At 34.0% G+C, this 144,179-nt stretch overlaps 1 protein-coding gene and 1 pseudogene across 1 annotated transcript; one reads left to right on the plus strand and one right to left on the minus strand.

The window, feature by feature from the left end:
- Nucleotides 1–49,854: 49,854 nt before the first annotated feature.
- LOC149552691 (protein TOPLESS-RELATED PROTEIN 2-like) lies at nt 49,855–102,756 on the plus strand (annotated as a pseudogene).
- Nucleotides 102,757–110,289: 7,533 nt separating this feature from the next.
- Nucleotides 110,290–111,221, minus strand: LOC149552692 (Fasciclin-like arabinogalactan family protein). Its single transcript, XM_089788256.1, has one exon. It carries the CDS (start codon nt 111,037–111,039, stop codon nt 110,326–110,328), a length of 714 nt encoding a protein of 237 aa, XP_089644382.1. The 5' UTR covers nt 111,040–111,221; the 3' UTR covers nt 110,290–110,325.
- Nucleotides 111,222–144,179: the final 32,958 nt, after the last annotated feature.

The raw sequence follows: 144,179 nt of genomic DNA on the forward strand, positions 1-144,179 counted from the left end.
TTAACCTAGCAATAACTAAAATCTATATCCATCTAAAAAAACATCTTGTAGTTCATTATTGATAAGTAAATTATCACTCATGACATACATAAATTCTAAAACCCCCCTACCCTCATTTTATCATAAGATGTAAGGATATATATATATATATATATATATATATATATATATATATATATATATATATATATATATATATATATATATATATATATATATATACATACATATATATATATATATATACATATATATATATATATACATATATATATATATATATACATATATATATATACATACATATATATATATATATACATATATATATATATATACATATATATATATATAACTATATATATATATATATAACTATATATATATATGTATATATATATATATATGTATATATATATATATATATATGTATATATATATATGTATATATATATATATATATGTATATATATATGTATATATATATATGTATATATATATATATGTATATATATATATATGTATATATACATGTATATATATATATGTATATATATGTATATATATATATATATATGTATATATATATATATGTATATATATATATATATATATATATATATATACATGTATATATACATATATATATATATACATATATATATATATATATATATATATAATTCATGTCCTCTTCACAAGAAACTAAAACATGTCATCTAATGTTCTTGTCTTTATAAATCCTAATCATATCCATAACATTTAGGGTTTGTAATAAGGTGCTAGGGAAGGGGCCTTACATCTTCCCCCCTTGTGTTTGACTTCCTCCTGGAAGTCTTCCAAAATTAGGGTTACCATATTCATACATAGGACTTACCTAGTCTCAGCATAAATGGTCCAATTTTAGAGGCTTTTACAAAACATTCGTAATGAATTTTATGTGTATACATGATTTAATTTAAGGGACTTTTAAACTTTGGGTCCCCAGCTCATGGTATGAATAAATTTTCCTAAGATTATTTGCTTCACAATTCTGTTGATTAGGTATCATCTAGCCGTTGGTGTACCTACCATAGTCCTAAGTTGTCTAACATAAGTATCCCTTACATAATTACTTAGGACAGGAATTTCTTAAAGTTTTTAAGGCTTGTTGATGTCAATCTCTTAGGTTTCATGAATATTTAAGATAGATCTAACATAATGCACTTCATGTTGGTGAATTCTTATTGCCTTCCCCATTCTTGTTTGATTGATGTTATTTCAATTTACCAACTGATAGTACTAACTACCTACTTATTTCACATGTGGTACCATTAACATAAAATCCTTCCACTTTCTTGTTTATACTCATGTTTGAAGTTCATCATTTTTTTTTGGTAACTCTGATTTCTACATACCCTACCCTGTATTTGATGATTATTTGTTCCCAAAGTTATCATATTCTCTATTAGTTCTCATATACTAACTTTATTCTTTACCAGCCTGTGTTATTCATTCTACTTAGCACTGGCTAAATTTTATGATTGTAGTCCAAAATTTAACTTATCAATGATGGATATCTTTCCTTGATGGGATTGTTTATCTTCTGTCAGCATTTCAAGAATTCAATTATTTTAGTTAACTATCAAGATTTACTTACTAGTTTTCAAATGCAAACACCTGGTTGTGACTGTGTTATCTTCTTGGACAACTTGGTCACTGTGTACTATTTTGTTTGGCATAATTATTAAATATTTGGCCAATATTGGTGTCGCATAGCTTCTACTCTAAGTTCTTTAGTCTTATTTTGATCATTCTTCTATTTTATATTACCACAACCTTTTCCATTATTGTAATGATTACACAACCTTACCTAGGCATAACAACTCAAGTGTTTATTTTTATGACTTTTAACACCCTTACTTGAGGTCCTTAATGTGGTGTCTATTCACACCATAACAAGTTATCGGATAATCTATTCCTATGTTATCTGTGGTTTTGGAAGAGTTCATATTTGCAACATAAGAAGGGATGGTGTTCCAGGGACCCTATCTAAAAGCTTTATATCTTATCACTAGATGATCTTATGGTGTCCCAATCTCTTGCACAAATTATCAAGAATACCTCTTGGTATGGTTGTTTCAAAAATCATAGTACAACACACTTATCCACAAGATAATGCCTCATAAATAACTTAAATCCAAAAGAAAAGAAAAAAATAAAAATAAAAAATAACCAATTAAAAAAACAAACACAAGTGTGGCGACAAAGACAAAATTTCAATTAAAACAAGGGATGTCCCTGAGGTAGTGGAATCAAAATAAGAAATTAATAAAATAAATATTTGACATAATTGACAAAATAAATCAAGAGCAACAATGATGCAAAATTTTAAGAGTGGTGCGATCATACCAAGGTTTTTTGATAGGAAGAAGAGAAAAGTTGTATTATAGCTACATTAGAAATCAATAGTATGTGAAGATTCAAACTCTCTTGTATTTTTTAGTCATGTCCCACAATAGGTAGGAGTGTCATCCAACTCTTATTGTTGATAGGGCTCTTCAATCTAGGAGCTTGTTCTTCAATTGACTATGGTTGCTTACCTTTCTACCTATTATTACCACAAACTATTTAAGGTTGTCTAGACGCAAAGATTTTACACCAACTATACAAATGGCCCTTTGGCTATACAAAAGGGATCAAGGTTTATATCACACACCTTGGAATATGATACTAAAGGGTCTTGACTAGAAGACCCATGAGATGCCTCTATATTAATCTAGCACACTTTCCTAACAAGCACCATCTGAGGTGTAATGATGAATTCTCTAAGGAATCATTTTTCAATAAGAATTCATAATAGGTATGTTAGTTTTTGGTGACTGATCAGGGAAGTACTATACATACTTCATAATTTTATTGTGCCTTATTTAGATGGGCATATTGTAACCCTAAAGAAGGAATAGATTATATACGATGGCTTAGGGTTAGGGATTATGTGAAAATGTGATGTATAATGAGACAGGTTGCTCTTGTGGTGACATTGAGTTATAAGGGTTTGTATTGTAATCACTAGATAGTAAGAAAGGTTGGACAACTATGTAGGTGGGCATAGTTCGAGTGAACCAAGTTAAATTTGTGTGTTATTTGTTCTTATGGTTTTCTTCTTTTTGTTATTCTTATCAATTTTGATTAAGAGCATTGTGTCATTCCCAAGAAATAAGCTCAATTCATGGGGATTTGATGGTTTTTACTTAAGTATAAGTTACAAATCCACTCAATCCTTTTAAATCTTGGTATATCCTAAAACTACTCATATGTACAACATGATCATTGATCACGACCCAATATAATACATTACACATGGACCTGTTAATGCCCAAGTGTTGCGAAACCTAGCTCTGATACCAGAATGCCATGCCCAAATTTTGCAGGGCAAAAACACAATTTTTTTTTTTAATTTTTAATTTTTTTTAAAGTGAACTAAAGGATGTTACAAATAGACCTATGTTTCATCACGAATACCTTATTGAACTATGTTTGGAGTATAATAACTCATGTTTTCACAAGGATATTAGGATATCACTTATTCAATTATCGAGTAGGAAGTAGTACTAAATAACATTTAGAAAAAGATCTAAAATCATGTCCTAGGGTTCATAGGTAGAATTCTAGGGTATAGTTTGGAGGTAATGATTCTAGTTGGTGTAGGAGGATTTGTTTCATATGAAAATTCTAGACTTCAATTTTTCAAGGGAGACTAATTAATTTTCTAACATTTTTTGAAAATTAAAGCTATAAGAGCTAGACAATGCTATCATTTTGATTTCCCCAACCTAGCTTGGTAATTAAGACGTTGTGTTTGAGAATGTAGGTCACCAATCCCTTTATCAATATAGTTGCAAAAAAATTTAATAATCTATGAATGTGTAGAAGTATATATAATTGCCTTGTATAATATGATTCAATCGTCTTACCTTAATTCATTACAATTTTCATTCTATTTTTTTTTTTTTTTTTGTAGGTAATTTCCATCTAAATAGACTTTAGGATCTGCTAACCTAGGTGGTATATCTAATGGAACTTTTTGATAACTTATGCAGATTTTATTAATTAATACTCTTAAGATAGCAAGTTATTCTTAAGGATAAATCATAGGTGTACAGTTGAAAGCCTTTTGAATACTTAAATGAGTGTTTTAAAATGTTTTAAATAAGTATAGATTTAGGAATTACAGAGCACTTGAGTGTGATAAAGTGATGGAGTCAAGCCAAATAACAGAATGGACACAACAGGAAAGGGGAAAATTTTATTATGTAAATATGCTAATACATTTAGTACAAAGAAAATACACTTCAAAACATGCCCTAAGGGCTTACAATAGTATAAATTTAGAGATAATTTCTCTTTTTAGTACCTCCTCTCAAACTCCACTCTGAACTGCCTTTTACAATGCCAAAAATGTTCTTAAATAGACCCCAAAGGGTTAAGGATTAGGAATACATTCTAGAAAGTGCTAGTTGGCATCCACTAACCTAATAGAAGGCTCCAGAAGTTGCATTAGAAGTCGGCACAAAATTAGAAGAAGCCAAAAACGGTAACCGAACTTTCGAGAGGCATAACTTTTGAACCGTAGCTCCGATTGACGAACCGTTTACATTTCCAGAAAGCTCTTGAAGTGCTCTATAGCCCTATGGACTATTTTTTCTTGTCCCCCCATTTTTTGGCCCTGTTTGAGGTCATTTAATATCCCTAACTTGACTTTGAAGCATTCTTAGGAGGTCTCCAGAAACTTGAAAACTACGATAACTTTCAAACCGTGGGGCCTTTTGACCTGATTCTTTTTCTGGAATGCTCTAAATTACAATGACAATCATCCAACCAATTTAAACCTTCTAGTTCACCAAAATGATGGCTCAATTACATACTCCTATTTTTTTGGCATTTACACATATCCCAAGGTGATTAAAAACTCTAACCTAGAACACTAATAGTGGAATTGTGAGAGTTGGAACCTTTATTTGACCCAAATGGGTATCCAAAAATGAAAACAGATGAAATAGAAACTAAGTCTAAGTACATTTTTTTGGGTGACATAGGATTTCCCTTATACCTCTGGATGCTCCTGCATCATAAATAACTCCACCGACCTTAGGTGATATTATGCTTTATTGAAATTGAATTAGACCAGTTCCTTACTCCATTTGTGCAAAATATAATTAACTCAATATTGATTACTTCAATATAATCAAGACCCTTTAGAGATAGTGTGATCTTACCATCAATCACCAGACAAATAACCCTAATATGAACCCTATGTTAGAAATAGGAATTATTGAGAGGGGGGGTTGAATGAGTAATATACAAACTTTAGTTGTCAACTAGATATTATTAATTACTTTGAACCATACATAACAAAGTAAATAAGTAATGTTGAACAATAACAGTAACCATGCACAAAGATAACTCATAACACCATATTTTGTTAACTAGGGAAACCCTGGCTAAGGGAAAAGCTCAGTGGGGATGATAATCACTAGATAATATACTAATATATAAGTTCCTTGTTAGAGGATGGACCCTGTTAGGAGTCAATGAGAAAATTTAGTATAGGGAGTCCCTGTTAGGAGACTTTGAATCCCTGTTAGGAGATTCCAACCCTATTAGGAGTTGTGCCAACCTTGTTAGGAGTTTTAGCATAGTAGATGCATGATGAGCCCACTGCCCAAACATGCATTTCCAATTACAAAAAGAGTTCACTGCCCAAACAAGTAATTAGACTTCTAGAATATAGGTTTTGTAACTTCTTTCTTGACTAATCTCTGATCTTCAGCTCAATCTCTGATCTTTAGCTTCTCAACCTTTGCATATATCGCTTTCATAGAAAGTTCACATATCACAATACATCACTTGCTTTCACAACTTACACATTACACACTTTGAATTCACAAGATGTCCTTTACATAAATGTCATGCCTTTTCACAAATTTCTGCTAGGTCAGCTAAGACCAAATTATACTTTTCCAACTTAAAGTAAACATATAGGATGTCAGCCCTAATTGGTCAAGTAATTATTTTATAAACAAAACAATTCCTTTCCTTTAATTTTGTTGTCCTATTTCACTAGTGAAACACGAATATCACTTTTCCATTCAGTTTGTAATGACTTTTGAGGTTATACACATCATCATAAACATGTATACAATTTCCATCTAACTTTGCTAATCATAATATGACATCAGTAACAAGTTACATACAAAACAATACACGTTTGTAAACCAAATTCATACTTAGACAATTTTCTGATTACCAAAAGATGAGTATCTTTATTTCTGAGGTTTCCTGTAAACATGTACATCATGTGTTGCCATAAATGAAAAAAATTACATATCTTCAATAGCTAATTGTCAACAATCTCCTCCTTTGGCATTGATGGCAACAAAATAGGGAAAATTGGCTAAGTATCAAAAACTTGTCAAAAATAATACAGTAACAATACATTAAACATCTATTACAACTTGTCCATCTTACATATGCTCCCACTTACAATATGATTTCATGCCTTACAATTTTATCTTCTCCTCTTTACTTGATTTACAATTTTCTTATGCAAATTCTCCCCCTTTGACATCAATGACAAAGGTATGTCAAAAAAATTCTTCTGCCTTAAACTGATAGTATCTTCATGCAATCATCAAAACTTGCCTTAAGATTTTCAAAACTTTTGTCCATGTATCCTTGGCTAATTTAGCAAAGGTGAGAATTTCACATAAGGCATATGATGCAATCTCAACTGCATTAAGGTTGGAGTATAAAAAGTTTGAGTAGGTGTCCTTGGCTTTGACACAATCCTCCAACTGTCTCTCAATAATAGATATTTACAGAGTAATAGACTCTATAAAATCTAATAATCTCTTCAAAATTTGATCTTTCCAAAGTTCTAGTTTCCTAATATCACTATTTTAGACTGGCCACTTGCCCTTCAAAGTCATCAATTTTACTAGAAGGTTGTTGTATGTGGTTAGATAGAGCCTCTAGCTCACTCATCTTACTTTCAATCTTACTATCAACATCCTTGGTCAACTTATTAGATAGGGTACACTTGATGTACAATATCTTTCCATCCTATTAATATTTATGAAGTTCCTTGATACAAGTATCAAGAATTATCAAATCATTCTTGATGTTCTGACAAATAGTGCTAAATAAGTTAGCATCATGTGAAATATGTGCCTTTGATTCTACAACATTCAACAAATTTGAAAATTTTGCATCAAAATATTTTAGCACTGCTTGTGCCCTCTATTCAGGGTCTTCCTTTGTATGTTGGACTACCATAGTACTATGTAATCTGTTAGTAACCTCCATCAAAGTTCTTTGCAGGCTCTTCACTATCTTGTTCTTCTCAATAAGTTTTGACAAAGATGAGATCAAGTCAATTTGATCATCATCATTAGTTGTCAAGCTAGCAAGTGAAAGCAGAGTAGATGAACTAGATGGTTTAGATTCATCCTCCCTTTGCTTATTCTCTGCTACCTCTTTGACTCTTCTTTCTTCTTCCTCTTTCTCTTCTCTTTCTTTTCTTTCTTTTTCTCTCTCTTCTTCCTCCTCTATTGTGTTCTTCTTATCTTCCTCTAAATTCCTCTTCTTTTCTTCCTTAGCTCTTCTTTTCATTTCTTCTTCGAGCAATTTCTACTTGGCCTCTTCTATTTTCCTCTTTTCTTCCTCTAATAACCTCTTCTCTTCTTCAATTTGCTTCAATTGATCTTTAATATCCTTGGCATGAGATTCAGTATGTTCTAAACTCTCAAAAAGGTTAGTATCATCAATGTTAATGGTAACATTGGTCTCATCAATCTGCATTATGTCACCACTTACTGACACTTCTAAGGTTCTAGTTGTTGGTGAAGATGGTGCCTTAGACTCTATCATCATCTGACTTATAGTTTTTGCAATTTCACTACTTATCTTATCCTTCTCACCCACCATAAAAAGAAATGGTCTTACTTTGTCTCTCAAGTAAGGTGTTAGATTTTTCAACAATCTCTTGACTTCTTCTTCATCATCGGTCTTGCATATTTTCCTTATCATAGACTTCTGAAGTTCTATGTCCTCTTCTCAAGCAGTGCCTTCTTCTCAATAAGTTTGATCTAGACTTTCTGATTTTTTGTGCCTTCAATATCCTTAAGTTTTAGATTGTTACCTATTATGTATCTCATAGTAGAGGTATCAATCGGATCTTTCTCAAAATTATTATACAAGTCATAAAATTTGTTCATCTGCACAAAGTTGCCTTCATTAGCAATGGTTGAATTAAACTTCTCTATCTTTGGCTTCTAGGGTTGCCAAGCTTTTCTTGCTAACTGTTTAGAAGTAGTTATCTTCTCTGCCTATTTAGCTTATTTTTGTTGTTCTTCTTCTTCACTAGATTCAACAATTGTCAACAATGTGTTTTGTCTCTTTCTTGGTCTAGTGGCTTGCTACTTGACCCTTTTTGTCTTTATATTCACAACTTCCACTAATCTCTCTAATGTCCTCTTCAGCTCACTTGGTTGTACATCTGACAATGCTACATAAGGGGTGCTCTATCCTAAAGATGTCTTTGCAATAGACATTTATAAAGGTTGCTCATTCATTATACCTTGTTTCATAGTCTATCTAACTGCATGTGACTCACTTTTAGTCATACTAGCCTCTATTAAAGCTTTCTTCATTATTGTTTATATCTTCTTATGAGATGCCTTCTCTAAGGATGCCTAATGAGCTAATTGGGTAATCTCTTCATAAGTCCCAAATCTATACTCATCTTGGTCCTTCTCAGATTTCAACAATAAATCAATGTATCCAATTGCTACTTTATCACTCAATTAATAACCTAAGGGATCAAGGGATGTTTCCTGAGGTTTTATTGCTTGAATATATGTAAAATCTATATCAACCATAACACATATATCGTCTTTAAATCTTTCTACAATTGCAGGTGCAATTTTGAATCTTTGTCTAATCTCATTACGAAATGTTTTCATTATCAAATTCCCACTATCCAAGATTTTATTTTTTGGATGTCTTCTATATACATCTGTGATTTTCTCCATTGTACATCTCTCACTGCTCATAATCTCTATGACTAACAAATATGGAAATCTCTTAAGTACATGAAAAAATAAATGATTGATTAGTGATTGAAATCTAAACACACCATTCTTGGTCCTCTTGATTTTCTCCAATTTTTCAAGAAGTTGTATTCTTATAATTTCACTAAGTTTAAGTTGTTCCTTCTCAACACATATCTTATAGGCTGCATGGATGAATCCAACTGACAATTCATCAATCTTAGAACTTGCACATATAGAGTAGGCAATGATTCTACTTAGGCATCTTACATCATCTTGTTTAATGGTTCTAATCACCATGGCCTTTCCATTATAAATTGTTGTTGTGTAGCTCTCAACTTTCTTCTTAACTAGTTTCTCACCTATAGGTACACTGCCTAGTTTTCTAAGACCAGTTACCTCATGAATAAGGTCTGTTGAAATATCAACTACATTATCTTCCATCCATAGTTTTCCATCGTGTATTCTACTTAGTATGATCTATGTCCATTCATTAGTTTCCAATTCTCGATAGAAATGATATTTGAAAAGATCTAGTTCCATCAAATGTTCAAATTCGGATTTCACAATCATATCATGATTAAAGACTAGTTCCATATCCTTGTTCATATACTCACTCCCAATTGACTCAAACTTACTGTTAAGATAACTTCCTACATCTTCCAAATATATTACATTGTTTGGAGTAATGGATAATGTTGAATTGGGTTTCCTTCTATGGGTTTTGAGGAAACAACCTACAATTTTGGTCTCTCCTCATTCTCAACATTATGAACTAGTGACATATCCATGATTCTATCAAATATAAACTTTATCAAAACAAATTTGCAAATAAACAATAAAATACCTTATTCTGAAATAGGGTTTGCTTTGAAATCACCCTGTCAAGTCACTTCTAAGTGCTCTATGCTTCTGATGTAATCACAATGAAGTGGTAAACAAGTCTATACTCCATTTTATTCCTTCAACTCAAACTTGCATTATTGTATACTTTGCAAACATGAAAAAGATGTCAATTACATTTTGAAATCAAATATTTTCTCAAGATCTTGTATCTAATCTTTAGATGCTACCCGAGGTTTACCATAGCTTCCTTCTATCATGACAATGCTCCACAAAATTTTACTTCATGAAATTCTTTGTAAAACATAGTGTTCATCTTCTACTATAGAATTGACTTTCTTTGTAATAATAGTAACTCTTAATTCCTTCATAACTAGTTTAGATAAGCTCCAAATTACAAGTGATCTTAGATACCATCTAAGCTTATCTCAATACGCCTTTTCCCAACTTCGCTACCTCTAATTTGATCTCTATATGAAGTTTCAAATTATAGTGTTGTGAATAAGATTAATTCAACGTAGTTGAATCAAACTTGATTAGTGACTTTGATCTTTTTGTCTCATCATCTTCTAACTTTTCTTTTGAGATGTCTAATCCTTTTACAAATTCCTCATTGAGTTCTTCTCAAAGTTCACTGACTACATTTCTTTGTTCCTCATTGTATTTGTTAGTACTAGAGCTCCTTTCATGGTTAGTATTTCTAGACATTCTCCTATTTCTTCTATCATTATCATATTTAGGTTTCCTATAATCAATTATTTTATGACCCATGCCATGAAAATTATGACAATAAAAACCCTTGGCATGATTAAATGACTTACTTGTACAATCTCTTTTCTAATGACCAATTTCATTACATGAAAAACACTTACCTCTAAATTCACACTTGGTTTCCTTTGGAGATACCACTTGCTTTGGCTCATCCAATATCTCAACTTCCTTATCTTGTCTAACTTCTTTAGGTTTATTAGAAGATTGACTAGATTCAGATTCAATCTTATCATCAAATTTATCTTTTTCTTTTGGATCTGATCTAATCTCAGGTTTCTTTGCAGACATGTTAAATAGAACTAAGACTAGTCTCATCATAAGTAGGTCTGTGTATTGACATTGAATCATCAAGATTTTCTTTGCTACAACAAAGCTTCTCAAGTTTTTTCTTGAATTGAATTAGTTCACCTTTCACAATAATATTGTGCTTATGAAATTCTTCATGATCTTCTTTCAATGTTTTAAACGTAGATGTCTTCTTTATTAGTCTTGCTCTAAGATTTGTATTCCCATTCTTCAAATCAGTTTCAACTTTTCTTGGATCACTCCTCAAAGTCAACTTTAGATTAATAATCTTCAATTCATGCTTCAAGATCTTGTACTCTATCTTCAACTTTGAATAATCATCATTACTAGTTTTAGATTTAGTAGATTCAAGCTTGGATTTGAGATGTTCAATCTTATCCTTCAATTGTCCAATGTATACTTTGGAGTCTTCATATATATCCTTCAGCTCATTTCATCAACTATTCCATATCCATGAGGATCTTACTCAAGTTGGTAAGCCTCTCTGAGTAATTTTTCTCTAATACCAGTTGTTAGAAATAGGAATTATTGGTGGGGGGGGGTTGGTTGAATCAGTAATCTACAAACTTTAGTTGCCAACTATATACTATTAATTACTCTGAACCATACATAACAAAGTAAATAAGTAATTTTGAACAGTAATAGTAACCATGCACAAATATAACTCATAACACCATATTTTGTTAACTAGGGAAATCTTGATCAAGGGAAAACCCTGGTGGGGATGATACCCACTAGATAATATACTGATTTATAAGTTCCTTATTAGAGGATGGACCCTATTAGGAGTCAATGAGAAAATTTAGTATAGAGAGTCCCTATTAGGAGACTTTGAATCCATGTTAGGAGATTCCAACTCTATTAGGAGTTGTGCTAACCCTATTAGGAGTTATAGTATAGTAGATGCAAGATGAGCCCACTGCCCAAACATGCACTTCCAATATCAAGAAGAGCTCACTACCCAAACAAGTAATTAGACTTCTAGAATATAGGTTCTATAACTTCTTTCTTGACTCATCTCTGATCTTCAACTCGATCTTGGATCACAAAAATAGCTTATCAACCTTCACATTTATCATTTTCACAGAAAGTTCACATATCACAATACATCACTTGCTTTCACAACTTACACATTACACACTTTGAATTTACAAGATGTCCTTTACATAAATACCATGTCTTTTTACAAATCACTGCTAGGTCAACTAAGACGACAATATACTTTTCCAACTTATAGCAAACATCTAGGATGTTGGCCCTAATTGATCAAGTAATTATTTTGTAAACAAAATAATTCCTTTCCTTTAATTATGTTGTATTGTTTCACTGGTGAAACATGAATATCACTTTTTCATATAGTCCATACTAACTTTTGAGGTTATACATGTCATCATAAACATGTATACAATTTCCTTTTAACTTCGCTAGTCATAATATGACGTTAGTAACAAGTTACATACAAAACAATACACTCTTGTAAACCAAATTCATACTTAGACAATTTTCTAAGTATCAAAAGCTAAGTATCTTTATTTCTAAGGTTTCCTATAAGCATGTACATCATGTGTTGCCATAAATGGCAACAATTACATATCTTCAATAGCTAATTTTCAACAACCTCGTTCAATTATTTTTAACTTTAATCTTGGAAGACCAATTGAATAAAAAGCCCAATGCTTGTGAATTTTAATTATCAAATGAATGTATTAAATTTCAATCTATCAATGGCAATGTAAATCCATGAGGACAATCTATTAAATATGATTAGAAGATAATTATTCATAATTCTTGAGAGAATCGAAACATTTTTATTTAACTTCAAAAAGAGTACAATAGAGTAGTGGCTAGTTGAAATATCCACTCAAAACTTGCACAGGTTGTTTGATTAATATGTGTTATGCCCTAGTTTGTATATATTCTGATGTATAATAATCGATGTGTAAAAATATATGATGATTTTTAGGGTCCTAGTACCTCTCCTTATAGTAAAAAGAGAGGTGTGGCTAAGCTTCAAATCCTTTCAAAATTGTTTAACTAAACCAATTACAACTATTCATAATATTTACAATGTAAACAAAAAGGAAAATATTAATAATCTTCAAGGAAGAAGGCCATGAAATATATCGAGCATATCATTGATGTATGCATGTTCACTTGGATATTCTTCCTACACCAATATTTGTGCAATTTCAGCTTTGTCCTCTTCTAATTCAAGCTCATGATAGTCACTCACATAGATAGCATAGCTTTTCCTAAGGTCCCACACAACTTGGTACATACTATTTATGATGTTGAACTAATTTTATTTTTTAGTAGAAAGATTGGGTTGCACCATTGGTTTGGTTTCTTGACTTGCTTGATGCTCTTGTATGGGCAACCCCATCTCACACTTGTGATATGAAATCCTGCAACCTAAAGAATTTACCAAAGAATGTACTTGGAACTTTACTTGTGCATTCATCTTGCAATGAGGCCTTAATAGAATTTTGCAAAATTTACTTTGTACTTCTCAAGATATTCTGACAATGGTCATTTTGCCTTTTTTGCATGCTTATCTAGCTCCCTCTTTCAACTGTGTTGATCATTAATGCACTGCAAAGCCTTTTCACCATTTTGAGGCACACTTTAAACAACTCCTATGATTCAGGAAAAATTTTCCATTTCACTTTGTACCCTTTGCATGCTCCCTGCAACCTCAAAAATTTCCAATTTGCAAGGTCATATCAACATCCATTGCAAAATTCTAAAAACTCACTATTTTGCAAGATTTCTTGTGCTCTTCACCCAAAATTGTGACTTCTCATGGCCCATAGGAAACCTACTCCAAAATAGCAACAAATCACATTTTCAAACCATGTTAAGCTTCTTCCCTATGATTTGAAGTAAAATTGCCATTTTTGCACCACCTTCTATACCAACCCCATAAAATTTCAATTTTTGATATTTCCCAAGCCCTTCATACATGTCCTTCTAAAATAGAAAAAAATGAAGTTTTAATATCAATTTTCATCATAAAATAAAGGTTTAACTGGTGGCTCTTTCTAGGGATGCATATTACTTCAAAATATGATGAGAATATAGTTATCTCTGGTAAAAAGGAATATAATATAGAGGAAAATATAAACAACTATCTAGTAATACAAAAGAGAAAAATCCACTTGAACTTAGGATAAATAGGCTTAAGGAACTCTACATGCATAGGGAATTCCTAAATACTTACATTTGTTTCCTATAAGAAATGAGAGTTTTCACCTAGCATGTTAGAAATAACAAGTGGTCCAAGCCATAACGCATCAAATTTTCCATGTTTGTCTTTGTCTTGATCCTTAACATTCCACTTAAGTACCTAATCTTCTATTTTAAATGATCTCCCAGTTGACCTTTTATAATTAAGGAATTTGATCTATTTTTGTTTTTAAATATTATGTTCTAATGTTGACCTCTTGGTTTCATCCAGCTCAACTAATGCATTAATTATTTCCTCCATGAAGTTAATGTCTTCTAGTTATTCCTCGGTCATACACCTATATATTGGTAATAAATTATTCAGAGGAAGTCTAGCCTCCTTTCAATAAACAAGATTATAAGGGACATAACTTGTAGACTTCTTCACGGTTATTCTATCATCCCATACTGCCAAATTTAATTAAGTATCCCAAGCCATTTTTTTATTGTTAGGTATTCTCCTAATAAGTTTTAGTAGGTCCTTATTATTTGATTCTGCATGACCATTTCCTTGAGGATGATATGGAGAGAAATATGAGGTAGTTGTACCATACATGTGGCAAAATTCAAAAAATTCATCTAATCTAAACGCATGCCATTATCCATGATAAGCTTGTGAGGGACTCCAAATCTGATTATAATATTCTCCATCAAAAAATTTACAACTTTTCTAGTTGGTTTTTTTGTAGGTATAGCTTCTACCCACTTGGTAAAATAACCAATAGCTATAAGGATCCAATAGTTTCCTCTACTTGACTTATTTGAAATTTCTCCTATGAAATCCATACCCCACATCTGGGATGGTTTTTGAGATTGCAAGGATCTCAAAGAGATGATGCCATTATGCATCAACTTTCTAGAGAATTTATGACATGCTTCACATTTTCTAGCATAGGTATGACAATCCTTAAATATATATGACTAGTAATATATTGCAAGCAGTATCTTATGGGCTGTATTTTTAGCTAAAAGCTAACCTCCACAAAGTCATTCATGGAACTCCTTCAAGGTCACTTATGTCTGATATGTGTCTAGACATAATAGTAATATTCCATCCTTATTTATCCAATGAAGGTCTCCCTAAATTAATATATATTTTGATGCTTGCAATTTTATAGTCCTCCTTTGATTCTCATCCAAATCATCATGACATTTCATATGTCTTAAATAATAAATGACTTCCTTATACCAAGGGAAATGCTCTATACAAACAACTATATTTTCCAAATGATTTACTTGTGTTGGCTCCAGATTACCATCAACCATAAGATTTTCCAAACCTTGACCTCTTACTAATTTTTTAATCTAGATATTGATATTAAATTCCCAAATTTGATTGATCCACATGCATCGCCTCCCAGTAAATTATGTCTATGTGAAGATATCTTTAATTGCAGCATTTGGTACATATGTTATCACTTCAACGCCAACTAGATATGACCTAAACGAGTATACAACCTTTACCAATGCATAGGCTTGTTTTTCATTGATATCATAATTTAATTTAGAACTTTGCAAACTTTTACTAAAGAATACAATAGGTTGTTCATGTCCTTCTTCATTCTTTTGTAGCATGACAATAGCTATTGTATTGTATGAAGCAAAAGAAAATATTTGAAAAGGTTTCTTAAAATCAAGGACCTTTAATATTGGTGCCTCATTTATTGCCTTCTTTATATCAGAAAAATCTTGTAATGCTTCATCATCTCAGATCATTTTAGCTCCTTTCTTTGGCATTTTGGAAATAGGTTTGACTATCTTTGCAAAGTTTGAAACAAATCTCCTCACAAAATTAATCTACCCAAAAAATGTTTGAATAGCCTAAATAGCTTTGGGGACTTTTATATTTTTAATTGATTCTACCATCTTAGGATCTATCATGGCCCCATCTTAGAGACACAATATGTCCAAGAAGTTTCCCCTTTATGACTCCAAACTGATATTTCTTTAGATTTAAGGATACTCCATATTCAAGGGCTCTTTTGAAAATCTTTTCCAGATAATTATGATGATCCTATGCCTTGTTTGAACAAATGGTGAGATTATCTTGATATACCACAAGAATGAGATCAATTAGACCATCAAAAGAAACATCCATAGCTCTTTGAAAGGTATCCCCTACATTGGTTAAACCAAAAGGAATTCTTTCATACACATAAGTTCCCCATGGAGTAGTAAAAGAAGTCTTATACTATTTTTATTCCCTTAGATTGACTTTGTTGTATCCAAAGAAACCATCCATCATAGAAAGAAGTTCATTCCTTGTTACTTTTTGCAACAATACTTCCATGTTATGAAGAGCATAATTATCCTTTGGTGATGAGATGTTCAAATTTATGAAATCAACCCACATTTTGATGTAACCATTCTTTTTCCTTATAGTGACAGGATTGGAAACCCAAGTAGAGTGTCTAATAGGTGTAATGATCCCTGCATCTCTCATCTTGATTAACTCTTCCTTATATCTTTCATGCTAACATTGGATTTATAGGCCTTTTATTTTGTCTAAATGGCTTAGCATCTAGTTTTAGAGGTATTTCATGTTGGAACAAATCATCCCTATAAGATTTCAATTCATCATAAGATCATGCAAACACATACTTGTACTTTCTCAACAGAGAGATGAGGTTTGATCTAATTTTAGGGGTCAATTTTTTGCCAATGAAGATTTCTTTTGGGGAATTTTAATTGATTTACTTTCTCAATTTATTCTAGAATAGTAGTAAGCTTTTAAGTTTTGATATTTTCATGTTCATTGAAAATTCTTTCTAATGCTACCAATCCTTTGGGTATTTTATTAGATCTAAGCTAAATAATTTATTCTCCAAATAAGGTTTCCGTATCATCTTGATTTTATACAAAATTATTCCAATCAATGTTTTGATCTTGGTAATGTCCTTCACATGTCATAAAATCATGCAAATCCTTATCATCGTCAAAATTTTGTCAATTATCCACATTATTTGGTACAAATCACCTATTTTTCATTTCAACTTGAGCAATCTCTTGTAATGGGATATTAATTTTTTTGATAGGTAGATTAGTCATTATATTAGCTTTTTGTTTCACTCCTATAAATCCACTCTATTCAAAATATATCTAATCTTTCAATTAAGTCCCATACATTATTTTTGTATTGCTTCAATCTTGAATTCTTTGTGGTAAAATAACTTCTAATTTAAGATAATATTAATTTAGAATCTCCTAAGAATAAGAGGATTTTAATCTTATGCACTCTAGCCATGCTTAACCCCAATAAAAATATATCATACTCAGCAATATTACTAGTGCATTCAAGATTTAGTAAAAAGGAATATGTGGATATCTTTCTAGAAGGAGATATAAGAATTACTCTTACACCAATACCTTTCTTGCTGCAAGATCCATCAAAATTCATTTTCCAAATCCCACTACTCTCTCTTTCTGGATAGACTTCATTGGATTCATCTATATATTGAACTAGTTTACTTAGGTTTACCTTGAAGTTCTCCATGTCAATTTGACAAAATCTAACTCCATAATTAGGAATGAAGCTTTCCACTAGGTATGTGAGCCTTGGTTCCTTGTCAATTCTAACACATCTTCCATTGAAAGGGATAGTCACATAAGATAAATCTAACTGAATGTGTTCTCCCACCAAGTTGGACCAATGTCTTGAAAGTAACATACCATAATAAGCTAGTGTTTCTACTATAGTGACTTCCATCTTGTATGATATATCAGGAAATGAGGGAAACTTGAATTTAACGTCTTTTATGATTCCTACTACTAGCATAGACTAGTTTTCCATTGCATAACACTTCCCATAAGGAGAATCAATTTTTAAACCTAATTATTGTTAGTGTAAATAATAAATAACTATTTACACTTTACTTAAGTTTACTTAGGGTAAATGCATTATTTGATTATTTAGTTAGACACATAGGAGTATGCATACTCATATGAGTTGTCTTGTTGACAACACAAGAGTTAGCATCTCATTTTAGCACATGGTGTCTACAACACTAGAGTTTGCATAATCAACTGAGTTGTCATGTAGACAACATAGTTGTTCACACTCTAATTAAGCACATGTTGTCTACAACATCTTTTTATGTGATACACCTATGTTAGCTTATCCTCTCATCGTCACACTAACTCTTGTGCTCAATGGAGAATAATCCACTCTTGGTGGATATGTGCTTAGTTGTGAGGCTTATCATTTTGCTAACTCCTACTCACTCTAGATACCTTTATATATAGGCACTTCTACTATAGATGTACACCAACATCAATTCATTTTCATATTGTTAGTATGATCATACATCATTTGGTCCATATTGTGCTTTGTTCTTGAGCTTCTTGATCTTGGTGTCATTTTATCCTAAGGAAAATTCTTACATGGTATCAGAGCTATACCAAATTCTTACATGGTATCAAAGCCATAGATGCATCATTTCATAGCCATTGGAGACCATTTTTGCTTCACCTTTCTGAGGACCTCAATTCAGATCTAGAGTATCTGCATCTACTGGGAGTGTCTAGAGCCAAAGTGGACCTCACCATTGTGTCTAGAACATCAAATGACTGAATACTGACTATAAATTTTCCTACCCAAGGCCATAGTCAAATTTGAGGAAAAATGTTTTTGCAAGTCAAAACCTGAAGGCCCAATTTGCAAAATTGGTATGATCTCTTCAGATCTGTGCAATTGATTTTTAGATCTACAATCAGATATTGGTATCATATTCAGAAGGTCAAAAAACCCCAATTTGAATTTTGTTTCATCAAAATTGGACATCTAAGGTGAAATCTAGAGTCAGTTGACTTTTGGAGGTGCGACAACGGCGATTCAAGAAAAATAATTATAGAGGTGATTTTCAAACAATGATATCTGCCTCATACAAACTCCTTTTTTCGAGCAATTTTTTTTGTTGTGGGGTAGAATCTTGTGATCTACACATTGGTGTAGGTTGTTTGAGATCTCTATTCCTAAATTTTTCTGCAACTCACAAATCCTAATTTTTGCAACTTCAAAGGCTTAGTTTAGGCTCATCTGGACACATATTTAGGTGCTATTTTTTGAGAGTGCATGATTTTTTGTCTACTTTCTAGATCTGGTATCATTTTGGAGTAATCTTGAGTAGACATAGTACTTTTAGGATTTAGTCTCATTTTGGCCTATTGGCACTTGTAATTAATTAGATCTTTTAGAGGTCTTGTCTCTTATCTTGTTGAGTTTGATATAGCTTCATATTTATTGTTGCAACTAGCAAAATCAGAAGTCCACTTTTGTCCATTTTGACAAGTGGCCTATTGTAATTGCACTAAGTATAAAGTGTCAAAATCATACATTAGGGGGGGTTCATTGATTATTTTTGCATTTTGGGGGGTGCATACATCCATTGATCTCATGGAATCTTATTTCACATGTCAATTTGGTATAAGACTGAGGTTGACAAAGAGGAACTATCACAAATGTAGCACTTTAATCATTGATCATCTAAGAGAGCATAATTCCTTTTCTATGTTCTAAAGAATTGCCCTTTTACGCTGATCCAACACCTATTCACATAATTGGGTCAGTCATTTTATTAGTATTAATTCTTATTGCTTTGATTTCATTGGAAAGCTTAGTGATCCTTATGATATTTGGATGGCTCTTTGGAAAGCATATGGAGATCCTATAGTTCCTCCATTCCCAAAGGACATTCTATCTCTAGTCACTTTAGTTATGGTACCTTCAACTCTAGTTGAGATCCTACCTCCTAATGCTCTTGTTGCTTCTACAGATCCAGTTCTAGCCACAGATGTTCCTGATTTAGTGTAGCAAGAAACACCATGTCTTCCTATTTTAGCTTCATGGGATGACTTCCTTCCAGACATTTTAGTGTTATTTGTGGAGCCTTACATTGAAGATGTGGGAGACATCATTGATGAAATCCATCTTCTCTTTTTTGAGGAGACTTATTCTTCACTTGTTGTGAGGGAACACTCTAACCCTCAACCACTTGATCTTTCTTTCAAGACTGACATGATTGTGGGCACTTCTTTACAATAGTTGGAGAAGGAGTCTTTTACTTATGAGGAGACACATCAGTCTTTGGAGATTGTATTCTAGTTTCCTTAGACATCATATCTTCTAAGGATTCTTCCTACTAGTTGGGGAGCATTCTCTACAACACCTATGGCACCATTTCTTCCTACAAGGAGGAACTTCATTCAACTTTCATAGTGCAACTTCTTCAGTCATCGAGGAGCTTCTTACATAGGTATGCATTCATCATTAAGGGGAGGCTACATTGCTTCTCTTCCCATATCTTCCTATCAGAATGCTTAATTATCTTTGGAGGTTGATTCACTTTTATACATGGACATGACACCTTGTTTGCCACCTTATTTTTGGCATCCACTAGATTGGTTTGTGGTATCTACATTCATCAAGGACTTGTCAACATATGAGCAGACTTCAGAGGTAGCATCCACAACATACTACATATGGATCCCTCTTCAATCTTTCTATCCATAGTGGGAAGCATACTTGCACCTATACTTGCTGTATCTTCTTCCTAAAGGGAGAAATGTTGTTTGTATCTTCTACAACATGTTTTTATGGGATACACCTATGTTAGCTTATCCTCTCATCATTGCACTAACTTTTATACTCAATGGAGGATAATCCACTCTTGGTAGACATGTGCTTAGTTGTGAGGCTTATCATTTTGCTAACTCCTAGTCATTCTAGATGCCTTTATATACACAAAATTCTAGTGTACATCTACAACAACATCAACTTGTTTTCATATTGTTATTATGATCATACATCATTTGGTCCATATTGTTCTTTTTTCTTGAGCTTCTTGATCTTAGCATCATTTTTTCCTAAGGAAAATTCTTACATGGTATCAACACTATACTAAATTCTTACAATTATTTCCTGACATTGACAAACATAATATTCACTGCAACACCTAAGTCTATCATGTAATTTCTCAATAATTTATTGTTGATTTAAAAAGTTAGATAAAAGAGGTCTACATGTGGTGAATTCTCATTTACATTGGTCCACAAATAAATAATTGGTGCATCATTACCCTTCTTCTCTCTTATATTATCTTATTTGTTTTCTTTAGATAGAATATCTAGGACTTCCTTTCCATGTTTTGGTATCTTAACAATTTCATAGAATGAAACTAGAATCTTTATTTGGGACAAAGCATTTGAAATAAATGTATTAGCATTAACTATATTCTTACTCATTATTTTATTAGAATTAGTCTCATTTTCTTATTGTTGACTTGGTATCACCTTCTCACTATCTTTTGTATGCAAATCAATGCAAGGCCTACTATTATTTTCTCTTGGTGTCTTTTCATTCTCAAGATTTATAGTCATATTTCATAGTCTATAATTACTTATAGCTTGTTCAACTATTGTAATGTTGTAGGCTCTTATTTTCTCTTCAGTTGTCTAACTTATCCTTGTACTTTATTCCTCATAGGATAAAATATGTTGTGAACATTGCTCCATTTCCCTCTTCATATTAACATCATGTATGTATTCATCTTTTGAAGAATCATCATCTCCCCAAAGTGGTTTTGATAACATGTTGTTGATATTTGACCACCCTTCCCTTTTCTTCTCTTCTTCCAAAATACTATGAGCAATCAAGCACTAATCAAGAGCATGTGGAAACTTACAAATATCATGCCAAGGACCATTTTCAATAAAATTATTATTTCTTTTCAAAGGTTCAAGAGTTACATTGTTCCTTGTATGTTTTTCATCTTTTCAGTTGGTATTGTATGGCATATCTTTTAATCTATATTTGTATGGTATGTCATTTCTATTGGATTTAAAAGGTTTACTTTTGTTTTTTTTAATCTATAAATCTTTAATCATATTTAATATTGTATCAATCATATCCTTATCTTTGTTCTATTTTGGAGCTTTCGGATTGAACAACTTTGGATCTTCTCTTTTTCCAATCTTCAATAACTTTTTTATCATTCTCAATAGTTGCTACAGCTTTGAAGGCTTCTTGTAGTGTGTTGGCCTATGAGGCCTTATCTCATAGTGAAATTCTCTATGAAAAAAAATCAAGTAGAATTTTATCAAGAAAGAGTCTACTGGTCAGATATATCTTGGTATCCTAATCAAAACTTTGTTAAACCTTTTATTGAATTTTGCTACTCATTCATTTGAGTTCTTTTTTATTCTAGTAAATTCATGGGATGCAAAAGATGTATCACTATGATCTCCAAACTATTCAATGAACAACTCCAAAAACTCATGCCAACTTGACATAGAATGTCAGGTAATCCTCTATACCACTCAATAACATCATCAGTGGTGGATTTCACAAATAACTTCGTAAATACAACTTCATGATTTTCCTCTAGTTCCTCAATAGTATTTTTTAAATTAATGACATGAGCTTCAAGAAATTGAATCTCTTCTCTAGAGAATTCTAGGATTGTAGTTCTCAACTCATTAGCTATAGGATTTGAATACCCCGCAATTCCTATGAAATTGAGCTTCCTATATCTTTCAATTACCATAGGATCTCCATCCCTCTATCCCACATTCAACTAATTTTGATTTTGCCCCCTCTAATTGTTTGCTATGTTCTACTAATTGTTCTGAAGATTATTTCTATTATTGTTATTTCTATTTATTCTATTATAATTTCCATTTTGGTGATCATTTACATTTTTATGTGAGTTATTGTAAAAGGGGTCTCTATTATGAGGTGGATATTTATTTAGTGGTTTTGAAATTGTAAAAGTTTACAACTTGTTACCCAAACTTTTGTTTACAACTTCATCTTGTTCATCTGTCGATGGATTAAATATAAAACTAAACGTAAGCTCATTATTCATCTTGTTCCAAATTGTCCTCCCAAATAACCAGTAAACTTAGTATTTCTAATAGAAATAACAGTCTTAGGTAATCCATGTAATCTTATAATTTTTTTGAACAATAGATCCACTATGTAAATTGCATCCGATGTCTTCTTCTAACGTATGAAATGTATCATCTTAGAAAATCAGTCAAATACTACCATGATAGAATCATTACCTCACTAAGTTATAGGCAATACCAAAAAAAAATTCATACATATAGCTTCCCAAAGTTTACAAGGAACATTGAAAGGTGTTTAATATCCCACGTTATGACTAGTTCCTTTAGTTATTTGACAAATTCTACAACTCTTCACCATATTTTAAACTTCTTTATACAACTATGGACAAAAGTATCTCTCTGCAATTAACTTTATTATCTTATCAATCCCAAAATATCCTGCAAGTCCACCACTATATTACTCCTTATTGATTTTTCTCTCATAGATCCTCTAGGTATACATAACTAAATTCCTTTGAAAAATATGTCTTCTTGAATGAAATAATCAGCCAACTTATCTTGCTCATCTATCATGAGGTTCTTACAAGCTTTCCAAGGTTCTATAAAATTAGGATTAGTTTTTACAAGTTCTTCAAATCTTGAAATGCAATTACTTTAACTCTCATCTCTGTCAACAAACGTCTTCTTCTACTAAAAGCATATGCTACCTTATTTAACTATTCACTTCTATGCTTCAATACAAAAGAAAATTTTGACATGTACTCAACTCATTTCCTATGTTTTTAATTCAACTTATTTTGACTTCACAAAATACTATAAATATTTATGATCAATGTACAATACAAATTATCTAGGCATCAAGTAATGTCTCCTTTTCTTCAAAGCTTGAATAACTAAATAAAATTCTTGATCATAGATTAAGTATTTCATCTTAGCATCATTCAAGTTTACACCATAGAAAGCTATAGTCTTAACTTCTTGACTCTAAATATATCCAATAACACTTCCACTAGCATCACAATCAACTTGAAAAACTTTAGTAAAATCAAGTAAAGAAAGTACAAGTAATTATGTTACCTTTTGTTTCAATGTCTCAAAAGTTTTGTTTGCTCCATATGTCCATCTAAATTTATTTTATCACCTCTCACTGTCTCTTTCATGGAATTACATATTGAACTTAAATTTGTGATAAACTTCCTATAAAAACATACTAATCCATGAAATGATCTAACTTCTCCAACACTCTAAAGTGCACATGCCACTCAAGAATAGATTTTACCTTTTCAAAATACATCTTCAATCCATCAACAAAGATTAAAAATCCAAGGTATGTTACAAGCTAGGGTTGCTATTACACCAAAATATCAACATGTTAATGCGTAGTACAAGCACTAGATCTATAGAAAATAGGAGGCAGTTAAGCCATGTCACAAATATTGAAGGGGAATGTTGATAGTTTTTCAAACAATTCCCCCCCCCCCCCCTTCCATCATTACCTAAGGAGATTCAAACCTATGACCAAGAACTAATACCACTTTTTACAAGATATAGTTTTTGTACCAAAATATTGACTTGTTAATGCCCAATATAACCACTATACTTATAGAACATAGGAGGCAGTCAAGCCATGTCAAAAATCCTAAAGGGGAATGTCAGTGGTTGGTCCAATAAAGTCCCCTCCCTCCCCCACCCCCCCCTCCCCCTTATTCTTTTTTCACCATCACCAAATCCATTATCAGATGTGGCCTTTACCTTAGGTCACTTGTTTAAGTGAAAGATGGTATGTCATTTTTATATTTTCCATCGAGTGTTATGATCTTACAATCAGGGTTTTCGGCATCTAGTTGTAAGCCTTGATTTTTCCTCTTCCAATGTTATGAAGTGAAGGCTTGCGGGGGGTCGTAAAGGAAAATTTTGAGTCTCTTGATCTTACAATATACCATGTAGTCATAGCATCATGGGTGTGTGTTTTGAAGTTTGTGATCCTCCAATCATCCCATTTTGTGTCATCATAAGTCTTTTATGGTAGATGGCAGGTGATGCGATGTTATGACAAAATGTTGAACGTGTGATTGTAAAAGCTTATAAGAAGACCTATGACCATTCGAGAGCAAGTGGATCATCAGATTGTAAGTAGGAAATGTTAAAGAAAAATGGAGCCAGATGCGTAAGCATAAGAAAATGGGGACATGTCAATAGGGTCTTCCAAAGATATGAAAAGAGTTGATCATGAGATCACGAGGGAAAACCATGAGGGTCTCTAAAGTTGCGACAAAGGGGAGATAACTACTAGTCATATGATCATAAAGGTAAAAGTTAAGGATTCCAAGGCTACGATGAAGAAAGGCTATAGCCAGGGTATGATTGGGAGTTAGAGACAATGCTTAAGAGATAACTTCTGAGGTCACAACAAGTGTTAGTTGACTATGATTGTAAGATCATAAGGTAGGAAAAGATAAATCTTGATACTATGTGAAGTTGTGACTGTAAGATCATAAGCACTAAAGTACATGTTGGTGATGCTACAAAAATGTTTGTAAACCACTAGCATAAGTTCGTGGCTCCAAAAGAGGACATTTCTTCCAATGCTCCAATCCTACAATAAGTTGTAGCTTGTAAGATTGTAAGGAACTTAAATGGGCTTTTTGATGATACAAAACTTTATTTGATTGTAAGAGCACAAGACATAAAGTGCAAAGGGCTATAGAGGGTTACGATCTTATGATAAATTGAGAATCCCATAAGTGTAAAGGTTTATGAGGAGTCTTCTGAAGATACGAAAGGTAGGTGATTGTAAGATTGTAGACCCTAAGTTTGACGAGAAAAAAATATTTTTCTTTTCTAAGCTAGAAGATGATGGAAAGTCCTCAGCTAATGAAATTTGAGAAAAGCACAAAGAATGCAAAGATGAATAGGTTGTGTCAACATTCCATTAAGGTGGTGAAAAAATATTAAGTTTAAGGTTCAGAAGGTAGAACTAAATTAGGAGGAAACAAATCCAGATGGATGAGCATCTACACAACAATGGTAGGGATTTTATTTTCAAGTGGAGTGAGGCAATAAGAAACTTATATGAAATCAAATGCACTAAATGGACCACCAAGAGAGAAATAAATGTCTTGGAAGAAGTTGTAGGTGATCAAAGGGGTGTTCTTGATGCCTGATAAATGCAAAAGACATTCCTCCACTATCATGTTAATCCATCTACTGGTCAGAGTAGTTATGGTCATCATTTTTCTCTCTTTACGGCCCAAGTTGCATTTAAAAGATCAGATTTATCAGCATAGGGATGTGCATCTAAAAAAAAATTCCTTGGATCAATAGTTATTATTCTTTGCAACTTGAAGAAAGTGGTTGAGTTTTAGATTTTCAGTTGAAATCTTCTCATTTATGCATAAGCTATAAAGGTAAATTTTGTAACTCTTTCAAGGGGTCAATTGGTCTCTGCTCTAATTCTATAGCAGTTGTATCGTATATTCTACTATTGTAATTTTATTTTCCTTTGAGTGAATATATATCTTAGTTTTACCTCTTTCTACCATTAATACTTGTGCAATGTCTTCTTACCTTTTGTTTCTTGGAAATATATGATAGGCTAAGTTATTGAGAGGGGAGGGGCAAATAAGTAACCAATAAAACTTAATTTTTATTTACCAATTGATCCTTCATGTGTATCCTAATCTAATTGCAAACATGAAAAATTGAAAGCATTAAAATATTCATAACACTTTGACACACAATATGGTGATCTAGAAACCTTTCAAATAGAAAGTAAAACTAGGGTGGGGATGATACCCACAAGCTTTAGTACTACAGTATAAAGTTCTCCTATTGAGGCTTATAATGATCACTTCTAATGATCTGCCCTATTAGGAGCAATAAGGACTACTAGGTCCAACTTGCAAAAGGATTTAAAAACATACAATAAATTATGCACTTGGTAAAGAGATTTACAAAAGACTATTAAGTCTACCTTGTGAATGGATTTAACTATTCCACCTATTAGGATGAACTAGTGGTTGATCTCTTATCTGCAACTTGATTTTTTGAATGAGATACCTTTGAGTGGAATAATCACCTTGTTGTAATAGATAAATATTTGTTGCTCCTTATACTATTGTAGTCTTTTACTTTGCACTTCTATGATTTTCAATATGCTTACAATACTTCGATATATCCTTCTTATCAAATTTGGATGTGATACAATAGATTACATATATACCAATCCAAATTACAATTCAACAAAGTTAGTTACAATACAAGTTTCACCAAAATACACAAACTCAGCCCAACTATTGGAACTCAAGTTTTGAAGACAAACTCGGTGACATTCTAATACACAACATCCATTATCAATGCTCGACATCATCATGCACTTGGAAGATATAGAAGCTTGGTTCATACTGATCAGTTCCAAGTAGTCTAAACTTGGTCTACACTGGTGAGTTGGTGAATACTGAGAAACTCAGCATTCTACATAGCTCAGTCAATGCTATCACTACAAGCTCAGTATAAACTAAATCACTTGGTTCATATTGCATGGCTCGGTCAAAACTGGATTCACATCACTGAAACTACAAACTTGGTACCCATTGTAGAACTTGGTTTGCACTAAGAAACTATGTAAACACTGAGAAGCTTGGTTTACATTGATAATCACCAACATGGTAGATACTATTGTTGGATTGTGTGTTGTCTTTGATGTCACACAAATGTCATATCAATTTTCAATTAGTGCTTACTGAGCTCACTTGGTCAGCAAGACAGTTTTCCTTGTCTACCGAGCATTCCTAAAATATACTCTAAAAGACAGTGTCTACATCGAAGGAAATTATGGCAAAAAGCAGTGTTAACCGAGTTCACATGGTTAACGAAGAAAAGATGGATAGAGTCAGTGTTCACCAAGTTCACTTAGTTTCTAAAGGATTTTTGCAAATTTAGAGTGTTAACCAAGCTTATGTTGGTTAACACATGAAATCATCTCAGAACCAGTGCTTACCGAGTAGGGTCAGCTATTAAAGGATTTTGTTGTTATGACATGAGAAGCTTAATTATTTTAAGTATTGTTTGTAGCCGACTATGGTGATGAATATTGGTGATTTTAATTTGTAATTGAGCTTACTTGACAATCTGGAAGGTATAAATAAAAGGTCAAGTTGAGATTTCTAGTGTGTGTGCAAGTGTGTTGATCGAATTGAGAAGGAAAGAGTGGGAGCAAACTTGGAAGGATAAGAAAGTAACCTTGTAGAGTAGAAAACCATTATTTGATCAGGAAGGATCAAGTATGAACCAAAGTAGAGATCTATAATCAACAATTTAGTTGCATCACAATGAGGTCATTGCATTGTTACTCTCTAATCATTGAAGTAGTGATCTAAAATCTCTTAATAGAGTTGGTTTAATAGCCAGTTGTAAATCCTTTAACAAGGTGGCAATTCCATTGAATTTTTTTAAGACCTCTTGCAAGGCCACTCCTAATAGGGTGATTAAATCCTCTAACAAGGTCACACCCAATAGTGTGTCTTGTAACCTTTAATCAGGTTGGCTCCTAATAGGGCTCACTTCAAAAGAGTAAAAAATAATAACTAGTTACATTGGTCGTTTTTCCCATATTGGGTTTCCATGTTAAATCTGGTGTCTCATGTGTTCATGTTATTTCTCTTATGCTTGCAAAATTAATTACTATAATATTTTAAGATTTTGTAAAATTAATTCACACTCTACATTTATTGAGCTACAACATTTTCTGTGAGTTTACCGAGTAAGAATAGTAATAAGTTTTCTAAGTCTAAATTTTATTGTTGACATCTAAGGGATTTGCAATTTATTTTAGTGGTAACTAATTCACTCCCTCTCTTAATTACTGCTTCTATATTTCCAACAATTGGTATCACGGCTTTTGGTGCTTGCAGGGAAGGTTTCAAGGACCTAAGCTAAAGATCAATATGTCTTACAAGAGAGAGAGATTCCAAAGCTAAATACAGAAAACTTTTCAGCATGGTAGGGACTCATGAGACTTCATCTAGCCATCTAGTGATTCAAGCTTGAAATACCTCATTGAAGAATACAAAATGCGTACTGGTACATTGTCTATTGAAGATCTTGATGAGAAAGAGAACCATAACATCATGATGATTGATATTGCATTTGCTCTTAGCTATGATAAAAATTTTGAGATCAAAGACTACAAAACTACTTTTGATATGTGGAACAAGCTAAAGGACATCTATGGTGGTGATGACAATGTAAGGAGGGCCAAAGTAGAAAGCCTTAAAGGATAGTTTGATCAGATGAGAATGAGAGAAGATGAAAATGTTGCCAAATATGTGGAAAGAATCAAAGCTAGTGTTAGTGCAATCAGAGCTTCTGGAGGAGAAATCAAGGAAGAAACTATTGTAAGTAAAGTTCTCATAACATTGCTTCCTATCTATGCAATTAGAGTATCTACTATTCAAGAAAAGAGGTTTGATCCAAATCACAAGTTAAGTTTGGATGCCTTGGTAGGAAGATTGACAGCTTTTGAGCTAGACAACTTTGACAATTATGTTCCAGCTTCCAAAAATGTTGAGTCTACATTTGAAGCTAAACTTTCACTCAAAGAAAAAGGCAAGAAAATAAAGAACATTCAGTCAAAAAGTGAAGAGGAAATAGAGGAAAGCTTAGATAGTGATCTTGAAGTTGTTGAAACTTTAGTTGCAAAGAAATATTCTAGAAGTAGAGGGAAATACAAAGGTAAAGTTCCTCTAGTTTATTTTTCATGTGAAGAAATTGGTCATATTGCTACCAAGTGCCAAAAGAAAGAGAGCAAGGATGAGAAGAAGAGTCACGAGTACAAAGGCGAGAACGATTTCAAAAATGACAAATCGTACAAGGACAAAGGTAAGAAGACTTGTTTTATGACTAAGGATTATGATAACAGTGAAGATGAGATAGTATACATTACTATAAAAGATGAATCTGATGAAGAAGAAGATAAGATGGAACTTATCTCTCATGTTAGTAAAAATGACACATGGATCATAGATAGTGGATGTTCACATCATATGAATGGAGACAAAAAAAAATTTAAACATTTTGAACACTATGATGGAGGTAGTGTAAGGTTTGGAAACAATGAACCTTGTTGCATAAAAGGGAAAGGCCAAATCTCATTAACCAAAGAACTTGTATGTGACAATGCCTATTGGGTTGAAGGACTGAAACATAATATGCTAAGTGTAGCACAACTAATCAACATTTGATTCAAGGTAGAATTCATGCATGGAAAGGCAAGACTACTGGATGACAAAGGGAATATGATTGGATCAAGCAAACAAACAAGAGGTAACCTATTTTATCTTGATCTTGGTGATTGCTCATGTTTTGTTGGTCAAATGGAAGAAAGTTGGTTATGGTACAGAAAACTATGTCATGTAAACTTTGATAATATGGTCAAGATAAGAAAATTCAAAAAAGTAAGAGGTATCCCTAGTTTGAAGAAATCAAATGTTGGTTTATGCAAAAATTGTTAGATTGGCAAAATGGGAAAGACTAGTTTTAAGAGCAAAAACTATCAATCTAAAGATGTCTTGGAAATTGTGCATATTGGCCTATGTGGACCCATTGGAATAGAAATTTATAGTGGAGAAAAATTCTTTATTCTTTTTGTTGATGACTACTCTAGAATGACGACTATTATGTATCTTAGAGAAAAGTTAGAAGCATTTGAGAAATTCAAATGGTATCTAGCAAGAGTTGAAAAAGAAATAGGGAAAAGATTGAAATTCTTAAGATCAGACAGAGGTGGTGAATTCATCTCCAATGAATTCAATAAATATTGCATTGAAAGAGGAATTAAAAGGTAGGTATCAGCCCCTGGGTACTCTTGAGCAGAATGAAATAGCTGAAAGAAGAAAAAGATCCATCATGGATTATGCAAGGACTTTAATGATTGAAAAGAATATTGCTATCAAATATTGGAAGGAAGCCATCAGCATTACAAGTCATACTTTGAATTGAGTTCAATTGAAGAAGGAATCACATAAAACTCCCTATGAATTATGGTATGCCTACAAACCCAATGTAAGTTATCTGAAAGTATTTAGCAGTAAATGTTATATCTTGAAAGATTCAAGAAGAGGAAAGTTTGATGTGAAACGTGATGAAGGTATATTTTTAGGATATTCTTGCAGAAGTAAGACATATAGATGTTTGAATTTGTCTACTCATAAAATCTTAGAAAGTGCACATGTGAGAATTGATGAGTTTGTAGAAAAGATTGAAGAAGAAAGAAAAAGGGAACCAGAAGACTATAGAAGATTTGTCTACTTTGAACCTAATGCATTGCCAAGCACATCTAACAATAAGAAGACTTCACCTCCTAAGTCTTCCTCAGCCACCGAGTTGCAAGAAGTACAAACTAAGTCATAGGGACCTGAGTCACATTCTGAAGCTACTGAGCCAATGCCTACCAATTCTAAATGACCTGAGCCAATAGTTGAGATTCAAAATGAAGATAGTGCAATTCATTCAGAAGGCAAAGAACCAATATTGGCCAAGTTATTCAGAAGACATCATGCACTTATCAAATTATTGGAGATAAATTAGAAGGTACTATGACAAGGAGAAAGCTAAAAGGTACACATTTACTTGCTGATTTTGAATCTAGAAGTGTTAAAGATGGATTGGAAATTGAAAGCTGGATTGAGGCTATGAGTGAAGAAATAGAAAAAATAGAGAAGAACAAAACTTGGACCCTTGTTCCTAGATCTAAAGATAAAAATGTGATTGGAACAAAATGGGTATTTAGAAATAAGTTGAATGAAGATGGACAAGTATCAAGAAATAAAGCCAGATTAGTGTACAAAGGCTATTCTCAAGAAGAAGGAATTGATTATGGTGAGACTTTCACTCTTGTTGCAAGATTAGAAGGTGTTAGGACCCTACTTGCATATGTTGCTCATAGAGGATTCAAAGTATATCAGATGGATGTTAAATCTGCATTTCTCAATGGTATTCTTGATGAAGAAGTCTACATTGAACAACCAAAAGGTTTTTTTGATCCAAACAAAAGGGACATGGTCTACAAATTACATAAAGCATTGTATGGTCTAAAACAAGCTCCTTGAGCATGGTATGAAAGGTTACATAACTACCTTATATAGATTGGTTTTTAGACAACTAATGATAACAGTAGTTTGTATATCAAGAAAAGATAAGATAACAAGATTGTATTAGCAGAGATATTTGTGGATGATACTCTATTTATATGGAATGATGATCTATGCAAATAATTTTTAGAAAAAATGAACAAAGAGTTTGAAATGTCCATGTTTGGTGAAATAAATTTCTTTGTTGGATTGCAGATACAGCAAAACAAGAATGGTATCTAAATTACTCAATCTAAGTATATCAAGGAAATACTCAAGAAGTTTGGAATGGAAGATTCAAAACCAATTGGAACCCCTATGTGTACTAGACTCAAGCTTACCAAAGATGATGATTTTGAAGAGGTAGATCAGACCTTAGACAGATTAATGATTGGAAAATTACAATATATAGTTCACACAAGGCCTGATATTGCACTAGTAGTTGGGATAGTGGCAAGATTCTCAACTATACCTAGAGAAAATCATATGGTGGCAATCAAAAGAATTTTGAGATATTTGAAAGGCACTAAAGACTATGGATTATGGTACAAACTTGGAGGAAACTTAGACCTAAAGGTATTCACTGATGTTGATTGGGCAGGAAATCTTGATGATAGAAAAAGCACAAGTGGTGGAGCATTCTTTCTTGGTAAAAGGTTGGTATCTTAGACAAGTAAGAAGCAAAACTACACATCCCAATCCATAGCAAAAGTAGAGTTGTAGTAGTATTAGTGAATTTTTCTAACATTGTTTGGTTTTAACAATTATTGGAAAACATGAAGGTTGAGATCAAAGAACTAGTTGTCATGTTTTGTAATAACACTAGCGTAATTAACATATCAAAGAACCCAGAGATGCATTCCAAAACTAAGCACATTGCTATAAAATATCATTTTGTCAAAGAATTAGTGTAGGAAAAAGAAACTAGATTAGAATATGTTCATACAAAAGAATAGATTGCAGACATATTCACCAATCCATTACCTAAGGATGCATTCTTATATCTAAGAGGTAAGTTAGGGGTCATTCCCCTATCTGAAGCTCACTAAATGAAGTTTTAGTGATGCATCAATAGGAACCAAGTTGAAAATCAATTAGTTGATGTAGCATAGTAAAGAGAATATTGCATATGAATCAGTACTCAAGGTACATTGATACTAACTTGGTATGTTTCGTCTTTGACATGTGTTGTCAAAGAGGGAGAAGATTATTGTCATATCTTGGAAATTTGTTTATATGATATATCTTTCTAAGGGAGAAGTATATTGTCATAGAAGTTATGCAATTCCTTCATAGAGGGAGATTTCTACATGAAAGGAGAAGCTTATGGTATAAAATCTAAGAGGGAAAAACTTTCTATCAAAGAAAGTCTTATTCTCGAATTTCATTATGCTATGATATGTTGTGTTGCCATCAATACCAAAGAGGGAGATTGTTAGATTATGTGTTCTCTTTGATGTCACATAAATGTCATATCAATTGTCAATTGGTGCTTATCGAGCTCACTTGGTCAGCAAGACATTTTTCCTTGTCTATTGAGCATTCTTGAAGTTTACTCTGAAAAGACAGTGTCTACCGAGCTCACTTGGGCATCGAAGGAAATTATGGCAGAAAGTAGTATTAACTGAGTTCACATGGTTAACAAAGAAAAGATGGACAAAGATAGTGTTCACCAAGTTCACTCAGTTTCTAAAGGATTTTTATAAGTTAACAATGTTAACTGAACTTCTATTGGTTAACATAGGAAATCATCTCGGAACTAGTGTTTACTAAGCAGGGTCAGCTATTAAAGGATTTTGTTGTTTTGGCATGAGAAGCTGAATTGTTTTAAGTATTGTTTATAGTTGACTATGATGATGAATATTGGTGGTTGTAATTTTTAATTGAGCTGACTTGACAATTTGGATGGTATAAATAAAAGGTCAAGTTGAGATTTCTAGTGTGTGTGCAATTGTGTTGATTGAATTGAGAAGGAAAGAGTGAGAGTGAACTTGAAGGATAAGCAGGTATCCATGTGGAGTAGAAAAATGTTATTCAATCAAGAAGGATCAAGTATGAACCAAAGAAAAGATTTTTTATCAGCAATTCAGTTGCATCACAATCAGGTCATTTTATTGTTACTCTCTAATCATTGTAGCAATGATCTAAAATCTCTTAACAGAGTTGGTTTAATAACTAGTTGTAAATCCTCTAACAAAGTGGCAATTCCATTGAATTTTTTTAAGACCTCTTGCAAGGCCACTCCTAATAGGGTGATTAAATCCTCTAAAAAGGTCACACCTAATAGTGTGTTTTGTAACCTTTAACTAGGTTGGCTCCTAATAGGGCTCACTTCAGAAGAGTGAAAAATAGTAACTAGTTATATTGGTAGTTTTTTCCATATTGGGTTTCCACGTTAAATCTGGTGTCTCATGTGTACATTTTATTTCTCTTATGCTTGCAAAATTAATTATTTTTAATGTTGTAAGATCTGCTAAAAGTAATTCACACTCTACATTTATCGAGTTACAACATTTTTTGTGAGTTTACTGAGTAACAGCAACAATCAATTTTCTAAGTCTAAATTTTATTGTTAACATCTAACGAATCTAGGATTTATTTTAGTGGTAACTGATTCACCCCCCCTCTTAGTTACTCCTTCTATATTTCCAACAACTACTTAGTGCAAACTAAATATTGTTCCTAAAACTCAATAGCAACTGTAGAACTCGGTAGAGCCTAAATTACTTGGTTAACAATGTTAATTATAGAATAAGCTCAGTAGATATTAACCATATGAATAAGTGTGTATCACTAATAAACAAACTTGATTGAAATGTCAACAATCTCCCTGTCTGACATTAGTGACAAAAACACTTATCAATCAAAACTGAATTCTCAAAAAGTTTCAAAACAATCTTTACTCTTCATCTTGTGTCTTCAACTTAGTAAAGTACTTTATGTTTTGAAATTTTTCAAAATTGCTTTGTAAGAGATGTTTATCTAAATATTTGTACATGTATATAATATGATGTTTCTCCCCCATACATATATATTCAATATATTTTACATTATATACATCTTCTCATATTCTACTCTTTATGCATCACATCTTCTCCACCTTTTTACAATATGCTTTACATGTTATATACATCTTCTATTACATCTTCTCCCCCTTTTTGACATAAATTTCAAAGGTGTATTCTATAAAATTATGCCAAAATGTGACAAAAAATCAAAATATACCTTTAGAATTAGTGATATTGTCTTGTCCCAATTTTCTTGCAACACCTTGCTTGTGTGCAATGCAATTTGAAGTTCTGCTGATAATTCTATCATGTGATCAGCAATGGAGAATTTGTTATCATGTATGAGAGTTTTAGCATGTGAAATATGCTTTTGCAATGCATCCATGTTATGAAGAATCATGCCTTGTATATTTGAAATTGTAGCTCTTATCATGGCCTCTTCCTTTAGCAATTATGCATGCATATCCATTAGAAATCTGATCTTTGTATAGTGCGCAGAACTATAGCTTGGATCAAGTGACAACTGTTGTGCACTTTCCTCTAGATCTTCATCAATTTTGGAGAGTTTATCTTTAATTTCTTGTGTAAAAATGGATGTGTCACAGAGTTTATCGAATAGAGAAGTGATATTATTGGTAGAGGTTTCCAATGAGCCTAGAATAGTAGACAAGTCTACTTGATGTAAATTGCAATCTTTTGTGCAACCAACTCCAATGCTTTATTTTAAAATTTCTTTTTTGTTGTTTGCAATAATTTTGTCTTGTCCATTCAAATATTCATTGAATTTATGGACCACTTCTACTAACTAAGCCAAAATTGGTTGAGAAGTATCAACCTCGGTGCTAAGTGCATCTGCAAGAATGTTCTTTACATCTTCAAGCACTTGAAATTCTCTATTTCTTTCTTCTCTAAGCCTTTTCTGCTTGGCTTTCTTCTGTAGTAGCTCTCCTACTATATGCATTTGATCAAGATTTAGATTGGAGATTTCCCAATTCAGGATAACTATATTTTCATCAAGATCAATATCTTCTTCCTTATTTTTTCCTTTGCTAGACACTTTTGTACTCAGTCAAGGCTTGCTCTCAATTGTCTCAGTACTTATCATTTACATACTTAGAATAGAAAAAATGGTAGAAATAGAAGGACTGGTAGTAAAAGTAGATATTACACTTATTGAGGAAATACCTTGATGTTAAGTGACCAAAATTGATGGAGGATGAAGTACTAACTACTTGGTAAATGAAGTGTTGGTCACTTCTATCAATGAAGTACTGAGTTGAACAAGTGCAAATATTGGTTGAGTGCTTGTATTTACAATGTTTGATACAACCAACTCTACAATATCCTTCTCTAAGCTTGATGTCTTTAATGCTTCACTCAAAGAGTAAGGAAGTGAGGCTATCACTGCTACTGCAATCTTCTCATGGTCGGTTTCCTCAATGCTCTAAATCTCAAGGAGATTCTCCTCAATAGCTTCATGTTCTTGTTCCTTATCATCTATATTCTCATCATTGGTTTCTTCTTCATCATATTTTTCCTCTTTCATCTTCATCATCATCCTTGTCACTGACATGAACCACAAAATTAATTTTCTTATGAAGATTGTAGATATTTTTCCATGTGTTGGTGGCATTCCTTACCACATGTTCAATGTCTTTTATCAACATCAGACAAGTGTTAAATCTCGAAGTAAGTTTCTCTTCATTCTTCTTGATGTATTCTTTCACTTCTTTATCACTTAAGCTCGGAATGAGTTTCCTCAAGGTTTGTTCATAAATATCTTTTGTAATTGTCCTTGCATGCTCCCATCTTGGCTTAATTTTCTCCATTAATTCATTAAGAATCTATTGTGCAAGCTGATCTGGAGAGTATTTCCATTTACCTAGCCTTGACATGACCATGTCTTCAACTTGCTCTTTCTCTTTAGCAGTTCTAATTTCATACTTTAAAGCTCTAAAATTTATTATGTCATCACTAGAATCAATTTCTTTCAATCTTTCTTGAAATGTGGGTGGAGTTTGTTTGAAGATCACATTCTTTGCTTTTTCACCCAATTTCAGTTTCTTTCTAGATACTCTCCTTGTAAACATTGTAGTAGATGTCTTTGTAGGTTTGGTTATAATAACTTTACATTTCTTCTTTAGTGGCTCTTCTTCTTCTGGCTTTTCTTCATCTTTTGCATCATCTTCTTCTATGTTATCTCCTTTACCTTCTGTCAATAGGAGAGTAGAACTAGTTTGTTTCATTTTTTCCATTCTTTTCTTCCCTTTGTTGATTGTCTAAGGGAGTTTTATTTCTAATTCAATTCTAACCTTGGCTTCCTCATATGTTCCAAAATATGTGGCCTTTCAATCAATAAGTTCATTTAACAATGCTTCAATGATGTCCTTGGTTTCATCAATATTAACCTCATATCCTAGTGGCTTGACCCATACAATTCTAGGCCTGACTGATTGTATATACATTTTATCACAATCAACCATAAAAAAATATCATCTTTTTAGTCTTCTACAAGTTTCTTTGGTATCTTGAATCTATTGTTCACCTTTTCCTTAAATACATCAAAATATTTTTCCATAATACTGACATAATTTTCTCCCATTTCTACTATGTATTCACTGATTTGAAAAAGGACATGTACATCTTTTCTCCATACAATTTTACCTTTTGATGGGAAGAACTTTTGCACAAAGAAAAATAAACAAGTTAAGAGTGAACCAAACTTACAAGGGTTATTCTTTAAAGTTCTGATGCTTTCCATATTTTTGTTGAACTGGTTCAACATCAACTCGGCAAGGTCGAAGGACATATTTTTCTTGACTACTTTGAAAGCAAGGTCCACAGCTTCACATGATACACTATTGAGATGACTTGAGCTATATATTTTGTGATAAATTACATGTATTCCAAATTTTAACTCCATATCAGTAACACAATTGATCTTCATTCCTCTTCTGTCCCATTCGGCAAGGGTTTTCTTCTCCAATTCCACCCGACTTAGGGTTTTGGTTGTTTTTTCCTTGGTCAGCATTGGAAGCCCTGTGATCTGATGGATCATTTTATTTGTTATCAAAATAGGTTGGTCCAACCATAACTTCCTGTTGTGCACACAGTTGAGGATAAATATTATCCACTTAATCTAAAAATCTTAGGGCATGTGTGGAATGTGGGTCAAACCATTTGCTTCTAAGTGTTGATGCTCTAGTTTTAACATGTCATTCACACATAACTTCTCTAGAGTTTCATCCATTTTTGTGGTTCCTATATCTTGAATCAAACGCCAAAAATGTGAACAAATATCATTTTTCCAAAATTACCTTGGATGGAATTTGAGACTAAGCTTCGATTGGATCAAGGGTTTCTATAATAGTCAGACTCAATTTGAAATATGGTGCTTTCCATTTGACTCCTTGGACTAGCATCTCAGACCCCTTATTTGTCTTGCTAGTGGAGGATGCCATCACTTGATAGGGTTTGATAAAATATGGAAAACTTCAACAACAATTCACACAGATCTCTCAGATACACTAAAATCACTCTTGCACAAATAGCTCTTGAAAATTCATGGTGACAAATGAATTTTATTTTGCCCTTTTTATCAAATTATACCTTTCAATAGCCATAAATGCTTGGTTGATGAGAGATTTTCTTCGACTTAGCTTGAATTAAATGCTCGGTAGGAACATTCATGACTTGGTGTTAATACAACAATTTAGTAGCTCCTGACTTGCTTAGCAGGATCTTGCAACCCAACCTAGCTCAGTAGTGTCCCAAATTTCTTTAGACACTTGGTGATCCCTTTGCATCTTGAATGTTGATTTGGATTTTTCCTTTCTGTTGACTGGAACTGATGTAGCATGTCTACTTTAGAATCTTAGTTCCAGTTATCCTTGTGGGAGATCAAGTAGAAATGCTTGAGTCACCCAATACTTGAGTGACATGTGCTTCATTTCTCAAATTTTCATTCTCAGAAGATTTTAAAATCCACTACTATCTCATCTACTTTCTAATGTTATCAACCTTGGCTTTATTTTGATCTTCAATTCTTCTAGTGTTCATATAGTTCTTGGTAATGTGACCAAGTTCTCTACAAATAAAACATCTTCTAGTGGTGTATTTTGTCCTCATGTGATGTTTTACACAATTCATTCCAATGTTTCCAAATTCTCCACAATAGTGACATCTACACCAAGTGTTGTAGTCCCAACCAAATGTAGCTTTTACAATCTATTTTTTCAGATTCAATATCATAGTTTTGTATTAAAAATATTTTTGCCCATGCTTCTTGCATTTGTGACATTTGCCCTCAAATTTAGGTTTCTCTTTGCATTCATTAGCTCTATGACCATGCTAATTACAATTGTAGCATTTCCATTGAATTTAGCTTTTCCATTGCTCCAACATTTGTTTGATGTATGAACTAACTTACCATAGTGATTGCAAGTAGGTCTTTGATTCTTTTGAGCTCCTTGTTTGGATAAAATCACCTTCTTTTGTATATCCAATTCCTGCTTTTCCTTTTTGTCTATAATGGATTTTCCTATTTAGTTGATCCATGTCGACTTGAGATTTCATCATCCTCTCATTGGTTTTCCTTTCAATTTTTAGGTCATTCTTCAATCTTTCATTCTTTGATCTTAGATTCATGATTTCTTCATTTGCATTAGTAAGTTGATCAATGAATTCTTCCTATTGAAGGGATGGATGTTGAATTTCATTAGTCTTTCCTTCTAACTCTTCTTTTGTTTTTTTTTTCTCTTCCATGACTTCACACAATCTTACTGTCTAAATTTCTTATTCTCTTTTCAACTTTCTTACTTCTTGAAGTGTGTCATTCTTTTCTAATAGTTCTTTGATTGCCTCGTTAACTTCATCTGAATTACTTTCTGAATGGATGTCTTCAATTCTTTCTTCAATGTAGAGTTTTTCATTCATCTAAATTTCAAGATCTTTCCTTCTTTTCAAGGATTGAGAGAGTTGCTCCTTTGCTTTCTTGTGTTTCCTAATAGCCAATTCCAAATCTAGCTTTTCATTGTCAATAGCCTTATCAAGTCTAAATAGCTCCATTGCTTTTGATCTTTGATTAAACTGTTAAAAAAAAATTTCTTCTAAGAACCAAAAAGCTTTGATACCAATTGTTAGAAATATATGATAGGCTAAGCTACTGAGAGGTGGGGTGAATCAATAACCAATAAAACTTAATCTTTATTTACCAATTGATCCTTTATGTGTATTCTGATCTAATTGCAAGCATGAAAAATTGAAAGCATCAAAACATTCATAACACTTTGACATACAATATGGTGACCCAAAAAACTTCCAAATAGAAAGTAAAATTGGGGTGGGGATGATACCCACAAGCTTTAGTACTGAAGTATAAATTTGACTTGTTAAGGTTTATAATGGTCACTTCTGATGAACTGCCTTGTTAGGAGCAATAAGGACTACTAGGTCCACCTTGCAAAAGGATTTACAAACATATAATGAATTATGCACTCGGTAAAGAGATTTACAAAAGAATGATAAGTCTACCTTGTGAAAGGATTTAATTGTTCCACCTATTAGGATGAACCAATGGTTGATCTCTGGTCTGTAACTTGATTTGTTGAATGTGATACCTTTAAGTGTAATGATCACCTTATTGTGATAGATAAATCTTTGTTTTAGATTATGGTAAAAATAGGTTTTGAAGGGACCCTGAAACCCTTTCACATCCTCAAAAAAGGAAAAATCAAGCCATCCAACAGAAAAGAGCCCAAAAACCTACTGAAAAGTAGCATCAAAATTAGGTTTTACAGGGACCTGAAACCACTAAAAAAGTCTAGATAAAAAACCCAAGTTTTACAATGATGTGGAATCAACAGTACAAATTAAAACCTAAAAACTAGAAAATAGGACCAAACGTAGGAACCAAAAGAACCAGCCAGCAAGCAGGACTTGCACAAGAACCCGACCAGAGAAGAAGACCCAAGAAACTATTTCAATTCTTTAATCATCTTCACAGCCTCCTTACCAATCTTAGTCGTGTCCTGGATGGAGTTAGCAACCAAAGAAGCAACAAAAATCAAAGCTTTTTTCCTCAAACTCTATCTTGTCCTATTGCTTGGGCCCTTCGAAGATATGGTTCCTTCATTAACTCTTTTACCTAAAGTTGCCATAGCTACATAGATGCTAGAGGTAACTTGCTCCTTTTTTGTTCCAATTTCCCTGATGAGCAGTCTAAGATTCTACTCATAATCCTTTAATTTTTTTGGGATATCTCCCATTTGCACCTCCATGTGTTGAATAATAGCCCAGTTAGCCTCCTGGTTATATTGCAAGGTATCCATTTTCTTCTTCAGCCCCATTATTTCATTATATAACCAAGAATCAACCTAAAGGAAATAGTCAGCTTTTTGTTTAGCAGAGTGAAGGAAGGAGAGTTTGGTTTCCCTCACCATGGAGTCGCACACATCATCAGCAGTGGTGTGTGGAATAGAGCCATCTTTATCAATATGAATCCCCCCATCCAATGGCTCCACCTCACCAAGCTCCGCATGAATATGGTGGCTCTAGCCCTCCTTATCATGACCCTCAATTTCCTTAAGAGGAGTGGAAGCTTTCCCCATGTTTTTCTACTCACTCAAAATGGCTAAATCATCATTTTCTTTCTCTTTATCACCTCCCCCAGATACGATTTGAGTGTCCTCATTTTCAGACTTGCTCTATTCTAAATTCATCTTTGTGGTATCTTCCTCTCTCCCATCCTCATTATTTTCTTTTGAATCCGGGTAACCATCCAGGTTAGAGCTAAACTCCCCAGCATCTATCCCCTCCTCTTCCTTAGGGGCATCCTTATCTGAGCCATCAGTGCTCTCCCCCTCAGTTTCCTCTTCCTCAATTTGTCTTCGAGGACTAAAGGGATTCAATTTAGCCTTTATTTTCTTTTTAGCACTCTCATCCATTTTTCCTTTAATAGGATTAGGACTCTTATGCTTGTCAGTGGACGGGGACGAAGCAATGGACTTATTTTTACAAAAACCCTCAATGAGTAAAATTAGACCTTCATGTAATATGGGTTGAGACTGTTTCTTTTTATGGGCATTCAAACTTTGGAGCAAAGAAAACTACAAATAGAAAGGGAAGGAAATTCTATCCTTGTACCTGAAATGGTTAAGGAAGACAAAGTGGAATTTGTGCACCTTTTTATTTCTTCCATCAAGGATGAAATATTCGTGAATACAACCAAGCACATCATGCCAAATACCTTTTATTTGTTGCACATCAAAGAAGTCGCCATTCTTTTCCAATTGCAGCTCCTCTTCTCCCATCTTCAAGAATTTTTTGTAGGCTACATTGGAAATACTAGTCTACTTCAAAGACTTGATACCTTTAAGGGGAAGACCAGTAACTTCAGCAATGAATTCCTCAGTCATCTTAACAGACACACCATGTAGAGTCACTTTTTCATCCACCCAATTTTTGAAGAAGGCAGTGGTGACATGGGGTTTGAATCCATGCAACTACTCTAGTTAGCTAACCACCTTCCCTTTCTAGAGAATCTTCCAAACGTCCTGCCTAGCCTTCCAATCATCACATTTTTTCGGTTCTTGCTTCCTTGGTTCACCTCCCATATTGCAAAGCAAACAAAAAACTAGAGACACCCAGATATCAATAGCAGAGAGGTAGAAGTAAGACCAATTCTTTGTGACACGATATTGAGGATGCCTTTTTGAGTGTACGTGTAGAGAGCACATAGCCTTCACATGAATGTACCTCCTTGGGAATGCTAAACTAACAATCATAAGGCTACTCCCACAAATCATTAAATTTCTAATCTGAGAAAATCTTTCCCACTCTGGAATGAATAACATCATAATTAATAATCGCTTTAAGATCCACATGTTTGTGTAAGTCATCGAGCCACCTCAACTTTTGCCCCATTTGTACTATGTGATTAGCAATCCAATCAGCAACCCTGTTGACTTCTCTATAAGTATGGAAAATGACCACCTTCTCATAGATAAATCTTTGTTGCTCCTTATACTGTTGTAGCCTTTTACTTCACACTTCTATGATTTTCAGTATGCTTACAATAAATTTATATACCCTTCTTATCAAATTTGGATGTGATACAATACATTACATATATACCAATTCAAATTACAATTCAAAAAAGTCAGCTACAATACAAGTTTCACCAAGGTACACAAAGTCATCCCAACTGTAGGAACTCAGGTTCTGAAGACAAACTCGATGAGGTTTTGATACACAGCATCCATTGTCAATGCTTGGCATCATAATGCACTCGGTAGATGTAGAATCTTGGTTCCTACTGATCACTTCCAAGTAGTCTGAACTCATTTTTCACCAGTGACTTGATGAATACTAAGAAACTCAACATACTACATAGCTTGGTCAATGTTATCATTATGAGCTTGGTATAAACTAAATCACTTGGTTGATACTGCATGGCTCGTCAACAATGGATTCACATCACTAAAACTACAAACTCAATACCCACTGTAGAACTTGATTTGTACTAATTAACTTGGCAAACACTAAGAAGCTTGGTTTGCACTGATAATCACCAACTTGGTAGAAACTGCACGGCACAAACTAAATATTATTCCTGAAACTTGGTAGTAACTATAGAACTTGGTAGAGCCTAAATTACTTGGTTAACAATATTAACTATATAATTAGCTTGGTAGATACTAGCCATCTGAATAAATGTGTATCACTAATAAAAAAAATTGATTGAAATGTCAACATTGTTAATGTATTGCTTTTGTTCTTCAAGTTGTATGTTGTATCTATTTTTTTCTTTGAATGATATAGAGTGAAGTTCCTTCCTTATAACATTCCATTGGTCTCTAATTTGTATATGATTTTTGAGTTAAAGAAAAGATTGAATATGTGTACTTTGGGATTATATTGATGAACTATGCATTTTCTAGGTAGAGATAAGATTGAACATACTATTTGCACTAGTACATTTAACCCCAAATTTCTACCTTAAATTTCAACCATCAAATATCAATTACTTGGTTGGTCGCATAATAAAGGAAACTTTTTTTTTTTAATACATGCCTATGTTAGTCGAAATTGCGACCAATGCTTTATATTTTGTGTTGGTCTCAATTGCGACGAACATAGCAACATAAAGATTAAAAAAAGTGGCAAATCAGTTGAGCATTTCACTTGAGCGCTATATCAGTTGAGCATTTCACTTGAGATGAGAATTTCGAGCATATTTCATGGATAATTTGAGGGTTTCCAACATTCTACATCCTTTGAGCATTTAACATTGGAGCATTTGGAAACCTTGTAAGCAACATAACCCTAGAATTCCTTCAAGTGCCATTTCTGGGAATCCTGCCATGAAAATCAAGCAAATTAGGTAAGCATTCAAAATAGAAAAGAAAGGATTTTTTTTTAATGAAGATACATTCTATGAAGTACTCCAATCTTGATATTCTTTATTTTTTATTTTCAGTTTTCTTATCAACTTATGACTAGCATCCTTGGAGAAAAATAAAATAAATTTATTTGAATTATTTGTGCAAAGTTTCCTATTTTGGCCAATACTGCAGCCTTAAGCTCGAACTATCGGCCATCATTTAAGCATACACAAACTCGCCTGGCTTCGCATCACAATTGGTGAATAGGTGAGTTAAAAAATAGGAAAAAAAAATTCTATTTTGCAAGGATGGGAATGGGTAGTTTGCTAACAAATGAAATTTGAAAAATAAGTTGACTGTTTACATTGTTCTTTTCATCTTTGATTGGGGGAATTGACAATCTAGTAGGTCTGTAGCAGGTTTAAAACTTAAATACCTTTACCTTTTCCCAAAACACTTGGTAAATTAAAAGTATTTTCAAATACCCTTTTCCAAGTACCTTAACATACCCAGACCTTACTATAGACTTCTTTGGACCAGGTCTGACTGTCTGCACAATGTGACACTTAAGTAACAAAAAATCCCATCAATTAACAAATCATCCTCACTCTTCTCTCATTATTATCACTCCAAACTCTTAGTAGAGTCATATAATGGCTAAATATCACTAAATCCCAAAGGGTTAAGACTCAATCCACTAAAAACCCCCAAAACCCCAATTTATGACTTACAAACCCTCAATCTAAGGGTTTCTCAAATCCATTGTATCTGATCAATTCCAAGAACAACTGATACTGGTTTCTCCTTTAGATGATCATACTAAGATGGTTCAAACCATAAAATAGGTTCCTCCTTTAGACCAAAACTCTACTACTGCTCTGTACCCACGAATTCCTTCTAGGAAACCTACATTGTTTCATAACAGTCAACCAATGTTGCATTCTCCTCTGCAATTAAAATGTTAGAAGATAATTATACATGTTAGAAATGCACATCCCATGAATTTTGTGCCCTTATAATTCATGGGATGGCCATAAAGTAATAGGTATTAGGACTGGTTACAAGATAATTAACAAAATCAAAACTTGTTTACTTGCACCAGGTGTACAGACTTCTCAAAAGTTCATTCAACAATTATTAAAATGGAATCAGTAAGCCTTGCTAATTCATAGATATGTCAATCCAAACAATGAAGAGTTCAACAAATCAATGAAATAGCAAAATGAGGATTTTATTGCTCACTATTTTTATCAGTCCATACAGCCAGATCTCTGTTGTACAATAGATGCATTTATGCTTTAACAGCCTTCCCCAAATTGTCACAACCAACTCTTACTAGTTGGAGGCTTAGTTTAAGCCTAAAGACACCCTAGACACTAATTCCCTCCAAATACCTTTATAGTTGTTTTTTTTTAATATTTGAATTTTAAATAACAAAAATGGTTTTAAATTTATATTCAACCCTTATTCTAATACCTAGACCTATCCCCTGCCCATTCTAAACTTCTTGTAAACATAACTTAGGTTTGGAAAACATTAGTCCAATACAAACAAATTCTTGGTCCTTTAAGGAATTAATTACAAGTATGACTTTCAGTCATTTTAGGACATTAAAAAATAAACTCATCTGATTACATTGTTTGGTTATGAAAACCATTATAGCTTTTAATTCTAGTCCATTTGTATTGCTTGGATATCTCCTTGTCCTACTCACTCATCTGGTCTTCATGGTATGTTTTGGTGTCTTCATAGGATGATCTTGGTGACCTTGCACCACTAATTAGGCCTCCAAATTTTCCATTTTGAAAATATTTCAAAAAAAACTCAACAAGGTACCAATTAAGTTATGGTTTTAGAGAGCTTGAATATTTTCAAGGTTTTAGTTCTTCAACCTCTCCATACAACTCATTTCTATAAAATAGCGTACTTACAATGGTTTTAAGACTTTACTTGTTGATGGGCCTTGCAAAGTTTCAAAAGGAACACAAAAAGATTCAAATCCTTCTTAGTTCTTGGAAACTATACCTTTAGATATTTCTAAACATGCTCCAATCCTTGATTGGTACAAACCAATCAAACTACTCCTCTATCCAAACCCTATAACCATAAAGTCACCTTGTCAGGTATGCCTGAATCCACCTAGGGATTGATTCCAAAAATAGAAGACCATTTCATATTGACCCCAAGTTATTTATAGTTCCCTGATAGATTCCTAAAGGTTGTTCTGTTCCAACAATTAGAAATCAAATTAGAGCAATTTCTATGATAACTACTGATGCAGAGGAAGGGTGGTTGGTATTAAATACACAATAAAAGTTGAAAACTTAAGAGACTTAGATACTTGTGCCTATCGACAACTTCAAATTCTTCAAGGAATTAACTTATTTAAGTCTATCACAATATTCCTAGATGTTGACTTGGTTTCTTAAACACCCAATTAACTGGCACGGGGATCTTTAAGACTCTAAGACAATACCATACTTCTATAAATTTGGCTCAAATGCACAATACCCTACCTATGAGTCCTGTTGCATGCTTGGAATGGGGACAACTTTGGTTTTCCTCAAAATGTTTGACAATCTAAAGACACTTCCTAATACCCTTTTTAAAGAGTTTTATAACATAGCAAAGAATTGTATATGGTTACCATAGACCAATAGGATTATACATAATTGTACCCCACATCTAAGCATGACAATTCATCAATTTAATAAGGAACATCACACTTGCTATCCTTATCTCTCCAAACTCACCCCAGAGTCATGAGATGACTACAAATGATCAAATTTCATAAATGATTGACATCTCAGGCCCTACAACACCACAATCCCTGAATCTTGACTCAAACTTGATTTGACTAGAGTTCCCTCAAACTCTTACCTCCACACAAAAATTCAATATATTATATGTTTTTCCAACATAGGATTCACTCCACATTTGGGAAGAATATTCCCTACTATATACGGCTTTCAATTCCAATATATCTTCAACCTATGATCACTTCTACACCCCACAAAACTGCATATGCACTATTAGTGGATTATAATACATGTTAACAATTTCATCCCATGAAGTTTAGCCTCTATGTTCATGGGATGATCCATTCTACCTAAGGTGTTATTGCAACAACAAATTGAAATCAAGAGTAACTATTTTAAGTCAAGACTAGTACGACAACAAGCCTACAATGTTATGAAACATATCAATAAAACATAGTAGTTCATGAATAAAACCTTGTCAAAGTATTTCAAATACAAACCAATCGATTGGAGATCCAAAGTAATGGAAATCAATTTCAAAGAATAGAGTTTTCTTATTGTTTTCTTTCTCCTCTGTCCATAAACCTGACTGTCTCTCTTATAACAGAGAATCAAAACAAAAATATAGAAATGCCTAAAACTAACTCAAAACCAATACAACAGTTATCAGTTAGTTGAATGGTTTGGTTTTCAAATAGAACAAACTCAAACTAATGTCAAAATATATTTTATGGAATTCCTTTAAACAAAAAGACCATTAACCAAATTTCGATCTTTTATGATCACTAACATTCCTAGACTCTAAACACTCCAATGTTATTTGTGCTTGGACAATGATAGTCCATTAGAATTTCATTTAGTCCAATTAAGGACATTACAAATAATTGAATCATCATATTAGTCTGATTCTTATAACTTGCCAATTAATTCCCTAATTTCCTCTAGTTGTCTTTGTGCTCTTCATAAGCTACACCATTGGCTTGGTTGTGTGTGGGGCTCCTGCACCAACTACTCTACCTAGGCTAGTGAACTAGCCAAGAAGAAAATTTTTATTTACAACTACTAAAACATAAAATGGGAACTTAATTAATGTACTAAGAAATTACTTGGATTGATTCATCAAACCATGTAATCAAACCACTCATTTCAATCCATTAGAATATAGAGTTCTGAGTTGCAAGATCATTGTGATAGTTTTTTAATGTAACAATTTGCTTTATTAGTCAATATTTCATACACTAGGAACTCCAACCCCTCAAAATGATTTCAAATGAGCTTATATAACTCTATTTTCCAAGTACCAACTTTCTTCATCGATCCCCAACTATTTTTTGGTGACTTTCTAATATTTCTATCAAAGTTGTCATTGACAATTTTTGTAATTTTTTTCACTTTGATGACTTGGAAAGTCGTGATCACTCCTAAAGGATTGAGTTTGGTTTCAATAACATATCTAACTATTTTGAGACCCCTCCTACTCATTTTTTAGTCAAACACAAAATTTGACCTATTGTGACAAACTTAAGAAACTATTGCAATAACATGCCAATCTCGACAACTTCTGATCGATCTTTTTTAGTCAATTTCTCACCACACTTAAATTTTAGATCATGATTGTTATCAATATAAAAGAACTTAAATTTTAGATCATGATGTATGATCTGAAACATTTATGATGAATATAATTTTACAATGTTCAAAAGTTTAACAATCGACATCATTGATTGTGAAAAATACCTGTTGAATGTTTCTAGCCCTAGATTGGTCTTCATAGTGATAATCCTTGTCATCATCATGAGCTTCAAGAAGTAGAAACATCTTTTATGGATACCATGATGACATCAGTTGCACCAGCAGCTTCTTAGGCATTCACGCCAGGCCTCTGTAGTATAAGAGACTCCACATTTGCACCAATAACTTCTTAGGCAATAACGTCATGCCTCTCTAGTATAAGAGACTCCACCTCTACTCTTGTTAGACTATAATCTAGTGGCATTAATAATATTAATTACTCTACAAGATTTTTCTTCCTATTTGAGGGTTTCTCTAGAATCAAACTTGTTTTTTCATTTTGTGTGTGATAATGCAAGAATGTTTATTTATGCATTGTGAGTTGTTTTCAGTTTTAATCCTTGATTGCATAGTATGGAATTTGACATACATTATAGAATGAAAAAAATGCATGCATTTAAAATCAGTTCTTTACACTTGAAAATACAACTTTTTATACTATAGATCCCTAGCCCTGCTTTCAGAAGTCATGTGCTAATTCTTTCTCCATCTAATTTCAAGTACAAATTTTCTCTATTTTTCTTTATTGAGATCGTTGACAGCACAACATAGATTGTGCATTAGTACACAAGTATTACCAAGCCCTACCACATGTAGATCTCTACCTTCCCAAGTGGAACCCACTCTCCTAGGGTCTTTGTCTTTGTCTTTGTCTTTGAGCAAGCTAGAACATTTATGTTGAAAAAAATTACCAGATCTAAAGAATGCCAGTTATTTTGTTTCTTTTTGGGATCATATTGATAGTATAACATATGTTTTGACTTTATGGTACTCATTTTTGGGTTAATTCTCTATAGATAAAGGTGAAGCATCCTGTAAGAAAAAATCTTGCGATTGCAAAGAAGCTGCCAGAAAATGATTCTAGCAGTGAGGATTCTTCTTCTGAGAAGGTTAGTCATTTTGTTATGGATAATTATATGTAGAATAGAATCATGTTTCAATGGAATCACAAGCTTATGGAATTTTGATGTTCAATAGTGAACAAATGGTTAATTGAAATGCCTTATCACAATCACCTCCACTCCATCCATTTGACCTGTATCACAGCCAGTGATTCCCTTATAGGGATACAAATGACAAATATTAAAAATGTTAGATAAACCAATGTCACCAGGGAGTTCAAGTTTATATGCATTTGTGCCATACTTTTGAAAAAATTTGAAGGGTCCCATCTTCCTCATCATGAGTTTGGTGTTTTTCCTTGGTACAATCTAAAATTACTTCTTTGTACTTGTCCAATAGTTGCCTTACTTCCTTGGGTCCCAAATCCTTTCATTGGATTTTTCTTCCTTTCCTTTTTCTCCAAGTTTTGACTTTACTACTATGACAAAGCACGAGATGTTTTTCACCTTGAGGGTCTTCAAAAACTCCTTCTCTCCAACCATCATCACACTAGATCTTGTCATTTTACTCCCCTATTTGAAATTGAACATGAACTTGTTCATTTACTATGACCTGATGCTCCTTATTTAGCCATGAAACTTTATAAGGCTTAGGATGAGGCAACTTCTTCAATCCAAGATTCTCTACCATTTCTACTGAGGCTATATTATCTATTGAACTGGAATCTAAAATAAATTTGCAGACCTTACCTCTTGCCTTGTAGAGAGTTCTAAATAATGTCTTTCTTTGGGGAGGTTCTTACTCTGTAACAATCTTCAGCAGGGTTCTATTAAACATTAGAGACTCTCCTCTCTCTAGATCAACATTTCCTCTCACCCCTTGGTCACTTTGTTCATCCTCCTCTTGAGCCAAATGGACTCTCCTATTCCCTTCTTGGTTGTTGCTGCCCATTTTCTTTGAAAGTGCTTGTATGTAGCAAGTGCAATATGTAGAGGTAGAGTTATGGAAGGTAAACTAAGTATTTGTTTCTTTTCATTTTTTATATTTCTTTATCTCTTTATCAATCTATCTCTCTATCTATACCTCTTTCTATCTATATCACTTTAGTATTCATTTCTATATGTGTCTTCCTCTTACTACTCCATTTGCAGGTTGCAAACAAATCATCCTTCTTCCACCAACAAGTCATTCCATTCAAGAAAGACCATGTCTGATGATATCAATGAACAAAAAAATAGGGACATGATTGCTAGACTATGGTCTAACTTAAAAAGAAAAGGTGATGGAAAATGTTATTGTCCTTACAAAATTTGTAAGGGCTTAAAGAGTTGAAGATATCTAATTAAAACAACTAAGGAACATTATAGGCAACATGGTCACATTGAAGGGGGAAACAATAATCGTCCATTGGTATGTATTTTAATAATTTATGAATTACATAAGACATGATTTGATAATGAAATCATGGTAATGGTTAATATAAGGTCATCATTTTCATATAGGTCAACGTCCTTGAGTTTCATGTTATGGACCATGACAATTCGGAGAATGTGAATTTCCAAATGAGGGAACATGGAGGTGTGAATATTGAAGTAGAAGGTAATGATACCATGGAAGAAGGCCACGATGATGAAGATCACAATGATCAAGATGATGATGATGATGATGATGATGATGATGATGATGCAGAGCTTGATGTACCTATACTTGAGAAGGCACATGAGTCCCTATATGAAGGCTCCGAAACAACTCTTCCTGTCATTGTATTGTTGTTGGTGAACTTGAAGGTTATGAATGGTTTATCCAATGTAGCAATGACATGTATGTTAAGGTATGTCATCTTCTTTCATTATTTTACAAGTAGTTCCCTTACAATTAACATTGGGTTTGTGTAGCAATTAATATTCTTTAAATTAACAAATTATATTTTTGGTTGTAGGTTGATAAGTGAGTGTTTGTTACCACCATCAAACATTCTACCTCGCTCGTACTGAGAATTATCTGCCATCATGAAAGATATTGAAATGGAGTATCAAATAATACATGCATATTCAAACGATCATATTATATATCATAAACATCATGAATTTGCAACAAAATGCCCTATTTTTCATATTACTAGATATCAATCATATCGATTAACAAAAAAGGTGCCTTTCAAGGTTCTTCGGCATATTTCCATTATTCCACATTTGCAATGATTATTCAGGTGCAATAGCTTGGCACAATTTATGGATTACCATCCATGCAATAGAAGTCAAGATGATATTACGTAAATGCCTACAAATGGTTTGGCATTTAAGGAAATAGAGGGAAAATGGCCACACTTTAAAGAAGAACCTCATAGTCTCAAGCTTTCATTCGCAACAGATGATGTCAATCCTTTTGGAGAGATGAGATCTACTTGCTCGGTGTGGCCTGTTTTTGTTATCAACAATAACATACCTCCTTAGTTGTCCATAAAGAGAGAGCACATAATGTTGACACTGATTGTTCCAGGTATTTTTTGATTTAATGGTCATCTAAATTAATTTATTATTACTAATCCATCAAAATGGTCATAATAATTATGTAATATTTTTGTTCATTCAACTAGGTAAGTACCAAGTTAAATATATCAATGTATATATTGAACCCCTTATCGACGAGTTGATGGTGTTATGGAATGGGGTTACTATGTATGACATCTATAGATCAATAAGACAAAGACAATTTAAATTTCATGCAATGCTTGTATGGACAATACATGATGCCCCTAGGCTAACACATTTTTGTGGTATGTTCTCTTCTTAGCACCTCTTTTTTGGTATGTTATAGTGACAACACAAAGTTAACACATTTAGTCCAATTATGCATGATCTTGTAGGTCTTTAGACAAAGGGAAAATTTGCATGTCTAGTTTGTGGTCCAAAGATGAAATCTTGTCATTCAAAAAGTTTAAGAAAGCAGGTGTTCAATGAGAATAGACACTTTTTGCATAGAAATCATAAGTATCGAATTACCAAAAAACATCTTTTCAATGGGAAAGAAGAGACTACGTCAAAACCACAGAGAATGACAACTTGCCTATGGAAGTTGACATAAAATAAAATAAATTGTTGAGGTAATGTCATTCCATTTGATGGTTTTTGTTTCAAATTTATATTTTGATATTGTGTTTTGTTTACTAATGATGTAATTGATGCTTGTGAAAGTCATCAAAGCATCAATGACCAAATTCCAAAAAGACTAAAAATTTATCCTACTTAATTTACTAGGTTTTTGTACTACGAGAAAATCCCAATTGTGCATTTGTTTGATCCTATGCATATTGGAAAGAATGTAACAAAGACATTATGGAAAATCTTGGATGGAAGGTATGACAAAGACCAAATTGTCAAAACTTGTAGTGACATTGAAGAATCCAACCATGCAATGAAAAATGACATTTGATCAAATAACAATGGAAACCAAATTGATACAAGTGCTCTTAGTTGGTTATTGTTAGAGCAACAGAGCAATGCTATAAAAGAAGTCATAAAAAACATATGATTTCCCACAGGATTTGCTACGAACATAAACAATCTCATATCAAAGAAAAGTGAATTTGGGCCAAGGTTGAAAACACACAATTGGCATACATTTATTAAGATAATTCACATTATTTTGTATTTACTATATATTTTTATACTACATGTAGTTTTAATTGCATTCTTTTATAAAATATTGACAAGATCATTTTACAAATATTGTAGTACGTTCTACTTCTATCTCTCCCACACCACTTCGCCAAAAATGTCAAATAGGTTATATATGATCTTGGAAAATACATGAGGTGGTTATCATCTAAAGAAATCAATAAAGAAGATATAAAATATTGGAAGAGAAAAATTCCTCTTCTTATGTGTGAAATTCAAAAGTGTCTACCTCCTAGTTTTTTCAATGCACAAGAACACTACCTCATACATCAAGTTGAGGAGATTGAATTGTGTGGACCTATACCAACCAGGTCAATGTGGATGGTTGAGAGGCACTTGAAATTTTTGAAAGGCTTGGTTCGACAAAGAGCACATCTTGAGGGTTCTATGGTGGAGGGATAAATGGTATACCAGACCATGGTGTACATTAGTGAATATCTTCCTAAGTTTGCAGCAAAGATCCATGTAGATCATATTTGGGATCCCAACTCAATTAACAAATTCAAAGGGGAGTACTTGATGGGCAAAGGTAGATCAAGGAAAGTGAGAGGTAAATCTAAGATGTTATTGTAGTTAATTAATTCTTATAAATCTTCAATATAAGTTATTTATAATTGGTGTTTTTTTTTTTATATAGGTGGTCGAGAGTGGGATGCAATACATTTGTATATTGTGAACAATCTTGATTGGATGATGGTATGGATTGAACGATGTCAAAAAAATGGTTGCTCATTTACATGGGAAGGTGTTGCTTCATTGGTTATAGAAGCTCATCGTAATGGAGATTCCAATGTTACGCCAATGGTAGTTGATCTAGTAAAGGGTTTAAGAGGTGGAGAGGTATGTAAAAATTTATTAATGATCATAACTCAACGTATGTTTCATATCAACTCATGATGCAAATAATTCACACACGCTTCAAAAATTTCTAGTCAAGCACCACAAAGTTATGTACTATCATGGCCAAAAATTTAGCATAAAAAAGTTGGATGACACAAAGGAAACTTGTGATTCTAGGATGACTATAGTTTTCAAGGTCACCAATATATCATCTAGAAATGACATACATCCTCAACAATATCAAAATCAATACTATGGCATCTTGGATGATATAATTAAGTGTGACTTTAACTCCTTCAAAGTAGTTATATTTGTTGTCAAATGATATAGGTTACGACTAAATCAAAATGATCCAAATAGAACAACTATTCAACATGATAATGGATTTACAATGATTAATACAAGGTCATTTGAGCTAGTTGGAGATGAGCCCTATGTTCTTCCAAGCCAATGCGAGCAAGTGTTTTACTCAGAGGTTTCACATAAATAGGGTTGGTCATTAGTTGTTAGACATGATCCAAGAGGAAAGCCGATAAAGTATAATGTTATGGAAGAAGAAGATATTGAAGATGATGAAGAAGTAGATGATGAAGATCAAGATGATGGTGATGATGATGATGGTGATGGTGATGATGATGATGATGATGATGATGACGGTGATGATGGTGATGGTGATGGTGATGATGGCGATGATGATGGTGATGATGGCGATGATGATGATGATGATGATGATGATGATGATGATGATGATGATGATGATTATGATGATGATGATGATGATGATGAGGATGATGAAGAAGAAGATAATCAATGACATTATTGAAATTATTAATGAAATGATTGACATGATTTATTGCTTTCAATTGTAATGATTACATATTTATTGTGTTCAATTATAATGATTACAACATATGTTTTTTATAATTACCATGAATGTTTATATTGTGTCTGATTATCACCCTTTTCGAAAATAGGCAATTGACTACAAACATCGCCACCCCTTCTATTGATGATCCTGCATTCCATATATAAGGTAAATTTTTTCATGTTTACGATGTTGCATATTGTTCATGTTGTCTTCTAAGTTATTTTTAGCATATGTGTATCATGTAATGTTTAGCTAACTTAAGATAACTGATTAACATATGTAGGAAATTTGATTACATATTTATTGTGTTCAATTATAATGATTACAACATATGTTATTTATAATTACCAATGTTTATATTGTGTTTGATTATCACCTTTTTTGCAAATAGCCAATTGACTACAGACATCATCACTTCTTCTATTGATGATCTTGCATTCCATATATAAGGTAAATTTGTTCATGTTTACAATGTTGCATATTGTTCATGTTGTCTTCTAAGTTATTTGTAGCATACGTGTATCATGTAATTTTTAGCTAACTTAAGATAATGATTAACATATGCAAGAAATTTGACCCCTTTGGTGTGGATCGTGCACAATGAAATGGATCAGCAGGTATAAGTCAATAAATAGACATAATTTTCTTATATTCTTCTTGTTTATCATTCAGCATGTATGCTATAAATAGACATATTATATAATCATATAATGTATATATAGAAAAAGAAGGTCCATATAGAAATATAATTGTATAATCACTTTCAACTTACTACATTTTATATCTCTCACGTATAGACAAAGAAGAACTACACGTATGAGTCATGACTTGATTATTCTATATATATTATTTAGATACTATCAAATTTCCATTTGATGGATTGTAGGACCCACCAAATAGGTACTTGTCAGATCTATCTACATCGAATGAGGGAAATGAGGAAATGGTAGATGAAAGCTCTACATGTAGTACGGCTAAAATAAGGAGATCAACTAGAGGTCAAAAGATTAGAAAAAATTTGATAAACACACAATTTTTCCTTGCTAATGGGGGGTCATGTTCTTATGATGATGAGACCAAAGGTGACAATAAGGTGCCCTTTTGGTACACACACATTAAGAAAGAATGTGTACCCAATGAGCTACCTCCAATTAAGACCGATTTTCGTGTTAATGAGAGGATATATCGCATTGCTCCATCCTCATTACATGGTTTGGGCCTATTTTCCATGGATGGGATAAAGGTATGTTACAAAAAATTTGTTGAATTGTTCAAGTATGTCGGTCCATGTTACAATTACAATGATTGGATGCAAATTGTTCGATATAAAAAAGTATGCATAGGTATGCACTATTAGCTAATTATATACAATATTGGAAAGAAAATGATCAAAGTAAAAGATTTTCTATGTACATTGATGGGAGACCAAAAGCAATAGGTAATATTTTAGGTTTTATAAATAGTACATGACCTTCCTCAACTAGTAAGCAACCCAATTGCATATTCGAGGTGCATGAGGGGAATCAACTTTTTGTTTGTGCAATAAAATCAATAAGTGTAGGGGAATAACTGCTAATAGATTACCATTTAAATCACATAGATACAAAAAAAGTTACTATCATGAGGGTTGTAAGTACTATATACCATTTTGTTAATAAAACTTTTTTTTTTGTGATCTGATTATAATGATTAAATGTTATATTTCAAAAATGGATGAATGAATGAATGTTATTAAATGTTAATGGGGAATTTAGAGTGATGTTGGGGGGGGGGGGGGGCACAAATTGGCTTCTACTTTCATGTGGTTGGCCTTGTTTAGTAGAGAATATTAGACTATTCTCGAAACCAAGTGAAGTTCAAACTTTAAGGATAAGCTTATAGTTAATAGTGACAACGAATTAGCAAGTCCAAATGAAGTACTTCGTTACAGGTACCTTTTTAGTTTTTAAAGCACAATGTCATGTTTTAATATTGTGTAGCTTTTTTCTCAAGTCAAAGTATTCTTTTACTATAAGAACATAATTTATGACCATTTTAGTAACTATTCTAACATCACTTTATGACAAATCCTATTTAGGCAAAGATGGCAATAAGTGGTGCTTCCTATTCCTTGGGAGATTGAATTGCACAGGTCTATATCTCAAAATCATTTGCATGTAATATAAATTCATACTTGCAACCATTTCATTCTACATTTAAAAATATTGATGACACTCTAGACACAAAATAATGCTCATGCTATTGACTTGACAATGCTATGAAGGCAAACCAATTTTTGAATTTGAATGAACCCAGATGTTCAGATCTGGACTCCTTGGATTTAGTCTTCATGTTTCTTTGTCCCAAATTTTATTACCATTATCTTGGTGAGGTAACACCTTTGCCTTCTTTCTTAGTCTCTTACAGTTCATACTTGTTTAATTTGAATAATTTTTGAGTTCCTTGCAAACAAGGTATGACAAATAAATATGGTTATGCAGGCTCTGTTTCCCTTACTTGAACTTGATGTTATGATTTATCATTTGAAATTTTATTTTTGATGTTGAACTTGAAGCATATGATGATACGATGGTATGATCATGATGCTATGATTACAAGTTTATGGTGTTTTTGTTGTTTATATGATATTATGTGAGATTCTAATCTAGATTCATGCTTATAGCCTATATCCATTCATAATGTTTCTCCAAATCATCCCTTTGTTGTTGCATCTTTGATATCAATTTGTTTGCCATCTTCTATTGAGAGTATGGAGATAAGTAAGATCAAGGTTCATGAACTTCTAGAGCTTACTTTCTCCATGTGGACCTTGTGTGAGTAGACATGCAAAATTTGAAGAAGGATTTAGATGAGCTATACTCTAAACCGATGCCAATCTAAAGTAGATGTTTGGCTATGATATCGTGACAACCAAAACTCCTTGGTACAAGCACTTTTATCACTGTACCACTCTAGAATAGGTAGAAATATTGGTGACACACCTTTTGGACCATAGTTGACATCAATCACAAGTTTGACATTAATGGAAACCCAACATATATACTTGCATCAATACCCCCCTTCGTCATTTATGAAAACACTTGTGGACTCTTCACAACGTCATATGTTTCCCCCCCTTGACATCAAGGACAAAGGGTGTCCTCTAAAACACTGTATGGACTTTGTGTTACCATAAATTACTCCCTATAATACGAAAAGTCATATCTATAACTAGACCCACATATCCTTCTTTGCAATTCATGACTTCGATATTTACATTAGCTTCCCCTATCCCTATCAATTCCCCCTTAGGGAACGCATCAAAAATGAATGCAATAGAAATCAAAACTATATTCCTCATTTTCTAGTGTATATATAGATCCAAAAATGTCTTACCACAAAATTTGGGTCTTATACATCAGGTAATATGCCATTATATTGTATCTTGAACAATCCAAAAATAGATTCCCATTTTTAAGCACCTATTGTTTTGTACAGGTTACAAGACTAATATATACCAATTTTGGTGTTGCTCTTTTAGCATTGGCATCAGATGCACTCCACAAACTATGGAAATGGCCACATAATGAGCAGAATCCATTTGGAAAGGTGATGCTCTTAATTTGGAAAGAATTTGTGTGTGCTTCTTAGAAAATTATCTTGTAAGTGACTAAGACAGTGATCTCCTCTACAGTCTACTGCCAATCTTCAACTGCAAATGTGGTAGCCAGCTAGTGGGATTGTGATGACTAATGATATCAGTGCTACGAATCTAGAAGAAGTTGATACTTGCATAACTTTTTCTAAGAATGATTCCTATGTAATGACTTCCTCTAGTGGAAAGGTCTCCTTGTTCAATATGATGACATTCAAGGTGCATCTTTTGGAAATATGTTCCTCTTCAACATGACTACTGAGCTGGTCAATTTAGAAGTTATATTCTTACTTGGGTTCCTTATCAAGTTTTTTGTTTCCTTTTTTCAACCAAATTTTTGAGAAAATATTATGTGGCATGCTTGCTAAAGAGTGTTTATAGCAAGTTATGACTACCTTTATGGCACATCCTCCTGCAGCTACTTTTCTAGCTTTTCACCCTCAGGATAATATCATCATTGCAATTGGGATGGAAGATTCAACAATCCAAATATACAATGTCTAAGTAGATGAGGTGTGATCAATGAGTCTCTTTCTTGCTCACTCATTTAGTGCATCATTAAAAATGGTGACTTCTAACTTGTGTCTTTTCAAAACTTGTTTAAACTAACTAGGTAAAAATGAAGCTTAAAAGCCACCAAAATAAAATTATAGGCTTGAAATTTTCACACACTTTGAATGTACTGGTATCTTCTGGGGCTGATGCCCAAGTTTTTCTTCTTTTTGTATATCCATTTCCATCTCCTTTTGTACATTCACATGTTTATAGATTCAAATTAGTAAATGTTTGGCCAATGTTCTAGCAGCACTATTTCTGGAGCATTGATAGATGTGTCAAGCCAATATAACACCTTTTTAGTTGCAAGATTGGACATCCTATACTACCAAAGTACTATGTTGATCTTCATTAAATATCAATCCAGGAGCATGAACTTGAGATGATGCCCGCAAAGTATATGCTCTAGTTTTTGCTAAAAGTCACTACTACCTTGAATGTAATAACTATTAAGGAAATCTAGTTTATCAAAAGGAAAGATAACTATCAAATGCTTGGAAGGAAATTCTAATTACTTAACCATACATCTATGCACCAATTGCTATAGGAACAGTGACTGGTTCTATTTCCAGTGGTTGTAGGAATAGCAGTTCTAAACTTAACTTAGAAAACTGAGTCTAACTTCTAATTACTAAAGTAAACTCCACCTTTCGAGTGGGACCCCATGAAAGAATGAAGAAAAGATCAACTCAGATGAAAGTGTAGAAACTCAGCAAAGTCATGTATTCATTCAAATATGTAGTATTACAATTTCTTAGAGAAACAAGATGTATATCAACTCTATCAATCTGCTTACTACCCAACCTGATAGATATAGAAAAGGTCTTATTCAAAAGGAAGGAAATAACAAACTCCTACAATTATGACTTCCTCATAAAGGATAGTTCATTACAGTTCAAGATTTATGCAAGCATGCAATCATAAAAACATCAGTTATCTCCTTAAATTCCCATAAATATAGAGCATAGCGGATGCTAGATCTGCTCTTCTATCTGACTTAAATAGTTTCTAGGAATCTAGGTATCGTGTAACAATTCCTTGCATATTCAATCAATTTCTTTGATGCTTTCTTTCCTGCTCAGCCGCTTTATTAGGTCTCGCTTGTTATTCATTAAAATAGGTCCCTTCTAGTTTTTCCACCAAGTCTCCAACTACAATGGTGTCATAATATTTCTCTTTAATACCAACGATTCCTTAGTGCTAGTCCTTTGTAGTTGTTTTTAATTAATTCTAGCTTGGCTTGGATTCTTGTGATCATCATTTAATACACACAAAATTTCCTACAAACATTTATTTATATTTATTAATTTATAAAGAAAAAGCATTAATATTTAACTAACAGTTTTTGCAATCTCTTTCACTGTAGGAAGATCTACCTATGCCAAAAATTCATGAAGAAAGATTTTTACCAACAAAATAAACCCTTTTTAGACATAATTCTTATCATCATCCTTATGCCATATGTTTGTACCTTATACATCAAAAGTTCAAAATATTATACTTAAAGGATGATAAAGTTCAGTATGTTATAGACAAAAGTTCACAAAAAGGGTCAAAAAGACATATCTTTCTTCATGTCATCAAGATGGGAGAAGTGAAAGTCAAAAATTTTACAAGTGCAGATAGGAAGATCATCACCACCGGTTGGGGATACAAGAGTATAGTTCCATAATGATCGAGCTCACTTGTTGGTTGTTCACGAGAGCCAGCTTGCTATTTATGATGCTTCTAAGTTTGACCATTTGCATTATGTAAGTCTTTGTCAGCAATTTAGAATTCAAATTTAGTAAGTGATAATGATATAAGCTACCTTCTCTATATGAGTGTAAATTGATATCACATTTGTTTGTACTACAGTGGACACCTCATGATTCTCTATCTACTCCCATTTCAAGTGCAGTATATTCATGTGAAAGCCTTCTCATAGTTACAGGCTATTGTGATGTTGTTGTTGGAGTATTTGATGCAGAGAGCTTGAGGCCACACTGTCATATTGCACCTTCTGCATATTTAGCTTCAGGCATGAATAGGTAAGTTGGCCCAAGGAGGCCAAAGTTATGTTATGTATGGATAAATGGATCCCCAAGTATTTTATGATTTAACTCAAAATGTATCCTTTGATTATTCATGTAGTTTCTATCCTCGAGTAATTGCATCACATCCATCTGACTCAAATCAATTTGCTCTTGGAATGACTGACGAAGGAGTTTATGTCATTGAGCCTTCAGAATCGGAAGGAAAGTGGGGTGTGGGACATCCTCCAAATAATGGTACTATTGGATCAAATCCAACATTAAGCAATCAAGGTTCAGAACTAGCTCCAAGGTAGTTCATCATATTAGAACATGGAAAATGGTGCCTTGTACTACCTTTTTATGTTTATCACTTACCTATCTGCAACTCTATAATTGATATTGATAGCCTCTTGCCCTCACCGTGCTCCTTTTGATATATCAGTCTTGTAACCTGTATATATATCTTCAAGAGCATGGTGCTTCTTTGTGCATAATTTTGAGCTTTTAGAGAAAATCATTCACTTATGAACATTCCATCAAAGATGATGTATACTGAGGATATGGCTTTTCTAGCTATTAAGTGGAAGTTCCACATTTTTTGAACATTCAAATAACTTTACTTTTATTGATGCAGTTGAACTACAAGTGCCTTTTGTGTTCTTGACAAATGGTAAGCTTTCAACTTTTGTGAAGCCATTATGGATGCAAATGAACTACAATTGGTGAGGTGTCAATTTTAAGGCAATTTTTGTTTCTATAGTATAGTTCAATTGCTAGAAATATTTCATCTAGAGGTGTCAATTGATAGATTGTTAACTTTTCATGTCATTTTCTACTTTGGTTGGGTAGTTCTCCTTGCATTTGTAAATCTTGGTGCAGTCTTTAGCCTAATGACAGTTTGGTATTACATCCAGGGTGATAACATAATTGAGTTAAAACTTTGCATTAAAGAAAACATTAAAGGATAATATTTGGATTGTGGATATTTGTAAATTATGTTGGTTTTAGACATAGTTAGATCCTAAGTAGCTTCCCTCTAAAATTTGAAGAACTGTCATACTATTCTGTTTTGTCTTGTTATAAAAGTGACAAATCAAAATAGTATCAATTTTTGGCAAGTTTTTTGGAGACAAGACACAAGAAATTGTGATTCCAAGAAAACCATCTTATCACATTTGAGTTTTGGACTATGATATTATGGACTATGCATAACACTTTTGGTACATAAGTCTCTAATGCCATAAAACATTTTCATTCATGAATGAGGCCAGGGTTGAAAAAATTGAGACTAGGCTAGCCAAGGTCTTCCATGAATCTACCTTGAGTTGATCCTTTAAAAATACCACTTGAGCTTCTAGCTCCTTAGTAGTCTTTGTTATCCATATGTATGGCATTGTTTTTCTTTGATTCTATCCACAAAGTTGCTATGTTCCAAACTTGGTGGTAGGAAAGAGCTAATAGGCTCAGTGATTGATTGTGTTTTAATATTATGTCCCGGATGCTCTTGCCAAGGAATTGATCAACAAGTAGCCAAATAAGGGGTTATAGTTATATATGCACTCTTATGATGATGTGATTGGGACTGTAAGATTTTTTGTCACAGTTATCTATTTGAAAAATAGAGATTAGTTAGTGTTATTGGCTTTCATTCTTGATAAATAATTTTTTCCTAATTTTATTTTTCCCTATAGTCTTCACAAGAAATGGTGTCTCAAGAACCAAAATTTAAACAGGATGTGCCAATTATTGCAAAGGCTTTGCTCTCATAGGAGCCTTCTAAATTGCACAAAATTTGATTCTAAAGCATAATTGCTCAGTGGAGACTCAAGATATTGTGCACATTTCTTCCTCCTTCCCATTGTTTTGTATGAAATAAATCATGTGATGAATGAAACAATGGTGTGGAGGTAGAAATGTGCATGATACCCTGAGTCTCATGCACTGAGAAATTATGCTTTAGAATCAAATTTTGTGCAATTTAGAAGGCTCCTATCAGAGCAAAGCTTTTGCAATAATTGGCACATCCCATCTAAATTTCTACCAAGCATTGGTCTCAATTTCAACAACCATGTCTTCCCTTTGTCATTGAATGTATGGTACCACCATAGAAAATTAAGGGATCTTGGTCACAATTTTGATGACGGTTGGTCGATTCTGTCATCCATGGTATGACACCACCGTAGAGATTGAAGGGGTCTTGGTCATAATTTTGATGATAGTTAGTCATTTTTTCCATCAAAGGTTTGGCTTCACCATCAAAAATTTCAAGGGGTGTTCATCAAAATTTTGACCAGTGATGGACGCAAATGAGGAAATAAGAGTTCAGGTTAGACTAAGGAAATCGACAAACCTCTCGTTGGTAAGTTAACCTTTTTAAAGTCAAAATTTTGACGCATAATAATTATGATGAAAAATTGACTAAAAAAGATTGACGACGGGTTTAGTCATATATTTGACCAACTCTAGTCAAAATTGCAACCTTTTCTTGTCAAAATTTAGGGCTAAATTTACTAGTGTTGGTGTATCACCCCCTCTAAATTAGACTATGTAGTTTGATTTTCATGCATTTCCTTCTCCCTCTTCATCTTAATAAGTAGTTAGATGCATCCTAATAGTGAGGAAGTTGACCTTCTTCAGAGACTCAATCTCATTGTTCAAGTCCCACAACTTGGAGATTGTTTCCATGTTTCACAAGGTTGTAAACTTTTGTGACAAAACAACACTTGTATGATATGCATTATGTGTTCCTCTTTATTCTTACTCTAGATTATTATGTCAACAAGATATAAAATCACAAATTTACCCAAGATTTTTTTTTAAACTTCATTCATCAATCTCATTAAAGTACTAGGTGCATTAGTTACCAAAAGGCATAACCAACTACTCATACAAACGTTCATTAGTCTTAAAAGAAATCATCCATTCATCTCCTTCTCTAATTATAATCTATTGATATCCACTTTTCAAGTCAGTTTTGGTAAAATGCTTTTCTCCACTCAAATGATCCACAATGTCATCCATCCTAGGAAAGGGAAATGTATAATTAATTGTTTTTTTTTTTATAGCTCTGGAATCATTGCACATTCTCCATTCTCCATTCTTCTTAGGTGCCAGTACAACAAGTACTACACAAGGACTCAAAATTTCTCTAATCGAACCTTTCTCAAAAAATTCTTGCACTTTTCTATACAATTATTCATCTTTGTAGGTGTTATTCTATGTGGTTCTTTATTAGGAAAAATAGCTCCAGGTATCAAGTCCATACAATGACTAATACTTCTCATATAAGGTAAACCATCAGGTATATTATGTGAAATACTATCTTGGAATTCTATCAACAAGGTTCTAATCTCAGGCGCATGCTCAAGCTCATATTTTTTCTTAGTCTTCCTAGGGATCATAGAAAACCAAACATTTTGTTTCTTCATATCTTTAGCAAATTGATTTCCTTCACACAAGAAAGCTCTAACTGTAGTATGTTAATTTTTCCCAGGTCTCTCTATCAAAGGTAACAAGACTTGTTTCTTTCCATTTGCCCAAATAGTATAGTGATACAATCTACCTTCATGTAAATATTGTCTATCCTACTACCATGGTCTTCCCAAAGGAATATGACACTAATCCACAAGCATAATATGACACAAAACTTTATCAAAGTAGTTCCCAATCTTGAATTTCACAAGACATTTTTCACTTACTATTAATTTTTGTTCATCCTTGATCCAAGTGATGTGATAAGGGTGAGTGTTTCAATCTCTACAACTACAAATTAGATACTAACTCTTTAGATTCCATATTATTAAACTACCACCATCAATGATTATTTTGCAATATTTTCCTTCAATATTACATCTAGTCTTGAAAAGACTTTTCCTCAAAATAGGTTCTCCATCCAAATTCTCATTCCACAAGGTTCTTTTAATTGTTCTCTCCATTTCTAGGCTCATTAGGAGGGTCAATAGCTTCCCCTTGAATCAAAGCATTTCTTCTACTACTCCATGTCTTCTTTCCAAAAAAGGTACAATCAAAGGCCCTATGTCCCTACTCTCCACATTTAAAGAAAGTGCCCTTAAACCAAGCTCTATCTTCCCTATTACCAATATTGTTATTTCTAGGATAAGTAGAAGAATTAACTATAGTGTAGATACCTCTTCCTCTATTAGTATTAGATTCTTCCCATAATAATTTTCCTTTTTTATGGTGTGTATTGTCAGATCTTCTACTTTCTCCATAAGATCTACCTCTATTCCTCTAAAACCTTCCACCTTTTTCTCTTCATCTATCGTCATGTTTCTTTGTCGATATCTCTTCAACCCTCAAATAATACACATATTTTTCTTCAACACTTTCCATTTTAACAAAACTAATTTTATGTTGTATTGAAGTTCTCAAACCATTCACATACCTAGAAAACTTTTCAACCTCATCATCAACATGTTCAAATCTAATTTCTAACTTTTAGAATTTCTCAGTGTAATACTTCATAGTCATACCTTTCTATCTTAAATTTTGCATTATTCTAAATAAATTAACTTGATAATTAGTGGGAAGGAATTTTTTTTTAATTTACCAGCCTTCTTTACCCTAATCTTGATCTTTTCATCTATTTTTCTTTTCCTATTAGTTTGCAAGTGTTCCCACCAAAGAGGAGCATGACCTCTCAACTTAGTAGCTAATATTCTCACATTTCTATCCTTGGGAATACTTTCATGATTAAATAACTTCTCTATCTCATAGATCCAATCCAACAAAGCATAATTATCAAGCTTTCCATAGTAACTTGAAAGTGCAAAAGAAGGTCTTTAATCCACTCTACACAAGGCTCTCAAGAGTCTTTCTTCAGCTTGTTCTATGTAATGATAAAGATTAGGTGCAACTACTTCTTTCACATCACTAACATCATCAAGATGCACTCCTCTTCTCTAGACTGTCTCAACATATCTATAATAATATTATCTTCACTTCCTCTACCTCAAACTATTTTGACAATTGTTCTTACAAAAAAGTTTACCTTATGTAAGTTATAGGTTAGAAACCAAATCTTCCACCCTACAACCAACCCAAACAAGTTTCTTTGAGATCCCAAGACTCCATAAGAAGGAAACCATTAGCTAGGATACCACCTAACACAAGCTAGGATGGGGAAATTAATCAAATATTATTCACCAACTACCATGCTAGGATAAGCACATGGAAGAAAACCCAAATATGGAAGGAACCACAAGAAATCTATCGATTCCAAATACACATATGATGAGACAACATTCATACAACATGCTAGGCATAAGGCCTACCTAGTTGCATCCATATACATTCAAATTACGATCAATGAGCTTAGGATCTCATGCTTATAGAGACAATTCCATAACATCTATCTTCTACTATATTTAATGGTACTTAATCTAATCTTAGATCTCAAATTATATAGCTAGCAAGACCACAAGTTGGTCTGTCGGGCAATTTATTATAGAATATATGTCCTACCCCAAATGAGAAATTAGTGACTAAACAACTAAGAAAACTAACATCTTTGAGATTAAAGATAGGTCCACACGTAATCCAAGAAGAGATTCCCAACATAGCAGAAAGCCTTGCTACCATAAAAACCTTGAAAAAGAAAATAATCACATGTTACTCAATATGTTAGGAAATAAGAAAGTCTTGAGAAAAGAGAAGGATAACTCCAACTGAGAATAGAAAAAAATTCTTTGAATATAGGATAAGGATTCATGATAGGTATTTACTAAGAATCCAATTGCATAGATATAAGTAAGACAAATAGAAAGGGTCATTCCATGAACAACAAACTTGAAAAATAATAGGAAATAGTTTTAGTTGATGCAAGATTGCCAAAGAACCCAAGGTGCTCATGTATCAAATAAGTATTATTTACATTTTCCTTGAATGGATTATATCAAGAGATCTAATGTATTTTGGGGAAACTATCATCAAGCCCTCATACATAGAGAGTATGACAAAGGTTTGGTCATATCTTCTTTTTTAACTATTGAAATTTTGTGTTTCTTCATTCAATTTGAAGAAGACTCAGAGGACCTTCGAATGCTAAGTGGCCTCACATTAAATGATTATGTTTGGTAGGAGTACTTTGATGCCCTAATAGTTTAAAGAAAAAAACTCCTCTTTTTATATAGTTAAAAATAGTCTTAGTGTGATGGGTATAACTAAAACTTAAACTGTTGGATCTATTTTAATATCTAATATGTTGCCCAAAGCGAAGTGATTAACCAATGGATTATATTTAATATTAAACATAATTTTATATGAACAAAATATTAGACATAACACATTGGGTAAACATAATTTGTAGCAAAAAAGGCACCCAAATAAAGAAACCACGATGATATCAATCCCTCTAAATAAAATTGAAATTAAAGTATTATAAAAAATAAATCCAAAACATAAAATTTAATTCTAATTATAGAAAAGTGTATTTGGGATAAATAAGGGGTTTCAAACCACATGGCTAGGGGGATGCATAACAAAAGGCATATACTAAAAAGGTGCACAAGCAACTTATTAGTTAGAAATTTGGTCACAATGAAGCATAAAAACCACACAATTATATTTCTAAGAAAATATGGTTTGCTAAAAGTAGAAAAGTACAGAATCCAAGGGAATGTTTCTTACAAAGAAATGTGTAAATACATATAAAATTGATAGCCTATATTACACCCAAATGTCTCATTTTCTAATAAATCACCTTCTAACATAGGTATCACCTTTGTTTTAGATACACAAATAACAAAAACAAGTTTGAGGAAAGGTGATTATTGATAATCAAGAGTTATCTTTTCCTTTGTGACATATGTGTATACCTACTAAGCTACAACATCTACCATTTTTAATTTAAAAAACCAAAAGAAAAATTTAGAGACCAAATCATGCCCTTTTGTTTATGAGATAAAGAAACATTATACTCTATGGTTGCTTTATATATTATATGTTGTTCATAGAAAATTATGTTTACCCAATCGATTATGAAGGAATATGCCTCTTACATGTTGTTAAAGTGATAAAATTGGATTAGATGGGTCTTGGCAGGGTGTTTGTTTTGAAGGATGCTTTGCACCATGTAGGAGTTATTATTTATTGTTCAAAACAATCATAAGTCAAAATAGTGGCCTTATCATTAAGAGTAAAATCAACATTCAAAACAATGATTCAATGGAATAAAGAGGTGGTCAGTCATGTTGATAGAATAATTTTGAATAGAAAGAAAATATGAGTGTATGGGGAAATATAATATGAGGGAGAATATAGGATCTATCCTTAACCCAAATTTCCAAAAGGGATGATCCAAAATGATTAACCACAAGGAAGTGACCAATCCACAAATGAATCAAACAATGGAGAATATGAAAAAAGGAGGAAATCCTATAATCTACTATAAAAAATAAGTACTTGAAACCTTGAATGAATAAATGACAAATACTAACCTCAAAATAGGGTGAATCTGTAAAATGTTGAGTACTAATGTCTGTGTATAGTTTCAGAGAATTCTACAACTTACTCTAGACTGGAAATGTTGAGATAGAGAAAACCCAAAAAAAAAATTGTCCTTCTGACAGTAGGTAAACCTTGACCCAGATAGCAGGGCACAATCTTACCCTAGGGCAAAATTTTACCTCAAAAAGTTGACCTTGACTTGCACTGCTCCAATGAAAATTATGTTTGTGGATCCCACATGTTTAGTGAAAAAGGTATCCAACTAGACACTTGAATTCGTTGTCTTGTACCTGTACCTACAAGAAAAATGGTTTTTTAGTTTGGATGGGGGTTTTCCTTGGTCAAACCCCAATTTGGAATCAACCTTGAAATGTAATTAAAATTACAAAATGAATAAACAAAGTGAATGGAACTATTCACCTTGCTTATATTGAAATCCTTGTGGAGGATTCAAATCCTTGAATCCACAAGTATGGATGCTCCAAATGAATGTAGAAATGAATATAGGATGTCTCAAAGCAATGACATTAGATCTTCAACACCAATCTTGAATGGATCTTTGCATAGGATAAGGCTTGGATGAATATGGATGTGGATGGAGAAATCTTCAACAAGAGGGCTCCATAGAGATTGAATCCTTCAATGGCTAACAATGGATCTCCTTGATGAATTAGATGCTTGAATGCTTGATAATGAATCATTTGATATAATGTATCCTTATGAAAAGTAGATGTCAAAACTTCATAATAAGTGGATGTCAAAATGAGAGAAGAAGGCTTCCTCGTATAGTGATCTAGGGCACAAACTTCTACAGAGGCAAACATTGGAGAATTAATTCCCAATTAACCTTAACCCCTAGAAATGGACCTAGATTAAATTTAATTTAAGATTTTACCATTCCAAAACTTGAAATAGTTGACCTGGAAGAAGGAAAGTGAAACTTTCCAAAGGCCGATATCCCAAAACTCCCATAACTTGAAAATTGGACCTAGGGTCAGGGACAAGGTTGACCCTACCCTAGGTTAGGGTCGAGGTCATCCTTGATCTAGGTTAGAGTTAAGGTCAACCTTGACCCTTCAGGCCATCCTTGACCCAGAAAGTCAAAGTTCTCAGTTTCACAAATAAATTTGTCAGAAAAAGGTTGGAAATAGGGAGAGAGAAGCATAATAGGGGGAAACAACCAGATCCATGCAAAGACATATTCAAGGAACTTGACATGACACCAGACCACTTACTCAGAGGGCTAAATAATCTTAACATGGAAATGCTTCCATTTTAAGATGATACATTAAGCCCCCACTTTAGCAAGAGTATGGACTTGACGAAAACTCTTGGTAAAGTAGATCATAATGAAAAGATAATCTTATTAAAATCAAAGGGACAAAGAGATCCTTAAGCCCCTAGAGACTCAAGTCTTCATCAACTCCAAGACCACAATAGGAGAGAAATCTCTAGAAAAAAGAAAAAGAAAAAAAGAGTGTGATTATCTCACCCAATAAGAACTTATGTCCCATTGTGAACCACACAAGGACATAGTGCAACTGGAAAGATGGAATTGAACTGCCTAGTGAATGTGGCTACTCACTAGTCAACCCATCAAGGATTCACCCTCGAGAACATTCTATTCCATAAGAGTAAAACCAAAAAGATATACAATCTTAAGGACACCTTTGACCTTAAGGGATCAAAAATTTTGAAACTGGAGGGATCAAGTGATCCTAAAATATAAATCCATGTTTTAAGGATTAGTCACCAATCCAAAAAGGGAGAAAAGGTATCTTGAAAAATAATATATATGTATCAAAATGTGTGTGTGTGTGTGTGTGTGTACAATAAATGAGCAGAGCGTATGCCCCCATGTTAAAGTCATTGCTAACACTTAAACAAGATCAATGGCTTTAACGAAACCATAAACAACTCCACTAATTAAGTTTCCACTATGAGATGCCACTAGACGAAGACAAATCAAGGGAAATACCACATAAGCATACATAGAACACAGAAGGGATCTACCTACTGTGGGGTCAATATGATCAAAAGATTTTATATATATATATATATATATATATATATATATATATATATATATATATATATATGATATTATTGCAAATGAATTGACATCATTCCCTAAAGAAAATAGAACTACAATCACAAATGAGGAAAGATCACATAAGAGATATGAAGAAGAGTCTTTTTGGACCATGACCTGGAGACCAAAAAGAATTAGTGCTACCAAGTCGCAAATCCAAGAAGATTACACAACAAAACATGTATGAACAATAGTACAAGTACAACATAACATAAAACAACATATGGAAGAATAGAGATACATATAGAGGAATAGTACAATAGGTTTGATTCTTTTATCACCTGGCACCAATAGAGTGATGAAGATCATCTAAAAAAATCTAACAATATTTAACAAACACATCATGAGAGAAACGAAATACAATAGACAAACACACATAAAGGATACCATGAAGGACTAGCTGATCAAGTGTGTCGCCTACTCTCCCCATCTTGTTCTATATCATGGAATGTGGGTAACTTGCAAGAGGGACTATATCCAACATAGTAGGAATGATGGCCAGTTCCAAACAAGGATCCTCTTGAGAACAATGTTTGATACTAGATGTAACTGTCAATTGTGAGAAAAGCTTATTAGGTAAATCAATATCAATGTCAATAGTTTCATATTCATCATTAACATCATTAGTATCATCAAGAGTATCTTCTTTATCTAGATTAAATCAAAATAGGATCTAAGATACAAATAGAATTATCATAATAATGCATCTTAACATCATTATTAGTAACAACTTCTTCTAACACATCATGCATAGTTATATTCAAAGAAGACAAAGATTCTTGAAGAATGAAATTACGAGATTTAGGTTGAGCATGATGCTTCTAACGGCATTCATTAGTAGAATGATTATGTTTTGTTTTGGTTGAAATGTGTTGAGCACTAGGAGAAACATTTACTGGATCCTTCACAAGTTATATAGGAGGACTAAAAGGGTTATTCGTAGATTGACAATCAACACGAGGAGCTTGATTAACATATGTAGAAGCCATAGAGAAAGGAGGCATGGAAAGTGTAGGAAAAATACCACAATTAAGATCCATAGGAGGTAAAATTAACTCAAGAATCTTATGATTCTTATAAGCTTGATATGAATGGAAAAGATGATCAAGTCAAGAAGGACATGAATTAGGTAATGAAGGCCAAAAGAAGTCAAGAGTAGCACAATGCCTAGAAGTGTGATATAAACTATGATTAACTATCTTCACTTCATCATGAAAAAATTTAAGACATTTATGAATAGGTGAAGCAACAACATGCATGGAATTTAATCACAAAAAATCAAGCTTAACTTGAAACTGATCAGAAGTAGCAACAACAACAAAGGTAGTGTTCAAAATTTTTCCACAAAGTTCAACTGATAAATCAATAGAACCAAATGATGGATAAAGAAACTCATTACAAGTTTGAATCCACACATAAGATGTATCATAAAAATTGCATTGCAATCTTTTCATAAAAATATTTTCTTTAGGAATAACATTGACTAAGGATGTAGGATCAACAAGACAACCACAAGTAAGTATCTAAGAAACCCTAACAGAAATATAAAGGGGACCATCAGGAGCTTTAATAGTCTCAGAATCATCGAAGATAATCAAAAGTTCCCGAGGTCTTTTATTCTTAGGTTATTGTTGAAGTTTAGGTTGAGGCTTCAATTTAGGCTTATATATTAGTTGAGGTTGAGATGAAACTTGAGATTGAAGCCAACGTTAAGGTGGAGATACAGATTGAACAACATGCTCCACTTTATTAACAATGTGATTAAGATCATCCATCTTTGAATCATCCACAACATCCATAGAAGATTGCTAGACAATGGTATTAGTATCATGTGTAGGTAAAGGATTCATATAGATTTGAAGATTTTTATTAGGAGGAGAAATGACTCTATTCCCACTACCATCAAAATTATCAACATATAAAGCATTAGAGTCAATAAAATCCTAAACCTTGTGTTTTAAAGAATAACATTCCTAAGTATCATGACCATTTTGATGATGATATTGACAAAAAACCTTACGATCAAAAGATTTAGATGAAATTGTAGTAGGTAAAAGAAGTTGAATGGGAGGTAAAGTAATCATATTCGTAGTTCACAACCTATTCATAATGGAATATAAAGATTCAGAAAGAGGAGTAAATGTACAATTTAATCGAAAAGAAATGGATGCAAAAGTGGCATTGTGAGATGCAACAACAACTTGATCAGCAACTACACTTGCTTGTTTGTTTATCTTGACATAGTTGTTGAATTTTTTAAATTTATTTGGATGAGTACTAGCATCACTTTTATCAATAGGAACAGGAACCATTGGAGTGTTACTCTGAAATTGACGCAATTGTAATTGATAATGATGAAGCACTGCACAAATTTGTTGAAAAGAGGTAAGTTCAATAAGCAGAATCTTATCTCTAATATCCTTTTGCAAATTTGAAATAAAAATACATTAAATATCAATATTAGGAATAGGATAGGAAATCTAAGCATGTAAATGCTTAAATCTACCAATAAATTTAGTCATTTTTTCCTTAGAACTTTGTTTACAATGCATCACATTAGTCAATGACACTTGCAGGCCAATATTGTTTTGAAATTTTTGAATAAAAGCATTGCCAATTTGTGGAAATGAATCAATAGAATAAGAAGGTAAGGAACAAAACCATTGTAAGGCCTTATCATGAAAATTTCTAGCAAACAACTTGGCTACAATCCTATGGTCATGAGCATAATCACTACAAAGGATTTGAAATATTTTAACATGATGAGTAGGGTCTCCCTTACCATTGTAGTTCTCAAGATGGGGCATATTGACTTGTTAAGGAATGGGAGTATGAATGAAATCTTAGGACAAAGGACTTTCCATGTCACACATAGGAATACTAAACTTGTTTTGAGTCAAGGTAGCAAGTTGTTATTGTAAAGATGACATAGTTTGAGACAAATTGATAAGTGTTGAACCATTAGAGGAAATCGAAGGAATAGAAACATTAGAAACACTAGGTAAAGTGTATGAAGTTGTAGGAATGGAACACACAACTGGAGGAACAATTGGAACCACAATTAGCAAAGGATTAGAATAAGTAAAAGGAACATTATGATAAGAAGGTTAGAATGTAGAAAGGGACATAGGAGGAACACTCATAGGAATAGAGGGAACCATCACAATCACCAAAGAAGGAGTATAGATAGGCATACTAGGTAAAGGAGCATAAGAATATTCTACACTAGTGACGGGAGCAACCAACCCAAATCTTGAGTTAAAGGCTTAACATTTGAATGTACAAGGTGAGTAATACCACGGAAGAGGTTAACACCTTGATCACTATCATGAAGGACTTTCTTAAGAGACTCTATAGCTTGATTAGAATCTTGATTATGGTTTTCTCGCATAAGCCAATTACTCATTTTATCAAGTTCAGTTGAAATTTTTTGGACTTGTTCATGAGGAACTCTTAAAGTAGCATCCTCATCATGAGATAAGTGACAAGAGTTTGGCTCCATAATAGGATTGCAATCAAGAAGAAGCAAATTCTCATCCAAGATCCTAAAGAAAGGAGAAGGAGACTCAGGATCAAAGGTACCCATAAGTCTATGACTTCATCTAACTAGAAGATTATAAGTAGGACTAGAAGTATTAAAGCTCATAAACCAATACAATTCAAATGAACTAAACTAAGAAAAAATAAAACATGAATATTTTTATATTTTGAAAGAGATTTTGCAAAAAAGAAATTGAATTTTTGAAGTATAAATGCAATAAATATAATTAGCATGCAAGATTTAACATAAAAAACAATTCTACCACTAACAAGATAAGATAAAAGGAAATCTAACACCACAAACAAAATAGGGCATCTAATTCCACAAAATAAAAGTGGGTAAGCGGGTAAGCGTGTCGGGTTCACCAAAATGAATAGAAAGAAAATATAAGTGTAGGGGGGAATATGATATGAGGGAGAATATAGGATCTATCCTTAACCCAAATTCTGAAAAAAAATGGTCCAAATTTATTAATCACAAGGAAGTGATTGATGCACAAATAAATCAAACAATGGAGAATATGAAAAAAAAAAAAGAGGAAATCATATAATCTACTATAGAAAATAAGTACTTGAAACCTTGAATGAATAAAAGACAAATACTAACCTCAAAATAGGGTGAATCTGGAAAATATTGATTTCTGTTGTCTGTGTATAGTTTCAGGGAATTTTGCAACCTGCTTCAGATTGGAAATGTCGAGATGGAGAAAACCTAGAAAAATGTTGCCCTTTTGAGGTAGGTCAACCTTGACCCAGATAGTAGGGAAAAATCTTACCTTGGGGCAAAATTGTACCCCAAAAAGTTGACCTTGACCTACACTTCTCTGACAAAAATTCTCTTCACGGATCCTACAAGTTCGGCAAAAAGGGTATCCAAATCTGCACTTTAATTTGTTGTCTTGTACATGCACTTGCAAGAAAAATGGTTTTGTTTTTTTGGATGGGGGGTTTTCCTTAGTCAAACCCCAATTTGGAATCAACCTTGAAATGTAATTGAAATTGCAAAATGAATAAACAAAGTAAATGGAATTATTCATCTTCTTATATAGAAATCCTTGTGGACGATTTGAATCCTTGAATCCACAAGTATGGATGCTCCAATTGAATGTAGAAATGAATGTAGGATGTCTCAAATCAATGGAAATAGATCTTCAACACCAATCTTGAATGGATCTTTGCATAGGAAAAGGCTTGGATGGATATGGTTGTGGATGGAGAAATTTTCAACAAGAGGGCTCCATAGAGATTGAATCCTTCAATGGCTACCAATGGATCTCCTTGATGAATTGGATGCTTAAATGCTTGATAATGGATCATCCAATATAATGTCTCCTCATGAAAATTAGATGTCAAAACTTCATAATAAGTAGATGTCAAAATGAGAGAAGAAGGCTTCCTTATATAGTGATCTAGGGCACAAACTTCTAGAGAGGCTGACATTGGAGAATTAAATCCCAATTAACCTTAACCCCTAGAAATGGACCTAGATTAAATGCAATTTAAGATTTTACCATTCCAAAACCCAAAACAACAGCCCTAAAAGCAAGAAAATGAAACTTTCTGAAGCTCGATATCCAAAAACTCTTGTAACTTGAAAATTGGACCTTGGGTCAGGGATGAGGTTCAAGGTTGATGTCATCGTTGACCAGGGTCAATGTTGAGGTTGACCTTGACTCTTCAAGTCATCCTTGACCTAAAAAGTCAAAGTCCTCAATTTCACAAAGAAAGATGTCAGAAGGAAGTTGGAAACAAGAAGAGAGAATTATAACAAGGGGGAAACAACTAGATCCATGCAAAGACCTATTCAAGCTGCTCAACATGACCCCAGACCACTTACTTGGAGGAATAAATGCTCTTAACATGGAAGTGCTTCCATTTTAAGACGATACAAATTGAAAAGTCATTATCATAATAGGGAAATAAGATAATGTCAACAAGGTATAAATAGACAATGTGATGCATAAGAAAGGTCAAAGGTATCATTATTTTGATTAGTGAAAATGCAATATGATAAGTGCTAAAGTAGAGGAAATAACATAGTGTTAAGAAGAGATGGAGAATGCTATAAAGGAAATATGAACACATGGTTATCATAAAGATATTGGTCAAATAATGAGTAATAAAATTCAAATAGAATCCTTTATATGTCAAAGAGCATACTATTATTGATATGGAAATACTAGTTAGAAAGTATAAAAATAGTGAGAATGAATGATTGAAAGGTGCAACATTAAAGTTTCTTGCAACACTTCATAATGTAAAGAATATGCAATAACAAGGATGTTATAGATGAAGAGTGTAAATATTAGTGATGCAGAGGGTGGTGGATCACTATCAATGTCTATAAGGAACTTAGATGTTCCCACTTGGTTTTGTAACAACACTCCAAAAAAATTTACCAAAAGGATCAACTATGGACCCCAAACTTATGCTCCTTCTATTAGACCTATTAATGGTCACCTCTCCCAAGGTCCATCAAGCTCTACATGTTGTCAACTCTCCCAAATTTGATAAAATTAGATCATGTCAACATTCATACATGTGATTGCTTATATGCAATACCCTTCAATGTTCCCTACAACTCCTAATCTATATCTTTGACCTTAGATCAATGTCATCTTATGTTCTATCCTCATATTAGCAAGAAACTCTTATTCCTCCCTTTAGAGACGAACTTGTTGTCTTTTACCTAACTTGAATCACAATCCCTTGGTAGTATCCCACTGCCATTCCCATTACTATTATTCATAAAAGTCACTTTTCTTATGAATTATGAAAATCAAATAAAACAACTCTATAATGTGTGCCCCACACTCATATGGAAGAAACATTGGATAATTTCGTAAGACTCTGCCCACCCATGCCAATCCTAGATTCAATAAGTAATTCAATGAAAAAATAATTTTTCTTGCACTATCTTATCATGGCAGTTCACTAACAACTGACAACCCCTTGACTTTATCCTCTTGATACTAACAATACACACCATCCCCTTACATCCTTCCTAAAGCCTTCAAGACTATCTAGTACAGGAGCACCTAAGAAGAAAAGAATATCAAGAGTCCAAAGTTCATAATATGATCAATTAAATTTCATTTTATTCATTCATGATGTTTTAAAGCAATTTGAGTCAATTGGAACAATGATGTAAGGTTGAAAGCCAAAACTTTAAAAGTTGTCCATTCAGGACCTAAATTGCTCAAAGTGTAAAAAGTGAATACAAAGCCATGAAAAGGATATAAATTATTTAAAACATCCTAAAAAAATTATTTGAACAGGTCTATACATTTTTTACAAATTTTAAGGTTATTTTGTAGAAGTGTCTTAAAAGTTGTCAAGAAAGTGCAAAATTACAAAGTTGTAATATTGCAAATTTTTGCATAATGTTGCAAAAAAGGAAGATGAAAGGTCACAAAGGTATTTGGGTGGTTTCTAAATGCCTAAAATAGTATAAATAAAACTTATTGGTTTTTTCCAAATCGGAATGAGAAGAAGCAAAACATTTTAGTACAAGTTTGTGCATTCATTTCTTGCTATTTTGATTAGTGTTAAATATTTTTATGTTGTTTCTAGGCCTTCTATGGAAATTTATGGCCTAAAAACCCTGTATAATTTATATATTTTGATATTAAGGTGAATTATTCTCACTTTTTTTTTGAGTAACTTCATTCAGCTTTGAGGAAGTTATGAGTATTAGAGATTTAAGATTCCCTGACAACAATCATGTTGCAATGTTTGGTACTAGCACATATGGATTATTTATGACCTCTAAATAGACTCATTGGAAATATATGTGAATAATATTTCATTTTCTTTTGGGTTGAGTCATTTTTATGTAGATTTCTGAAAGTTATGGATCTTTTAGTGAAAACTAATTTTTCAATCTCTTCAATGGAGTTGCAGTAAAATATTTGTACTCATATAATGATTTATAGATTTGAAAACTAAATGGCTTACATATTTGGAAACTATACTCATAAGGGTTTAATATGAAATTTATTTTGGATCATATGGTTTTGTTTTGTTAAATATATTGGATTCTCTATACAAGGTTGCATGTATCCTTTCTTGTTTATGACAATGAAAATGGGTCTCGGTTCAAAGACCATAAATTGTAAATGAATAGTTGGATTGGTCTCTAATTTGGATATGTTTTGAAAGAACTAGTTTGGGAAAATTAAAACAATGGGATTTAAAATAATATTTCAAGAGGAAAAGTTATGAATAAAATGATTTTGTATAGAGATCAGACTGTGTGAATGGAGAAATATTAATAAACTTGTGTTGAAACTTGTTTTGTTTTACCTCATGAGATGCCTCTAAATAATGGAATTTTTGAATAGATGTTGAATGGGTAAGCATGGATCTTCTTCTTCTTTTTTTCTTTTGGTAGATATTCTGCATCATTATTGGTATCAAAGATTGAAGATCTTGAGTGTGTGGGTAGACTGGCGAATGAGGCAATCCACATTAAGACCTTAGAGATTTGGATATAATATTTGTTTTTTGTTAATAAATTTTGGTTGCAAGTGCAACTTCACATGCTATAGTAGGTGGAAGTGGAGGTCTACCAAAGAGGACCATAGGAGATGGTCCATTGGGTGTCACCAAAAGACTAGGGAGAGAGGCAAGGAGAGGACTCCCAAGTGAGGGACATAAGTTGTTGGTATCTAGAGCAACATGGAGGAGTGGATTTTGGAATGAGAGAAGCACCATTGGAGGAAACTAGTTGAACTATATTGATGGGATTAATTTTCATAATAGAGAGAGAAGAAGCAGAGACATTTTTAAAAAAAAAATAGATGAAGACAAAGAGGCAAATTTTTCTTGTAGGTTCTGGCAAGGACATTTCCATGAGACATGGAAATCTTTCAAGGCTTGGAGTATGGTGCAAAAGTACCTAAGAAGACAACAATATGAGGAGGCAAAAGTCATAATATGATCAATTCAATTTTATTTTATTCATTCATTATGTTTTAAAGTAATCTGAGTCAATTGGAACAATAATGTAAAGTTGTTCATTCAGGACCTAAATTGCTCAAAGGGTCAAAATTATATACCAAGCCATGAAAAGGATAGAAAGTATTTAAAATATCATAAAAAATTTATTTTAACATGTCTATAGGGGTTTTACTAAGTTTAAGGTCATTTTGTAGAAGCACCTTAAAAGCTGTCAAGAATGTACAAAATTACAAAGTTGTAATATTGCAAATTTTCACAAAATATGGCAAAAAGGAAGATGAAAGGTCATAGAAGTAGTTGGGTAATTTATAAATGCCTAAAGTAGTATAGAAAACATGTTTTTTGTTCCAAATCAGAATGATAAGAAGGAGAACATTTTAGTACAAGTTTGTGCATTCATTTCTTGCTATTTTGATTGTTGTTAACTATTTGTATGTTGTTTCCAAGACTTATATGGAAATTTATGGCTTGAAACCCCTATATAATTTATATATTTTGATATTATAGTGAATTATATTCCTTCTCTCTTTGACCAGTATTGAGTATTTCATTCAATTTTGAGGAAGTTATGAGTATTTTAGTGAAAGTATCGATTTACAAATTTAAGATTCCCTGACAACAGTCATGTTGCAATATTTTGTACTGACACATATGGATGATTTATGACCTCTAAATAGACTCATTATAAATATATGTGAATAATATTTCATTTTATTTTGGGTTGTCTCAATTTTATGCATATTTCTAAAAGTTATGGATCTTTTAGTGAAAACTACTTTTTCAATATCTTCAATAGAGTTGTAGGAAACTATTTGTGCTCATATAATGATTTATATATTTGAAAATTAAATGACTTATATATTTGGAAACTATAACCATAAGGGTTTAATATGAAATTGGTTTGGGATCATTTAGTTTTTTTTTGTTGAAGATATTGGATTCCCTATGCAAGGTTGCATGTATCCTTTCTAGTTTATGATAGTGAAAATGGGTCTCGATGCAAAGACCATAACTTATAAATGAATTGTTGGATTAGTATCCACTTTGGATATATTTTAAAAGAACTAGTTTTTAACAATTAAACCAATGGGATTTACAATAAAATGTTGGGATTAAAAGTTATGAATAAAAAAATTCAGTATAGAAATTAGACTGTGTGAATGGAGAAATATTGATAAACTTGTGTTGAAACTTGTTTTGTTTTACCTCATGAGATTCCTCTAAATAATGAAATTTTTGAATAGATGCTTAAAGGATCAGAATGGATCCGACTGATTTTTTGGTTTTGGTAGATGCTCTACATCACTATCCCTCACTCCTAACCAGTAGCCAAAGCCTAATCACCAACCCCAACTATCAAAACCTTGTTCTATAATAGGTACTAGTCATATTACTAGTTCAATGAATGGTATTTTCTTTGCATGGTTGCCTAGAATTCCAAGTGTTGGGTCACTTAGATATTTTCCATTCTGAGGCATGAAGAATACCATGATTCTATACTTAGTACAGAAAGAAGGTCATATTAAAGAAGCCAGGACATGAAACTCCACCCCCCCCCCCCCCCCCCCCCCCCCCCTCTCAAAAAAAAAACGTCAAGAAGCATTTTTCGCTATTTTGGGGGGTCCTAAAATGATTAGTTGCAAAATAGAGAAATTTTTCATTTGTGAGAGGATAGGAAAATATTAATGTGGTGAAACAATGAAATTTCACTTATGCACAAGTACCAAATAAAGGGCCCACAAGATAGTGATTTTTCACTATTTCATGGGCAACATCAAAGAGGATTGCAAAGTAGCTATTTTTTGCCATTTTGCGAGAGTTGTATAAAGGAGTTGTGATATTGTAATAGTTTTCTATTTTGTTAAAAAACATGTTAAGGATTAGCGCAATGAAAAAAAGGTGAACACTAATTAAAAGGTGGTCAATTTAATAATTGAAGTATACTGATAGGATTTGTCACATTCATAATGTCTCATAAGTAGTATTAAAATCAAATGAGCATTAAATTGAATCAATTATAAAGAAGGTGAAATGATCTATCTCATAATGTTGAATGCATTGAAGATTTATCTATGTAGAATTATGAAGCAAAGTAGACAAAGCTAGTTGAGAAGGTACAAGATTAATTTTATTTATGTTTAATCGATAAGGGACTATAGCCAAATTTTATTAATAAAGGTAAAATGTTCATAGTTCAAGGAAGCATATTGGAAAGAAAGGACTAGGAAGGAAACATTTGGTTGTAGCTCCTGGTGACTTGCTAACTACTTAGAATTACAATAAAGTGAAATAGAGGAATGTCCCAATAAAAGGTTTATGAAATTTACCCAACCCTTCCCAAATTACAATGCCAGTTTGAACATATTTGCACCAAATATACACCACATATTACAATTAATATTATTGGGACATGGAATTTTTTCAATGGATCTTTTCATAAGCTGCCACAATATAATAGAAGCAAGACAACATGATCAAACATAAGGGACTCCTTCTCTTGAAAGCATTCCTTAATGAGCCATATTCAACCTTTCATCTTTTCTTGCAACATATGTAAACCAAACCAAAAAAAATAAAGGGAAATCCTTATCCATGAAGGTTGGCCTTAATCAACAGATTTACCATTCTTCTTGTACTTCTAGTATTCTAAATTTTAGTGCACAAAAAGTAACATCTTGACCAAATAAGATTATCAATTAGTAAAAATGTTAAGTTGAGAGATTGATTGTACATGCCTTTTACACCACCAAATTGTTTTAAAAGAATATGATATAGACATACAAAGTTGTGAAAATATCTAGGGCTAAGAATCTATGGTCATAATATTAATTATTGCATCTGAATTAAAATAACAAACCTTCTCAAGAAAGACAATAATTTCCCATCTATTTTGATCTCCTTATCATACTATCATCAAGAAATATATTTTTTTAATGTTAAATAACATTTTTCTTAATGAAATATGGACAACACATTGTATAAATGTGTTATCAATTTACAATCATTTTAAACAATACATGTAAAGTTGAATTTAGTTGTCCATGTCCCAATATTGATTCTACTTTTATTAAGATTGTAAATATGATCTTAAATGGTTTTTTGAAAGATGTAGTATTTCTACCTTTTCATGAAATCAGATGATATCTTATCTCATTGAATGATCATGGTAAAATGTACTAAATAATTTTTACTAAGTGATTTCCAACATCACTCATCTTTAAAAACTTGTCTGCATATCTCTTCAAATTATAATTTAAAATGTTCGCTCTCTCTTATGCTAAACATATTATACCATGATTCTAAGAAAACCAAACATCTGGATACCCCTCAAAGAATATATTAACTTCAACCCTCTAACCTCCCCAAGACAAGATAGATATGCAACAACCATATGTACAATGCTTATAGAGCATGAAATAACACTAGGGCTAGTTAAACCTCAAGACACTTCAACAACACCAAGACCAACTAATGATTCAAGACAACCACAATGAAACTAATAATAAAAATAGAGAAATCATGCACCACTCAACATGAAGAAAGAACGAAAGAAGGAAACACTCAACCAAACAAGACAACATAGACTCCGCACATGGAGTAAGTCTCATCTATAAAGGTCGAAGAAGAAGGAGACAAAGGAAAATGAAGCTCAAGCGAGGACACTACCAAGAAACATCTACAAGAAAAAATGGATGCATCGAAGGAAGATGACCAACCAATCACAAAGTAAACACCAAAGGAGTCCCAAAGCCTCATAAAGACCACATCCAAAAAAATTATATTGTTTATTTTGCGAAGTTGTTTATGCCCACCCACAAGCATATGCATGTGTCTACAATAGGATCTTATTAAACTCAAACTCTGGGATTCAAGATTGTTGAGTAAATTTTTATTTTGGGGTTGAGTTGGGAACTTACATTTCCTATGGGCACTCATCATGTGATGAGAATAAGTGTATAGAGTAGAGGTGTGGAGTGGATTCTTATGGTTATCTCAAGCCAAAAGTGGTGAACAAGGTAGCGTGGAGAGTTCTAATAAGTGCTAAAAAAATAAATGCTTAGGTTAAAAAAAAACCTAATGAAAGATAAGATAAGATAAATTTATTAATGTCCAACAAAAGACCACAACGTGGGTCTATGAGACTGGAAGCTTACAACAAGGAAAAAGCAGACAAACGGAGCACCAAACGGTGTCCAAAAAAGAAAGAACAAGCACAACAAAAGAAGAAGAAAGCAGGAAACATCACAAAAAAGATTAGGTATCCGTCTTCACAGGGAAAAAGTCCAACAATGACTGATCTATGCGGCTACCAGAAGCTCTGTGATGAATCTGAGTGCCACGAGAGGAGTGTCGCTAGCAAAAAGGTCCCCTGCGGGGTCTCACCGATCTGGAACATTCCGTGTTAGGGAAACTGTACGGTTGATTCAAACCCCGAGTTGGAGTTAAGGGTGAGAAGAAGGTCGTAATAAGCTATGCCTGGGTCTGACTCCTGGGAAATGAAAGCTGTAAAGTATGGTCACAAAGTTGTAAGGACTCACAGAGACACAATGCAATGCAACGTTGATCGGTGTACTTGAAAAAACCTGAGAGGGATCTGCAATCTCTAAACAGATAGTAAAATCTCCCTCTAATCTCATAGTATATGGGGCATCTGAAAAGAAAATGAATCTCAGATTCTGCCTTTGCTAAGGTACAAAGTGTACACACCCGATCCTCTCTAGCAATATGGTGATCGACCTGAATCCGAAGTTTGTGCAAGCCCACCCTAAAGGAGCCAAGGGAGATATGCAGGGCGTGAGTCTAGTATCTATGTACGTACTCAGGGCGTACAATAATCCCATCTCGGATAACTAAGAAGTGCTCAGCGTAGAAAGCCATCCTTGGACGTAGTCCCCTTGGAGGATCCACCCAGGTCCATGTGATATACTTCCTCTAAATGTCAAGTCTGACATGCCCATTCAACTCTTGCCGAAAAGGGAGTAGATGAGTTGGGGCATCCAATGAGAACTGGTAGGGAGGAAGATGATCAATGTCGATCCCCACTGAACTCAGTAGGATAGTAGCTTGAGCATACCAACCACAGACTCTAGTGATAGGATCGATGTCAGCAATAGCAACTGAGGAGCAGTAGGCTAAATAAGGGTATCTATGTTGGCCTTCCTCTGAGTCAAAAAAGCCACGAAGACGATGGAGAAACCAAATCAAGTCAAAAATAGTTGCAAGTCTGAATGGGTGAGCACCAAACTCGGCCAAAATAATACTGTGGGGGGTAGAACCGTGACATCTGATAATCTGACGGAGGAGCATTATTTGGGTATGCTCGATCATGGCCCAATCCAAGTCTAAAAGAGAAGGACCCCAAACCACTGAACCATAGAGCACTGTGGGTCTTACTGAGGAATCCAGGAGGGATAGCTTAGACGATGTATCTTGAAAGTGGTGTCTAAAGCACTATCTCTCGAGCATGGCAAGGGAACCCAACCCTTTACTGATCCGAGGCTAAATAGCTTATCTCAAGCTGAAACAAGATCCAAAAAACTTAACCCTGAGGTATGTGTAAGATGATGTAATCTCAACTTCTCGACCCTAGAAGTGAAAATGGAGATGTGAAGTCTTCAGACCATTGAAGACCATAACCCGAGTCTTCTCAAGGTTCACAACCAGCTGTCTCATATCACAAAAAGATGTAAGTCTATCTAAAAGCCTCTGAAGACCCTCAGGAGAGGAAGCAAGAAGAACCACATCATCAGCAAAGAGAAGGATGGAGATCAATACCTGGTGTAGATAAAAACCATCACCTAGAAGCGAGGAGTCACTAAGATAAGATTATTGAGCACCTGGGCTCCCAAGGGATATTGAATAGAGACATGATATCTGGCCTTCTGAGGGAGTTGGAATGAAGTTACATCCAAGTCTAGCCTCCTATGGTAGTTCGAATGAAGGCTTGATGCTACTTGTGGTACTTAAGACAAGTAATGAACTCTAATAGAGTCCCTACATAGTTGTCCTATAATGTGTCTAGCTAGTGACATAATGTACTACATTGCCTTCATAATCATTGAGTTCTTATGCCATGCACTGCTTGGCATGTGTGTTAGCTTTGTATGCATTTTCCTTATGTGGTTGTGGACAATTATCTATCTCCATGAGCATAGCAAGGTGGGCCTACAAGTTTCACATGGTTGGGAGGCATTTCTACATATAACATTGTTGGGGATTAGAGTACAAGGATGGTCTTCTTCCAACTTTGGGACTTGAGCTTGATGATCACTTGGATTCTTCAGTCCTATCTTGTTATATGTTACTTATGGTTTATGCATTTACTTGTTGTTCAAGTTCTATTTGATGTTGTATTGTCACTAAGATGAATTAGTATTTTATTTAAGAGAAGATTATGTTAGATGTCATTACTTGGTTATAAATTATGCATTTATGTTATTTAGTCCATATCTCCTTGAGATGTGTTTTTTTGGTACTCCCTAGTGTGGAGGTTTTATTTATACTTGGGTTTTGTTTATCATTTTATCTTTGAGTTGGGTACTCAGTTGTACCCCTTCAACATATCAAATTGTACAATGAAATATTGCTTTATGTTTCATCACATACATTTAGAAGTTGTATTGCACATAGTTTGGCATTATATTATGTGATATTGGATTTCATCAAACTCTTTTTAGAGAAACATCATGTGACAAAAGATGAAGTATCACATTTCATTCACCAATTTATCACACAAATTTTGTAGTTGTATCATATGACTTTATAAGAGGTTCATCGTACAACAAACAAGAAGTATCCTAACATTTTTGGACAATGTAATTGGTGGTTTTGGATACCCTTTTCGAAGTTGTATCTCCTTAATTTGGAATAGATCAGCTATCAGATATTTTTGGGTTTGATTGTTATAACATTTCATGATTTTACATATTAGCCTTGTAAATGAAGTTGTATGACTTAATCATGTAGGAACTTGTGTTTGGAATTTAACACAATCATCACAGGCAATGAAAATATGAATAGTGGAATGTGTATTTCTTGGTTAATTCACCTAGATGGAAAAATACGTGTTGGTAAGTAGTGAATGCTTAGGGATCTTTGGTTGGTTTGTTACATCTTTCATTTTGATATTTTGATTGTTGTATGCATGTGATTATGTATTTATTAACAAAAACAAATGTTAGTATATGTTTATCCTTGTTTCCAAGGATCTCCAAGTAGGGGACTACACCTCCTCTATTGTTGTTTCTTACTTCCTATAAACCCCACACATGGTGGAGCAAAAAAAAAACCTTATGGTTGTGTTCTTTGATAATGTTTAGTCAATCGTCTAGTGTGGTTTTGGCCATTATTATTATTAATTTATTTTTGTTTATTATTTGTTTTAGATTATAGTAAAAGCAAGTTTTGAAGGGGTCCCGAAACCCTTATAACAAAAACAAGAAAGATAGGCAATTAAGACCACCAGGAACAGTCCTGAAACCTACTAAAAAGCATAATGAAAATCAGGTTTTACAGGGACTTGAAACCACTAGAAAAGTTCTATAAAAAGTATCCAGGTTTTACAAGGACCTGGAACCTGAAATAAAGTTTTACCAAAAAATAGAACCAGAACCAGATACCAGAACCAAAAACATAGACCAAAAAAAGGACCTATACATAAACAGAAACAACACAGAAGACCCAAAGCTTCTATTATAGTTCTATAATCATCTTGACAGCCTCCTTCCCGATCGTTACAGTGTTCTGAATGGAGTTGGCAGTCGAAGTCGCAGCAGCTTGCAAGGATTTCTTCCTCGAACTCTACCTTGTCCTCTTACTCGGGCGCTCCAAAGAAATACTATCTTCATTAACTCTTTTTCCAAGGCTAGCTACAGCGGCACAAATGTTTGATGTTATCTACTCCATTTTTTTACCACTTTCCTTGATGAGCATTCTAAGATTTAACTCATAATCTTTAAGTTTTTTAGGGATATCCCCCATTTGCACCTCCAAGTGATTAATTATGGCCCGATTAGCATCCTGGTTGTGTTGCATTATTTCCACTTTCTTCTTCAGCCCCATAATTTCATTATAGATCCAAGAATCAACTTGGAGAATAGAGTTCACTTTGAGCTTCACAGAATGTAAGAAGGAAAGCGTGTTGTCCCTCTATGGTGAGTCACAAATGTCATCAGTACTCTCATGTAGAGGGGAACCAACCTTATCCATTTGTTCCTCCCTATCCATCTTGACCTCCTCTCTGTTCTCAACAAGGGCATCATGCTGGATTGGATCCTCCTTTTGATGTTCCCCAATCTCTGTAGCAGGAGTCAAAGCCTGAACCATATGATCCACATCCTTCATAGTAACTGGGTCATCAATTAAGTTATCTTTGTCTTTAACAACCCCCCCCCCGGACATAGTCTGATTGCCTGCATTATCAGAGATGCTCTATTCTGAATTACCCTCTGATGCATCCTCCTCTTTTTCTTTATCAAATTTTCCTTTTGTTTTCGGATATCCCTCCAAATTTGAGCTGAATTCCCCAACATTTGTTTATTATTTGTTAATACTATGTGATATATTGTATTATATCGATGTTTATTAATATATATTATAATATATTTTATATTTTTATTATATTGATATTTAATTAATTCACATTTCAAATATATGAAAATATATATTTGTTAAATATAAATATTGTGTATGGATGTATATATGTATGTATGTATGTATATATCATCTTAAATTGGAAGCACTTCAATTTAATGATGATTTAGCACCCATTTAATGTGATTTTATCTTAATTTGCATTTCCATATTTCTTCTTATCTCTTTTTATTCCTCCTAGATTCAATTAGGATAGGATCTAATGGATCCTCCTTGGCATTCTTATTGTATGGTGCAAAGATCGAGGTAGGACCTATCCACTTGGTGTCCTCCTTTTTCATCTTCCAATAACTAAAATCTCTTTTCTACACCAAAATGGGGGTTTTTTTCTTGAGATTTGTACCTAATTTCCCTAAATAAGTCCCTATTATGGAACATTGGGGGAATCTTGAAGATTTCTAGGCCATGGGACAAGGACATATTATGTACCTACCCAAAGTCAGGGATGTAGTGTGTCCCTAACTCAAGTTAGGGACATAGTGCATCCCTACCTTGGGACCTTTTTTGGGTCCCCTTCTCATCCCTTGTGTCGAGGTTGATATGAGGCATCATTTCTTTTTCCTAGACGGCCAACGAGAGAAAGTTTATTTTGAATCATTTATAAGAACCTCATTTTCCTAATTTCCCATATCATTGAACACACACAAGCTATCTGGCATTCAAGCATCCAAGCATTCAAGTCATCTTCAAGTGCATTCAAGGAGATCATCTTTCAACCCATTGGAGAGAATATCTCTTGCATTAAAGGTATTTTCAAGGAGCTTCAAAGGAGTTCATTTGGGGGCTTCATCATCTATCTTCCATGCTTATGCTAAAACATTTCAAGATTTATCTTCTTCCGTTAGTGATAGTGGAGCTTGTTATCAAGAAAGGGTTCCAACATTCATCTTCTTCTACATTCGCATCCTCTTGATCCATTCAATTAGTAAAGGGAGCTCATTGCATTTTATTGAGAAATTTTACTATTGTAAGGTGAATATGTTCATTTGCTTCAGATGTCAAGGATTGCAATTATTTTTATTTCAAGGTTAATTCATAGACTCGCATTTAACCAAGGCAAACCCCCCATCAACAAAACAAAATAATTATTTTTGCATATTATAGATCTTAGAAGGCAAAATACAGTGGATATTTAGATAACCTTTTCACAAAACTTCAAACATCCAAAATTAGTTTCATGATTGGAAACAGAAGGTCAGCAACACAATGCATCCCCTACCCCTAAAGATTGACCTAGTCCTAGATTGACAATTCCCTTGTGGGTCAACTCTGACTTAAAACCAAATGATTTTGGGGTTTTTAATATCTTACAATTTCAGATTTGGAACTAAGTCTATTCATTGTTTGGATCAATATAGAGGGCATTAATTCAAATAAAATATTTTATTCACTCTTCAAGGTTAGTCCTTTTATTTGCTTCAGTCATTTCATTAAATCTACTTTCCATGTTTCTAGTCTTAATTGCATTTCATATCTTCTTGCTACATTAGGGTTTTAAGGGTCTTGCATTCTTTCTCTATTACTATCAGCATTAGATCTTTGTTTGCATTAGTGCTTCTTTATCATTTGGATTGGATTAATCCACTTAGATCTTATAAACTTACAGTTGGAATTGAAAGGATCAATCTCCTTAACTTCCCTTTGAAGTATAAGGTTCGTTACCCAAAAATGAAATGTGAAGTAATTATGACCTTTTTTTATTGCTTCACATTTCACCTTATACAATACACACACACACACACATGCGCGTGTGTACACACACATATACATATACATATCCATACATACATACATACATGTGTGTGTGTGTGTGTGTGTGTGTGTGTGTGTGTGTGTGTGTATACATACATACATATGTATATATATACATACATATGTATGTATATACATATATATATGTGTATGTATGTATGTATATACATATATATGTATATGTATGTATGTATCTTATTATTATAATTTAATTATATTTTATCATTCATCAATTCATTTATTTAACCTTGTATTTTAAAATTTATTATTATAAAACTTTATTCTAGAAAGGGGTCATCACAAAGATCATCTCCTCTATGGAACTGGGCAAGAAGCCAAGCATGGTGCTAAAAATAGATATATCAAATGCCTATGACAAGCTTTCTCTACATTTCTTACCTAAAGTGTTAACAAAGGTTTAGATTCAAATGTAGCTTCCTCAAGATCCTTGAAGCTTGCTTCACTACTTGCTTTGTTTCGGGTAATAGATCGCCTAAAGGGTATGTCTCTTGTAGAGGAAGTCTTAGGCAAGGTGACCCTCTCCCACCCTATTTATTTATCTTGGTGAATGATACTCTAGGTAGGAATTGTGCAAGAATGGTTAATCATGAACTGATCAAAGGGGTCAAAGTTGCTTCATCTTGGCCTACTAAATTTGATCAACAATTTTTTGATGACACTACTATTTTGAAGAAAAATCTATAATAGAAGCTAAGAAATGGAAAGCTATTTTAGATAACTATGTCATAGCCTCAGCGTAATTTTTGAACTACAATAAAAGAAAGATCTACTTCTTCAACTCAGGGGACACAGTGATACATAAAATTATTAACATTATTGGGTGTCAAATAGTGGACCTCCCTACTTCATATCTAAGTCTTCCTTTAACATTTGAATCCCCCAATAATATGAGTTTTGGGATAGTTTGATTGAAAGATTCCATAAGAAATCAGCTTAATAGAAAGGAAAAATGCTTAGCCCTAGTTGGTAAAGCTCAAATTCTAAATGCTTCCCTCTAGAACATGCCAAACAACTATTTATCTATGTTTTAAATCCCAACTTATGCTGTGATAATCAGAGCAAGTGCAAAGAAAGTTTATATGGGCTAGAGTTGAAGATAAGGCTAATATATCCTTAGTTAATTGAGAAAATGTTTAGGCTCCAAAGTCACATGGAGGTCTGAGTATAAAAAGAATCAAACCTTCTAATAAGGCACTTCTTTCAAATATAAGGTAGCAATTCCTTTAGGGATCTAAAGCTTGGGTCAAAATTTTAAAAGCTAAATTTCTTAGGGGAGAAGAGTCTATATCCTATCTATATGAGTATGGCCTTTTGAATGGTTCTATTATATGGAATAACCTCTTGAAATGAAAGGAGATTTTAAGGGGAGTAAGCATGGTGATAGGGAACAATAAAGATACTTTGTTCTAGAAAAAGGTCTAGAATGGAAACTCATCTCTCCTTGGCTAATTTAGAATCTTAAAGAAGCTTGTGCTTATTTGTGGAAGGAGAGTTCGTGATTACATCAAATGCGAGAATGGATTCCCAACCTAGGTGAATATCAAGGGTCTCTTAAAAGGAAACAAAAATATAAGAAAAAAAAAGCAATCCAATTGGGATAGAACTATAAGTAACTTTATGAACCATGTGGATGATTGTGCATTGATGCATCAAGATAAGGAAGATGAGCGGGTGTGGAGACCTAGGCTCCTCACATCTACTTACTCTCTTTTGTAGACTCCTCTAAACAAAGAACATCTTCTAGACTGGAGAGAAGATTGGTTACTTAGGCCAATTCCCAAAGTAAATTATTTTTGGTGGTTAGTAGCCCATGTCGAGATCTTGATATTGACAACCTAACTAAAAAGGGTTTCATTTTATCAATAGATGTAGTTTGTGCTATAATGATATTGAGACTGTTAACCATTTTTTCTTCCACTACTCTTTTGTAAGGAAGGTTTGACCTTTTCTTATGCCTTTTATCTTGGTGGATTTGTTATGTCTAACTCTTTAGTTCAATTTATTGATTGTTGGAATAGGTGTTCCTATTACCATACTATTATTAAGGAGCTATGAAAACATATTCTTCCTATGCTTTTTGGGGGGTTATAGAAAGAATGAAGTAGTAGAATATTCAAGGAATCTATAGATCCAATAACGAAGTCTTTATGAGTATAAAACATCACATGGTGGAGAATGTTGCTTCATTTAGTGCCTTCAAGGACTTTCTGAGCCTTCAATAACTGAGGGTAAAGAAAATATGGGATTTGACTTAAGACCTTACACAGTGTTAGCCCACTATTAGTCTCCAAATTTTAAAAAAATAGTCCAATTCCCTCCACTTTAATGTTGTTCTTTGGTGAGTATTTTCTTTCTTATTTGCATGGTAAATTCAAACAAGGAAAAAGACTTTGAAGTCCTTTGAACTTGATTCAAACTAGTTCAAACATATTCAGAATGGTTCAAAAGGTTCATGGGTTCAACAAGCTCCTAAGTTCAAGGACTAGATTCGAAGGCTTAACTCATTAGTTCAAAGGCATAGTTCCATGATTAAAATTTATTTAGTTTGGTTCATGCAGGTACAACTAGGTTCACAATGGTTCATAAGTTTGATGGGGTTCAAGAGTTCAGTCTAGTTCAAAGAGCATCCTTGTTAGTGTGTTCACTACTCCAAATTACATGACTTACATGGACTTTGGCCAAATCAATGTTTCCTTATTTTAGAATATAGTGGAAAAGTGTTTCACTCTTTATTATACAGATTGGAAATGGCACAGGCATCACATGATATAAACATTAAAGTGAAGGGAAAGGATTCCTTATCTTTCATGTTGGCAATGTTGATTCATCTCAACAATTGAGGGTTGAAGGTACTGTAGGGATGCAAATATTATAGAATGCATGAAATACAATTTGTATGGGTATTTGATAAGGTGTCTTCATTAATGGTAAAGATCGCAATTTTACTATCACAATTACATGGAGTGCTAAAACATTAGAGCAACTATGCATAGGTTTGAAAATCAAATTCATCAAACTCATTGCGATCATGAGGTGATGGAATATTTTAGATAACTCAAAGGGATGGTGTTTGCGTCATGTAAACATCAATATCAATTCTAAGAAACAAATGATGGTGGCAATGGTGGATTTTGTATGTTTGAGTGCAAAGAATGTGAAGGGTACTTCAATAAGTCGGATTCCATGATAGTTTTATAGACTTGTACATAGTAGCATGTAACTTTTTACTCAAACATAACGTTTCATATTGCACCACTGCAAATGTAGAAAACTAGGACTACACCAACATATCCAAAAATTGGGAAGTTTCAATGGTGGGATAAAAAGTTATAACCCCATATCGAGACCCACTTTGGTTGTCATAAATATTTTTAATCCACCCAGAATAAAGAATATCTTCATTTTGTTTGAACATGTTCAAATGCCACATGTTCTATAAAGAGGGATATATTATAAGATCACCATGATTATAATGTTATGAACTATGTTTATAATGTTATAAGCAAGTAGCCCAAAGATGGGAAATCCTATTAATGTTTCATTTCAAGATTCAGTTAGGAAACTGAATAACCATCCTACATAACTATTTATTGTAAAATGATGGTGAAGACAAGGATTCTCTCTTTTCTAAAAGTCATGGGGCTTTAGGAAGGGTTTTTCTTTTCTACACTTTCGTAATAATTGTAGAAGGGAGAAGGAGAATAAATTTTTGATTTTCAGATATTATTTTCTCTGTGGGCAAAAATGGTAGTCTTCGAACTATTGTTTGTCGCTAAGGGAAAAACGTGATATGTTTGAGCTCTTTGAGTTTTAAATGCATCCATTTAGATTGGTGTTGATCTTTGTATCAATGTAGTTATTTTTTATTAACTCTTATTTGCCAAATTGTATTCATGTGTGCAAATAAATCTTTGAGTTTCATGCATCTCAAATGTCTAAAAACTATTAGTCCTTCCTTTGGCCTGTCGATTGTGAATGTTGAACTAGGAATTTTTGAGTTCTTAGTTTACTTATTTACTTGTAAAATTTCACATCTATCTCATGTTTATGGATAGATGTTTTCTTGTCTTTTGTGCCTTCTAGTTAAAGGCATACCAGTGATTTTATTCCTTGTATATCAAATGGAGGGAGTTGTACCTTTGTACCAAAATTTAGAGAATGCTTGCATATTTCAATTACAAGTGACTCAAGTGTTAGTTGCATATTATGTCTTTTGGTTTAGGCATTTAGGAGACATTGTGAAAGGAGTTTTGTGAAATGACAACTATGTTTACTAACATATTTTTGGTGACTCCATTGTGGAGACAGAAATGAAAGATCAATGCCTTCTTTCCTCAATAATGATTAATATCTCTATTTGTAAAGAGATTGGTGACTTTGTGTCTTGATTTGAAAAATATTTTGGTTGAAGAGTTTTGTTGTATGTCATGGCTTTTGTTGTAGCACAACCCTAGGGGGGCTCGCATTGGGCCCTTTTCCTTGCCTCAATACTCATCATTTCCCAAAGGGTCAAGAGAATGCCTCCCCAAGTTTAACAGAGACAAAACACATGATCTGGATGACCACATTAGAGCAGTTACAGTTGCCTATGGGATTCTTGGTGTGCAAGAAGAGAATGCATTTGTTAGATTGTTTGCTAGGAGCCTCATTGAAAGTGTTGTCGATTGGTTTCAAAACTCGTGAGATGGTTGGATCACTTGCTGGGATGATCTAAAGATAAAGTTCCCTAAAAGATTCTACCCCGTAGGTGATGTTGGCAAGTTGTTGTTAAGTCAATTTCAGCTCCAAATGAAGGAGGTGAATCTATGAGGGATTTTGTTGATAGGTTCAACAAATTTGTTGGTAAGATCCCCCAAACTTGTCAACTACATGAAAGTAATTAGTTATCTGCCTTTATTTTTGCGATTGATTAGATTCTTTTAAAGTGAAAGAAAGTGCAAAGATTGGAAGATGCTCAAAGGGAGGCTATTAGATTAGATGATGATATGATTCTCAGTGGGATAAAGTGTGTGGAAGTTTCACGAGAAGAATTTTGCCTCTATGAACAACAACGTTTTAATCAAGCAAAACAGGTTTTAACGAGTGCCTGAAACCCAACAGTTTACAAAAAATACAGACATTAAGTCCTAAACCAAAACAACCCTCTAAGAAACAACAAACCAAAGAAGGCTAGGAGAGCCTGACAAAATGAAACAGCCTCTAAAAGAGCAGGTGAGCAACAGATTAAGAAAGGACCTGAGACCTCATTCAAAGATGGAGCCTACACAAATGAAGTCTATCATAAACACATCAAAACCAATACCCCTTGTATCTTTTTATCAAAACTCGATGGTTTTCCATGATGAATATTTTCAAGATCCCACATCAGTTGAAAATAGCTTTTCTAATACGGTGGGGATTTATTGCCTTCATATTGAGTATATTTCACAATTAGATGATTTAATGGCTTTCCTAAGTGTCTCTTTTTGAGGAGAACCTTGGTGATAATAAGTTAAATAAAAAAATATCGATGTTTGTTTCTTTTCCAAAATTTGAATCTTTTACATTTGAGATTTATAATGCCATGCCACCAAATGATGTTAGTCAAGGGAGCGTGGTGGATCAACATGAACATGAATGAATTAATGGCAAGGAAACATGAGACATACTTCATCTTGATGGGTAGGTAGAATATGAAACTTTTCTATTTGATTGCACATCACGTCAATAGGGGTGGTTGTAGCCTAATGTATTGGAGGATCATGAAGACGTCCAAAAAGAAGATGAGGAAATCACATTCATCCCCATGTTATCACATACACAGGATGAAATGGAAGTATTCTGATTTGGCTATGAGGATGAGTTGCTTAATAGTTCTCCCATGGTGGAGGCATTTTATTTTGAAGATGGGCTTGGTGATGTGTTCAATGGGACAACATCTCAGCAAGACGAACTTCTAATTTTGATGAGAATACTCTTGCAAGGCATTTCCCCAAACATCCTCTTATCAAAGGCTTAGCTTATTTTTCTAAGATGGAAGATATGGACATTTTTTATACAAATAAACTCATCAAAGATGATGTCAAAATCTTACAACAAGAAGTATATGATGCAGAGTGGGTTTTCAAACCAAATATATTGTTTCAAAGTGTGTCTAATACATTGTGTTTGGGTCTTTTCTCACATTTATTGCAAGTTGTATGTTAGCAAAGGTACATCTTGCAGGTCAACCTTTTCCACACCAATATATATTTCTCTCGAGCAGCCAATGGTTTTACATGAGTGGTTAGGTGCATTCTTGGAGGTATGGGTTGCTTGCCCTATCCTTTGTAAATAATTTTTTTGGTGTTTTTTTTGAGTAGTTTGTTTTTTGTTTTGTTTTTGGCTTGTTTCTTCAACCCTACTCCCCTCCACCCATCTGCAAGAAGCTCCCTGCTCTCTATTGCCCAATGGTGCTAGGCACTTATCATTTTAAACATAGATGTTGAGTGTTATCTACTTTTCCATGAAAAGAAGTCCCCTAATAGAGGCAATTGTTAGCCCACTATTGGTCCCCAAATTTAAAATTTTTTGTCAAATTCTCTCAACTTGCATGTCAATTTTTGGCAAGCATTTTCTTTCTTGTTTGCATACCAAATTCAAACAAGTAAGGAAAAAGACTTTGAACTCCTTTGAGCTTGGTTCAAACCTATTCAAAATGGTTCATAATGGTTCATGGGTTCAACAAGCTCAGAAGTTCAAGGTTCAAGTTCGAAGGCTTGGCTCATCAATTCAAAGGCATAGTTCCATGGTTCAAATTGGTAGGTACAATCAGGTTCACAAGGTTAAATAGTTCAATGGTTCAGTCAAGTTCAATAGGTCAAAAATCATCCTTTTTAGTGCATTCACTACTCCAAATTACATGACCTACACAGACTTTGGCCAAATCAATGTTTCCTCAATTTAGAATATATTGGAAAAGTGTTTCACACTTTATTATAGATATTGGAAATGGCACCAATATCACATGAGATGCGCTTAAAAATGAAGAGAAATGATTCCTTATCTTTAATGCTGCAATTATTATAGAATGCATGAAATGTGGTTGGTATGGGTATCTAACAAGGTCTCTTCATTAATGGTAAAGATTGCAATTTTACTATCACGGTTGCACAATAGAAACAATGGGAGTGTTGAAACATTATAGCAGCTGGCATAGGTTTGAAGATCTGAAATTCACCCAACTCATTGTGATCATGAGGTGATGGAATATTTTAGATAACTCAAAGTGATGGTGTTTGATTCATCTAAACATCAATATTAATTGTAAGAAACAAATGATGGCGGCAATGGTGAATTTTGTATGTTTGAGTACAAAGAAAGTGAAAGTTACTTCAGCAAGTCTGATTTCATGGCAGTTTTATAGAATTGCACGTAGTAGCATGCAACTTTCTCAAACATATTTCACAAATCACACCATTAATAAATGCAGAAAAATAGGATTGTGCTAACATATCCAAAAGTTGGGAAGATCCGACAGTGGAATGAAAAGTTATACCCCATGTACCGAGACCCAATTTGGTTGTCATAAATATTTTTAACCTACCCAACATAAAGAATATCTTAATTCTGTTTAATATTCAAATTTCCACACGTTGTATAAGAGGGATATATCATGAGATCACAATGTTTATAATGTTATAAGCGGGTAGCCCAAAGATGGGAAATCCTATGAAAGTTCATTTCAAGATTCGGTTAGGAAATCGAATAATTATCCTACAAAATATTTATTGTAAAAAGATGGTGAAGACAAGGGTCCTCTCTTTTCTAAAAAGTAGTGGGAGCTTCAAGAAGGTTTTTTTGTTTCTACACTTTTGTAATAATTGTAGAAGGGGGAAGGAGAATAGATTTTTAATTTTCAAATATAATTTTTTGTGTGTGCAGAAATGGTAGTCTTTGAACTATCATTTGTTGTTAAGGGAAAAATGTAATATGTTTCAGATTTTTGAGTTTTAAATGCATTCATTTAGATTGGTGTTGATCTTTGTGTCAATGTAGTTGTTTTTTAGCAACTCTTATCCACCAAATTGTATTCATGTGGGCAAAGAAATCTTTGAGTTTCTTGCATCGTAAATGCCTGAAAAAAAAACTTTTAATCCTTCATTTGGCTTGTTGGTTGTTAATGTTGACCTTGGAATCTTTAAGTTCTTAGTTTACTCATTTACTTGTAAATTTCCACATCTGTCTCATGTTTATTGATATATGGTTGCTTATCTTTTGTGCCTTTTGATTAAAGGCATACCAATCATTTTATTCCTTATATACCAAACAGAGGGAGTTGTATTGTCACACCGAAATTCAAAGAGCGCTTGCATGTTTCAATTGCAAGTGACTCAACTGTTAGTTGCAAATTATGTCTTCTGGTTTGGGAATTCAAGAGTCATTGTGAAAGGAGTTTTGTAAAAAGACAAATATATTTACTAACACGCAGGTTAATTGGACCAAGAAGACTAACAGATGGAATAAAAGGTGGAAACCTCTAGGTCAAGGATGGGTTAAGTGCAACTTTGATGGATTCTCAAAAGGAAATAGTAGGCAAGTTGTTGTGAGGGTTGTCCTCATGGACCATAACAAAAAACTCAATGCCTGTTTAGTTAGAGCTTTGGGAGTTAGATTGAATAACTATGTTGAAGCCATAAGTATTGTATGGAGAGGCATCCAAATGCTAGGGAACTTGGTATAACTAGACTTCAAGTTCAGAGGGACTCCAAGTTGCTTATTGAGATCCTCACGAAAGTGTTTAAAGGCCCATGGGTAATTAAAGCCTCATTGGGAGATTATATCCTTTCACTTAAAAACCTTGGCTACTACAAAGTTCAACATATTTACTGTAAAGGTAATATAGTAGTAGATTTTATTCCTAATGAAGGCTTAAACCTTGAAACTTGGAGCCATTGGAACGTGAACACAATCTCGCAAAATATTGGAAAGGTCAAATGAGATCAATGTAGGGTAATTATTATGTTGATTAGGACTATGAAATGGGTTGAAAGGAGTATGGAGGATACAAAAATGATGAAGTAAATCAAATTTAAAATGGGGAGTCAGTTTAGTTGTATCTGGGATAATGTGGGTTGTTTGATATTTAAAAGCAATTATTATTTGATAAAGGATGGTCTTGAGGCCACATTCTTGAGGCCACGGGGTTTAGCTTAGCTGGTTGAAGCAATGAGTTCTCATTGTGGAGACCCTAGTTCAATCCTAAGAGGGACATCTTTATGGAATTCTAAGCTGTGACTCTTGGTCTTCCAATTGTTGTTTCTAGTGTGGCACTCGTAAGGAGCTTAAACAAGCTTGTATGTCTCATGTTGTTGCTTGAATGAGCACAAGATATGTAAACAATTTCAATATAAAAAGGATGGTCTTGTCTAATTATGATGTGATAGGCGTCTTTTATCTTATAATTCCTAAATAATTCCACTTGGACATAATCTTTATTTAAAGTAATCCTAATGTTTTTAAAGGTTCCATTTTTTGACATCCCAAACATTATTTGGAGTGTCCCTAAGATTTCACACATGCGAGTCAACAATGGCATTACCTTCCCAATGTGAGACATGGCTTTATTATTGATATGGTATGGTATGCTTGCTATTCTAATTGCATTTTAAGTGGAGACATTGACAACTTGGGGTATCCAAAAGGTTTTTCCTCAACTAAATGGTTAGTTCCTTGCAATCTAAGATGTTACCATGAAATTTTTCATTTTGTAAATGTGGGGGAACGTTCGAAGACGGTAACATGTGAAGCTCTACAAAAGAATGTTGAACGATAGGACTTGTTTGTTATTGTTGGTTTGTTGTTGTTTTGTTATACCTTGAGGGGATATAATGATACCCTCAATTCCAAATTTACTACTTCATGGGTGGGTGACAAGGTGAAGGTGGAACTCTAGAGTTTATGATCTCACCACAAATGATACTATGTGTTATAGGGCTAGAGAGATCTAGAATGAAGGTGGCCAAGAAAAGCTCAAGCAACTATGAAAGCTTCGTTAACAAGTTCTTGGAGAATGGAGAACTTAAAAGGTTTCAGAATGATTATGAAGGGTTAGACCTCTCCCATCCTTATGCTCTAGTTATTCTTCATACCTCTCCCCTCCTTATGCTCTAGTTATTCTCCATATTATGTGATACTTCACCTTTGAGGGTAGGTATTGTAGAGCACAGTTAGAATTTCCCCTTGCCCAACCATGCTTGTTGTAGGGAGGAAAAGAATGTTCCTTATTTTATGTTATCTCTACAACAGTGTGTAAAAAGAGGCACTTCTTCCTTGCTCCACCAATGGCTAATAATGGCCCTTTATAGGTATGTGTTGGTCATGGACCCTCATGTAAATCCTATGTTGCTTGAGCATCCTGCTCAATCTCCTTCACCTCTTCAGTAGGCTTGTGCCCCTTCCCCTACCCACAAGCTCAAAATGTACCCTCAAGAAGGCTCTCTTTGGCTAATTTGCATGTCAATACCCCTACTTCTTCTAAAAAGAAACAATATGTTGCTTTTGCTCAAATGACCTAGGATAATGAACTCTTAATTATCGTCAAGACGAAGACAAAATTTTGCTTGGATCTTCTTAGCACTTCCAAAGACAGCCCTTGACTAATAAAGTTATTACTATAACTATATTAGAAGACATTGAGGACCCCAAAAAACACAAGGCCAAGAGCCAAGAGCTTCAAAATTAAAGAGAAAGGCACCGGGTCTTATGGTAGAAGATTTGTGCATCTGGCTAAAACCCTTGAGGGTCCTCCTAAAGGGAAAAGCATTTCTATGGATGAAAAGGCATAATCTCGTCTCAAACTAATTCTAAAAATGAAGACAACAACAAGGACAATCGCTATGAGGGTGAGGATTCCCAAGGAGAAGAGGACTTTGCATTTGGTAAATAAGATGGGGACATGGATAAGGAAACATAAATGGGAGAAGAGGTTGATATGTCCATAGAAGAGGAAGTTGTCATGGAGAATTCTATCATCCCTAAGGAAGAAACTATTATGGATGTCAATCCTATGCAAGATAGGATGGGAAGGATGAACCATGTGTAGAAGATGGGTAATGCAAAAAGTTTTATCATTGACAAAGCTCTTACTTCCTTGGTTAACATAACTAGTAGCATCATGAATAGGTTTGTTATGGGAGTTTCCAATAGAAAATCAAAGATTTAAAAACAACTCAAGAAGACAAGTGGTAGGATGGACACAAGGATAAACGTACTAAAAAAAGGCAAGCTAGACTAAAGCCTCATTGAGGCTATATATAGTGAAAAATGAGCTTTTTTGTCTTTCAATTTCATCTCAGTGCTCCAAGTTGGAGCTTTTAAAATTGTTATTTAAAACTCTATTATGGTGATTAGATTAGTTAAGTTGTTTACTAGTATTAGAAAAACTTTTACTTGTATGGATTGTTTATTAATTGCAATGGTTATAATTTTGATCCTTGAGATTTATGGTAGTAGGATATCGATATTTTTTGGTTAACACAGTTTGTTGTTGTATTGTTTGTGGTTGTATACAATGTGGGGGTCCCTCACTGATCTTCTATTTCAATTGTATGATTTAAGTCATTTCTTCTTGTGTAAGGGATTAGGGCCCTCTCCCTGTATCTAATTGAAAACAAAATCTGAAATGCAATAGATATATCATTACAAATATAACACAATTGTTTGTCCTAGACAACCTTTCAAGAAGTTCCAACAAAAGCAACTCAATAATTAGTTCAATCAGTCACAATACAATAAGTTATTTCTCGCTTATGGTGAAACGCTATCAATGTCTATAGGAAACTGTTATGAAATATTTCAATAGAATGAACAGAAAATAAGGGTCAAGAAACCAACTTGAAGGACAGCCCAAAAAAATACGAAGTTTCTTACCAAGGTTGACCTACCTCTCAAACTCCCACTGAATATGCCTTAAAAACGACAGTGTCTATGCAGGGATCCAGATGCTCTATACCAAAAAAAAATTAATTAATGAAAATTTTAAAAATAGTACTATTTTCGTGTTTTTCTTTTTCTTATTAATCGATAACTCTGAACAATGCATAAGCAAAAATCTTTAAAATGAAAACAGTGCTTTCATTTTAAATTAAATAAAAAAATTGAATACCGGTGCATCCTTATCCCTGCATAGACGTTTCCTACCTGCATTCCATCTAGTGGAATTCGCATTCATACAATTCCATAGTCTAGAATCACAATGAGGAATATTTATATGGTGAGGGGAAAGATGTAACTTAAAGTGGCGATATCTTTCCTGTTCGTGATCCCAAATGCTGTAACTGCACCACTTGCTTATCGATGAAGCATTTCAAACAAGCTATTGGCCAGGGTAACAATGGGACTGGTGATTTGGACATGACCAACCCTGGTAATATTGGACACACTGGTCAACAGCACACATGAACACTGAGCTCCTACTGCCCTTCAATTAAAGATGTTGCGAAGACATATCTGATGTTGATTAGACTCGACAATAAATTCTGGATAACAATTTGATATAGATTTTATTATAAACGAAGAATGTGGCCCCTGAATTAATTAAACTTTTCAATTCTGCTGTAACTTTGTATTGATTTTCTCAGGGCCTTTTTTCAGCAAAGCAGCAGGTCAACTTTCAATGCAAATTTTTGGTGTGAGGGGGAACGGAATTTTTGTCATGGCTGGCACTTGACAATCTTCAAACACCACAGCATACAAGTTCAGCCTTGGACATGTGTTGAGAGAAATTGAATCAACCCAGATAATTCAACAGCCTGGCAAAAGACTTAATTTGTATCATGCTAGCTTTGGGTAAGGGTAATTGCTTACATGGAGCAATCATCTAGCATGCTAGTTGTAGTCTATAGATAACATGGAGGTAAAGCACTGGGAGACTTCCCAGGAGGTCACCCATCCCAGTTTACTCTAGCTCGGGCACACTTAACTACAGAATTTCCTACATAGTTAAACCAACTCTGCTTGCAACCCCATTTACAAAACTTTCACCAAGTGTTGTGCCTAACGAACTTTAAAGATTTCCACTTTTAAGTACTTCAACTAATTTAAATGATTTTCACAGTTCATGAACACAAATAGCATTCAAGGTTTTATGAGCATTAATCTACTTAAAACTGACAGTGTCGAGGATTTTAACATTCACAAATCTTAACTCTACATTATACTTAGAATTTTCAAGCATGAACATGTAGATTTAACATGTAGGATTATACTTACAATTTTCAAGCATTAACATTCACAAATCTCAACTCTACATTATACTTAAAATTTTCAAGCATGAACATGTAGATTTAACAGAAATAAGGCCTAATCCTAGAAGCACTTTTAGGGTCTTTTAATGCTTTGGGAGAATTCAAAATTCTGTACTTTAATTTTTTCCTGTCCAATTTTATGCGGATAACTGCAATAATTCGTAGTTGACTGAGATAGAAACTTGAATGTTTTAAATCACATTGATGATCAACATTATAATACATTGTGAAGTAAATTTCCAGAAAAAAACCTGTGATGCATTGAGAAATTAATTGATGTGACTATGTTAGATCACTTGGTGTCATCCAAAATGTCAATAAATTCTGCATACATCAGAGGTCTTTCCTCTAAATCTATTTCTAAATGTAGTGGAAGATTGAATCTATTATTGTGATACACCCTATCTAGTTATCTAGTAGTGGTCTAGAGGGAACATGGAGCAATCATCCCCACATGCAATTCGCAATGTAGCAGGTATGACCTCAAGGTAGAGACATTCAGATCTTGTGAAGGACATTTTCTAAATCCACTTCTACACAGCCCATACAATGCGACTGTAGCACTGATCCTCGGTAAAACAATAGATTGATCAACGTAACCTTCTGAAGATGCCAGAGAATAGTAAACTATGTTTTGAATTGGTTTTTCAATGTTTCATCTATGTTATTATTTGATGGTCCAATTTAAAATCAGTAATATCATTTACATGTGACATAATTTATTCATATCTCTGTTTCTCATCAAGGAAAGAACAGATCTCATTATCATCGTCAAAAGATATGGTATGTAAGTACCCGCTATAGACATCCCTCATATACATGTTGAAGTGTTGAAGGAAGACTGCTGGATCTCTCTCAGAGAATGCAATGGTAGGCACGTTTTATAATGTATCCCCTTCAGCCAAATCACTGGAACAGTGAGTTGACAGATATTGGAAGCTGAAAATCTCTGGCAGCACTGAAGTCCTGTGCAGTAAAGACTTTCCTGACTGCTTCCTTCACAAACAAATAAGATGAGGATCTGCAGAAGTGACTGCTAGTTCCTGGGCTCATGTAGTCTCTATCTGAACAACTAGAACCCTAAATTCGACCCCCTTAATGAAATTCCTCCTAGAATACCACTTTGGGTTCAGCTCCCTTTTCTACCCTTCCACTGGTGGGGTTTAAGATGTACTGCAGGCAATTGGAAATACAATTGGGATATGAAAACTGTGCGTTGCTCTCAGAAAGAAGTTTGGTATTGCCAGAGTCCTTGTGGAAGTGGACCTCATTAAAAGGCCTCCCAAAAGGCACCCAAGGATAGGGAAATTTATTTTCTCACACAAGCTTGACAGTGAACAAATTTCATTCAAATGCAATTTATGTGACAAACATGGCCATCTCCTAAGAAATTGCCTCGAGAAAATCATGAAAGCAAATACTAAGGATGGTCATAATGTAAGTTTAAGCCAGCCCAGCCCACCAAAGGAAAATCAAAATCACTCAAACGCCAAATTAACCCAAAAAGAAGCCCCTTGCATCCAATACCTTCATAGCTTTAAATAAAGCGGTTGAGGAAGTAGAAGCAAAGAATGAGCTCAAGGAAGAGACCTTACTAGAGGAAAATGTAGGAAAAGCCAATGAGGAGCATGTTTCCCCCGTTCAGCTTGAGATACTATTGTGTTCCGATCCAAAGTAGCAAGCAAAAGTTGGAAGAAATAGAACCTCCTTCCATTACCTCTTCTAGTAAAAAAACTCAATACATTCAAGGTAAGAAAAGAACAATGTGCGGACAAAAGCTGTAGCAAAAGATATTGTGGCTGACATACAGATTACTATGCAATTGATCATAAAAGCCATAAAAATAAGATATAAAAAATTTATTCTTTTTCTTGGAATATACATGAAGCTAAGGAGATGCCCAAAAAGACTACCTCAAAGACCACTTGAAAAATAGGAAACCAAGTATTCTTCTTAGTAGTTTAGATGCTATTACTATAGTCTACAGTAAGAAAAGCTTGGATTTTTGCTAAAGCATTGTTGTTCCATCTGATGAGTTTTGGCTGGAATTATCGCTATATGCCTCAAATTTCACATTTGATGATCATTTATTGAAATGCCCACTGCATTAGAGGCACCCTAAGAGAAAGGACCTCTAATCTGAAGCACACTCTCACATGTGCTCTAAAATTCCAAATCATTATCATGATAAAAATACATGTTGGGACTCCATCTATGAAAATGCTAATCAAACTTTCCCTACAAATTGGGTTTATCAAGGGGACATTTGATGATCATTTATTGAAACGCCCACTGCATTAAAATCACCCTAAGAGAAAGGACCTCTAATCTGAAGCTCACTCTCACTTGTGCTCTAGAATTCCAAATCATTATCACGATAAAAATACATGTCGGGACTCCATCTATGAAAATACTAATCAAACTTTCCCTACAAATTGGGTTCATAGAGGGGACCCTGATCCTGTACTAAACCAAACTGAAAAGAAGTGAGGATTTCCTGTTGAGGATAGAGATTGGGAAGTTGTGGTGGACACTAAAGCAAAATAAGAAAAATACACTTGGTCTAACAAGAGGACTGGACCTACTTTCATAGCTACTAGGTTATATTTTTTATTTCCAGAGGACTATTACCCAGGTCGGCAGAGGTTTAAAAAAACATTCAGTATAGAGCAGCAGTAGAAGATGGCTCCAATCTCAAGTGCGAATCAAAACATTTCTTCCTTTGAGCTTCAACTTGAGGAAGTACAAAGAACAAGGACTCATAAAATTTCTTACATTGCAGCACCCAACATTATTCCAGTCCTGCTCAATCTTCTTCACAAGGAGGAATCTACTTCGAGGCTAAAATATAGAATACTTTAGCTTTCTGAGGGTCTGAGGGAGACCAAGAGACTAATATTTTTACAACAAAAACCAGCAAAGAAGGAATTCAAACACCTTACCAACACTCCAATCCATTGATGGAAAGCTTTTTGAATAGATGAAAAACAGCATAGAGCGAGTACTCACTCACTTTAGGAGGCTCAACCCAGATGAATATTTGGACAGTGAATTTGAGTTAAATAGAATCATGGTAACATCCCTGACGTTGTTTCATAGGATCGGAGCAGAGACTGCTATAAGGCAATAACAACAGAGGGACCAAAACCAATTGTCTTTAAAATGAGCTGAGACAAAGCCAAGGCCCTAACAGCTCCAGTGCAAATTTCAAGGAGATCATCAAAACTAATCTTTTGGCAATTGTGAAGGATTCTAACAGAACCATAGATTCCATAGACAATCAAAGTTTCCTTCCTAGACTGATTCCAAAATAAGCCCAAGCTGTGAGTGTCCATTGTTGAAATGCAAAGGATAGTTGCTAATGCATTTGCACTGCAAAAGAAAAGAATGTTTCAATCACAGAATTGTTATTGATCTCCAGATCTTGCTTCATATTTATTGATTTCGATACCTGCAAGAATGAATTCACTAGATATAAATAATCTATGATAGGGTATGTGGGTGAATGGTCATGACCATTCACCCTTATACCTTAACATAGATTAGTTAACAATAACAATTGCTAATGCAGATTGATTAACATTACACCAATTCATTATAGTGTATAACTCACACATAATACTTGCATGAACGATAATGCCAAATAATAACACTTGAAAATCGACATATACAGTCAAACCGATAATCATATGAACATGTGAACTTTTATCAATGAAATATATATATGAGTGCATCAGTTGTATTCAGAAAACAATATCAGAATAGCATCGAACTTGTGTATTGACAATATGTAAGTCATATTGATATGTATATATATGCATACAGTTCAGATTTGTTATTCACGGTGTTTGTCTGAACAAAGCTACATACTTTAACATCCATCAATATAGAACAATCACCCTCTACGATATTTCTTATAAATATTTCACCAAAGTCTTCTAGGAAAGGCTTCAAAAGCAAACTGATTTTATCCCAACTAGACATTTCTAAGGGATTCATCCTCACCCAAGAAGACATACACTCTAGCAAGCAAGATAACAAACAGGTCATGGCGATTAAACTGGATATTGCTAATGCGTTTGATAGGCTAAATCACAAGAAAGTCTTCAACACACTCAGAAAACTGGGGTTCGATGATCTTCTAGCATGATGGATAAATGAATGTACCAGCTGCTCTTGGGTGGTAGTTCCTTTGGTTAATGACAGACCAAGAAAAAATTTTAGACTATCTGAAGGCCTAACGTAAGAGTGCTCCCTCTCACCCTAATTGTATATAATTTCAGGTAAGCTTCTTGACCAAACTCTTGAACATAAACAGCAGCAAAAAAAATATCCTTTAAGCTCCCATCTTCCAAAGTCGAAAGAAACTTAATCACGCCCAATTTGCTAATGAAGCGATTCTGTTGGGGAGAGGCACTCCCCACATAGCTCAGAAATTTGCCTCAGTTCTCAAAGACTACTGTCTTGCAACTGTATGCTTTGGTAATTTTCATTTCCCATTCCTATGTTGGGAAGCTGCAGCAATCTGCAGAATTCTGGGGGGTTTCAAGGTCAGTCCCAGGCAATCCTCATTTTTATTTAGGAGCACCTATTTCCTTTAATCTATTCAAAGCCAAACAATAGGAAACATTTTGTTCAAATTCCAAACGAATGTTAGCAGCTGGGTAACTGCTGTACTCTCTACTCTCTCAATTTTAATGAAGAATACTGTTATGAGTAAGATGGAACATCTCTTCAGGAAAGCTATGAGAAGGGCGAGAGCTCAATAATAGAAGGAAATTTCACCTGGTCAAGTAGGAGCAAATCACCGAGAGTTCTTAAGAACAAAGGGGACTTTGACAAGAGATGTCTTGGAGCACCAAAAAGTCTTGGCTGCAAAACCAATCTGGGGAATGATTGGAAGCAAGGACAAATGGAGGGAATCTTTCCTATGCAATAAAAAATCAATTGCCACATTATCAATGGCTGTCTCAGAAAAAATATCATTATGAAGAAAACTTGGCAATTGCCATTAAGTCAGTCACCACTCAACTGTCATGGACGTCCGGTTATGGCGAAAAAAACCACGTTCCTCGAGCACATAAATTCAGAGTATTGTAGACCTCTAATTTGTGGAAGCAATGTAGTCCTAACTTGCATATATCTTGAAGATATTCTTTCTCAAATCATTGGTTTCCTCAATCAAGTAAACTTTCCCAGCTCTCTAAACTCAAATGTGGATTAAACTTTAACACCCCCAAGGCTTATCAAAATGACTGTCTCGCATTTGTCTCTTCTATGGAAGAAGACATCCCATTATCTCAGTAGTGACGACAAGCTAATTTGGGGTAGCATATGTGGCTCAGTATATTATTCTGTGAGCAAATGACAGAAGCTGCTCAATGGTAGATTTCCAATCATGCAAAAATGTAAACATATTTGGCACTAGAATGTCATCTGGAGATTAATTCCTTCTTTGGGATCATAACAAAGAACCAGGAGGTCAACCTTAGACAACCTGAGAAGATGTATAATTGCCCCCAAATTGGCGTGTTCTTTGTAAGTTAGCTGAACAAAACAGAACATCATTTCATACATTGTGCTTATGCTAGAGAAGTGTAGCACTGTCGTGTGAGAAACGTAATTCCTCATCTTCTTGTCATCCCTGACTCTTTTCAGGTAGCAACTGATCTTTCAACCTCTGTTCACACTTCAAGGAGTGAGAACTGATTCTCATTAGCCTGCTGATGTCAAACTTGTATTCCCTTGGCATATCCTTTGAGAGCTTTGGAAGGCAGGGAAATTTTTATCAGCTCCCAGGGTTATCAGCTCACACGATTTAGTCCCTACTCTAGGGGACTGCCTCTTACAACAATAATCTCACCAAGAACAGGAAACAGCACAAGAAGGATTACCCCTCTCCTGCCACCCCTGGCGTCACACTGTTCATTGACGAGGCCTCAAAGTAGCCCGTCTCGGGCTGTGAGAGGGAGAATCATTCTTCTAACTAGCAAAGCGTATCCGACATAAGCGGCTGATCTAGGCCCCACTACAAAAAACAACAATGCTAAAATCCTAGCTCTTAAACTGGGAGTTTCTCTGGCCAAAGAGGAATATCTTGATTATTTTCAGGTTTCTAAAAACTCGAAACTCATAGTCAACATGGCTTCAGCTGCGCATTACAGATCTGTCAGTTTCAATTAAATACCTTTAAATCATTCACAATCCGGTTAACCTATTTACTCGATCGGGTTTTCAGCACATTCGACTGAAGCCAGCTACTATCGGAGCCACCCTTCGAGTTGGAACTCTTCATGTCTGGTGCAGCCATAATAATGGAGAGCTCTTTACAATTTTGCAAATCATGGATCTCAATGTCTGTCTACTGCCTTTTGACTGTCTCTGCCTTGACGGCTCTTCTCGTATTCTATGTTTGTCTTGGCATCTCACTTGTCCACGTGTTTCTTCTATGCGCAGACAAATCGCTTAATTTTATAAATAAATAATAATAAACATTATTTGCTATTAGGCCATCGTAGTATCCGGAAAATTTTGAAAGGACAAAGATTCTTTCACACGCATTTAATAGATGTATATCTTTCATATTTCTAAACTGAAGCGAAATAAGCGTTATAACCTAGAATAATGTTTGAAGGAGTACACTTCCAGCAGTCTGGATATTCTATAAAGCAGCACAGATTCCTCCAACAGCATTGATCTGCATCTTGGACCGCTCCTAGATAACGTTTTCGTTAATTTAGTAGCTCAACGGTTAATTTAAGGAAACTTAAGCCATGTAATTATCACTAAGAAATGTTCATAACAACTCATTTTCTTCCGTTTACCTCATATATTATACAATCTTTTACAACAAAATACCTAAGAACCTGCAACTCGATTAATTTGCTTTACATGTTGCTTAGCCACTAAAAATATCAGTTTAAATTATACGATAACAGAAGGAAGCAAAACTCATAGATCTTAAAATTTGATTAATATTACGAAACAAAAGATTAGTCAAAGTCATCATCTTCGTCTGGTCTCGTAGATTGCTCAAAGTCTGCGTCCATGATAACCCCGCGCACAACATGAACAACAATTTCCCCTTTTCTCAAGTCGGTAACTTCACAGCTTATATTATTTACATATAAAACCCCCTTAGAAGATTTAGCCACTTGCAAACTAAATCCAGACAGAGAATCCACAACAACCTCGCCATTTACCGGAACCGACCTCGCGAGCAAATGCAATGGAACCGCACTGTACCCTAAGATTCTCGAAACAACCGCTACTGTATTATCAACCGTCGAATTCTCAGCCACTTCGTCTGTAAAATTCCCTCTCCGATCAGAATTTTCTTTCAAACCTAAAATGCGCCGAAAATCTTGCTCCACCGGGACAAATACAGTAAACGGCAGATCCTGCGGGAGCATCCCGAGCATCATTTCGCCGAAAAACCCCCAACCAGCACGAGATTTAACTACACTCGGGCTTCTAGGATTGAAATGTTTCTCTAATCTTTTGGGGTTTAATCGTACAGTGCTGTGGACTTCTGAGTCGATGGGGAGCTCGAAGACGAAAAGCAACCAGAATAAAATACAGAAGAAAGTAAAGACAATGAAAAGTGATCTACAGAAGAGCTTTAAAGGGTAAGGAGGCGAGTCCACCATTTTTGTTCTGGTAGGTGTTCCTGACGGATTTGATCGCCTTCTTTGACCATCCATCATGCCCAGTCGTACATAATACAGTTCTTAGGACTGTCGGCCATTCGCTTCTGATTGGGATTCGCTCTCCGGCCTTCCACCATGTTAAAAAGCCTCAGAGCTCGCCTTCGTTCTAGTAAACGTGGTTTTCCGCTTTAAATAAGCTCTCCCAACAAAAGACCTATTTAGATTGACAACACAGTAATCTCGTGATTGCAAGTGAGAAAATTGGAGGATCGCTAATCATGGAAAATGGGTCAATGAGTTTCACTCAAAAATTATATATTATATATAGTAATATTACAGTTTGACTTATTATAAAATATCTTCTATTTATTATAACTTATTATATATGATGAGCTTAAGGAACTTTCTAATAAATGATTCATAAGGTTTTGCAAATGGGGTTGCACATAGAGTGGATTTAACCATGGAAGAAACTTAGTAGTTAAGCGCACTCAAGTTGGAGTAGTACTAGGATGGGTGACCTCCCTGAAAGTCCACGTGTTGCATCTCTGTGAACATCACTTAGATGCAATGAGTGCTAAGTGCTCCATTTATTCTAATGAGAGATGAATTCGTGTGAGTCACTACTCATGAAACATTGGTCAATGAGTTTGACTTAAACACTACACACTTAAATCCTGATAGCATAATCAAAAATTGTACAAGTCAATTTTGATGATTTTTTGTTTGATTTTATTTGCTTGTTTTTATATAGAATTAAAGTGCTAGTTTAGTCAATAGATTATTTGTGGGAACAAAAAATAAATAAATAATCACTGAAAAGTTGTCAATCATTTTTATTTTGTTTTTTTCGATTATGTTTTTTGTCATAAGTCTTTACTATTAAATTACAATATTAAAGTAAATATTTAAAAAAAAGGGTTGGGGATACACGGTCACACTACAAGAGTCACATGGCCACAAGTCGAAAGGCTACAAAACTATTTATAAAAAAGAACCACGTCAGATAGCCAAAGTTGTACTAGTTAATGGAGGTAGATCAAAAATATCATCCTTTTTACCTCATCCATCATTGGGGTCCACATGTAGGACGAGCAGAGATCACCCATCATCGACAACATCATTTTCTTTCCTCCTCGATCTAGCTAGGAGGTGAAATGGCCAAGGCCAAGTGAGGGAACAACCATTTAAACGAAGTGTCTTCAAGCCATGAAGAGCAACCAGCAGGGGTGAACCAACCAATAACATGAACAATATGAGCAATAGAGGACCAACCACAGCCATGCCATGGCGAAGAAGCCGAGTAGTGACATCGATCATCATTCCCACTATCAGGAGAGCAGCGAGGAGCCTAGGACCTAGAAGTTTGGGAGTAGTGGGCAGATGAACTGTGACAACAATGATGGCCATAGAGCGGAGTGTGGTTGGCAAAAACATAATCCAGTGGCACTCAATCCACTGTACACAGGGCATTACCCCAGTGGTTCGTAAGCTCTTGCAGGTGGGTCACCTCGAACACCACCTTGTTGGTATGTACTTAACTATGCATCATTACATTATTACATATGCAAGCTTTAGTGTACATAGAAATATTTATATCAAGAAAGATGCAAGTGAAAATAACAACATTCTTACCTTTCCAAAGGGTAAATAGAATCTCCATCCTGAAAGCATACCAAATGTAGTGCCTCTCCCATTTATTTTTATAAGTCATCCTAATGGATGCAACCTTGTTGATCTCTCCTTGAGATGGGATCGTGATTGGGACAAGGTGTGGTCTACACCCTTGAGGTGATTGGATTTATGTTACTGTATCAGTTGCTTTGTTTATGCTTATGGTTGATTTATGAGATTATGATGTGATTTATGGTTCACTGAGGTTTGTGCTAGTGTTTACCAGGATCGATGTGGTATCATGATGTTATTCTGTGATTACCCTGAGATGTGTGCAGAGATTGCACTGTGTACTATTACCGTGCTACACTGGACTAGGTTCCTGTAGCAATGGTTAGTCATGTTTATGATTGTGTTCGCTTATGTGTTTTAAGTGCTTTTTCGTGTTATTTTTACAACCATTATTAAATGTTTAAATAATTAGAAATGGATTGTCCATGTTGGATTCATTGGTTTTGTGTTGCAGATATTTACCTTGTTATATTTTGATCCAAGAGATATTTTTTACTTATGTTATGTTTTACATTTGAGATGACTTGAGGATCAGATGTTATACTTTGATTTCAATATCATAGATGTTAGACTACTATGTTGTTTAGTTGATCATATTGCATGATGATGCTATTTTGATATGACAGTGTGTTTTATGATGATATATAGTTAACCAATATTTGGACATATCCCTAATTATGTTATGTTATGGATTTAATGCTATGGTTATTTACTTCGTTCTTGCTTCATTATGCTATATGCGAACATGAGTGATGTAAATGGATTATTTCAATAAAATTGAATAAATGGTTAAATTAGGTATTTAATGTATTTATTGCTTTGGCTATGTTATTATATGCAATTGCACTTGATCATGTGTTTAGTGTGCAGGATTTATATCCCTAGTAGTGGCACATGGAGTTAGTGATTCAGCCATTCATATTTTACCAATGTCATCCCTATATGGTCGACATATCCTTATTTTAATTGTTTAATTAATCCTTTCAGTGATTATTAAATCCGAACTCATTTTCATTATGTGATTAGACTAGTGAGTGTGTCTGTGCATTTAGAGGTTCGCATTGTTGTGAAAGTTGTTAAGAAAATTTTTGTGTTTTTTGGGTTTTCAGGCTTTATTTAATTGATTTTTAATTTCTGGCAGCTTTGCCATAGATGAATTCCTATTACTAGGAATAGCATGTTTTCATTTGGGTCAATTCAGGGTTTAACTAGGTTAGCTAGTTATTTGCCCTAATCGATTATTCACTCGAAAAGTGAATAAGTATCCAAAAAAGAATTCAATTCCTGACTTCTCACTTTTGAATTAGAAAGTTGGAGAGTAAAACCCAAAATCCTCTTCATGAGGATTTATTGTTTTGTTTTTTGTGGGAGCTACGGGCATGGGATCGTTGCGAGGTTGGTCTTGTTGGATCCAGCTCAAGGAGACCTTGGATTGCCACAATTTCTGGCTACTTCTGCCAGGTTTTTATTTTATGATTCAGCTTCCTATTTTGCCCCTTTTGGCTATGAGGTAGGGCTCTCCATTTTATTGTTTTTGCTCCAATTCAGCTTTGGTTTTTGGTAGTCCTTTGTTAGGAGGCTGAGAACTAGTGTTCCCCTACGTTTCTGTTTGTTAGTTCTGCCTAGTTGGTTGGGTATGAACATTTTCCTTATTTTTGAGATGGGGGTTTGGGGTTTCGCGCCAGTATGCTAGCCATTTTTGCATATGGTGTTCAAACCCAAATTTGATTGGATTTTTGGGGTTTTTTTGCCCAAGGACCAAATGGGTTTTAATTTTGAAGTTTCCAGTTTTGGGGGTTTTACCTCATTTTGTGTGTCATCCTATTTTCTTGGCATGAGTTTGGTCGTGGGCCTAAATCATCTATTTGGATGTCAATCAAAACATTGTTGCACTTTTATGTTTGCATTGGCATGCATGTTGCATCTGTACTCCTGACTTTGGTTTGGTTGAGTTATTTTTACCTGGTGATATTGTTTCTTTTGGACCCTTGTTATTGTTTCCTGGACAATAGGATTTGTGTAGAATCCATACTCCCAGATTAATGTTGATTGAGTGAGTTCATGATATTTGGTCTTGTTGCATCATTGGGATTCATGTAGAATCCATACTCCTGGATTGAGGTCGGTTGAGTGAGTTCATGATGTATGGTTTTATTGCCTTTGGGATTCGTGTAGAATCCATCCTCCTAAGTTGTTTTTGATTGAGTGATATTTTGCTTGTGTTCTTATCCAGTCCTTGTATTATGATCTTCATGATGGTGGTGCACCACATATGAGTACATGCACGTACATTTGTCGGATGACTTGTGAGGCCTAATCTTTCATGGACTTTCCAGAAGTTATGATCATTTGGGGTTGGGTTGGGAATATGCATGCCTATGGGCACTCATCATTGGATGAGCATGGGTAGGGTAGGGTAGCACATGGAGGGGTTTCTATCTTGCAACTTGGTGACTATTCCCATTGGTTAGCAGAGAAAGTTTTATATAAGTGATAACTAAATTTAAAATGTGTGAATGGTAATAAACTTAAGATAATTAAAATGTTGGGATTGTACGCCTTCCGTTGGGAAGAGTTGTCGCTTGGAGTGTGTGTTTCCCCATTGGGGAGTTCAACTACCAATACTGGCTTGGGCTTATTGATGCCAAGCAACTCTCTATGGTGTCAACCCCTATATAGTAGCCCATTGAGTGTCTAACTAGGACTTGTTGTACTTGCATTGTTTCATGATCTTGGTTTCAGTCATCATTATTGTCTAGCACGAGTGTTAGCCATGGATGTTATGCTTTATGTGTTTGTGGTTGGATTATTATCTCCATCAGCATGACATGAGTGGACCTACGATTTTCATGTAGTTGGGAGGTGTAGCTACCTATACCACTAGTGGGGACCGGTGTATAGAGACGATCTTTTGTCTTAGTGCAACCGTTGTTGGATGTTTTCACTTGGTACTTCGAGTTTCAGAGTATGCTTTCTTGTGATTTATGTTTTCATTGGAATGCTTAGATATCATGTTTAGATGATTTTAGTTTATTTGACACATTCATATATTATGATGTTTAGCCTATGATTAGATGATGTGAATTGCTTTGTTGGAGTATCTATTGCTTTGGTTTAGTATGTTAGATTTCCTATTCATATGATGTTTAGCATATGATAGATGATGTGGTTGATTTATTAGATTATCTTATGCTTTACTTCTAGCATGTTAGATTTCCTTATTCTTATGTTGTAGCATGTTTTAGTAGTGACGCCCTCATAAGATAGCTCTGACAATTTGGTTGGTAGTTTGGGATGTTACGCATGGGGGATGACTAGGACCCATGATGGTCTTATGATGCTATTAATGGTTGGGAGGAACCGCACACTTAGTTTGTTATTTTAGTACATTGTGATGTTGCTTCTATACCTTGCAATGTTGCTTTTAGTACGTTCTTTTAATGCTATGGTTTAGATGGATAGATATTCCTCTTTCTTGTTTCATGGCATCTTGTCGTTTATGCATTCGAGTGTCTTCGCCTCAATCATGGATCCTGTACTCCTCGGTGTGGATGAAATTTATTTCCTATCTTTTTACCTTTATAGTTTTTGGCTTACTTATTTGTATCCTCGTGTGAAATTGTACTTTCTCTTGTGAGAATACAAATGTTCGCGTGGTGTGTTGGGTTTCCTCGCACAACTTGTGGTGAATCCTCACCCAAAACCCCATACCAATTTAGGTGTTTTTGCTACTAGGCCAAGCATGTTTCCTTGTGTGACTCAGTGTACTTTCTATGCACAGATGTACTTCCTCACGTGAGATTGTCAGTTGTTATTCTCTCACAAAAAAAACAAGGGGCATTTTCGTTGTTTTTCAAAGAATGTAATTTGGACTTTTGAGTGCCCTTTAGGAATGCTAGTGGTTTCATGATTCGAAAAATTGAGGATTTTGTATTTTGATGTTGTATTTGGTTTTCATTCTTGAGTTTGTGTGTGTCAGTTCAGTAGTGGCATTTGGAGATTCTTTGGTTGCCAAGATTGTGGTTAAGTCTTCCGTTTCGATCTTTGTGATCCCTATATGATGTTGTCATGTGCATTCATATTTGTAAAAAAAAAAATCTTGGCTGGTATTGAATCCTTGTTCCAAGGATCTCCAGGCAGGGCATTACACCAAATTTGTGTGTATTTGAAGGGGATTCTAAGCAATTTACCTAGAAAAATTATATGCCAAGAAAAAGGATCAACCAAAATGGTTTAAAAATATCATGAGTTTAGAGCCACTATTATTAAGCTCTTCGACAAAACCAAAAAATATGAAGTAGGGTCTTTGGTTTCCCATAAGGGACACCTAGGACCAGGGACTCCTAAATGCTTGAGTTGAGTACTTAGGGTCAAGCCCTGGAAAAGAACGCACTAGGCAAAGTGCACAATCTATGGCTCAGTGATGACAGTCCAAATAGTGTGAAATCTTAGTCTCTAATTTTGTTGAGAAGATTGCAAGTGCCAATGTTGGTTGAGGGTGTCAACTATGGGGAAATGTGGCACCAACCAGAGATATCACATCTTGGGCTTATACCTAGCAAGAGGAAACACCAAAAATTTATGATATTAGTGTGAGAGCAAGGTACCGATTTAAGAAGAATTTGTCTAAATCAATGGAAGTTAATCTTGAGGGTGAATTTCCACAAACCCTTGATAAAGTATTGCATGTAGAAGATATTAGGGCTTACATACATTGTAAGTATGAGGTCATAGGGAATTTTGATATTCGAGAGGATTTGGGTAAGATATATATGTTGGCACTAGTCCAATATCCCTTGTAGGGTTTGCGACATGGCTTAACCACCTCATGTGGTTCTATAAGACTATTGGTTGTATCGAGCATTAATGGGTTGATCTTTTGTTGCAACAACAACCCTAGCCTTTCTAACAATTGGTGTCAGATCTTGGTCATAGGTTCGAATCCTACAAGCCACGACGAGTGACACTGGGAGGGGGATAATTGGTAGTGGGCCAACATCCCTCGCAGGGTTCACAACATGGCTTAACTGCCTCTTGTGGTTCTATAAGACTATTGGTTGTATCAGGCATTAACAAGTCGATCTTTTGGTGCAACGACAACCCTAGCCTTTCTAACAATATAATGATTACAAATATTCTAAAGTTGAGTTCAAACATCTTGAAAACCTAAACATTGTGTATGTGATAGACTTCAAAGAATGTGAAGAGATATAGTGGATTAAAATAGCTCTTAGCAAAAGCTAAGACCAAATCATCTGGCTTGGAGACCAACTAGTCAACATTACCAAAGAATTAATATAATTAGTCATTGGTCTTGATAATGTTGGATTATTTCTCATTGCAACAAAGATGGTAAGGAAGGAGGTTGAAACTAACACAGGTTCCAAATGGGATAAATGTGTCATGACTCTCATACACATAAGACAACATGATGTAAGGTTGATTGCAAAGATATTAGGTAATAGTTATTCATGTTGATCCTATTGATAAGGATAACATTATCATGAGTTCATAGGTGATAGTAAGAAAATTTGAGAGTATCTTAGAGACACCTACCTCATGTAGGATGGTGACATTATTGGCAAGTGATTTAAGAAAAGTCATTACTATTATGTAAAATGTATGTACAAAATATGGACACACTTCTATAGACTAATATACCCAAGATTACCCATAATGAAGACTGCCTCAAGAGAGGCCTATGAGAGGCCTATAGTTCTTTATCTATGATGTGCAAGAGTGAAATTATAGTATGGTGGCTCTCAAATGAATCTAGTTGGGCAACCCTTGCAAGGTGCACCATAAAACGAGAGATTCAAAGGAGTAGAGGTAAGAGTGCCAATATCTAAGAATCAAGTAAATACAAATGTGATGAAAATTAAGCTAAAATGAGTATGCAAGCTAATCTAGATGTTATGCAAGTACAAGAAAGGAAAACTAATCTAAGCACAATGAAAGTAAATATTAAGATATGATGAAAGAGCTAAGCTATAATGAATGCAAAGTACTTCAACAATGCAAGAATGTCAAGAGTGTGGTGAGTGCACCAAGTACTCTAGAATGAAATTGTTACAAGCTAGAGTTATCGGTACACCAAAAGATCGACCTATTAATGCATGATACAACCACTAGACTTATACAACATAAGAGGCGGTTAAGCCATGTCATAAATCCCAAAGGGGAAGGTTGGTGGTTAGTCTAACAATTCCCCCCTCAATGTTACTCGAGGAGATTCAAACCTATGACCAAGCTCTGATACCACTTGTTACAAGCTAGAGTTTCCATTGCACCAAAAGATCAACTTGTTAATGCCTAATACAACCACTAGACTTATACAACATAGGAGGCAGTTAAGCCATGCCACAAATCCTGAAGGGGAAGGCTAGCAGTTAGTCCAACAAAAACTTGTAGCATAGCAATAACATGAGAGTCTAAGATTATGAGAGAGTGAGGAGAAAGTCTCCTTTTAAATAGAAATGGACGGTAGAGATTAAGAGAAAAAATCAAGGGTGGAGAATGAACCATGGGTTGATTTTGTGCACAAGAATCTCCAAGAGGCAAAATCAACAGTAATGGTTAAGAGGCAAAAGATGTGTGGAGGAGAATTAATGTTTTTTTGAAAAATAAAGGTTTCTCTCACATAGAAAAGTGTGCCCTCCATGTGTAGACAAAAATGATTTAAAAAAAAAAAATTAAAATGGGAATAATCCTTTTTATGTACCCACTTAGCATAAGAGAGACTTTGGGGAGTTTTATTTAATTAAAAGGGGACAAGATTCTTTTAATTAAATAAGACTTGGGATAAGGTGGTCAAACCGTAGGTTATAATCAAATAAATAGTGAAGGGATGATTTGATCAAAGAATAGGTGATTGATAAATTATGCAAAATTGATAGAAAGGGGGCTCATTGTCTAGAGGACCATTTTTGAGTGATTACATTTTTCCCTCTTTGACTAATGTGTGATTGATCTAGGAACACATTAAGTCAAAGAGTGAAGATGTCAAGCTAACAGATAGATCTAACTCTGAATCGATTGAACAAAGCACAGAGAGATAGTTGCTCCCAAATCTACAAGTGATAAGTAGTGGAATTGAACATTAGGAGAGACATGGATAAGACAATATCAACACTAGAGATGAATACTGATGAGCCCAAAGCAAATAGAATGGACAAATAGTTTAGAGTATTCATGTCCCCTTGGGATCAAAATCAAAACAAAGTAGAGGAGGTGCAAAAATAAGAGGGATGTGATCAAATTGAGATAAGACAAGGTCTATGATGATAGATAAGAGATCAAGGCTAAAGGTAAACCACCAAGCAATGAAGATATGCCCCAAATATGCCCTAGTTTGACCAAAAAGAGAAATTGCAAGAATTAGATCAAATCAAGAAGAAAGATGAGATGAAATAAAATGAACAAAAAGAGGTAAAGAGAGTATAAATGATGAATGCCTCAAAAGGATTCAAAGGTTAAGCCTCAAAAGTTTAGTCAACTACACATTTGAGAAAGAACATTAAAATGCAATTTTGACCATCAAGATGAACCCAAATTTTGATTTTGATCCTGGAAGTGGATCCAAGGCATTGAAATTAGGTAAGGGTGCAATTTTTGCATAAATTTAAGACGTTGAAAAATTAGGTCAAGATGTTATTTATATAAAGGATCCAAAAGGGTAGATAGATGTAATGATAAGATTAACCCCTTATGATGATAGGATAGCAAGGAGATGAATGAAAGACCAAAAGAGGTGACAAAGTATGATCAAGAAGAATCAAGAGGATGAATGTAGTTCACCAAGACATCCATGAAGGATAAAGAAGACTCTCTCGAAACTTGAGTACAAACTAAGCTAAAAAAAAACCATGAAACACAACCTAGTATGCAAAGTGCAATTGCAAGGGTCAAATCATTAGGTCCTTTTTTTTATCATTGAGCCTAATTAGGGACATCAAAATATCATACAATCATCACTAGTATAAACCATGAAGATATGAATATGACCTATATCGGATAGAGATTTGGGAATCTAACCTATGCATCAAAGACATAAAGGTTAAGATGACCATGCAGTTAAATTCCCTAGGTTTAGTGTAGCAATATTATGATCACATCGAGACACAAAATGTTGAGATAGCCATAAGCATGGTCTTGCAAAAGCAAACACAATGAATAGACAAGGACATAATTTTGAAGATCTTAAGTGTCAAGTGGGTTGTGCAAGGTGCTCAAGACACCTAAGATCTAAAAAGTACACCTGCAAACAAAAGTCAAAGGAAAACATACCCATACCCTCTAGTCCTCTAGTTTAGTGACTTCCCTAAGAGACTAAGGAGGGAACACTCAAAAAATAAATTAGCATAGAAAATAGAGAAAGAAAATAAGTCATGCAAGTCTTACTCAGTTTTAGTTTAAATGTTTGTGTGCAAAGTCAAGTTACTATCATCCTAGGACTTGTATATGTTGTGAGAAATATCATAACATCCTAGACTAGACAAAGTGTCAACTCAAGGTAAAGTATGATAAGTGTTAAGAGACACTTGGTGTCAAGGGAAGTGTTGAAAAACATCATTAGAGAGTTGCCAAAGAAACACCGACATAACCAAGAGGCTCATTTTTCTATATAACTCATGCCCCCTAGACTTACACAAGGGTCAATTCCAAACTAGGCAGGACAAAAAGAGCATGAGATCCAATAGTTCAGAGTGCAAAGTGTCATGTTGATAGACATAAGTACGGGGGTCTCAAGCAGCGTATGTTTCTGGGTTTTCACCACTTGGCAGGATTGTTTTTTTTTTTTTTAGGACTTTTTATGATTTTTTTTGTATTTTTGAGATATTTGACTTTTTTGGTGATACATCAAAGTGCCTATTTCTATGGTTTCACTAAAATGTTCATTTTTTGAAGACATTTTATAGTTTTTAGTTAGGACCATTTATCATTGTTTTTTGGATTTTTTCAGGATCATAAAGTATATACAAGTTTTGAGCAACAAGAGCACTTGGCATAGAAGTTCTGCAGAAGCTATATGTTGATAGGCTTGTGGAGTTATTCTCCTTCAAATATAGATAATTGATAGGCACCAAATACAAAATCATAGTGATAATGTAAGGACCCAACCAGTTAAGTTTGAATTTAACTTTTTGTTATCTGTTCTATTTATTCTTCAAATTTTCTTTAAGGACCAAATCACCAACTTGGAACTCCATAGGATGAACCTTCTTGTTATAGATAGTAGACATCCTTTTATGATATGCTCTCATGTAATCAAAATCAACCTTGCAACATTCATCTAGGAGTTTAGGTTCTTGGGTTTGCATAGCTTTATAATCTTCATTAGTAATAAGTCCTTTCAAAGGGACATGTAGAAAAGGAATTTCAACCTCTAGTGGTAGAACAACCTTAGATCCATATACTAGAGCAAAAGGTGTAGCCCCAACAAGTGTCTGTATGCTAGTCCTATAAGCCCATAACACTGCATTAATCTGTAAGTGCTATACTCTTCCTAATTTGTGAACAATTCTATGTAAGATATTCAATTTTTTTTTATTAGAGGCTTCATCCTGGCCATTCCCTTGGGGATAGTATATCAAGGACTAGTGTTGTTTGATCTTAAATTTCTTGCATAGTTAACAAGGTTCCTTGTTCTTAAATTATCATCCATTATCAATGACTATAAATGAAGGAGCGTCATAGAAATAAATTATATGATTTAGTATGAAGAGGGAGACATGCTTTCCAGTAGTAGTAGAAAGAGGAACACTTTCAACCCACTTAGTAAAGTGCTCAGGAGATGTGATGATGAATTTGTGTCTACTAGAAGAATTAGGATGTACCTTGCCAACTAAGTCAAAGGCCCACTACTAAAAACACCACTATGTCAAATTAATAAAATCCTAACAAGTCCTTTTATAACTTTATGTTCAATATAATCAACGTAAAAAATATTAGCAAGTCAACCAGTGAGAGCAACCTTACTTGAGAGGTAGTTAAGAGCGTCAATCTTGGAAATTAAGTGTGTAGTATGAGCCAACATATAGTATCAAAGTTTTTGAGATATAAACACTACAAAAAGGCAAACCTTTTCAATATTATTATAGTTAACCTCATAAGAAACTAGAGTTTTGGTGATGTAGTAAATAGCCCACTCCTTTCCATTTTCAACTTCTTGTGCTAATAATGCCCCCAAGGAAATAGTAGTAGCTAAGATTTACAAAATTAAAGGTTTTCTTGTAAAAGGAGGCTTAGCCAAGTATTAAGGTTCTTCTCATATTCTTCATTCCATTCACATGTGGATCCCTTATGCAAGTTCTTGTTGAAAGGTTGTGATCTTCTAGCTAAAGAGATATAAACATCCTTATTGATCAAAGTGATCCTTGAAGACTCCTCAGTTGACTAATGTTGTGAGGAGGTGGCATTTCCATGATTGCTTGAACTTTTTTAGGATCAACCTCAATTCCATTAATAGATATGTTATAACCCAATACCAGAAGTGACACCAAAGGCACACTTATTAGGATTTAACTTAAGTTGAAATTGTTCCATGCAACTCAAAATCAAGCTCAAGTCATCTAGATGAGTATTTCTTTTCTTAGATTTATCCAAAGTGTCATCTACATAGTATTCCATGTTCTTATGCATCAAGTCATAGAAAATAGTCATCATAGTTGTTTGATATGAAGCACCAGCACTCTTTAGCCAAAATGGCATGACATTCCAACAGAAAGTACCCCATGTAGAGGTCAAAGTAGTTTTTTATTAATCTTTTGGAGCTATTTTGATCTGGTTATAACCTAAAAACCCATCCATTAAAGAGTGCATATCATAGCCTGTAGTCATGTCAATGTTGGGAACCAAAAAATCATCCTTAGGGAAAGCTTTTTTTAGGTATCGAAAGTCAGTGCACACTCAAATGAATCTATCATGCTTGGAGATAGGTACAATATTAGAAGTCCATTTTGCATAGTTTATAGCTCTTATGAATCCAACACGTAGTATTTTTCTTAGTTCAACTTTTACCAAGACAGTGATACGTGGATGCATCTTTCTCAATTTTCATTTAACATGCTTGACACTAGGATCTATAGAGAGATGATGCATGATAAGTTCAATGTCAAAACCAAACATATCTGCATAAGTCCAAGAAAAGTTGATATTTTTCTCTCACAAGAATAGAGTAAATTGTTCTTTCTCTTTAGCTAACAAGGATTGAGTTAGATGTATAATTTTGGAGCCTCTTTTGTGCAAAGATTAATATCTTACATGTAGGCTCAATCAATACTAATGATCTTTCCTAAAATTAGTTAGGTAGACTACCAAGTACCTCATCTTCAGGCACCTCAAAGAGGTTTTCACCCTCTGATATGTCTCTATTTTTTACTTTTTTTTGGCTCAGACATCTCCACAAAGTGGTTTTTTCCATTAAAGAACTTTTTTTTTCTTTATATTGTATGACTAAGGTACTTGATAGTTGTTTTTTCCATGTTGGTAGTTGGTTCACTGGTGAAAGAGACTATAGGTTCAATGGCATTGAGGTAGCAAGTGATCTCATAGTCAATTTGAAAGGAGGTAGCTCAAATCATTGATTTTGCAAAGACCTATCAATGAGATCAAGGTACATGAGTGGTAGTGAAGTGGAGGATTCCAAGTTGTTGATGTAGAGGGAGTCATCTCCAGTGACAAGAAAGTCAGAATCTATAAGAAAGTCTTCAAAGACACTCAAATCAAGTTGATCCCTAGTGAGGTCAATGTGGTCTACTAAGAAAATTTGTGAGTTCAACTCGTCAAACCCCACGGGTGACTCCTCAACTACATCCATTTGGTTAGCATATGCATGTATAACATCAATTCCCAATCCATGAAATGCAACCAACAAAGAATCTCATTCATACTCATCATAATTAGTACTCTGGTGTCTCTATTAAGATCTTCTAAATCTAATTGATCAAAACTAGTTGTCTAGAGGTAGAAGCTTCAACACTATGATCATTTTTTGTTCGATTTCTCCCCAAAGAATGGAGGTAGAGGGCACAAATTCCTCATCTTCTATAGTAGTAGCAATAGTTTGAGTTTCTTCTTTTGAGTCCCTAGTAGTAGGAGGTTGTTGATCATAGCTAGGCAAGTCATCATAAGAAACATAGCCTAAGCCATTAATGTCATTGCTTCTTTGTCCATTAGTGTGACTCATAGGTTCAACAAGAGCATTTTTTTATCAGTCAAAAGACCATGTTTTGGATGTCCCATCTTCCTAATAAACTCATAGCCCTTTACATATCATTTAGGATAAATGGGAGTAGTAAGTGTTACCTCATCAAGCCTCTCTTCTTCTTTATAAATACAATCTCTAATAGCTTGGTCTTCTTTCTCATCTTCTAGGGGGATGGAGGATTGGAGAAAAGTGTCAAAGACTATTATAGCAAAAGATGAGGGTCTCATATTTTCATATGGTTTCCCACTAGAGTGAGGGGAAACTAGAAGTGTAACACTAGATTCAAGTGTACATTATCTCATTCCAATGTTCATCATTTTTATTTCTCTCTCATAGTCAAAAAAGTGTATTTATGGCCTCATCAATAGCTCTATTATTAGGTACCAAAGATTCAACAACAATGAGTGTATTAATAGACATAGAATTATCCCTAGGAGTAGATATCTCTCTATCATTAAAGGGAAACTTAATGCATTGATGGAATGTAGAGAGGACTATTTGAATTTTGTGTATCCAAGGTCTTCCTAGCAAAATGTTGTACACAAGAAGTATGTCAAGAACTCGAAAGACAACATATTTTTCAACTACACCAATGCAGATGGGTAACACCACTAAGCCTTTTGAAGATCATTCAACCTTGTCATATGCCTTTATAGTAATATTTATTCTAGGGCCAATGGAAAATTCAAATAGACCCAATTATTGAATGGCATGGAAATAAAAAATATTCAACCCAACACCATTGTCTATCAGCATGTGTTTGACTTGAGTATGATATATTTAGACCTTGATATGGAGTGCAAGGTTATGCAGATGACTAAGCACTTCATCATATTCTTCAAAAAATGTTAGGTAGCATGGAGCAAAGATATGGTTAACCATAGCTTGGAAGTTATTTATGTCAATGTCAATGGGGACACTAGATGTGTGTAATGCTTTCTCTAGGATATCCTTATACAAAGGGGATAACTCTAGTAGCTCAAAGATAGAGATTTGTGCAGGAGTACATTGTAATTGATCCAGAAGGTCATAAGTAGGCTTGGTAGTAGTAGATGTTTTCTTGGAAGATGAAGACCCTACTTGCTTAAGATTCAACTTTTTAGAAGTATTCACATCTTTAAGGACAACCTTAGGTTGAATCCTAGTAATGACATCAATCCTTTCACCATCAAAAGAAGAGGCTGCACATCTAAGCATGATTAGAGGTTTGTGTCTCTCCTCATCAATGTAATAGTTAGGCTCATCATACTTAGGTCTCACCATGCAAATACTCTCATTGATAGGTTCAAGCATATGAATGACGTTGTTAGTGTCATATAGGTGTAGTTGATCTTAGCATCACCATTTTTCTTATTAGAATTTGATGTTTATCCTTGCTCATATTTAGGAAGAAGGTCCTTCAAAGCCTTGTGATCAAAATTCTTGACAAGTCCATCCACACCAACCTTTTCAAACTCTATAAGATCTTTGATGATGGCTTTGAGTTTGATACAATTGTCAGTATTATGACCCTTATTCCTATGATAATTACAATAATGGTCATCTCTCTACTATGGAGGCTTAACGACAGGATCATAGGGCCTTGAGTTGTCATGTCGTGTGATCATCTTATTAGAAAGAAAAGTTTGGAGTATCACATCATAAGAATTAGCCATAGGAGTGAAATTACATTTAGGCTTTGAAGTTTGCATGAATTTAGACTTGTTGGAATCACTTTTCTTTACAATCTCTTGTTGTTTGATAGCTATAACAACACTATCCAAGTTGAAGATAGGTTCTTTAGTCTTAGGTACATCAATTACCCCATCATTAATAACATTTTTGTTCTTGTTCCAAAGTTTTCTTTTGTCTTTTCCATTTACATTACCGTTAGTCTTGTCTTTGTTCAAGGCTATCCCTCCCTTCTTGACAACAACATTACCTATGCAATATGCACTCTCAATCATATCATTAAAAGTGAGAACCACTTTCTTCCTATGTTCATAGTATAATTAGGGTACAAGAGTTCTAACAAAGATATTGATCTTTTCATTTTTGGGAAGTTGTCAAGGATATCTAGAATGTTACTTTCTCCATATTTGCTAATAGGTGACAAAAGGCTCACCCTATTTTTGTTTAATGTTGCACAAGTCAAGTATAGTGATGAGATGTTGAATGTTGTAGGAATTTTTTTTTATAAACCTTTTAGTGAGCTCATCAAAATATTTGAATGGGGGTGTGATCTTTGTGAACCATTCCATAGCTTGACCATTCAAACTCCTTGGGAAAAGTATCATGAGATAAGTGTCATCATGCATGAAATCCATACCAAGAGCATATAATTTCCTTATGTGGTCATATGGATCTCCATTTCCATCATATTTTGTAATACTTAGTGATGTCAATATCTTGAGGAAAAGGCTTCATGTACAAACTTTAGTGTCATCATGCATGAAATCCATATCGAGAGTGTATAATTTCCTTATGTGGTCATATGTATCCCCATTTCCATCATATTTTGTCATACTTAGGGATGTCAATATCTCAAGGAAAAGGCTTCATGTACAAACTTTTATCAAAAGGAAATGCACACATAAACTCCATGGAGAATGAAGACTTAGGCTTTTCCCTTTCTTTTTCCATGCATGCAAATTTGTTTTGTAGGTCTTGGAGTTGCTTCTACAAAATCTTAGTTTCAACAACTTCTTTCTTTTGAATTTTTTGAACATCAAATTCATGTGGTACTTTTCATCCTTTAGAAGCCAAGTGCATAAAGTATTGATCTCCATTTTGTTTCAAAGCTTTCAGCATAAGTTTTTGAAAATAGTAATCTTGCTAAAATTTCATGAGATCTTCCCTAGTAATGTCATTATCCACTTCACTTCCATGTTGAGACCTATGTGAAGGTTGTCCATGATTTAAAGATCTAGGTGAAGACACAAAACCATTGAAATGAGATATTGGAGTACTTGGAGGAGTGTTGTTTCCAATATTGTTCCCCAAGTTTGCAAAGGGGTTGTTATGATTATCTCTAAAGACATTAGCATTAACATTATGGTATCCAAAGACATTAACATTAGAATGATGTCCTCCAAATACATTAGCATTAGCATTATGTCCTCCAAAGACATTAGCATTGACATTGTCCCTAAAGTCATTAGTATTATTTTCCCCAAAGACATTAGCATTGAGCGTAACTATCGCATGTCTTGCTTGTTCATCTAAGTAATCCTTCTTCCCTCTTTCTATTTGTTCCAATATGTCAGAAAATAGGTTGTTTAAGCATTTGTTTCTCTCTTCCCTAGACATGGTGAAAGACAAAGTATTTTCATTCCTAGGGGTTTCAAGTGGAGTGTCTAAAGAACTACCAAAGTTGCTAAGTGGACTGCACCAAGTGGCACATGCATCTTCCTCTACTTTGTCAAAGTTAGGATTAGTCTCAAAGTATTGATTAGGTGGACACCTACATAGAGGAGGTAATTCTTCAAAGTTAAAGAAAGGATGACTTCCTTGACCAACATGGAATCTAGTTGTAACCATAATGTAAGAGACAATATTCAACCTATAGGACAACACAAGACAACTTGGAGTCCAAACTTAGAAAAGAAAAGTGTTCACTTGTCAAAGAGAGATAGTTATGGAGTTATCAAAGTGACTTGTCAAGTAATGTATCCAATTAATTTATGGAATTTTTTACTTGATTCAAGAGACAATTAAGTAGCTAAGTAGCCAAGTAAATGAGTAAGTGGGATGATAAGTGAACAAACTTCCAAAACAAGTATGTAACCAAGGAGCCAAGGTGGTATTTTTCAGCCTAAATAGACATAAACATGCAAATTTTAGACCAAAGAACTAGTATGGGCAAGTGTAGACATCTTAGATCAGCCAAGAATGAATGCAAGGTCAAGCCAACCAAGTGTATAATCTGGATGACAAAGTATTGTAAACCAAACGATAGTGGGACAAAAATAAGTTTCATACTATACTTTCCAAGAGGTAGTTTGATAATTTTAGGTAGACAAACAATTCAACTATGACAGTGCAATAGTGGTCAAGATAGCAGTACGACAGAGTTTCTAAGATAGTATGATAGTTTTTAGACACTGGGTTTATTGTATGATATTTCTAACTATAATAGTAGTACAATATTTTTCTAGTAAAAGTAGTTTGTGACCTTTTCATGATCAAAAGACTTAAGTTAATTGAATCAACAAACCACATGTTGCAGAGTAATTGAAACAAAAATGTTTGATTTTAGTTTTGGCAATAAAATAACATGTTTTGGTAACAATAGTGATGAAAACACATGTCTTCAACCAATTGGACAAGGGACGAAGCAACCTTTCCAATACAAATACTTGTGAGGTCTTGAAAAATAAAGTCCTATGAGACTACCACTTGCGTATGTTCAATAGATTTCTATGGGTTTCATACATTTAAAAACACATAAAGAAAGATCTACCAAAGGTCATAGCTGAATACTCAGTAACTTATTCCACAACTTGATGCTCCCTTACCTCACACAAAGTGGTTACCCATAATAGATATTGGCTTTGTCATAGATGGGTTATTTTCATCTAAAGGAACACATATGGTGAGTGTAAATATTGGGTGACTTGAGTAGTCCACTAGGATCGATCCTTGCACCAAGATATTAAGTGGCAGAATAGGGTAGCTTCTAATCTATGGTTCTTAATAAGGATTTTATTCATAACATCACTCTTGCACCCAATATAGGATGAAGTCCTTGTAGCCACAAGAGTACCTTAAACATACCCACCTAATGATTTCCTCATGGTCACAATCCCACAAGTAATCTCACTAAGCAAAGTCAAGTGTTATCTCCCCCTAGGCTTTTGCCTTTGTCTAGGGCCTTGTGATTATAGTGGGTCAGATAGCTAGGTTTTCTCATTCCCACTTAAGTCATTCCTATTGGTATCATTCCACCAATAGCAAGCCCTCTAAAGGTTCAAATCTCACTAGGAGATTGAACAAAATGGATCCACATTAAGGAGGTTGAGATTTCTGACTCACCAAGAAGGTGAAGAGCATACTCTCCTATTCTCCAATGCTTCATCCAAACATGAAAAACACATTTATTAAGACCACTAAAGAGTGTAATATTTCACCCACTTTCTTGATCCAATGATGAGTCAAGATTTTTGATTTTACTCAAGGGAAAATAACATACTCTCCTATCAATAAAGGAACCTTACTTTTTGGTTTTATGTGCCTATACAAATGAAACAACTAGTAGATTGCAAGCCCAATGAAAGGAAATGAAGATGCACTAAAAATCTTTTTTGTTTTGTGCTTGGGAAGTCTTGCAACAAATGTTAGTAGCCCCTTTTGTAATTTTCCCTTTAGCGAAGAAAGCAAGCGAGTCCCGACAAAACCACATGGTTAGGGCACCAAATGAGAATGAAAGACTCAAAATAACCCCACAAAACCATTATTAGAAGTTGTTGCAAAACCAAAAAACTAAAAATAAAAGCTTAGAAGTACAAATGAAAATCCTAGACTCAAATTATGCAAGCAAACTAGACTATACAATACTTTACTAGCTAACAAAGTGTCATACAATATACCATAGTGAAGCCAAATGATATCATAGTCCAGTATGAAACTTGGCACCAAACTAGTATGATAATCTTCAGAAAGTAGTACAACTGAGTACATAATACCAATACAATAGATTAAACTAAAAGAGTGTCGTACTTAAGTAGATAAATTTTTGTATGATATTAATTCCTACAAAACAAAAATTTGAACCTACAAGTATAAAATTTGATGAAAACTAGCAAAGTGGAGTTGTACAAAAGAGTCCAACCCCATGGTGAGTGCCAAAAATGTGTTTACAAAATGTGTACACACTTATATAGACCATTATACCCAAGAATATTCATAGTGAAGAGCATCTCAAGAGGTGGCCTATAGCTCTCCATCTATAATGTACAAGAGTGCAATGATAGTATGGCGGGTCTCAAATGAACCTAGTTAGAAAACTCTTGCAAGGTGCACCATAGAACAAGAGATTCAAAGGAGTATACACAAGAGTATCAATATCTAAGAACCAAGTGAATACAAATGTGATGCAAAGTAATCTAAAATGAGTGTGCAAGCTAATCTAGATGATATGCAAGTACAAGAAATAAAGCTAATCCAAGTATAATGAAAGTAAAGATTAAGCTATGATGAAAGAGGTGAGCTATAATGAATGCAAACTACTTAAAAAATGCAAGAGTTCAAAGAGTTTGGTGAGTACTTCAAGTGCTCTAGAATGAAACCTAAAACATAACAATAGCATGAAAGTTTAATATTATGAGAGAGTGAGGAGAGAATTTCCTTTTAAAGAGGAATGGATGGTAGAGATTAAGAGGCAAAATCAAGGGTGGATATGAGTTCCATGTTGACTTTGTGCACAAGAATCTTCAAGAGGAAAAATCAACTATAGTGGTTAAGAGGCAAAAGATGTATGGAGGATAATTAAAGCTTTTTTGAAAATAAAGATTCCTCTCACATAGAAATGTGTGCCTTCCATGTGTACACAATTTTTTTTACTTTTATTTTTAAAATGGGAATAATCCTTTTCATGTGCATACGTAGGATAAGAGAGACTTTGGGGACTTTATGTAATTAAAGGGACACATTCTTTTAACTACATAAGACTTAGGATAAGGTGGTCAAATCATAGGTTATAATCAAATAAATAGTGAAGTGATGATTTGATCAAAGAATAAGTTATTAATAAATTATGCAAAATTGATAGAAAGGGAGCTCATAGTCTAGAGGACCATTTTTGAGTGATCACAGATAAAGATGAAGAGTTGAAATCCTATGATGAAGATATCAATGATGGCCTTTTCTAAGGCAAAGGAAATATCTAAGAAGAAGACAAAGAAAGCAAGAGTCCTCAAGTGAGCCTTGGACATATTGAAGAAGACATTCCTATTCAGATAACATTCCAAGGTAATGCTACTATAGATCATTTGGATGTGATACTCAAAGATTTTGATGCACATTTTTTTATCACTACAACAATTCGCTAAATCCAAAGAAAATAAAGATTATATAGCTGAAAAGCTTAGCAACGTATGTGCTTCAATAGCTAATGATGTTAAAATGATGAGCATATAAAGGACATAAAGGCATGCATAGAGGAAAGAAAGGAGACGTATATTATTTATATATGAAGTCTTTTAAGCATGTACATGATGTAGATAAGTGCATTAAGGAAGAAGTAATAAACTTTAAAAAGATAACATAACTTTTTTTTAAAATGCAAGCAAATTGTAACTGATTTTGATAAAGTTTAAAGCAATGGATAAGATAAGCATTTTGTAGAAAGAAATGGGTAGATTAAACTAAAGGTAATCTATTTTTTGAGGTTTGTTAACATAAAATTTGGAGAAAATGTAGGAGTTAGAATGTTGGAGTCTTATAAGAAGTTGCATGTAGTGTTTAGACCTAAATATTTTCAAGAAGTTGAGACAACATCATATGCATTATGTGGAGAGATTTAGGTAGCATAGAACTTAAATATATTATGATATTGCTAAAATCCTAATAGAAATATCATGATTTGAATTTATATGGAAAATATATCCTACTTATCAATCAATGAGATTAAGGGGATTTCTATTGACGGTACATAAGGCACAACACTTGGTGAAGTTTTTGCAAATGGGGTTGCCAGTAGATATGTTATAATTATGAAGGACTTTGTAGTTAAGTGTGTTCAAGATGGAAGTGTGTTCAAGCTAGAGAAGTATTAGGACATGTGACCTCTTAGGAGGTCCCAGTGCTTTACCTCTATGAGTATCACCTAGATCTAATGAGTTCTAAGTGTTCCATTTATTCTCATGAGAGATGGATTCATGTGAATCACTAATCATGAAACATGGGTCAATGAATTTTACTCAAAAACTAAACAGTTAAATCCTGATAGTAATATCACAATTTGACTTGATGTGTAAGATATCTCCTACTTAAAAACTTAATTATATCTTGGGATACATGTTTTGAAGCCCTTCAAGTAAATTTTGTAGATGTATTGAGGTTTGTATAGCATACAGTGTGTTGTGGTGAACAATTTTGACTTGTACATAAAACCTATGATTCTTACCTTTTCCATTTATGTCAAAAGAGGAGTAGTATAAGTGAAAAATAAGGAATTGCATAGTATGATATAAGGGGAGTATCGTATAGATTAATCTTTTTGAACAAGTTTTTAATTTGGCATTGACACTTTGTGAGTTTTCACTAAGTGTTTCCATTAATGCCAAAGAAGGAGATTGTTGGAAAGTGATCATTAGTGAAGGAATAAATGTTGTCATTAATGTAAAATAGTCAATTGGTATGATCACTAGATCTAATAATCATTTTTGGTAATGTACATACATGAAAAATACCTAAGTATTATGCAGGAAGATAGTGACTAGTTGAACACTTTTGATCAGTGAACATAATATTTTAATTAGACAAGGCCACAATTTTGATAAATGATAATATAAGGTTTATAAATGTTTTAGATATGTTTTCCTATGGTTGGGTTATGTTTGGAACATATTTTGGATGGAAAAAGATAAATTGGAGAAGCAACAGTTATCTCTTTTAAGACGTGTCACCAATTGCTATAAAATTGTTATTTCCCAAAGGTGTTCTTGCATTAACATTTGATCTTTCTTTTTTTCTCCAATTAGATCAAGATATGTATTCATTTTATTTGTTTCCATAAAGACAAAAATTGAAATAATAACTAGTAAAATGCTTAGTATCAGTGTTATTTTTACAATCTTTCTTCATGTGTCCATATTTTTTGTATGCAAAATGTCTTCCCTTTAACTTCTTAATATTATCTCCATGTTATTCATTTTGAGTAGTTACCTTAATAGGATCTTGTATATATTTTTCTTCTACTTATTTATAACATTCACCATCATGATAACCTATTCCATTCATGTCTCCTTTAGATTTGTGTTGCATCAATTTCTCATCCAGTTTATAACTGCTTGAATAAAGCTTTGTCAAGATGCAACTTTGTTTCCACAAGCTCACCATTCATGATATTAGTATACTTATCAATTTATTTAAACTTCATCCTTGAATATTCAAGTTTCAAAACCATTGAATTCATCTATCTTTATTTTTAGATCTACTTTAATTATTTCTCTATATGATTTTCCTTCTTCAATCTATTTGGTCATCTGAAGTGATGCAATACCAAATTAATTATTAAGTGACTAATTTTCCTTTTAAATTCTTTTAATAAAATCTAATTCATCATCTAATTTAGGTTATTTGATAAGTTCAACAAGATCTTTCCTCTTTATCCTTGAAATAGCAATTTGATCTTAAATATCTTGATGTAATCATGTACATCCTTAAGATTCATTTTCAATATTTCCTTCTCTTCATTTGATTTGTCCAAATCTTCAAGTGTTTCCTCAATATTTCTTTGTAAACTACTTACATCCATAGGGATTATCCTCAAGTTGTAAGACTTCTTCTAGGGAACTATGCTCTAATACTAATTGTTAAGATCAAGAAATATTAATGGAGGGGGGAGGTGAATCAATAATGAAAAAATTTTACGCTAATAAATTACTTTAAAACTTAACCAAAAACATCCACATAAAGAAATATAGAAAATTAAACCATAGAGAAATAAAAAAATCATGGCACCATGATTTATTTTTGAGGAAACCCTAGCCAAGGGGAAATCCCTGTGGGGGTGGTACCCACAACTATGCACTAATATGGAAATACTCTATTAGATTTTTTTTTGACCCTATTAGGAGTCATTACATATATTTAGTACATTAGTCCTTGTTAGAGGACTTTGTGTTGATAGAGGTATCAACCCTACTAGGAATCATATTACAATATAAATCAAATTTCTTGATGATGACTCACTGTAAAATTACAAAGATAGTGTATACAATACCAAAATGACTGTATTAGCATCACAACATTTTATTACTCTGCAATGCATCTTGCATATTATCTGATCCAACATCAAGATTCAAATATTACCATCAAGATATCATCATCACCTAACATTAGTTCAAGTGTTACCGTGCTTGCAGATAAAATCTAACTTCCTTTTATACTCATTTCAATTATTTTCCTAGTTGGATAGAAAAATGTCTTCAAAATTGTGTGCAACAATATCCAAAAATAAATTTTAAGAAATACTACCCAAGGTTTACATCTAGGATGTTACCCCTATAATGCTTAGTAATTGAATTGGTAAAACAATTCAATTTTGTAGGCCAAATAGCGTGATCTTCAAATATGTTCATGGACAACTACGATCTCTTTTAGTTTATGTTGTTCCATCCAAAACTTGTGCTAGACACAATCTAACTATAGGAAAACATATATGAATCATGTATAAACCTTATATTATCATTTCCCGAAATAGTGAACTTTTCTAATTAATATATTGTGTTTGTTGATCAAAATTGTTCAATTATTCATTGTCTTATTGCATAATATTTAAGCATTTTTCATGTATCATGTCCATTACCAAAGCTAATTATTAGATCCAATAATCATATAATTGATTATGTTTTTGATGAAGAAACATCCTAGGGTAATTGGAAATCTTGCATGTTTGAGTTCTTTTGACCTTGGATTGGGTAAACTTAGTTGAAATATGACAATGCTTAGTTACTATTATGGTGGTTATGGTTTGTAATTTTACCTAAGGAGCTTAGTGAATGAAGGGGCTCGATGGTACTTAATATGCTTAGTTGATGATTTTCTCGATAGAACCTACTCTCAGTGATTCTTGTGGGAGCTTGATGGATGTGCTTGCTCAGTTTATTTTGGCATACTTGAGAGTTGTTACTAGTGCTCAGTGGTTTTTCTCACCGAATGATGTTCTCGAGAGATTTTGATTGACTAAATTGGTGCATTTAATTTGTGATGTACATGGTCATCAATCTAATCTTAGGATATTTAAGGATCTATTTTAGTCTTGGTTATTTATCCTATGTCAATCTAATAATTGTTGTAAGCTAACTAATACATTTTCTATTTATTTGGGTTCTAGATGATTCTATTTGCAATAGGCCAACTTGTGTCCATGTAAGTATAAAAGTAGGGGTTAGGTTAGAGTTGTAGGTATTCAGGGAGAGTAGCAAAGATTCAAGAATGAATCTAGAGATGCGAATTTGTATGCATAGCTAGTAGCTGAGTGCGGGCTTATGAAACAAGGTGATTACTTGGTGTCTTGCGAGTACAAGTTTAGATCTTGCTTGGACTTTCTACCAGATTATTTATGTGTTATAGATCTGAGATAATTTGTGTTAGTTTGGATCTTGCAAGGTCTTGTAGAACTTTTCTTGTAATTTCTTTGTATTTGGCCATAATTAGGATGACCTTACATCCCAACATATTTCATGTCATTAGTTGTTTTATGAATAAAGAGTTGAGTTTGGTATTGGATATTATATCTTGTGTTGTGTTTCTATTGTGGTTTTATTAGCTAGGGGCTTGGATATCTCCTCTAGGGATTCTATGGGCCTTGTATGATGTCAATTTATAACAATGAAAACATATATGTGCCTTCACTGATGATCACTTTCCAGCACAATGTGCATACATGATTACATTTATAGCTTAATTTTTTAAATGTTATTATGAGTGTGTCATCAACTTGATTATGGTTATTTCATGTATGTAAGTAATTCATTATGCTCAAAAATTGCACTTTGTCATTTTTATGTTCAAGCTCCCTATAATTTTATTTGCAAATAGGGTTTGTGTTCATATGTTCAAGCTCCCTATAATTTTATTTGCAAATAGGCTTTGTGTTCATATCTCTATTTTGAATACTATAATCATTTGCAATTGTGTATAAGCTTGTGTTGAGGATTTTTTTTGAATTCAAATCCATTTTTGAACCTAGAGGGAACAATTGAACCTATAATATGAACTATTGGTGATAAAATGGAATTTCCTTATGAGATCATTTCTTAGTTATCAAGGTCCTTAGATGATCAGGATAAATCTTGAGATGGTACTTTTCCTGAATAATTCTTAATTTATTTTTATATGGATTATAGAGATTGACCCTTAGAGATGGGTTTATTGGTTTTGATCTATGGAGAAGGAACTATAACAAATGGAGATTGGGGAGGCATTCAAAAATATTTGGGATTCCAACTTGGCTAGGATAATACTTCCTAATACTTTGATGATTGCACTAGCTAGTAGATATAATCCTAAAACTAGATAAATTTTATCACATGACATGAAGGAGATATTAGATTTTATTAGCCCCAACTAATAATGTTGTTAATGCATGTTAAAGAGTCATGTCATTTGTTATGTTGTTATTGATGTCAAGCCTTAATTGGTTAGATATTATGGTAATTCAATAGAGTGTCATATCATTTGATTGATGAAGAGGATTTGAAGAAAGTATGTGGAGTTAGAGTGTTGATAAGTGTATGGTATTCAATGGGCACTTGAATTAGTTAGACCTTGACAATATAATGATGGTTTGATTTAATTTACATAATCTTAAGAAAGATGTATATGCAAGCCAATTTATTTGGTGAATGAAGGAACACATAATTAACTGAGCTACTATAGTTTCCATCGAGTGCCTGGCAAAGAAGTGTTGAAGTTTAGTGTTGACAGAGTGATTTCAGTGTTAAATGAGATATGTATTTCCTAAGTAAAGTTATTGTGTTTTTTATTAATAAAAATAGGTTTTGATGGGGCCCTGAAACCCTATAGAAATAAAAGATTAATAAAGATAAAGTGCTAAAAGTATCAACAAAATACTAGCCACAGGATAAAAACAAAAACCTCCCTCAAGATAAACAAATAAAACTAGAAAAAGAAAACAAGGAAGTAGAACAAAAAACTAGGAAAGGCCCAAAGCAAGGAGAACAAATCAAGAAATTTCTCTGAGAATTTCAGCAACATGAATCTCTAGCCTAGACACTCTTCCAGTCGCTTCCTTAAGGTTAGAAAGATCTTTATCAAGTTCTTGGGTGTCCTTTATCTTTGTGCTAGATTTGGTCCTACTCTGCAATCAATCCTCAAGAGACCTATCCTTACCACTATTGTGAGAATGGCCTTCCTCCTTACTAACCTTGTGTTCCTCAATTTTATTAATCAATACCTTTATGTTTTTTATTAGAAGCTTTAAGAATGTTATAGCTTTGTTCAACAATTTTCTGTAAGGTGCCCTCCATGCTCTGAACTCTCCTCCTTACTTCCTCCACTCTATTTTCCATATCCTTTTCCTCCTCATTTTGCATGTTCTTGTCCCTCTCCAATCTACCCACTCTATATATAAGCTCCTAGATTTCATGGTGAATCCATTTTGTAGTTCTATAGCTATCAATTATGTTGTTCTTAGCATTATTAGGCACATCCATCTGAGGGTTCTCCTTAGTGATGTCACTCAAAATAACAAGGGCATGATTAATAAGCTCCTCCAGTTGAATTTTTCCCTCTTTATTCTCCTTAACTAGAGTTTTCATCAACTCTCTATTGAGCCCCATCCTCGTAGAAACATTATCAAAATTCCTCGAAACCACCTTCTTGTCTTTGCTCAAAATCTTGCAAGTGTAATGGCTAGACCCATATTCCTCAAAAACTTACTCATTCTCTTCCCTACTCCTCTAATTCTCTTCTTCCTCATCCCTTTCCTTCCCCTCCTCTTGCCTTTTCTCCTTGGATTCTTTTTTAATATCTTTCCCTCTTTTTAGCCTCGTGAAAGGCTTGCCAGTAGAAACCTTCTCTCTATTAACATGAATCTTAATAAAAATGTTTCTCTTTCCTCCCGTCGTCCCATCCTCTCCTTATTCTCCTCTTCTTTGAAAGTTGTATCTTCCTCCCCATCAACACTATCACCCTTCGTATCCATGCCTTTCACCCTCTCATTGTGGTCTTTGTCAAATGAGATCTCAATGTTTTGTTTAGGGTTGAAAGTCTCCTTTTTCTCCATTTTGATTTTCTTTTTCCCCTTTTTATGTTGTGGGGTAAAATCCTCATTCATATCCAAATTCATCTCTTGACCGTCCTTAGTATCAGATGGGATATAATCTTCTCTTGATTCATCCAACTCATCTTTACCCTCCTTGCCCACCTTCCTATTATTAATTTCTTTCCCCATTGTCCTAGCCTTTAAAAGTTCATAAATTAACAACAAAATTCCCTTATGGAAAGTTAGATTAGCAATTGACTTCTCTCTATAGTCATTAATGTTCTCATTAATTGATGAATATAGGAAAAAGGATTGAAACCTTTGCCCCATACATGAAATGGTTAAGTAGCATGAAGTGATAAGTGTAGAGGTAGTCAAATCTCATATCTAGGGAGATGTAATTAATAATAACCCTTAACACAAACCTCCACAACAACTTGATGGAGCTTGATAGGTAGTAGGTACTTTTCTTCACTAAAGCCTTATTTTTGTTTGCATCCTTGGTAAATTTGATCACAACCTACCTAGAAATATGCCCATCTTTGTAGAATTTATTCACAATAATGGGTATGCCCATCACCACATAGATAACCTCCTCCATCACCATGAAATCCACCCCATAAATTTTGAAAATCTCCTCATTCCAACTCTTAACCATGATATTCATAACAGAGGGTTTCCACCCATGAAGCCATTCGATGAATGTGGAAGTAAAGTTATGGTGATAACTGAGCACAATCTAGAAGAAAAAGGTTAAGAAAAGATTTAATCTAAGGATGAAATCTGATAGAAATTAAGAATGTTCATGAATTCTCAAGGATAAGGACAAAGTTAGTTATGAGATCAATAATTGGTGATATTCAAAGAAGTACTGATGAAGGAGAATTAAAAATTTGAAATGAAGTACAAATTTCAAGATGGAGTTATATTTTCATAGCATCTAAATTCAATAAATATTATATCTACAGTCATAGTTAAGAGGAAAAATCTAGAAATTTATGGAATGGAAATTTTTCCTATTTAAAGGGATGAACATGATGTTTCTTTTTGCTGATTGATGTTGATCATTATTAAATGTGAATTAGAAGAAGAAAGATAGAGGGTGTACCAAGAAGATCAAGAAGAGGAAGTGCTAAGTTGAAGTGTGAGTGAGTGTGACATCTAGAAAGAGATCAAAAGGAAGAGATAGAGTGAAGTAGAGATCTGAACAAGCAAGATAGTGATAAAACCTAACATCTCATTTCACTATTACTTTCATACCATTGTAGTAAATAAAATATCTTAATTAAGTGGACCTAACAAGTCTTTGAAATCCTATATGGTAACATTCAATAGCAATGTTTCATAAGTCCTTTAGAGTAGGTCACTCTCTAGAAATGTCAAGGAGTGATAAGGTCTAGATGATCTTTGGTGAAAACTTGTTAGCCCCAACTGATGATGTAACTAAAAACTATATGAATGTAAGTGAAAGAGTTATATTAGTTTGTTGACCTTATGGTCAAATCATTTGTTTATTAGTGACTTAACGCTTAGTCAATTGTTTACATTGCTACTGAGCTAGTCATTCAGATTGTAGTGTTTTCTAAGCTTCGCAAAGTCTACTAAGTTCATCAGTGCAAATCATACATGATATAGTGTTAACCGATCTTTATAGTGTTACCTAAGCTAATCAGTGTTACTTGAGCTGATAGTGTTAATAGAGTGAATGAAGGTAGTGTTGACTAAGCCATTCAGTGTCAACTAAGTCTACCAAGTTCTTTAGTATTCATTGAGTCACCCAATGCTAACCAGGTTCCTACTACTCTGAGTTATCAATGTGGACCGAGCATTAGTGTCAAATGAATGCCCGAGTTTTTTGAGTTGATAGTGTTACTGAGTGTCAAAATATCACCCGAGTGGTCTTCAGAACCCAAGTTATAGCAGTAAGTTGACTTAGTGAAGATTGTTTGAATTAGGTGTTGTAGCTGACTCTAGAAGGTAATTTATTGGATTGGTATATATATGTATTATATCTTTTCATATCCAATGTAGTAACATAGAAGTAAAAAAGAAAGCAGTATGAGTGTGAATTAAGAAGGCTACAAGAAGTATAAGGAAAAGTAGAGTCTTATCTATCATAGTTAGGCGTGTAAGAATTTTCCTCACGAAAAAATCACCCAAGATCAAGGAACTCAAGCACAAGCACAGAATAGACAAGAGTATGATCAGAATAACAATATAGTATTCGATTCAATGTAAAAGTACACTAGGAGTGCCTATATATAAAGGCCTCTAGAATGCTTCCAGAATGTCTAGGAGTCAGCACACTGATAAATCTTACAACCAAGCACATGTCCACCAGGAATGGATTATCCTCCATTAAGCATAGGAGTAAGTGCGATGATGAGAGGATAAGCCTACAAAGGTGTAGCATGTAAAATAATGTTGTAGACACCATTTGCTTAATTAAGAGTGCAAATAACTGTGTTGTCTACATGACAACTCAGTTAATTATGAAAACTCCAGTGTTATAGACACCATGTGCTAAATTAGAGTTGCTTACTTCCATGTTGTCAACATGACAACTCATAAAAGTATGCAAACTCCTAAGTGTCAACCTAATAAATAATAAAATAATACATTGACCTATGTAAAATTAAGTAAAGTGTAAATAGCGAATACTAATTTACACCAACACCCCCTCTTAAGTGCAACTTAGGGGAATGCACTTAAGCTAACAAATGCATGATGGGTCCTAACTACGAGGCCATGTTAGGTACCCATGTACAAAATCAATGCTCTACATACAATGTGATGCAATGCAATCTCTCATAAAGCAAAGAAAGAGGGAAAACCTCATGGGAAAAACCCTCCTCCAAAAAAGAGAGATAAGTACAATAAAGAAGATGAGAGAGAAGAAGACCTCAGATGAGGAAAAAATCCCTCCGAGAAGAAAGAAGAGAGAAGTCAAGGGACTCCCCTTTCTGCAACATCTTGCACCCCCAAGAGATCTTACAAATGAATATACTTGACCTCTGTGAAGGGTTTCGTGAAAATATCTACGAATTTCTCTACTATAGGACAATACTATAATGCAATGATCTGCTCATGTATTAGCTCTTTGATGTAATGCATATGAACCTCAATATGTTTGGTCTGCTGATGCTGAACTGGATGTTTAGAGATCTTAATAGCACTTTGATTGTCACAATGTATGATTGTAGGTTTAAGTAGATCAAATCCAAATTCCTTCAGGATGTGTTGTAACCAAAGAGCCTCTGTATCTACATTGATAGCTCCTCGATACTCAACCTTAGTTGAAGAAAGAGTAATGTTATTTTGCTTCTTACTCTACCAACAAATAGGGCCAAAGCCAAGGTGAAACATGTAACCTGAAGTAGACTTGTGAGAATCAAGGTCCCCTACATAGTTTGAGTTTGTATATCTAACTAGCTGAAGTCCTTTACCTACTACATAGTGTATGACATGTGTATGTGTACCCTATATGTAGTGTAAGATAAACTTGGCGACCTTCCAATGAAGCTCATGTGGCTCTTACATGAAGCAAGAAACCATGCCAACTACAAAAGCTATATCAGGGCATGTATGTGTCAAGCAGATAAGACTCCCAACCAACTATCTGTATAATGTAGCATCAACAAGTGAAGTGGTACACTTGGCCTCTAACTTGACACCTAAAAGAAAGGGAGTAGGAGTAGGCTTGTAGTCACTCATGTGAAATCGAGAAAGCAAGTCAAGAGCATACTTGGGTTGAGAAAGTGTGATCTCTGTTGAAGACTGTGTGATCTCAATACCAAAGAAATAATATAGTAAACCCAAGTCTATCATAGAAAATATGTCATGGAAAGAGGTCTTGACACTGGAAATTATGGATGAAGTACTTCCTGTAATGATCAAGTCATCTACATAAAGCATGAGTATAAAGTGTGAGTCATCCCACTGAATAATGCAGACATTTAAATCAGAATGAAAACTGGTGAATCTGCTAAGAGTAAGAAGGAATCCATCTTGGTATACCAAGCCTGAGCAGCCTACTTAAGATGATAGATAGACTTCTTCAATCTGCAAACCATAGTAGAATTTTCTATGAACCCTTATGGCTGCTCCATATAAACTTCCTTGTGAAGATCACCATTCAAAAATGCACTCTTTACATCCATCTGATGTACAACCCAACCATGAGCTGCAACAATAGCTAGTGTCAAGCGAATGGAGTTTTTTGGTGACTGGTGCAAAAGTCTCAGTATAGTCAATACCTGGAGCTTGTGAGAAAACTTTGGCAACTAGTCTATCCTAATGCTTGTCCACACTTCCATCCATTGCAAATTTGGTTCGATAGATCCACTTACACCAAACCAACTTTCTTCCTTTAGGAAGGGGAACTAAGTCCCAAGTGTTGTTTTTCATCAAAGAGTTATATTCTTCCTCCATAGCCTTGTCCCATTCTAGAATCCTTGATGCTTCCTTAAATGACTATGGATTTGAGGCAATGTCAATATAAGCATGTGGAAATTATTTGTGTTGTGACCTTGTCCTCCAAGTGTCTGAAGGATTCCCCACCAATGAACTTGCTAAATTAAGGGTTTGTTGTGCCCAACAAGGTCTAGTGGAAGAAGAAGAAGAAATGTCCTCAATTATTTATGGACCCTGAAAAGGTGGTGTCCTGTGAGCCAATGTTGAAGGCATGTCATCTTCCAAGTCACTATCATCATTATGATCACTTTCCATGAAGGAGGAAGAAGGAGGAGTTGAAGAAACCAAACTTGGACAAGTTTCTTCAAAGTAAACACTCCTCTCAAAAAAGATTTCATGTGTCTCTAGATCCATGAGTTTGTATGCCTTAAGATGGTCAAGTTATCCAACAAATATACAGGGTTTTCTTTGAGGTTCTAATGCCTTTTGCTTGTGGAGGTATCCTTTCCCATTCTAGAGAACCAACAACTTTAAAGTTCTTTACACTTGATTTTCTACCACACCAAGCCTCAAAATGTGTAATTCCATCTAAGGCCTTATGGGGACTTCTATTTTGGATGTAATTGGCACACCACATGGCTTTTGCCCAAAACACTTGATCTAGAGACTTATGTTGAAGCATACAAGTGGTCATCTCCTTAAGGGTTCTATTCTTCCTTTCAGCAACATCATTCCGTTGTGGCATGTATGCAACTGAATGTTGAAGATCAATACCCTCGTGAGTGCAAAAGTCTATAAGCTTGGTGTTGACATATTCCTTGCCATTGTCTCTTCGTAGAATCTTGATGACTTTCTCTAATTTTTTCTCAACTTGAGCTTTGAAGGTGATAAACTTATCAAATAATTCACTCTTATGAGCAAGAAAGAAGACCCAAGTGTTGCGTGGAAAGTCATCAA

This window comes from Cupressus sempervirens, chromosome 6 (assembly GCF_028749045.1).
Source record: "Cupressus sempervirens isolate cs-2001-9-10 chromosome 6, ASM2874904v1, whole genome shotgun sequence".
NCBI lineage: Eukaryota > Viridiplantae > Streptophyta > Pinopsida > Cupressales > Cupressaceae > Cupressus > Cupressus sempervirens.

Bases quoted from the DNA above. Each gene is read 5' to 3' on its own strand.
- LOC149552692 (XM_089788256.1), bottom strand. From the start codon at position 111,039: ATGATGGATGGTCAAAGAAGGCGATCAAATCCGTCAGGAACACCTACC.